Source organism: Stegostoma tigrinum, chromosome 7, assembly GCF_030684315.1.
Source record: "Stegostoma tigrinum isolate sSteTig4 chromosome 7, sSteTig4.hap1, whole genome shotgun sequence".
Taxonomy (NCBI): Eukaryota; Metazoa; Chordata; class Chondrichthyes; order Orectolobiformes; family Stegostomatidae; genus Stegostoma; species Stegostoma tigrinum.
This window is the reverse complement of record NC_081360.1, coordinates 94,243,790-94,387,968: the sequence shown is the minus strand read 5'-3', so window position 1 is coordinate 94,387,968 and position 144,179 is coordinate 94,243,790. Positions and strand designations below refer to the sequence as shown.

Here is a 144,179-nt window from a genome sequence, read left to right as displayed (position 1 = left end):
AGTCATTGGAGGTAAGATCAGATCAAGTTGTGCTGGGTTCCCCAGTCATCAGTCTCACAGCTGTTTACAGGCCTCTGTATCAGTGGGGAAAAGCTGAAGGCTTTAATAATAGAAATCTGAACTTAAAGTAAGGCATCAACTAAAGAATGTTCCCTTGACTTTACAACTACAGTTCAATATATATGTATGAATCTATGATATAAAATTTTCAGCTATGTTTCTGGGCCAGCACTTATTGCCTACCCAATTTGCCCTTAAGAAAGAGCTTTTTGGATCTCGACAGTCATTTTCTATAAGTAGATCCACAGTGCTATCAGGGAAGGAGTCCCAAGACTTTGAACCAGAAAAGCTATATAATTCCTAGTCAGGATGGTGTGAACCTTGGAGGCGAACTTGCAGATGGTGGTGTTTCCATGTATTTGTCCTTCTAGATGGTAAAGGTCGTGGATTTGCAAGGAGCTGCCGAAAGAATCTTGGAGCATTTCTACAGTGCATCTTGTAAATGGTCCACAATGCTGTTACTGAGTGTAGGTGATGGAGGGATTTTCTTACTCTCTGACTATTTTCAGCATCAACCACTTTACCATTTGTCTGCTTGTTTCCTTCTCTACCTGCACCCTCCACCCCAGCTATGTACCAACCCATTTGTAAAGACAAGGGATGACAAGGTGTAGAGCTGGATGAACACGGCAGGCCAAGCAGCATCAGAGGAGCAGGAAAGCTGGCGTTTCAGCTCTAGACCCTTCTTCAGAGTCTAGGCCCGAAATGTCAGCCTTCCTGCTCCTCTGATGCTGCTTGGTCTGCTGTGTTCATCCAGCCCTACACCTTGTTATCTCAGATACCCCAACATCTGCTGTTCCTACTATCTCTGTAAAGACAAGGGTTGACTTTCACCTTAGAGGCATTAATAAAAATGTAGGTTCTTGTTATTGATGTGCACCAATTTGTGATTTTTGTTTTCACATAAGCTACCCTTTGAAGAGGAACCTGTTATCAAAACACCACTTGGACCCAGTTATAGTCAGTACATTCTGTAATCAAGTAGGATTTTCCAATTTGCTGTATATATTTGGAAAGGTTCATCACATAGCCTCTTGCTTTTCCCTGTCAGCAAACCTGCTACTCCAATGTTTTTGCAATCAATTGACTAAAGCATGGAAGCACACAATTTTTAAAATTTCCCTCATTTCTCACAGATTGTACTTGTTCCAGTATCTGTGTAATCAGTCTTGAATTCCTGGAAATTCCTGGACATTCTTGGAGCATACTTGATGTGAATACAATGAAAATTAAGCTATTTGAAGCTCAATTTGCATTAGATCATAATACCTTAAGATAGAGGAACATAATGAGGCCATTCAGCCCATCATGTCTGTTCCACCATTCGATTCTGGCTGATATGTTTCTCCTGTCATCTTCCTGTAACCATTGGTCCCTTTCTAATCAAGAGCCCATCTATCTCTCTCTTAAACAAACTCAGTGGCTTTTCCTCCTCAGCCTTCTATGGCAATGAGTTCCACAGGTGCACGGTGGCTCAGTGGTTCGCACTGCTGCCTCACAGCACCAGGGACCCAGGTTTGATTCCACCCTCGGGCAACTGTCTGTGTGAAATTTGCACCTTTGCCTTGTGTCTGTGTGGATTTCCTTCGGGTCTCTGGTTTCCTCCCACAGTCCAAAGATGTGCAGGTTAGGCAGATTGGCCTTGCTAAATTGCCCATAGTGTTCAGGGATGTGTAGATTAGGTCGGTTATGGGGGATGGGTCTGGGTGGGATGCTCTGAGGGTCAGTGTGAACTTGTTGGGCTGAAGGGCCTGTTTCCACATTGTAGGGATTTTATGACGGAGGTTCTCAGAGGCACTGTGGCGAAATGGACTGTGTGGGGACCATACCATGTGGGTAACCCAGCAGGATAACCTCATCCTCCAGCCAAATTAGGACAGTCTTTTCCTCTAGGCCATGCCTAATGGAGGTAACTATCAGAAGCAAAGAGCACACTCAAAAGAAGACCTCACTCCACCCTGAATGCTACCCAACCTCCACAACTCTCTTCTAACTGAACCTGGTGAGCCCACGTGACCCGGCATCACTCTGGGCTCCAGTGAGGAAAAGGTAGGAGATGGCACTGGTGCAATAGTGTTCACTTGACAAGCTGGCGCAAGCACAGTGGGCTGAATGGCCTCCTTCTGTGCTGCAACTCTGATGGTTGTGCTGCCTGTTACCTCCTGAAAATTGGCAGGAGCCACCATCCATGTGTCTACCCAAGAAGGGGACTGTCAAAGACACAAGGTTGCCGGTTCACGTCCCTCTTCAGGACTTATGTGTAAAGGTCAAAGCTGAGGCTTTAGCGTCGTACTGGTGGAGTGCTGCATAGTTGGAGGTGTTACGTTTCAGACAAGGCATAAACTGAGGCCCCTACCTACTGATTGGGTGGATATAAATACTTGCACAGCATTAACTTAAAAAAGATCAGGAGAGTTACTCCTGGCCAGTACTCATCCCTCAATCACAAAAACCTAAATTTTAATCATTATCAAATTGCTGTCCATAGCAGTTTGCTATGCACAGAATTGCTAGCTGAATTTTCTGTATTACAGCAGGGATTACATTGCAATAGTACTTAATTTGCTCCAGGCTGCTTTGACAAGTCCAAAGATGATGAAAACCCCAATGTAGGTCTTTCCTTTTTCTAATGTGCTTTATATAAATGATTAGGGTTTGAACATTGATGCAGTTTTATTGAAACACCTGTAGATGGATTCAGGAGTATGAATAAACATTTTTCCCATTTGTGAAGAATCTGATTTGAAATCACTCAAAATGGCTTAAAGAAAACAGTAACTAACAATCTAATAGGTTCCTCATTTCACACGTATTCACATCATTGCTACATTTTGTCATGAAAGAAATTTTGTGTACCAGTGTGTTTGGCTAAGACACCCACTCCCTCCACCTCTGACAGCAGTGTGTACTATCAATGAGATGCTCACATCCCTCTAGGAGAACAAGGGCAGCAGATGCATGGGAACACCACCACCTTCAAGTTCCTCTCCATATCACTCACCATCTAGACTCGGAAATATGTTGCTGTTCCTTCACTGTCACTGGGTCAAAACCCTGGAATTCCCTCCCTAATGGCATTGTGGGTCAACCCACAGCAGAAGGACTGCAGTGGTTCAAGAAGGCAGCTCACGGCCACCTTCTCAAGGGCCACTAGGAATGGGCAATAAGTGCTGGCCAGCCGGGGACGCCCACATCCCACAAGCAAATACATTTTTTAAAAGTTCAGTTTAAAGACACTTCAAGAATTCATACAGTCTCAGAATTTTGACTTGGAGCTGTGATTAATTTTAGGATGAGGCCTGATCCTGATGAACTGAATCTTAAACAAGTGTAAAAGATCTGGAAAACACTAGGGCATAAGGAGCAATGCACTCACAGTCATAATTCTTCAAATTTGTGTGTGGATTCAACCAATTCTGTTCCAATGTAGCTGGTATAATCCAGAGAAAGCAATGGAAATTCAACATCCAATTTTATTCGCTGGAAAGATTCAAAGGTTGGAGATAGATTCCCGCACACCTTATCACTTTCTGCACTGCCTCTCAAGAGGAAATGGCAGTTTTCCAACAGTGAGATGCCAGTGGCTGAGTTGTTTTAATATCTTTGAAAGAGATGGCAAGCTGGGCTTCATTACCAATTCCATTAACATTGTGCTGTAGGAGCATTCCCCTGCCCGCACTGCCCCAGGATCTGCAGGTCCAGAATAGGACTCTACAGCCACCAACGGTTGTGCCAATGAAATCACTGACGAATCTCTTCCCAACTGATCTTCACAAGCGAAGAATCTGCCTGATGATGATGATGTGCTGTAGGAGTACCAGAAAAGCAATTCAATGAAACTTGGTCTATTATTATACCAAATGCATAATCCAGTTTGTTTAAAAGCCTTACCAACATTGTTTTCTGTAGAACAATTTCTTAAACATATGAGAATGTCAGCACAGCCACCAACAGACAGGGAGAAAGCATGAGATAACAAGGTGTAGAGCTGGATGAACATAGCAGGCCAAGCAGCTCAGATGTCCTCATTTTTCAAGGACTGCAACTTCCCCCTGTCAGTGGTCGAGAACACCCTCGACCGTGTCTCCCGCATGTCCTGCAACTCATCCCTCACACTCCCTCCATGCAATAACAACCAAAACAGAATTCCCCTTGTCCTCACGTACCACCCCACCAACCTCCGGATCCAACACATCATCCTCCAACACTTCCGCCATCTACAATCCGACCCCACCACCAAAGGCATTTTTCCCTACCCACCCTTATCTGTTTTCCGGAGGGACCACTCTCTCCGTGACTCCCTTGTCCGCTCCACAGTCCCCTCCAACCCACGACATCCGGCACTTTTCCCTGCAAAAGCAGGAAGTGCTACACCTGCCCCTACACCTCCTCCCTCAACCCCATCCCAGGCCCCAAGAAGACTTTCTACATCAAGCAGATGTTCACCTGCACATCTGCTAATGTGGTATACTGCATTCGCTGTCCTCGTTGTGACCTCCTCTACATCGGGGAAACCAAGCGGAGGCTTGGAGACCGCTTTGCAGAACACCTCCGCTCGGTTCACACTAAACAATTGCACCTCCCAGTCTCAAACCACTTGAACTCCCCTTCCCACCCCTCAGACGACATGTCCATCCTGGGCCTCCTGCAATGCCACAATGATGCCACCCACAGGTTAGCAACTCATATTCCACTTAGGAAACCTGCAGTCCAATAGTTTCAATGTGGACTTCACAAGCTTCAAAGCCTCCCCTCCCGCTACGCATCCTAAAACCAACCCAGCTCGTCCCCGCCTCCCTAACCTGTCCTTCCTCCCACCTATCCCCTCCTCCCACCTCAAGCCCCACCCCCATTTCCTACCTACTATCCTTATCATACCCCCTTGACCTGTCCGTCCTCACTGGACTGACCGATCTCCTCCCTAACTCCCCACCTACACTCAGCTTTACTGGTTCCATCCCGTCTCTTTGACCTGTCTGTCTCCTCTCCACCTATCTTCTCCTTTATCCATCTTCTATCTTCCTCCCCCCCACCATTTATTTCAGAATCCCCTTCCCCTTCACCATTTCTGAAAAAGGGTCTAGGCCTGAAACGTCAGCCTTCCTGCTCCTCTGATGCTGCTTGGCCTGCTGTGTTCATCCATCTCTGCACCTTGTTATCTCAGATTCTCCAGCATCTACAATTCCTAGTATCAGGGAGAAAGCATGTTGGCATTTCTTCTTGTTTATTACATCAAGGAGCTGTGCGCATACAATCGCTTAGCTAATCTATTCAAAATTCTGCTGCCCGTATCCTGTCTCACACTCGGTTCAGTTTACCCATTATCCCCGATTTTGCTGATAATATGTTGCCTTCCTGCATCCAACGTCTCAATTTTCACAATTGTCCTCCTTACTTTCCATTTTCTGCATGGTGAGGGCCTCCCTTTATCTCTGGAACCTCTTCCAAACCAACAAAGTTTCAAAAACTTGGAGATCTGCACTTATCACAACGTGCATCCCAGGATTTCTTCACTCCTGTACTGGTGGTTGTTCCTTTAGTTGCCCATGCCTAAAGTTCTTTCACGCCCTTCCTGAACCTCTCCACCTTTCCTCCAACTGACCTCTCTCAGCAAAGCATTTGCTCATGTCCCTGATATCCACTCACGTCACTTGGTTTTAAGCTTTTGCTTGGAGCATTAACTCCAATGACAGGGTGGGTCAGTGGCCAGCACTGTTGCCTCACAGCACTATGGACTTGGGATCAATTCCACCCTCAGGCAACTGTCAGTGTGAAGTTTGCTTGTTCTCTCTGTGTCTGTGTGTGTTTCCTCCCACAGCCCAAAGATGTGTGGCTTAGGTGGATTGGCCGTGCTATATTTCCCATAGCGTTCAGGGATGTGCTGGCTAGGTAGATCATCCATAGGCTCACCGGACCCAAAACATTACCTCTGTTTTTTTCCTTCACAGATGCTGCCGGACCTGATGAGCTTTTCCAGCAACTTTGTTAATTTTCCTGATTTACATCCGCAGTTCTTTCGGTATTTTTTAAGATTAGCCATGGGAAATTCAGGGTGATAGGGTAGAGGTGTGGATGGGATGCTCATTAGTGGGTGGGTATGCACTCAATGGGCTGAATGGCCTGCTTCCACACTGTAGGGATTCTATTTTTCCTCCGAAGTTTCAGTCTAAATTCAAATGTTGTTGTGATGCCCTGAACATAGATAGAATTTCTAGACTGTAAGTATTTGACATTTCTTGACTAAGACTTATTTGTGTAAAATTCACAGGTGTGATATTTGTGTAAAATTCACAGGTGTGATAGCGGTGGTTATCTTTGTCATCCTCTGTGTCATTGCTGTAATGGGACGCCTACTGTACAGGCACAAAGGCACATATCGTACCAATGAAACAAAGGGGGTGGAATATGCTGAGAATACTGACACCACTCTGAAGAACAATGCCAATTACCAGGACTCCATTAGTGAAGGCAAGAAGGAGTATTTCATCTGACAGTGGTACAGGCCCTTCTCATTACCACCGATATAACAGAAGATTAATAACACTAACAGCTGGGACTTGCTGTCTGTGCAATGAGTTAGCTCTAGATTCCGCATTCTAAATGCTCAAATGCTATGTTCAAAGTATTGTCACAGGACAAATGACTGGTTTACACTTCTGTTCACCTTATCAGAACAGAGATATAACCTATTGTTTCCTGCTAACTCTAGGTCAGCTCAGGGGAGTAGAAATAAGACTTTTGTAAATTCTATATAAAGACAGCAGAGAAAAAATTACCATTATATAAAACACATGAAAAAATAAGCGGCTGTTAACTTTTATTTTCTGTTTGACTCCATTTGCTCTCCTCCCACCCATTTTATATTTTTTACCCCCACCTATTTGGTGCAAACACAATCTGGGGATAATTCCTAACAACCCTGTTATAACATCAATAACAACTTGCGTTTACAGCATGCCTTTATCATTGTAACATATCCCAAGGTACTTAAATCCCAATTTTCATCATATTTGACACAGAGCAACCTAAGATGATATCAGGACAGGTTACAGTCGAGGCAATTCAGGACAGGCAGTAAATGCTGGCCCTGTCAGTGATGCCCACATCAGATGAGTGAGTCACAACCAAAAGCTTGGTTGAAGAGGGATGCTTCAAGGCCAGTCTGAAAGGAGGAGGGAAGGAGTGGCAGAAAGTTTTAGGGAAGGTATTCCAGAATTTAGGAGCTGAAGACACATCTGCCAAACTGAGTTGTAATTAAAATCGAAGATGTGCAAGAGGCCAGAGTTGGAGGCATTACAAAGAGTTGTGCAGATGGTGGTGTTACTGATATACGGAATTGTGAAACTCCAGAGAGACTTCTTACCCAAAGTGAGAATCTTCACCCAGGTCACTTTACCACGAGACCTAAAGGTTTCAAAGTCCATGCGGACTAGATTTGCTTTCTCTTGAGTATGGATGGTGCTATGATTTTACTGAGGTTTCAAAGATGATTGATGGAGTTGATATTAAGGGAAAATAATTATTTCATCTGTCCAGAACAAGGCCTTCACTTTCAAGTTCAAGCTGAGCCTTTCCGGGGTGATGCCAGGAAATGCCTTTTCAGAGAAAAATGGGCATGGAAATCTGTAATAAAGATATTAAGGCTGGGGGGATTGGACAATTGAAAACATTAAAATCAAGGTGAATACATTTTTGATAGGTTAATGGCATTGAGTTGTATGGAACCAAGGCAGTTGTGAGGTCAAGATACAGATTATACTTGGTCTAACTGAATGGTGGAACAGATTTGGGGGCCTGAAAGACTTATTCTTGATCCAGCCACATACGTCTTCATAACCAAGCAGACCTGATAAGCACATACACTTGTAAAGATGTGCAGGAATCCTAACATCTTCCCTCTTCTTGAGTGCTAAGGTCAAAATTTGATGCCTAGTTTTCTCATCTAGTTGAAATCAACTATCTCAAAACAGTCTAAGATTCAACATCTTCTGATGAGACAGAGATCCTGTGGCAAGAAAATTGGTAACTCAAGCCAACAGTGTACAAGGTAAGCAGAATGAAACGACCATCATGAGCTGCAGAATGTACAGGTAGATCTTGGAATTAGTTATGTAGAGCAATTGAAGTCCAGGATTTGGGGAATGGTAGCATTAAGATCCTCTAATACCAATGCACAAAAAAAGCTCCCGAGTTTACATTTATCATTTCTTGCATAATGGTAATTTTTCACTGCTTTTATTTAATTCCATTTTATAAAAATCTTGGGTCTAATCCTATGACCTGACCTCAATAACATCTGTAAAATTAATACTTTTGTTTGTAAATGACTGACTATCTAGCGACGTAATAACACGGGAGGTCTTCGCTCTCCAGGATTGTGTGGTGCCAGATGAGTTGAGTTCTTAGTACCATTATTCAACATATTTAACTCACCCATATATATATACATGTAAATTATTTTCATGCCGTACTGCAGAAATCAATACCAAGCACAAACTACTTTGTCAGAATATCATACAGAGAGGAAGTAAGACAGAAATTTCACTCCCTATTTTGTTTCCCTAAAACTTTATGTGAATATACGTGAATGACAGACAGGAAAAAGAAAGCGTTGGTCAATCAGCCATATTCCATATCAATGATAATGTGATCTCCCAAGCCCTTCCCCTCTTGTACATCCTGTTTCCTCTTCCTACACACTGGGGCTGCAAATCCTCTGGGAGATACACAAAAACAGAGAGGGAGCAATGAAATGGAGCTTTAATTTAATCTGATTGCTTGCCTCTAACACATCGTCTGAAAGTTTTCCTATGAGGTGGAACAATTCTGAGTAAATATTCCAAATGCTACTAATGGTTTTGTAAGCAAGTTCACAATGGTTACCATTACTTGGCTTTTTTTTACTGCGATTGTTCTGAGCCATTTGACCTCAGATATCACTATGGTTACAACACAGCCCTCAGCAGCAAAACATTTGATGAATTATGAAAAGGGTATGTTGTGAATGAGGTATCATAGCACAATCCCATTAAACTTGCAAACAATAAAATCTTCAGAACCAAAACTTTATGTTGAGTAGAAGCGAGACCCTGATTCAATTGAATTGAGATGTGGCCTGAATTGATTAAATATCTGAATTACGTCCAATGTTATTTGTTAGGTAGATGTAGGATTTGCAAAATTATTGTCGAGGACTGCAAGTTGATTGGAATTGAATTGAATTAACTTTATTTTCACATATACTCACATGAGTATCTTAGGTACAAATTCTTAGGGAAAAAATTGAAAAAGAAAGAAATAGAAAGTTCAGCACTATAAACCTTCGGAAGTGTAAAATCATAATAATAAATTTGATAAATTAATAAATAAAAGTTCAGAATGATAGTCCTTCTGCGATATTATTATCAAGAAAATCAGAAGAATTTTTTAGAAAAGAGAATTTAAGGCGAATTCCACTTAGTTATGTGTTTTCTTCAGACAAGAGGGAAGAACGATTGGTGGGAAAATGAGTTGTTACCTTTTATGAGTGAAATTTTGAAAATGGCCTGAAAGCTAAGACAGATACCTGGCGAATTTGTAAATAACGGCACATCCCAAGTAAATCTCCTCACTCCTGCTCAAATGTTGATACTCTCCCAAGTACTGGTATTGCTGAACCAATATGATCACATTCCTCTCAAATATTGATGCAGTCCTATTGGCTTGCTGCAAATTTTGGTACACTGCCACGAATTCCAAGCAACACCAACACAGCACTATTCCCAGCTTCTAATATTTTTCAAACTCCCAATGTAGTCCGAAAATATTGACATGACATGAATAATGTTTATCAAATATCAAAACAATATGGAAACATCACCTTCCACCACTCCAAGTTATTAAACATAGACCCAGTAACTCACGCAAATACTGTCGCTCTAATGATTAAACTTAGTTAATCATAACAAACTCCACTTAACTGGCTGCAAGTGTTGAATATTCCCAAATTTCAATTTTCTATTTCAAAGTATCTCATTCCACTCTCCAAGAAGATGCCTTGCCTCCCTTGCTTGGAGAAAGAGTGTAACTGAAAGGAGCATGTCAGATCTTCACCAGTGAGTAACTAATGTCCAGAATGGATTTTACCAATTAAGTGAATAAAACCAGTGTATCGGGATCACATAAGAGATGACTAGATAATGCAAAGGGAACACGAAAGAGTGAGATTAAATACCTTCTTCATCTGAATTCATCTCGCTCGGACATCATGCTGATTGATTCATACCACAAGTACAGAGCTTGTGAACGAAACAAAAATGCTACCTGTAATATAATGCTACAGAACACCACATCCTAGACTATTGGAGTACAAAAAGGGCATAGGGCTCCAGAGGCATTTTCTGCAAATATCATCACTTCCCAAGAAAACACAAGCTAATGCTAAATCTTTCTTGCTGTCTTGAGTGTATGTATGCTGATTGCTCCCTTTACGAGCTACTGCCATGTCCATCTTCAAGCACTTATGACAAGCTGCGAGGACATTCTTTTTTTCCATTGGTATCCTCTTCTGTTGATTTTTTGAAGTCATCGTTACTGAGAGAGAGATTTTGTAACTGTCTTTCAAAAGAGCAGACTTTCCACAAAGTCATCCGCTTCTAAGCGTGTTTAGCCCTGTAGCCAATGGACTTTATGGGCTGGAAGTTCATTTTGAGTGGCCTTGCATTGTTGCACCATTTTACTCCAATATTTATTTATTAACTTTTACTAAAGTAACAAAGAACAACTAATATGATATTACCCTTTGCATATGACTGCTAAGACAGGTTTCTATCCCGTCATGTTGGTTTTGCATCAAATGCAGTTCAACTCACAAAAATAACAGGGGATTTCATAATCCACATCCCCAGCAGGGGTAGCATAGGCCCTGAAATGACATGAAGAAATTGCAGATGCACATTTATTTTGTCCATTGAGTTGTGAAAGCAGCTGCCATATAAAATGAAGTAAATGTAATGAAAGTCACCACAGCCCTGCACTCCCATCAGAGAGACAACTAGTGGTGGTTTAACCTGAGGGTCACCACATCTCAGGCAAGGGGCGAGGTTGAGAAGGATGGACGTTCCTGGTGACCTTAGCCAGTACAAGAATTGAACCTGCATTGTCACCATCACTCTGTATTGCAAAACAACCGTCCAGCTAACTGAGCTAACTGACACCCACTGTCACACAGCACATACCAAGGACAATTCTTCGTCATTCCTGGGTGACCTAACTCTCGTTCTTTATCACAGTTAACTGACCACATCTTCTTACAGTGTAAGTAATAGATTTAAGGAAACAATATCTGTTTTCAGCAGCGCTGCAGCAATTTGCAGCTTACCTACAGTGGTGAATGACATTTTGGAAGTCATACCCTGAAAAGGGACAAGAACTGGCAATGCTGTATTTCTGTGATTTATATGGCAAAAGTAAAGATAATTGTTAGGGAAAGGATATTCCTATTCATAAAATTTTAAGTAATTCAATGATAATTGTGTGTAAAGTGTTTATTGGCTTTCATAGTAATTAGGCATAAATTATAGCTATTATGAACAATAATTACATATAGAATCACGAAATGATACCCACAGAATGAAAACATTCAGAACAGAATGCCTGTGGTTTCTCTTTTGAAGACCTATCCAATTAGTGGCATTGATTTGTCTTTAATTAATAGCCGAGCAAATCTCTTCACATTGGTAGTTATTCAATTTCCTTTTCAATATATACAGCGGTAACTATTACTAATGATAAACGTATATGCATTGATAACTATAATTAACAAAATGTATACAATAAGAACTGTTATTGATAATTTCACATATAATTACAGTGAAAATGAATAAGCGGAGAATTCACCATCTCACAGAATCTGAGGATCGTTGCCTAGGAGCTCTTTTTTGTGTTCTGAAGAATACACACAACTTCTCAAACATTTCTTTCACTGTGGGCTGCATGAGAAGCCACATTAATTTTTCCCATTTTACCCCATCCATTTAGCTGCCAATATTCAGGCCTTAACAGAAGTAACTCCTTTCACGGCTTTACCTTGATTGAGCTGTTCAGCAGGAGATATTTGAAAGGCTTCAAGATTCTCTTTTGAGTAGGGTTGTCCTTGGAGGCAACTGGGATACCCACGCATTGAGGACAAAAGAGAGCTCATCTCTCAATGTTAATCATCTACATTCTGTGGTAACTTTTATTCACCTCTGTGCACTTCATGGAAATTAAAACTGAGGTTACTAATCTTTGAATAGCAACTTCATTTTCAAAGGCAAAAAAACGGACATTAAAGGAATGAATATAAAATGATCTTAACTTCATTTACTATAATTAATCCCAATAGTAACTGCAACTCCTTACAGAGCACAATCGTAAAAGATCAGTGGTCATTATGCATCAGCTGATTTGGCAGGGGTAGAAATTTTGCAGCAATCTTTGTTTGGTTTCATTAGCAAAGAAGAGAAGGTATTAAAAGAAAAAGAAAACATAGAAGATGAATATTTTTGTTTGAAGTATGCTAGATATGTACACACAATCAAGCAAAAAGCCCTTAAAGCAGACACTCCATTTTGATTGGAAGTGGATGACTATGACAATAGCATGCTAACCCAATCAGCTTCTAGGGACCTCTTAAAGTCATAATCCACTCCCCATCAGTATCGCCAAAGGACACGCAAGAATATTACATTAGAGAAGTCTAAATGTTTGGCTGACAACAAAGTATCTGATTTGTCTGTGAACTAATGACTAGTTATCAATAGCGAAGGCCTTCAGTCTGCCAATAACTATATAATTGGTTCTCAGCTGACCAGCTTGGTCAGGTTGAATAACTTTGACAGAAGCTGTCAGACCTCTGGAACTAAAGGAGTTGTTTTTGCTCTGCAGTAAATAATATCTCAAGCCTGAAGATGCCAAGGCCATTTCTGTTGTTCAGTTGCTGTGACTTTTAACTTGAAAATAAACTTGTGTGGTACAGGAGCTCAGTGCTTAGCACTGCTGCCCCTCAGTGCCAGGGACCTGGTTTGATTCCAGCCTTGGGTCATTATTTGTAAGGAGTTCGCACAATCTCCCAGTGTCTGTGTGGGTTTCCTCCAGGTACTTCAGTTACCTCACACAGATATGCTGTTAAATAGACTAATCATAGCAAATGCGAGATTACAGGGATAGAGTTGGGTTTGGGGGGGATGCTGTTTGGAGGGTTAGTGAAAACTTGAGCCAAAAGGCCTCTTTCTGTACTGTAGGCATTCTAAGAATGCTCTAGCTCAAGGGACTTTTGGGACAGAGCTCCATTTAAAGTGGAACTCAACATGCATTTGGTAAGAGATAATGGGAACTACGGATGCTGGAGAATCCGAGATAACAAAGTGTGGGGCTGGATGAACACAGCAGGCCAAAAAGCATCTTAGGAGCACAAAAGCTGATGTTTCAGGCCTAGACCAGTCTAGGCCTAAAACCTCAGCTTTTGTGCTCCTGAGATCTTGCTTGGCCTGCTGTGTTCATCCAGCTCCACACTTTGTTGTATGCGTTTGGTAAGAGATGAGTATGGAAGGACAGAGTGTAACAGGTCAAGAAACTAAAGAGTTATGGCCAGTGTGCAATTCCAATGACAAGTGCCCATTGAATTAAATAAAATTGCCATTTAAAAAAAATTACCAATTCTGCTGGGCAGCAAAGACAAGGATGATTTGGCTTAAATGATTTTCTGCCCCCTTCACAAACCAGATCACAGGATTAGATGTTAAAGTTTTCTTCTTTACCCATCTCCCTTTGAAACTTGTTTTGAAGTTACAGTTATCTGGCTCAAAATAAAATGTTACAAAACATCTGTTTCTCATTCTGTATGCTCAGATGTCTATACTGTTCTAAATGGCGATTGATAGGGTAGAACATTTATAAAACAATGTGATGTAGCAGTAATATTGTTACTTGGTATTTTGCTATTGCTCATTTTTTTATTCCATGATGTGTAAAGTATTTTGTTCAGCACCAATCAAGTAATGAAGTGATTCCTTCGCTGTTACTCTGTACAGTCATGTGCAATTAAATATATTTATAAAATACAACACAGTATTAATTAGTTAGGTTGTAATTTATTTTCTATGTCTCCAGAGCTGGTGATTATTCGTACTGAAATAGGTGTATTTAATAAAATATTAATTTTTTGGAATTCTGTTTTGCTTCATTTGTTGGTACGGTCTCTTCCAATCATCTTTTCAACTCAATTAGTTTACCTTGTGTTGTTGTTCTTTCAAACAATTGGACCCCTTTCACACTCATCCAAGAGAGGGGAGGTGACAGCCTATTGGTATTAATGTTGGGCTGTTAATTCAGAGGCCAGGGTCGTGTTCTGTGGGCCTGGATTTGAATCCTGCCACAGCAGCTGGTGGAATTTGAATTCAATGAAAATCTGGAATTAAGGATCTAATGATGACCTTGAATCTATTGCTAATTGTTGGGGAAAATCCCATCTGATTCACTCATGTCCCGTTAGGGAAGGAAAATGCCATCTTTACCGATAGTCTATATGTGACTCCTGTCCTGCAGCAATGTGGTTGACACTTAACTGCCCTCTGGGCAACTAGGGACAGGCAATAAATGCTGGTCTGGCCAGTGGTGCCCTCACTCTATGAAAGAATAATAAAAACATGGATTCTCTTATGTGGAAGGGTTGAGTCTGTCTTCATTGGAGGGCATGGTGAGGGACAGTTCTTCCCTTGCAACATCTCAAGTGGAGTGCAGCTGGGATTTAAATATGGCACCAATAATTTCAATGTGGCAAGTACATTCACCTTTCTGGCTATGCAATTCTGAGAAAGACGTCTCAGAGTCTGCTTGAATAATAGGTGAAGAGTGGACAATTTTGCGAGAAACGTTGCTTCAAGCCTTTGCAGACCAGGTACCCTGTATCTCTCTGGACAAAACATTTCAAGTAAAAAGTCCCATTAGTGGCACATTTCCTATTAAGGTGATGCTACAACACCAACAAAAGCTCACAGATGTACACAATACTGAAAGCAAACCAAAGCACTTCAAAAAAGCAATTATGTAGATAGGCCAACAAGGGGCGAAGACACATTAGATTTGGTACTGGGTAATGAGCGCGGCCCGGTGTTAGACTTGGAAGTAGGTGAGCACTTTGGTGATAGCAATCACAAATTCTGTTATGTTTACTTTAGTGATGGAAAGGGATAGGTGTATACCACTGGGCAAGAGTTATAGCTGGGGGAAAGGCAATTACGATGAGATTAGGCAAGATTTAGGGAGCATAGGATGGGGGAGGAACCTGCAGGGGATGGGCACATTAGAAATGTGGAGCCTATTCAAGGAAAAACTCCTGTGTGCCCTAGATAAGTATGTACCTGTCAGGCAGGGAGGAAGCGGTAGAGCGCGGGAGCCGTGGTTTATGAAGGAAGTGGAATCTCTGGTCAAGAGGAAGAAGACGGCTTATGTTAGGATGAGATGTGAAGGCTCAGTTAGGGCGCTTGAGGGCTACGAGGTAGCCAGGAAAGACTTAAAGAGAGAGCTCAGAACAGCCAGGAGGAGACATGAGAAGTTGTTGGCAGATAGGATCAGGGTAAACCCTAAGGCTTTCTACAGGTATTTGAGGAATAAAAGATTGACGAAAGTAAGAATAGGGCCAATCAAGGATCGTAGTGAGAAGTTGTGTGTGGAGTCAGAGGAGATAGGGGAAGCACTAAATGAATATTTTTCGACAGTATGCACTCTGGAAAACGACAATGTTGTCAAGGAGAATACTGAGATACAGGCTACTAGACTAGGTGGGATTGAGGTTCACAAGGAAGAGGTATTAGAAATCCTACAGAGGGTGAAGATAGATAAGTCCCCTGGGCCGGATGGGATTTATCTTAGGATCCTCTGTGGAGCCAGGGAGGAAATTGCCAAGCCTTTGGCATTGATCTTTAACTCATCATTGTCTACAGGAATAGTGCCAGATGACTGGAGGATAGCAAATGTGGTTCCCCTGTTCAAGAAGGGGAGTAGAGGCAACCCTGGTAATTATAGACCAGTGAGCCTTACCTCAGTTGTTGGTAAAGTGTTGGAAAAGGTTATAAGAGATAGGATTTATAATCATCTAGAAAAGAATAAATTGATTACGGATAGTCAGCACGGTTTTGTGAAGGGTAGGTCGTGCCTCACAAACCTTATTGAGTTCTTTGAGAAGGTGTCCAAACAGGTAGATGGGAGTAAACTGGTTGATGTGGTGTATATGGATTTCAGCAAGGCGTTTGATAAGGTTCCCCACAGTAGGCTATTGTACAAAATGCAGAGGAATGGGATTGTGGGAGATATAGCAGTTTGGATCGGAAATTGGCTTGCTGAAAGAAGACAGAGGGTGGTAGTTGATGGGAAATGTTCATCCTGGAGACCAGTTACTACTGGTGTACCGCAAGGGTTGGTGTTGGGTCCACTGCTGTTTGTCATTTTTATAAATGACCTGGATGAGGGCGTAGAAGGATGGGTTAGTAAATTTGCAGACGACACTAAGGTCGGTGGAGTTGTGGATAGTGACGAAGGATGCTATAGGTTGCAGAGAGACATAGATAAGCTGCAGAGCTGGGCTGAGAGGTGGAAAATGGAGTTTAATGCAGACAAGTGTGAGCTGATGCACTTTGGTAGGAGTAACCAGAAGGCAAAGTACAGGGCTAATGGTAAGATTCTTAGTAGTGTAGATGAGCAGAGAGATCTCGGTGTCCATGTGCACAGATCCTTGAAAGTTGCCACCCAGGTTGACAGGGCTGTTAAGAAGGCATACAGTGTTTTAGCTTTTATTAATAGAGGAATTGAGTTCCGGAACCAAGAGGTTATGGTGAAGCTGTACAAGATTCTGGTGCGGCCGCACTTGGAGTATTGTGTCCAGTTCTGGTCACCGCATTATAAGAAGGATGTGGAAGCTTTGGAAAGGGTGCAGAGGAGATTTACTAGGATGTTGCCTGGTATGGAGGGAAGGTCTTACGAGGAAAGGCTGAGGGACTTGAGGCTGTTTTCATTAGAGAGAAGGTGGTTGAGAGGTGACTTAATTGAAACATATAAAATAATCAGAGGGTTAGATAGGGTGGATAGGGAGAGCTGTTTTCCTAGGATGGTGACGGCGAGCATGAGGGGGCATAGCTTTAAAATGAGGGGTGAAAGATATAGGACAGATGTCAGAGGTAGTTTCTTTACTCAGAGAGTAGTAAGGGAATGCAACGCTTTGCCTGCAACAGTAGTAGATTCGCCAACTTGAGGTACATTTAAGTCGTCATTGGATAAGCATATGGATGTACATGGAATAGTGTAGGTTAGGTGGGCTTGAGATCGGTATGATAGGTCGGCACAACATTGCGGGCCGAAGGGCCTGTACTGTGCTGTAATGTTCTGTTCTATTCTATTCTATTCTATCAAACAAAATTTCACAATGAGTCACAGTAAGAGATAAAGGAACAGGGGAGGGTTATGGTTCAAGGAGTGTATCAAAGCAGGAAAGAGAATTAAAGAGGCTTAACAAAGAAATTCCTAGACAGCTGAAGGATTGGTCAACAATGGAGGAGCACAAAGCCCTCGGGATGTCTAAGAAGAAAGAATAAGAGGCCAACGGTGATTTCAAAGGGTTGTGGGTCTATTGAAAGCTTTGAGATATAGAAACTTCAGTGCAGGGCTCGAAAAAGTGTAGTCTTATTTCCCATTTTGTACAAAATGTGATGATTGCAGACTGAATACTGATCACAAGTATGTCACATGAGGACATTGCTACCTTCTGTGTGATTATTATAGAACTTAGGGCCACTGATTCAGGTCAGCCATCAGACTGTTTGCTGGCACTGTCTTGGAGCCTAGTTACTATCAGGAACAATAGTTTCTTCGTCTATGGCAACAACAGTTGTGAATTGGGAATGTGCAGCATGCACTCAGCTCTAACACATTAGTATAAATACAACAGCACTGATGGAGTTCAACCTGGATAAATGTGGTGTGGGGTACCGGGGTAGAATTTGAAAGATAAGGCTAAGATAGGTGGTAATATAAAGAGGATTGCAAAAGTTTTTCTTACATATATCAAAGGTAGGAGAGAGGCAAGATTGGACATTGGAAAATGAAGCTGGAGAAGTAGAAATAGGGAACAAAGAAAAGGCAGAGGAACTAAAAAGGTACTTTGCACCAATTTTTACAGTGGAAGGCTCAAGCAGCATGCCAGAACTTCAAAAGAGTCAGGGGTCAGAATTTTGTGTGGTAGCTGTCACCAAACAGAAGGGGCTGGGGAAGTTATTGGTCTAAAGATGAATTAATCACCCAGACTGGATGGACTACATCCCAGAATGCTGAAGGAGATCGCTAGAAGCATTGGGAGTGATATTTCAGGAATCACTGAAGTCAGAAAGGGTCCCAGAGGACTGGAAAATGGCTAATGTAACACCCCTGTTTGAGAAGGGAGAGAGACAAAAGACAGGAGACAATAGGCTGGTCAGCTTGATTTCAATTGTTGGTAAGATTTTAGAGTCTGTTACTAATTTTGAGATTGCGGAGTACTTGGAAGTGTACGGTAAAACAGGGCTGAGTTAGAGTGTTTTCGTCAAGAGGACGCCATATCTGAAGTTACCCGCCATATCTGATGGAATTCTTTGGCAAGATAATGAGCACATTAGAGAAAGGAGAGTCAATGGACATGATCTATTTGGATTTCCAGAAGGCCTTTGAAAAGGTGCTGCACAGGAGCCTGCAAAATAAGGTGAGACTCCCTGGTGTTAGGGGCAAGATACTGGCATGGATAGAGGGTTGGCTGACTAGCAGAAGGCTGAGATAAGATATTAAGGGGTCTTTTACAGGGTGGCAACTAGTTCTGCGCAGCTCAGTGCTGGGACCACAACTATTCACATGATACATTAACGATCTGGACAGAGGAACTGAGTTGCTAAGTTTGTAGATGGCACAAAGATAGATGGAGGGACTAGAGGCTGTAGAAGGATTTGGACAGGCTAAGAGAGTGGGCAAAGTGGCAGATAGAATACAATGTGGGAAAGTGCGAGGTCATGCACTTTGGTTGGAAGAGTAGAGGTATAGACCATTTTCCATGTGAGGAAAGTCATCAGAAATCTGAAGCGCAAAGGAAATTGGGAGTCCTCGTTCAAGAGTCTCTTAAAGTTAACATGCAGGTTCAATTGGCAGTTAGGAAGGCAAATGCAATGTTGGCATTTATTTCAAGAGGGGTAAAAGCAGAGATGTGTTGCTGCTGTACAATGCTCTGATCAGAATGCATTTGGAATACTGTAAGCAGTTTTGGGCCCTGTATCTAAGGAAAGATGTTCTGGCCTTAGAGGGGTTCAGAGGAGATCAGAATGATCCTGGGGCTGAACAGCTTGCCACATGAGGAGTGATTGAGGTCTTTGGGACTGTACTTGATATAGTTTAGAAGGATGAGGAGAGGATCTGCTTGAAACTTACAGAACACTGAGAGGCAGTGTTACGGTAGACATGGAGAAGATAATTCTACGAATAGGAAAGACTAGAACATGAGGGCATAGCCTCAGAGTGAAGGGGTGAATCTTTAGAACTGAGATGAGGAGGAATTTCTTCAGTCAGAGGGTGGTGAATCTGTGGAACTCATTGCTCCAGAGGGCTGTAAAGGCTAAATCATTGAGTGCATTTAAGACAGAGACAGATGGGCTCTTAGTTAGAAAGACAATAAAGGGTTACTGGGAGAAGGCTGGAGAATGAGGTTGAGAAACATGTTAGCTATGACCAAATGGTGGATTTGATGGACCAAATGGACTAAATTTGTTCCTATATCTTATGGTCTTAACATTGTCTAACCAGGCCTTGGGTTGTTACTTCATTAGAGAATAAGAGACAAGCCTGGTGGTGGTTTAAGCTGAGTGTCACAATGCCTCAGTTGAGGGTAGAGGTTGAGAAGGAGACTCGTTCATGGTAGCCTCATTTGGTGTGGAAAGAGAGATTTGGCATCACACTGCATTACAAAGCACTCATTCGGCCAAAGTGCAACACAACTTGAAACTTATTTTGAAGTGAATTATTGGGCAAAAGACAATAGCTAGGCAGAGGACAAGTGAGGTCTCTCAATCATAATTTAAACCATGGAAATTAACCTCTTGGCTTTACCATAGCAGCAGCTAGTGCTGCTTCTTTTTGGATTGTTTTAACTCATCAAGAAAGTTGACCCATGAGTTCAATCTCTAACTCTACTTCAAATCCTTTACTGACACCTAACAATGTCAATTAACCTGAAGCTTTACTTTACTGTCCATCGGTCAATGTCCAATATTAGTGTATCAAAACCAACTTCAAGTGAACTGGTTCAAGAAGGCAGCACACATCACCACCTTTCAAAGAAGTATGGATGTACAATAAATCCAGACCAATGAAGACACAGGAGTTCCTCCAGGAATTTTTTATTCTTTCTTGCTGGGCAGTCAAGTTGACATATTTCTCCTGAAGCTGTCCCAGGGATGTGATTTAGAATGTTGTATTTGAAACCTACAGCCACAACACACCTACAGGGCTGTGTTTTATTGTCATGTTAATTTGATTTAATGAAGTGAATTAATCAGATGTCGTAACATTTACTGATCTTCAATTTACATCTTAGATAAAGAATGTGTGGCAATATCCAATAATATCTCTACATAAGATAATGGGGGTTTATCTGATATATCCTCAACGAACCCAAGAAAGCCTACATTTTCATCTCCATTATTTTTAATAGTTCTAGCTTTTTAATTGTCAGTTACCTGATGATATAACCTAGTTGTTAGCCCTTGAAGTTTGTGAATAGGTTATCTGCCTGAAACAGGTTGTCGAGGATGAAAATCAAGATGCTTCACCAGTTGCAACACCCTAGTGCATGATTTCAGGCTAAAATAGTATCAGAGATAATGGGAACTGCAGATGCTGGAGAATTCCAAGATAATAAAATGTGAGGCTGGATGAACACAGCAGGCCAAGCAGCATCTCAGGAGCACAAAAGCTGACGTTTCGGGCCTAGACCCTTCATCAGAGAGGGGGATGGAGAGAGGGAACTAGAATAAATAGGGAGAGAGGGGGAGGCGGACCGAAGATGGAGAGTAAAGAAGATAGGTGGAGAGAGTATAGGTGGGGAGGTAGGGAGGGGATAAGTCAGTCCAGGGAAGACAGACAGGTCAAGGAGGTGGGATGAGGTTAGTAGGTAGATGGGGGTGTGGCTTGGGGTGGGAGGAAGGGATGGGTGAGAGGAAGAACCAGTTAGGGACACAGAGACAGGTTAGACTGGTTTTGGGATGCAGTGGGTGGGGGGGAAGAGCTGGGCTGGTTGTGTGGTGCAGTGGGGGGAGGGGACGAACTGGGCTGGTTTAGGGATGCAGTAGGGGAAGGGGAGATTTTGAAACTGGTGAAGTCCACATTGATACCATTAGGCTGCAGGGTTCCCAGGCGGAATATGAGTTGCCACATTAAGCAGAGGTTCACCTGCACATCTGCCAATGTGGTATACTGCATCCACTGTACCCAGTGTGGCTTCCTCTACATTGGGGAAACCAAGCGGAGGCTTGGAGACCGCTTTGCAGAACACCACCGCTCAGTTCGCAACAAACAACTGCACCTCCCAGTCGCAAACCATTTCCACTCCCCCTCCCATTCTCTAGATGACATGTCCATCGTGGGCCTCCTGCACTGCCACAATGATGCCACCCGAAGGTTGCAGGAACAGCAACTCATATTCCGCCTAGGAACCCTGCAGCCTAATGGTATCAATGTGGATTTCACCAGTTTCAAAATCTCCCCTTCCCCTACTGCATCCCTAAACCAGCCCAGTTCGTCCCCTCCCCCCACTGCACCACACAACCAGCCCAGCTCTTCCCCCCCACCCACTGCATCCCAAAACCAGTCCAACCTGTCTCTGCCTCCCTAACCTGTTCTTCCTCTCACCCATCCCTTTCTCCCACCCCAAGCTGCACCCCCATCTACCTACTAACCTCATCCCACCTCCTTGACCTGTCCGTCTTCCCTGGACTGACCTATCCCCTCCCTACCTCCCCACCTATACGCTCTCCACCTATCTTCTTTACTCTCCATCTTCGGTCCGCCTCCCCCTCTCTCCCTATTTATTCCAGTTCCCTCTCCCCATCCCCCTCTCTGATGAAGGGTCTAGGCCCGAAACGTCAGCTTTTGTGCTCCTGAGATGCTGCTTGGCCTGCTGTGTTCATCCAGCATCACATTTTATTATCAGGCTAAAATAGATTGGGTTTGAAATCAGGTCAGTATCAACTCAAACCTTAGTGAATTGCAGGAGACCATCCAAAAGCTTTCTTCCTAGACTCTTTTCTACTGATTCAAAAAGAACAGCACGGGAGTGCCCAGTTTGTGAACATTCATCTTATGAAACTTCAGCCAACATATGAACATTTCCTTTTACTTGTGAAGGCCACTTCATGTTGACATGCATGAAATTCTGAATTCCATTCAAATAGACTTGAGAACAGACTCAGGAGCCAAAACAAGATAACAAAGTGTGGAGCTGGATGAACGCAGCAGGGCGAGCAGCTTCTTAGGAGCACAAAAGCTGACGTTTCGGGCCAGGACCCTTTAGCAGAGAGGGGGATGGGAAGAGTGTTCTGAAGTAAATAGGGAGACGGGGGAGGCGTACTGAAGATGGAGAGTGGAGAAGATAGGTGGAGAGGAGAGTATAGGTGGGGAGGTAGGGAGGGGATAGGTCTGTCCGGTGAGGACAGTCAAGGGGGTGGGATGATGTTAGTAGGTAGGAAATGGAGGTGCGGCTTGAGGGGGGAGGAAGGGATAGGTGAGAGGAAGAACAGGTTAGGGAGGCGGGGGCGAGCTGGGCTGGTTTTGGGATGCAGTGGGGGGAGGGGGCATTTTGAAGCTTGTGAAATCCACATTGATACCAATGGGCTGCAGGGTTCCCAAGCGAATGTGAGTTGCTGTTCCTGCAACCTTCGGGTGGCATCATTGCAGCACTGCAGGACGCCCAGAGTTGACATGTCGTCTAAGGAATGGGAGGGGTAGTTAAAATGGTTCGCGCGTGGGAGGTGCAGTTGTTTATTGTGAACCGAGTGTAGGTGTTCTGTAAAGTGGTTCTCAAGCCTCCGCTCGGTTTCCCCAATGTCGAGGAGCCACAACAGGTACAGTGATGCAGCATACCACATTGGCAGATGTGCAGGTGAACATCTGCTTGATATGAAAAGTCATCTTGGGGCCTGGGATGGGGGTGAGGGAGGAGGTGTGGGGGCAAGTGTAGTATTTCCTGCGGTTGCAGGGGAAGGTGCCGGGTGTGGTTGGGTTGGAGGGCAGTGTGGAGCGGACAAGGGAGTCCCGGAGAGAGTGGTCTCTCCGGAAGGCAGACAAGGGTGGGGATGGAACAATGTCTTGGGTGGTGGGGTCGGATTGTAGATGGCGGAAGTGTCAGGGGATGATGCATTGTATCTGGAGGTTGGTGGGGTGGTATGTGACGACCGGGGGATTCTCTTTTAGCGGTTATTTCGGGGGTGGGTTGTGAGGGATGAGGTGTGGGAAATGCGGGAGACAAAACAATTCTCACTAACTTAATTAGCACACACAATGAGTTGCTTTGTCATTCCTAGTTAAATGACAATGGGGTAAACAATTGGATAGTATATTACTGACCATGTGATCCTGATCTTAATGTTTTCTCTAAATACACTTTATTTACCATCTGCAGCAATTCCTGTGCATCCCAGCTACTGACCAGAACAAAATATCGAGGTTGCATCTTAAACATAAATTTCAGATTGCCTCCTATTTTTGCAGTCACTAGGGAAATCATTGTTGATTGTAATGTACACATTAAGACATTGAAAGTAATAGCTTTACGCGCTAAATTACATTATCACAAAAACATAAGAACTAGGATCAGGAGTAGACAATTGAGCCCCTCGTGACTACTCCACCATTTAACATAATCATGACTAAACTCACCTCAACCTCAACTCCATTTTCCTACCCGCTCCTCATAACTCTTTATCCCATTACTAATTAAAAACCTGTCAAAATCCTCCTTAAATTTACTGTGAGTCATAGCGTCCACCACACTTTAGCGTTGAAGTTCACAGACTCAGGACCCTTTGAGAGGAATAATTTCTCTTCATCTCTGTTTCACATTTGCTAACCTTTAGTCTAAAACTATGACTTGTCATTCCAGATTGCCGCACAAAGGGGAATATCCAGTGTACATCTATTTTGTCAATCCTTTGTAGCATCTTATATACCTCAACGAGATCTTCTCTCATCCCTCCTAACTCAAGAGAGTGAAGGCCTCAGCTGCTCAATCTGTCTATGTAAGAAAAGCCTTTCATCTCTCGAATTAATTTGATGAACACTCTGCATTTCATCCAAATCGATTACATCCGTTCTTTCAAGAAAGGGCAACAAAACTTTACATACTACTCTAGATTCAGTCTCACCAATGCCTTACACAATTACAACGATGCTTTGTTACCTTTATACTCCATTCCTTTAGCAATAAATACAAAAATTCTATTTGTCCTCATTACTTGCCATGAGTGTATACTAATTCTCTGCAACTCATGAACACAGACACATCACTTTGTACCAAAGCATTTTGAAGTTTCTCTCTGGTTCGATAATAGGTTACCTTTTTATTTTTCGGACAAAAATGGATAATCTCACATTTATCTGCTTTATGCCCTATCTATCAAATTTTGGCCCATTCACCTAAGGTCTCCATTTCTATTTATAAATTTCTTATTTTTTCATTGTAACTTACTCTCCCACCTATTTTAGTGTCATCTGCAAATTCAGCTGCAGTACTTTCCATCCCAGATTCCAAGCCATTAATATAGATTATGAATAGTTGGACTCATGGACCAAATTCTGAGGCATGTCACTAGTTACAACTTACCAACCAGAAATAAACCCAATTATCCTGATTCTCTGCATTCTGTTGGTAGCTAATCCTCTATCCAGTTTGTATTACCATAATAACCTTCTGAAACCTTTTCTATTAACCTTTGGTCTCTTATTTTCTCAAAAGCTCCTCTCTGATTGCTGCTCTCCACAAAAAAAAGTAAATCCCTTAACCCACCCCTTAGATGTGCCGAAATATGGGTTGTCAATTCTGCTACCAGGGTAAAGGAGTGAGCTCTCACAATGCAAACACGGTGACCTGTAACACATGGCTCTGTATGGGATTAACGTCTTCACTATTCTCCCAGCTGCTGTATGATGCTGGAATTAGTGAGAAAATTGGGAGAACCATGTGAAATAGGCAGTAAAGGAGACTCATGACATTAACAGCAAAAAAATCCCACTTTCCAACCAAGAGTTGAACAGCAAGGCATGTTTCTCACTCGTGAGCAATGAGAGGTGAATTTGAAAGCATTAGCGCACATTAACATCGTCATTATGACTTAATCTTGCCTTATTGACATTGAGTTTCCCAGTCTTCCACCAATCAAAGAAAAATTAGATGGTGACCTTTCCTCTAATGAAAGTCAGGATGATAGCCCAGCAACTTCATCTTGGATACCAGGCACCAACATCTCAGAGCATACTCCATGGGCAATGGCTACAAGCACCCCTGTCCACCAGAGCAATTGGCAAATTAGGATGCCACTTTTCCTCTGCTCAACATACCTGGGAAATTTGAGAGAAGCCGTGCACAGAAACTGCAGCCTTCCAGTGCTTGACCAGATGCATGACTGAACTTTAACAGTGATGATATCTGTAAGCCTTAGCAATGGGAGAATACTACAAGCTTTGCAGAATAGGGTGCAGAGGAAATGTGGCAATTTCAGGAAAATAATGATGAAAAAGCCCAGTTCTGAGGAAGGGTCACTGGGCCCGCAACGTTAACTCTTTTTTTCTCCTCCACAGATGCTGCCAGACCTGCTGAGCTTTTCCAGCAACTTTGTTTTTGTTCCTGATTTACAGCATCTGCAGTTCTTTTGGTTCTTACTTAGGATGAAAAAACTATTGGGGTTCATAGAGAGAAAGCCTCATGTAACTGGCCAAATATTAACACTTTGTCAATTTCTAGTCAAATTCAGTTAGGATTAAAATCTTAAGACTTCTTGATGTTAAAATAAGCCAGAATCTTAGTCCCATGCCAGAGACTACAGCACTTGAAGCCAATTTGACGGAGTCATAGTCATACATAGGAAACAAGCCCTTTGGTCCAACCAGTCTGTGTTGACCATAATCCCAAACTAAACTAATCCCACCTGCCTGCACTTGGCCCACGTCCCTTCTAACCCTTCCTATGTATGTACTTATCCAAATGTCTTTTAAATATTGCAGTTGTACCCACATCCACCATTTCTTCAGGATATTCATTCCAGACACAAACTACCCGCTATGTAAAAAAAATGCATGATATCTTATTAAAATTTCTTACCATTCACCTTAAAAATGTGCCCCCTAGTCTTGAAATCCCCCATCCCAGGAAAAAGACACCTACCATTAACCTTATCTACATCCCTCATGATTTTATAAATTTCTATAAGGTCACCTCTCAACCTCCTATGCTCTAGAAAAATGTCCCAGATTATGCAGCCTTTCTCTATAGCTCAAACCTTCCACACCCAGCAACATCCTGGTAATTTTCTTCTGAACTGTCTCCAGCTTAATAATGTCCTATGCAGAACTGAGTGTCTGCAGCCGGACACAATATTCCAGAAGATAAAGGATCTGTACAAACCACAAAATATATTACTTAATTATTATTATTATTATTTATTATTTAATTTCTACAGAGATAGTAGGAACTGCCGATACTAGAGAATCTGAGATAACACAGCGTGAAGCTGGATAAACACCGCAGGCCAAGCAGCATCAGAGGAGCAGGAAAGTAGATGTTTCAGGTCGAGACCCTTCTTCAGAAATGGGGGAGGGGAAGGGGGTTCTGAAATAAATAGGGAGAGAGGGGGAGGCGGATAGAAGATGAATAAATGAGAAGATAGGGTGAGAGGAGACAGACAGGTCAAAGAGGCAGGGTTAGAGCCAGTGAAGGTGAATGCATTTGGGGAGTTTGGGAGGGGATAGGTCAGTCCAGGGAGGGCGGACAGGTCACGGGGGTGGGATGAGGTTAGTGGGTAGGAGATGGGGGTGAGGCTTGAGGTGGGGGAATGATTAGGGAGGTGGGGACTAGCTGGGCTAGTTTTGGGATGTGGTTGGGGAAGGGGAGATTTTGAAGCTTGTGAAATCCACATTGACGCCCTTGGGCTGCAGAGTTCCCAAGTGAAATGTGAGGTGCTGTTCCTGCATCTTTCAGGTGGCGTCATTGTATCAATGCAGGAGGCCTGGGATGGACATGTCATCCCAGGAGTGTGTGTGTGTGTGTGTGTGTGTGTGTGTGTGTGTGTGTGTGTGGGGGGGGGGGGGGGGGGGGGTGGTCGGTAGTGGAGTGGGAGTTGAAATGGTTCACAACTGGGAGGTGTAGTTGTTTGTTGCGAACAGAGCATAGGTGTTCCGCAAAGCAGTCCCCAAGCCGCCGCTTGGTTTCCCTGATGTAGAGGACGCCACAATGGGAACAGTGGATAGTGTATATCACATTAACAGATGTGTAGGTGAACATCTGTTTGATGTAGAAGGTCTTCTTAGGGCCTGGGATTGCTGCTGTGTGCAAATTGGCTGTCAGATTTCTTAATGTGTAATAATGACTCCACTTCTAAAATATTTTGTTTTACTATAAAACGCTCTGCAATATCCTGAATTTGCATCATATACTTTATAAAAGCAAGCTCCTCTCAAAGGCAGATCCAAGTATAAAACACGCCCTTGGTGTAGCTTCTGTATCTGCATTCCCGGCTAGAGTCCAACAGCAATGGACTAAAGTCTTTAAAACTTATTTTTTAAAACTATCTACGGATAAACTCAGCAATATTGCAACAAAACAAAATAACATCATAAAACTCAGAGATAATGGGAACTGCAGATGCTGGAGATTCCAAGATAATAAAATGTGAGGCTGGATGAACACAGCAGGCCAAGCAGCATCTCAGGAGCACAAAAGCTGACGTTTCGGGCCTAGACCCTTCATCAGAGAGGGGGATGGGGAGAGGGAATTGGAATAAATAGGGAGAGAGGGGGAGGCGGACCGAAGATGGAGAGAAAAGGAGATAGGTGGAGAGAGTATAGGTGGGGAGGTAGGGAGGGGATAGGTCAGTCCAGGGAAGACGGACAGGTCAAGGAGGTGGGATGAGGTTAGTAGGTAGATGGGGGTGCGGCTTGGGGTGGGAGGAAGGGATGGGTGAGAGGAAGAACAGGTTAGGGAGGCAGAGACAGGTTGGACTGGTTTTGGGATGCAGTGGGTGGAGGGGAAGAGCTGGGCTGGTTATGTGGTGCAGTGGGGGGAGGGGACGAACTGGGCTGGTTTAGGGATGCAGTTGGGGAAGGGGAGATTTTGAAACTGGTGAAGTCCACATTGATACCATTAGGCTGCAGGGTTCCTAGGCGGAATATGAGTTGCTGTTCCTGCAACCTTCGGGTGGCATCATTGTGGCACTGCAGGAGGCCCATGATGGACATGTCATCTAAAGAATGGGAGGGGGAGTGGAAATGGTTTGCGACTGGGAGGTGCAGTTGTTTGTTGCGAACTGAGCGGAGGTGTTCTGCAAAGCGGTCTCCAAGCCTCCACTTGGTTTCCCCAATGTAGAGGAAGCCACACTGGGTACATTGGATGAAGTATACCACATTGGCAGATGTGCAGGTGAACCTCTGCTTAATGTGGAATGTCATCTTGGGGCCTGGGATAGGGGTGAGGGAGGAGGTGTGGGGGCAAGTGTAGCATTTCCTGCGGTTGCAGGGGAAGGTGCCGGGTGTGGTGGGGTTGGAGGGCAGTGTGGAGCGAACAAGGGAGTCACAGAGAGAGTGGTCTCTCCGGAAAGCAGACAGGGGTGGGGATGGAAAATTGTCTTGTGTGGTGGGGTCGGATTGTAGATGGCGGAAGTGTCGGAGGATGATGCGCTGTATCCGGAGGTTGGTGGGGTGGTATGTGAGAACGAGGGGGAATCCTCTTTGGGCGGTTGTGGCGGGGGCGGGGTGTGAGGGATGTGTTGCGGGAAATGCGGGAGACGCGGTCAAGGGCATTCTCGATCACTGTGGGGGGAAAGTTGCAGTCCTTGAAGAACTTGGACATCTGGGATGTGCGGGAGTGGAATGTCTTATCGTGGGAGCAGATGCGGCGGAGGCGAAGGAATTGGGAATAGGGGATGGAATTTTTGCAGGAGGGTGGGTGGGAGGAGGTGTATTCTAGGTTGCTGTGGGAGTCGGTGGGCTTGAAATGGACATCAGTTACAAGCTGGTTGCCTGAGATGGAGACTGAGAGGCACAAGACAGGCTCTTCAGTGTGCTCTCACCCAACCCTTGACCTACTCCCATTTGTGCATGGTGCAAGCAAAGTCCAAAGGTCACCTGCCCATGCCTTTGCACACCCTCTGAATACATACCTCCAACCTCTCCCATCCCAACACTCACCACAATGTGATGGAGTGATGTGGTTGTAGCGGTGATGTTGCTAAATTAGTAATCTAGAACATCAAGGTAATCTTCTGGGGCATGTATGCAAACCTTACCATGGTAATTGCTGAAATTTGAACTCAACGAACAATTAGCCTAATGGTGACTGTGTTAGCATTATAAATTGTAGTTAAAAAGACATCTAGTTCACTAATGCCCTTTAGAGAAGGACATCTGCTGTTCTTACTTAGTCTGGCCTGCACGTGTCTCCAAATCTCCAGCAATGTGGTTGACTCTTAACTACCTTCTCAGAAAAGGATGGGCAACTAATGCCAGCCTAGCAAGTAACACACACATCGATATCATATATTGATTTTGGAATAGGAAATGTTTTGATATCTTCTGTAGATTGGACCTTATCTAGTGCTCTTTCTTTAGGAGCTATCCCAGGAAGGCCTTGGAAAACACACATTTCTTCTCACTAACAGTAAGCACTTGAGTCTGCAGGCACCATAATACTGCATGTATCCTACAGTCATGTGCTTGATCATGTCATCTTTTAATCATATGCTGTCCTTAACATATAACTCCATCCAGCCTTTGCTGATATATATTGAATACTATAGCAACGTAAGCTTCCAAGTTAACTACTTCAGGCCAACTGCTTATACAACAAAAAGTCTATCTAGAATATGTATTGTATGAAAAATGATAGGAAAACTGTCATAGTTAGCAGGTGATAATAAAAGATCTGGCTTAAGCGACAACAAAAACAAAGTTGCTGGAAAAGCTCAGCAGGTCTGGCAGCATCTGTGAAGGAAAAAAAAACAGTTAACGTTTCAGATTCAGTGACCCTTCCTCAGAACTGAATAAAAGATTTGGCTTAACACAGTGTGAAGCTGGATGAACACAGCAGGCCAAGCAGCATCAGAGGAGCAGGAAAGTTTGACGTTTCAGGTCAAGACCCTTCTTCAGAAATGGAGGAGGGGAAGGGGATTCTGAAATAAATAGGGAGAGAGGGGGAGGTGGATAGAAGATGGATAAAGGAGAAGATAGGGTGAGAGGAGACAGACAGGTCAAAGAGGCAGTATTAGAGCCTGCTCCTCTGATGCTGGTTGGCCTGCTGTCTTCATCCAGCTTCACAACGTGTTATCTCAGATTGTCCAGCATTGGCAGTTCCTACTGTCTCTGTAAAAGGTCTGGCTTGTTTGGCAACCACATTCCATCTAAATATCTAACATTTGAGAACTCCTGAGATGAGTACCATGTGTTCAATTTATTTTAAATAAAGGCCACTTTTGATGTGATCAGAGATTACAAACAAAGGCATTTTGGTACGTTGCTTGGTCAGAATGATCCAAATCCCAGTCTGGTTTCAAGTGGACTCCTGACAAAGGTGATAACGGGAACCTCAGTAAAGTTCCAGAATTTGAATGCTGCAGGGAATGAATTGCATTGGAAAACATCTCTGTTGGTAGTAGTTAATTTGACAACAACCTTGCAAGAGTCAGTTCAAGTCATTTGTTAAGCTATGTTGAATAAACTTATTAAAATGAATCATGAAGGATTACAGCTAAAAGTGTGAGGCTTAAGCAATCATAACAAAAGATAATCCATCAGATTATTTCTTCAAATGTGGCTTCTAACAGAAAATATCGACATCAAAACTAGGAATCAAATAAATATTTTCATTTTCTGAAGAAGGGTCTAGGCCCAAAATGCCAGCCTTCCTGCTCCTCTGATGCTGCTTGGCCGGCAGTATTCATCCAGCTCCACACCTTGTTGTCTAACAATCAAATAATTGGCTCTGTAAATTGGAGTCTGCCCAATGAAACAATAGCTGACAGTACATCACAGAATAGTTATGCCATCTCACTATGCCCTCCACTGTCTTTCCATCGGATAAACAGAGCAGAGGCATAAACAGTCAATTAACATTGTTCATTCATGCAAAGGAAGTCAAGTGCTTCTGGAAGAGTTCAATCCTTGGTCTGTTGCTGTTCCCAGTTAGATTGGTTACAGGGTTTGCACTTGGTTTCCAGTGAACTGGGCCAGAACGAAACACTGTAAAAATCAATCCAAGTTCAGTATTCAGTGGCTCCAGCCAGAAGGAGCTTGAATAGACATGAAATGAAAGCAAAATTAAGTTCATAGGGTAGGGTCTAACAACAAGGGAAGACTCAGACCAGAAATTACATTCATATAGCAATTTTCATGACCATGGGATGGCCCAAAGCACTTCACTGCCAATGAAATATTTTTATAGGACACTGTTGACTGTGTTGCTTTGAACAGTTGACTCACCCTTACATTTCAGGGCAGAATTAGGGCTAACAAATGGTCTCTTTGCCAGCAATGCACACATCCCAAAAAAACATGAAAAATGTTGCCCAAATTTTCTGAGGAACAGAAATCACCAATTTTGAGTCCTCTCATCTGATGGCTGCTATATGTATATATAAATAGAATATCTGGAATTAAGAGCCTAATGATGACCATGAATCCATTGTTGAAATTCGGGAAAACCCAACTGGTTCACTAATGTCTTTTAGGGAAGGAAGCTGTCATCCTTACCTGGTCTGGCCTACATGTGACTCCAGACCCTGGTAATGTGATTGACTTTTAACTGCCGTCTAGGCAATTTGGGATGGGCAATAAATGCTGCCTAGCCAGTAGTGTCCTCATGCCACAAATGAATAAAGAAAAATTGACCTTGTTTCGAGGTTACAACACTCCTGTTGCAAAGAGCCAAATAGAAATAAACAAATGACACTTGATATATCCTTTTTTAGATCACTTGCTATGCAATTTATTCTATCTCAATTGTCTTTGTGCTGTTTATGCTTTCAGCTGAAAATGTCTCAGCTGACTGAATACTACCAGTGTCCTACTCACACATAGCTGTCTTGCTTTAGTAATAGTGGTGTCTCGGCTTTTGTAAGCTTTTTGTGTAACCAAGTTAGCCAAATAATCTTTATTAAAGAACATCCCAACATCTGCTCCACATATTCTATATTCCAAACACATCACAGGTGTCTCTAACCACCATTTATACTAATTCAAACTTGGAGTAGGAATACATATCCCCACTGATAAGATGGAACATGAGCTCAGTCCCAGCTGGAGTTGGAAATCCAAGAAGAATCCTAGAGATAAATTTCTTTCAGATGATGTTCCTGAATGTACAATGCCAGCAATTTGAAACGTGATACGCTTAGATTAGATTCCCTACAGTGTGGAAACTGGTCCTTCGACCTAACAAGCCCACACCGCCTCTTGCAGCATCCCACCCAGATCCATTCCCCAATAACCCACACACCCCCGAACACTACAGGCAATTTAGCATGGCTGATCCACCTAGCCTGCACATCTTTGGACTGTGGGAGGAAACCGGAGCACCCAGAGGGAACAAACGCAGACACAGGGAGAATGTGCAAACTCCGCACAGACGGTTACCCAAGGCTGGAATCGAACCCGGGTCCCTGGCGCTGTGAGGCTGCAGTGCTAACAACTGAGCCACCGTGCCGCCCCATGTTAAGAAAGAGAAGTAATTTGGTCATAAGATGTAGACGTCACTGGCTAGTGCCAACATTCATTGCCCATCCCTACATCAACCAACCACATTGTTGTGGGTTTGGAATCACATGTAGGCCAGACCAGCTAGGTTTGGCAGATTGCCTTCTTTGAAGGACATATGGGAAGTAGGTGGCTACACAAGTGCCAACAGATCAGCTCTCTATTCCAGATGCTATTGAACTCAACTTGCACCCATTGCCATATTGGGATTTGAATCTATGCCCCCAGAACACTGGCCAAGTGCTCTGGAGTGGTAGTCTAGTGTATCTACCAAGAAGCCAGTGGCTCACCTGGAGTGGCTGTGGTTGGAGGGGGTGTGGTTATTGTTTCACCATTGGGAATTGCCTCACTTCAGAGATAACAGTGTGGAGCTGGATGAACACAGCAGACCAGGCAGCATCAGAGGAGCAGGAAAGTTGATGTTTTGGGTACGGACCCTTCTCCAGCATCTGTAGTTCTTGCTCTCTCATTTTACTGCCTCACTTCTTATCCATTTTAACCAAATCAATGGAGTTTAATTGGCTAAGGTCAGCCACAATCATGTTAAATTGGGGAGGAGGCTCAAAGGGCTGAATTGTCTATTTCTGCTCCCTGCTATGACATTCCTAATTGGATTAAGCAAGGAGTCCATTGTCATGACTTCTCCCAACAACCACGATAAGTATAACATTTGGTCCTTTTTTGTTTATCAGTTCTAAATACTTTTGGATCACACAAATGAACCTTGAGTAAAAATTTGATCTGATTTTCACATTATTGTTTATGTTTAATTCTGAAATGTCTGGCTCAGCTGTTCTAAGTATCGACCACGTATGCTCTACCCAACTGTGAGAGAGTCTTGCTGCATCCTCGACCTTAGTGAGAGCAGTATTGAATGTGGTTCTGATCCCCTCACTTAAGAAAGTGTATACTTGCCAAAGAGGGAGTGCCCTGAAGGGTCACCAGATTAATTCTTGAATGGCAGGTTTGACTTTTGAGCAATTGTTGTCTAGGCCTGTATAGAGTATACTTCAGGAAAAAATGAGGGAAACTCATTGAAACATACAAAATTGTAACTGGGCTGGACTGGGCAGGACAGATCTGAAGCACGCATAATATTCTGTCTGGCATAGAGGTCTAGAAAAAGGAGTCATGGCCTCAAGATACAGGGTGGACAATTTGAAAGCACATTTTGGACTTTCAATCCCAGCAGTTTTTGGTTCAGTTCAGAAGAAGCCAGCAATGTTTTTCACTTCAGTGTTCACCAATCCAGGAGAGTTTTCAGGCTTTTAAATGCGAAAGCCTTACACCATCAGGCTTGGAGCGCAGTCACATAAATGTTGAGAGAGAACGTGAGAGAGTGAGAGACTGAAAGAAATCATATTTGTTTGTTCTGAAGAGTTGTCACTGACTTCAAAATGTTAACATTGTTTTCGCTTCACAAATGCAGCCAGGATCTACTGAGTTTCTCCAGAAAATATACTCCTATCATGCACAGCATTGGGCAAAAGGTTTAAATTTGTGGAGCTGGAAGAACATAGCAGGTCAGTCAGCATCCGGAATGATGAAGGGTCCTGAACCGAAACATCGGCCCTCCTGCTCCTCTGATGCTGTCTGACCTCCTATTCTCCTCCAGCTCCACATTTTACTGACTCTTACTTGTAGCATCTGCAATCTTCTAGGTTTAAATTTGGGTGTGTTAAGACGTTGCTAATTTCAATGATATAAACGCAGCACATGGTTTGTTAATTTTGTTTATGTATTAAATTTAATTCCAAAGGGTGTGTTTTGTAATGCATCACGAGGATTTTGTAACTGACGTCACAAGATCAGGTTGACACTTCAGGGTTTGAAGGACTGTTCCTGGCAGGTACTAACTAGACGTGTGCATCTGTGACTTAACCGGTTCCAGTTCTGTGCTTGTACTCAATACCAGAGGAATGTTCCAGCAGCTACAATGAAAGTGTACTACCAAGTTAAGCCTCATGTCTCAAGAGAAAAACATGTTTCTGATGGAATAACTAGCTATTAAGTAATATTCAATAAATCTAAATTGCTGTTTGAGCATGTTCAAGCCTGTCTGTGAAAGAGGGCATCCTTCTCCAAAAAGGTAATAATAGCCTAGACTAATGCTAGCCAGGAGGACTGATGATAGAGAATCCAACAAGGTATCCAAGATCATGTGTGAGAGCATCAGCTGGTGACAGGAGTCAGTTTAATTATCCTAACAGTCCTGAACTAGAGTTGAACTGCATCATAGTAGCTGGTGGTACTTCAGTTCACTTCATCAAACCAGTCTGCAAGAGAAAGACGGTCTTGGTCACAATCAACAGACTATCACAGAGATTAATCCAATTCATTTTGCTCCTGAAATGGAAGGAAGCCTGCCATCTTTACCCCGTGCAACATATATGGGTGGCAGTTAGATTGACACCAGAGTTACATCACGCTGTACTCCATCTTTTTAACCTCACCCCTTGTCAGATGCATGGTAACCCTCCAGTTGAACTCACCATCACTAGAAGCCAGCTCTAACGGTCATCTGTGACTTTGGCAACTTTATCTTTCAACCAATATGTGCCTCTTGAACTACAGATGTGATTAATTTACAACTACCTTTTGAAGTTGTCCAAACCATAATGTTGTACTGAAGAGCAAAATACACTGCCTTCTCTTGCTCATGTAGGCATGGATTATAAATACTGGACTTGCCAGCAAAACCAACATTTAATGAATGAATAACAAATATTGGCTGTAAAGCATATGGGAAAGTCATGAGAATTACTGCATAAGTGAAGATTCTCTTTCTGCTCACGTACCAATGAGGTGCAACAGAAAGAGCCAGACACCAGTTTATTAACAACTGTGATTAAAATCAGACCAAATCCTGATCTACATATGACACGTTTATTGTCTCATATAAAATGGTTCTAGTTTGAAAAACAAACATTACATTTATTGCAGTTTCCATGTTAATATAAATTGCATCCAACTTCTTGATGACATGATTACTGTCGAGGATATATATCTAAGGAATGGGCACAAGGCTCACTACTAGTGGTTGAGAAATAAAAGTCATGTCTTTAGTATTAACATGTGCACACATCCTCAACTGCACAGGCTCAGTTGTCCAGCTGTCCCTAGAAACAGCTGGATTTCTTTTGAGTAAACAAGAGGAAAAGAAACAGCTGGCCTTATTCCTGGTGGGAGGCTTTTGTTGGTAAGCAACAATCTCTTCACAAGAAGAAACTAAAATGTCATAATTCACAGCCAGGGATTTAGTTTTGGTTTTTGCAACTTGTTTATACACAGGGGTGCATTAGAATCAGAGACTCCAATGTTTTGGCTTTCAAAAAATCTCTCTCGGTTCAGTCAGAGAGAGAGACAGGGAAGTGAAGAATTAGATTAGATGCCAATTTCTCAAGAGGATTCCTATGCATCAAAGAACATTGCAAGGCTCGGTCATGGACAATGGATTTGAGTATTTCTCATCCTCCTGTGTTATTCACCAAAAATTGAAAAGTAATCTCCCAGGTGTTGAGGTACGCAGCCCAGGAGAAAAAAAAACAGGAAGAAAATCATTGTCTTTAAGCATTTTCATTTATCAGGGGATAAGAGAAAGGGTTGTTTGATTGGGCAGAGTGGTCAAGGGGGGAGTGCTTTGTGATGAATCCTCCAGGAAAATATCAAACATGCCAAACCAGAGATGGAAGTACAATTACATACGAAATTATTTAAAAAAAACAAAACTCTTTCCCACCTAAGATCCTTCATATTTTCACAATGCAATAAGGAAAGGCAGAGGCTCACAGTAAAATGTTAAGAATTGCAATAGAAATCCAAGCCTTAAAAACACTTGTGCAGTATTAACAAAAAACTAAAAATAAGACACCACTTTTCTAAATGTTAAGGCACTTGTACACTAAGGCATATCTCAGAAACAAAGGAAGAATTCAGTGCACATCTAACACATCCAGGAATATAAATTCATTCTAATCACATCCATATCAAGACTATATGTAACAAAAAAAGTAAAAACACATCACTTATAACTGACTGACTTCATTGTGAATCATTGCCAGAATTCAGTAGTGATCTTGTTTTAGTATTTTCTCATTTCCAGGAAAAAAAAGATTTGTTAAAGTTTTTAATCTCATACTTCAACAGGGCTAATTGCAAGAATGCAAAAATCTCATAAGGGTATCCCAAGCAGTCTAAATTGTTGCCTTCTTTGAGATTTGGTGTTCTTGCAATACTGCCCTGACACAGGCAAGACAAAATATTGACAGCATGTCTCTTTTTCTAAGGCAATACACAAGTTCAGTATTACCAAGCAATTATTCTGTCATTTTATCAAGATTTAAGTGGGCACAGGAGGAATGAGAGAGTAGTCCACTCCTCTTTCTCCTTCTTTGTCAGTTGTCTCCAAGGACCCATATGTCAGTCTGGGTAAAATGGCTGCTCTTCGCGCAATGAGTTAGTGAGAAATGAAAGCTTCTTTTATATAATCTGTCCCAGATACACTTAAAACTTGCATCTTCAAAAAACATTGAAACATTGAAACAAGTGCCCTAGGATGGTGACGGCGAGCACGAGGGGGCATAGCTTTAAATTGAGGGATGAAAGATATAGGACAGATGTCAGAGGTAGTTTCTTTACTCAGAGAGTAGTAAGGGAATGGAACGCTTTGCCTGCAACGGTAGTAGATTCACCAGTTTTAGGTACATTTAAGTTGTCATTGGACGAGCATATGGACATACATGGAATAGTGTAGGTTAGATGGGCTTCAGATCGGTATGACAGGTCGGCACAACATCGAGGGCCGAAGGGCCTGTACTGTGCTGTAATGTTCTATGTTCTACGTTCTATGTTAACATGGAGTATATCGATCAGAGGAAATTGATATAACCCCTCCTTCGTTGTGTAGATAGACCAAAAGTAGGTCATCATCTAGTGCCTGTTCTTGTTGCTTACAACTCACTCAGCCTGGATCTGTAAAGAAACCTTGGTCCTGAGACCTGGCCTGCATCATTAAGTATCACAGCTAACAGTAAATGCTCCCCTTGAATCAGAGGTCTGTTTTTGGTAAATATGCCAGTATGCATGGTCATAAAATCTTTGGGGATACAACTAATCCAAGTGCAGAAAGCAAAAGGAAAAGCACTAATTAATTATATTTTAAAAAGGTCATGCATTGCAGCCACATTGTACATGGCTTTAGATAGAAAACAGGAGGTGCTGCAAAAGAGAAAAAAAGGATTACTTTGTTAGTGGCTTTTTACATAGATATTTTGGCTTGTTTCCAAACAGCAGGTTATTAAAAGTAATGGGTTACACTAGTACAGTATCTGTATGCTGGTACGTTAACTGTACTTTAGAAATACAATATAGAAAAATGAATATTGGTGTATAAAGTTTTTTTTGGAGAGTATGCTGCCTTACTTGTATATAAAGCACCAACTTGTGACTTTCTCCCAGAATGGTGGTGAAGAGTTAAAAAATTAATTTGCCGTCTTGTTATTTTTCGCCTCACAGGGATGGATCTGAACAGAAAGTCCTGGTTGTAGCGTGAATGATTGACTGCTAGCTAACAGGACCACCAGTCGTCAGATGAAGTACTCCTTCTTGCTTTCGTCCACTGCATCTTGAAAGTTGGGGTCATTTTTCAAAGCAGCATCTGCGTTCTCTGCAAATTCTGTTCCCTTGGCCTCGTTGGTGTGATATGTGCCTTTATGCCTGTAGAGGTAACGGATCAAAACCACAAGGAGGCAGATAACCACGAATATCACCGCAGCTATGATACCTGTTGGCAAAGTGGAAAGCTTGTTTAACTAACAAGAAAACTGGAACAGAACAACAACATACTGAATTGTGTCAGAACTCAAGAACATTAGTGTCATACATACAACTTGGGCAGTGCTGGAATAACAAAGCCGCCAAATTAAATGAAAAAGGGGAAAAATTAAAGAGAATTATTATGATCTGTAAATGTACTGCCTGAAAATGGTGGTGGAAGAGGATTCATATCGTACAGAAGCAGCCCTTCAGCCCACTGGGATTGCACTGGCAAAAATAGAATACTACCTGCGCTAATCCCACTTTCTCACACCAGCACAGTTGCCTTGAATGTTATGACACATAAAAAGTTCTTCCAACTACTTTTAAAAAGAGGTTTTTCACCTCAATTACCCTCTCAGGAAGTGCATTCTGGCTTCCCACCACCCTCTGGGTGAAAGTGAATTTCCTCAAATTCCCCTCTACACCCCGTTCCTTTCACTTTACAATTATGCCCCCTTCCTATTGACCTTAAGGGGAACAAAAAGCAAAAGAATAAAGAAAATTACAGCACAGGAACAGGCCCTTTGGCCCTCCAAGCCGATCCAGATCCTCTATTTGGACGTGTTGCCTATTTTCCAAGGATTGTATCCCTCTGCTCTCTGCCCATTCATTTATCTGTCTAGATACATCTTAAATGGCGCTATCATGCCCACCTCTAACACCGCTGACAACGCGTTCCAGGCACCCACGCCCTCTGCGTAAAAGGACTTTCCACGCATATCTCCCTTAAACTTTCCACCTCGCACCTTGAAATCGTGGCCTCTAGTAACGGAGTCCCTCACTCTGGGGAAAAGTTTTCTATTTATCATAGATAACAAAGTGTGGAGCCGGATGAACACAGCAGGCCGAGCAGCATCTTAGGAGCACAAAAGCTGACGTTCGGGCCTAGACCCTTCATCAAAAAAAAAAGCTCCTGAGATGCTGCTTGGCCTGCTGTGTTCATCCAGCTCCACACTGCGTTATCTTGGATTCTCCAGCATCTGCAGTTCCCATTATTTCTATTTATCAGATGCTTTCTACTTATCCTGTACATGCCCCTCAATCTTATACAACTCTATCAGGTCCCCCTCCTCAGCCTTTTCTGCTCTGAAGGAAACAACCTGAGGTTTCTTCATAATTAACACAATGTGGAGCTGGATGAACACAGCAGACCAAGCAGCAGAGGAGCAGGACTGTTTCAGGTCAGGACTAACTTTCCTGCTTCTCTGATGCTGCCTGGCCTGCTGTGTTCCTCCAGCTCCACACTGTGTTATCTCAGACTCTTAACATCTGCGGTCCTTGATATCTTTCTTCAAAGTTATACCACTTCCTCTCAAGCAACATCCTGGGTGAATCGCGACGCGTCCGGCAACATCAGTGGGGAGAAATCAGGGTTCACAGTTTGGGTCCAGTGTCCCCTCTTCCAAACTGTCAGAACATTAACTCTGTTTCTCTCTCCACAGATATTGCCAAGCTTGCTGAGTTTGTGCAGCAATTTCTGTTTTGTTTCTGATTTCCAGCATCCACAGTTCTTTTCTCCCCACAGACTTCGTACCACTGCCCCTCTCTGGTGAATCTCCTTTGCAACCAGTGAGATGCAATCACATTCCTATATAGTGTGATGAGAACTGCACATGTACTCCAGCTGTGGCCTCAAAGTGCTGTACAGCTCCAACAATACCTCCTTGCTCTTATATTACAAGCCACGATTGATAAAGGCAAACTTTCCAAATGCCTTAACTACCCGAGTAACTTGTCCTACTGTCCTCAGGTCTCCATGGACCAGCAGTCCAAGATCTCCCTGTTCCTTAGCTTCCTATTCTCATCATTCTTCAAATGCTCCCCTGTTCCTTCTTCCAAAGTTGGGCGAAGGCAGAGCGAAACTCATCACATTCGTTCTCCGGCCATAGACCTTTCTGCCACCGATTCAAGGTGGCTAGCCAAAGAAACAAAACTGATCATGACTTTCAAAAGCGAGTTGCACATTTAGTACAACCCGCACCAAAACTAGCAGGCAAGATTAGGTCCAGTGGATGACGGAATCCTGTCGTCTAGCTCATACAGGGTTCAGAAACCTGCTGTACATGGGAAGCACTCATTCACTCCCATTTTCTCCACAGAAGCCTGTCAAGAGCAAGTAGCTAGGCTCAACCCAATTAAGGGCACTGGGCAGGCTCTCAACGGGAGGGCCAATCATGGGTATTCCAGCCTGAAAGTATCAGCAGCTTTTAAAAAAAAAGAGAAGCCCTCTCAAACAGAGAAAATCCAAATTAAAAACTGCCTTCACAGCAGGAGATTTGGTGACTCCTTCTGCAGGTCAGTCATGTAGTTACTGCTGTTCCCAAGAAGGAAGGGTGTCTGGCTCTGCCTTCATAGAAAGCTGATGCCTTGGTCTGAAAGCCAGCCAAACAAATTCCAAACTTGGCATTTGACAGTTAGCTGGAAGTGGCCAATGACAAACATGGATCAATAATGGAAAGCTGGCCCTCTGCATCCCTGCAATTCACCCAAGCCCCATCCCCCACACAACGGAAATAGCCCGGAGAAGCATGATGGATGTGGATCATTGACATATCGACCATCAGCATGATGTTTCGTGCCAACACCATCACCATTCTCAGCCGAGGGAGAGCTCAGAATAACCTGCTGACTTTGGCCCTTCTAATGTGTAGCTAAAGGGAAACTAAAACTCACTGAAGTTTTAATATCAGAGATGAAGTGCCAAATGAAATTAAATGACAGTTTTACAAAAAACAAAAAAAAATCCTTATTGTCTTAATTATGTAGGTGTCATGGCGTTAAAGATCTGCATAAATTTGGCAGTTCAACTGCAAGTTGAACACAAAAGTAATGCCATTCTCTCATCTGCAGGAGCCAACAAAACAGTGTCAGTAGGCTTGTAAATAACAGTGAGAAAGATGGCGCTGGATTAAAATCTTAGCTCTCTCTCTTTTTGGAAGCGTCAACATTTAACTCGACTGAAAGGGCAGAAAGGAATGAAAAATACTTCAGGGTCTGAATAGAAACCTTGAGGCGCCTATCTCGGATTTGTGAAGCCTCCTTTTTTAGAAAAACACTGGAGCAAGCTCCAATTCTGCAGCGAAGTGAAAACTGAAAACAAATCTAATTATCTGGCAGTGACCATAAACCAGCAATTCAATTCCAGGATCACACTAGTGCCATGTGCATGGCTTCCCTGGATTGTGACAACATGGAATGTTCTGAATCATTTGATTGAATTACTGCTTTGGAAAATAATCACCAGACTTACACCTTCCAAGCAAATTTATCTCAACCCACTGAAGGTGCTCTCCACTTATAAGTGTCAATGAGGGCAAATATAACTTTGTTGGTATTTAGATGCATAGCTCTTGCCACAAGGTTAAACTCAACATTCCCATTGATGTACATAGAACAATACAGTGCAGAACAGACCCTTCAGACCACGATGTTGCGCCGACCTGTGAACTAATCTAAGCTCCTCCGCCTATTCTATCCCATCATTATCCATATGCTTATCCAAGGAATGTTTAAATGCCCCTAATGTGGCTGAGTTAACTACATTGGCAGGCAGGGCATTCCATGCCCTTACCACTCTCTGAGTAAAGAACCTGCCTTCGACATCTGACTTAAATCTATCACCCCTCAATTTGTAGCTATGCCCCCTTGTACAAGCTGAAGTCATCACCCTCGGAAAAACCCTCAATTTTTTTTGTCTCCTTTGTCCTTGAAGCACATCCTGAAAATACTTCAGCAAAATGAACATCCTGCACTCCTCCAAACAGGTTAAACATTCTGTGCACCACTATGTAATCTTACATTTCATACTAACTTTCAATCAATAAAACTGGATTCATTTGATCTGCAAACTTACACACAAAACTTGGTATAAATGGTTCATCCAGAAGTCACAGTATAGGCCAGTCAACAAACTTAAGATAGGAGGGCGAATGAAGTGGGCCTTAAAAGTGAGTTTAAATACTAAAAGAGAAAGGATTCTAAGACATTATGGTAACATATGAGATAACAAGGTGTGGTGCTGGACGAACACAGCAGGCCAAGCAGCATCAGAGGAGCAGGAAGGCTGAAGTTTTGGGTCCAGACCCTTCTTCAGAAATGTGAACCCATTTTGGTCCCAATCATAACATGAAGCTCCAAGGCAGAACTGAAAAGTGATCTGAAATGAGACAACCAGTAAGTTTTAGTTCTTAAAACTTTTTGCTTTCATCTTCTGCCCAATGACCATCAACTAACCTTTTAAATATATTAAATGCTGTCACTAAGAAATTTGCTTTCTGGGTGTGTAAGGCAGTTGGAGGAGGGAGGTGATTTGCATGTTCATTTAAACCATGAAGATGGAGAAATTCTAGACAAACAGTTGTCCAGCAATAACACCACAAAGCAACACAACTTGAATGAATTGAAAATTTCCATTTTGAGCTCCCTGAAGGAGTCAGCCATAGGGAGGGCAGACTCAATTCAGGGTCTGAAATCAGCACATTTCATTCAGTTACACCTGTTGGCTCAAGTTACTCGCAGTAAATTTAGACAGGTTTTCCACTCTCAGATTTACAGAACCTTTACAGCACAGGAATCAACCAGTTGGCCCATCGGAATGTGCTAGCTCTTTATAAAGAAGCTTGATACTTCACAAAGTCCCTTGTTTGAGAAAAAAAAAACTGTAGTAAGGGCGTTCCTTGTCCCAACAATTAGCTGTTCAAGAAATTCTAACTTCATTTTGTGATCCACAACACACAGAAGTAGTGAAAGTAGATTCAATAATGACTCTAAGAATGGAATAGGATCAATTCTTCCAAAGATAAAAATAAACTGCAAGGCTATGGTGAAAGCCTGATGGTGGGGAGGCGGGTTGCAATACCGACTACATAGCTCTGTCAAAAGGATTGGCACAGTCATAAAGGATTGAATGGCCTCCCCACTGTACTGTACTCTGAATAATTTTGATTTTAGCCTGCCTATTACTGATTTCTCTCCTGTTGACCTTATCAAAAAAACAATTCAGATCAACAGTACATAATTTATTTGACTCCTCTGGTCGAAGCTACAGAAGACCCTCATACAAACTAACTTTCTATCCAATTATCAACTTTTCCCACCAGTACTGTCTCCCTCATTCCTCATGGATCCATTAATGCCATTCACCTTCACCATTTCATGTTCTTTTTCCTTTCTGGGTAATGATGTTCCTCCTGAATTCCTGACTGGTTCTATTAGTGGGAATCTATTTAAGATCGTTACTTTTCGATTTTTTTTGACAAAATGGAATCACACTGCTAATTCTACCTGAACAAAAGTGATCATGGGGGGAGATGGCGGTCTAATGTATTATCGCTGGACTACTAATCCAGAGACCAAGTAATGCTCCAGACACCCAGGTTAAAATCCCACCATAGTAAAATGATGGAATTTGAATTCAGTAAAAGAATCTGGAATTAAGAGCCGAATGATGGCCATGAATCCATTGTTAACTGTCATTAAAAGAGAAAACATCTGATTCACTAATGTCCTCCAGGGAAGGAAACTGCATTCCTTAACTAGTTTGGCCTATCTGAGACTCCAGACCATAGCAATGTGGTTGACTCATAACTGAGATTAGGGATGGGCAATAAATGCTGTGTAGCCAACGACACCCACATCCCACAAATGAATTTTAAAAAGAAAATTAAGTTTCCCATTAAGTCATCCCTCAGCTTCTCCTATACTAAGAAAAAGTCTCAGCCCACTCAGCCTTTTCTTTATAAGTACTTTGCTTTTTTAAAACCCTTTTAAGTGTTTGTAATTTCTCTATATCCTTTGTCATGACACAGAGATGAGAACTCTACCGATCTCCAAAGTATTCAAGGTGAGGTTCAGTGCAAGTTTAATTCAATCATGCTACCTCTAGAGATAATGGGAACTGCAGATGCTAGAGAATCCAAGATAACAAAATGTGAGGCTGGATGAACACAGCAGGCCAAGCAGCATCTCAGGAGCACAAAAGCTGATGTTTCGGGCCTAGACCCTTCATCAGAGAGGGGGATGGGGTGAGGGAACTGGAATAAATAGGGAGAGAGGGGGAGGCGGACCGAAGATGGAGAGAAAAGAAGATAGGTGGAGAGAGTATAGGTGGGGAGGTAGGGAGGGGATAGGTCAGTCCAGGGAAGACGGACAGGTCAAGGAGGTGGGATGAGGTTAGTAGGTAGGAGATGGGGGTGCGGCTTGGGGTGGGAGGAAGGGATGGGTGAGAGGAAGAACAGGTTAGGGAGGCAGAGACAGGTTGGACTGGTTTTGGGATGCAGTGGGTGGAGGGGAAGAGCTGGGCTGGTTGTGTGGTGCAGTGGGGGGAGGGGACGAACTGGGCTGGTTTAGGGATGCGGTGGGGGAAGGGGACATTTTGAAACTGGTGAAGTCCACCTTGATACCATTAGGCTGCAGGGTTCCCAAGCGGAATATGAGTTGCTGTTTCTGCAACCTTCGGGTGGCATCATTGTGGCACTGCAGGAGGCCCATGATGGACATGTCATCTAAAGAATGGGAGGGGGAGTGGAAATGGTTTGCGACTGGGAGGTGCAGTTGTTTGTTGCGAACCGAGCGGAGGTGTTCTGCAAAGTGGTCCCCAAGCCTCCGCTTGGTTTCCCCAATGTAGAGGAAGCCACACCGGGCACAGTGGGTGCAGTATACCACATTGGCAGATGTGCAGCTGCACATCTGCTTAATGTGGAGTGTCATCTTGGTGCCTGGGATAGGGGTGAGGGAGGAGGTGTGGGGGCAAGTGTAGCATTTCCTGCGGTTGCAGGGGAAGGTGCCGGGTGTGGTGGGGTTGGAGGGCAGTGTGGAGCAAACAAGGGAGTCACGGAGAGAGTGGTCTCTCCGGAAAGCAGACAGGGGTGGGGATGGAAAAATGTCTTGGGTGGTGGGGTCGGATTGTATATGGCGGAAGTGTCGGAGGATGATGTGTTGTATCCGGAGGTTGGTGGGGTGGTGTGTGAGAACGAGAGGGATCCTCTTTGGGTGGTTGTGGCAGGGGCGGGGTGTGAGGGATGTGTTGCGGGAATTAAGGGAGACTGGTCAAGGGCGTTCTCGATCACTGTGGGGGAAAAACCATCATCTCCAACACCGTTCATGACCTCATCACCTCAGGGGACCTCCCACCCACAGCCTCCAACATCATTGTTACCCAACCCCGCACGGCCCGTTTCTATCTCCTTCCCAAAATCCACAAACCTGCCTGCCCTGGTCGACCCATCGTCTCAGCCTGCTCCTGCCCCACCAAACTCATCTCCACCTATCTGGACTCCATTTTCTCCCCTTTGGTCAGGAACTCCCTACCTACATCCATGACACCACCCACGCCCTCCACCTCCTCCAGGACTTCCAATTCCCTGGCCCCCAACACCTCATCTTCACCATGGATGTCCAGTCCCTATACACCTGCATTCCACATGCAGATGGCCTCAAGGCCCTCCGCTTCTTCCTGTCCCACAGGCCCGACCAGTCCCCCTCCACCGACACTCTCATCCGCCTAGCCGAACTCATCCTCACCCTCAACAACTTCTCTTTTGACTCCTCCCACTTCCTACAGACTAAGGGGATGGCCATGGGCACCCACATGGGCCCCAGCTATGCCTGCATCTTTGTAGGTTACGTGGAACAGTCCCTCTTCCGCACCTACACAGGCCCCAAACCCCACCTCTTCCTCCGGTACATTCATGACTGTATCGGCGCCGCCTCTTGCTCCCCAGAGGAGCTCAAACAGTTCATCCACTTCACCAACACCTTCCACCCCAACCTTCAGTTCACCTGGGCCATCTCCAGCACATCCCTCACCTTCCTGGATCTCTCAGTCTCCATCTCAGGCAACCAGCTTGTAACTGATGTCCATTTCAAGCCCACCGACTCCCACAGCTACCTAGAATACACCTCCTCCCACCCACCCTCCTGCAAAAATTCCACCCCTTATTCCCAATTCCTCCGCCTCCGCCGCATCTGCTCCCACGATAAGACATTCCACTCCCGCACATCCCAGATGTCCAAGTTCTTTAAGGACCGCAACTTTCCCCTCACAGTGATCGAGAACGCCCTTGACCGCGTCTCCCGCATTTCCCGCAACACATCCTTCACACCCCGCCCCCGCCACAACCGCCCAAAGAAGATCCCCCTCGTTCTCACACACCACCCCACCAACCTCCGGATACAACGCATCATCCTTCGACACTTCCGCCATCTACAATCCGACCCCACCACCCAAGACATGTTTCCATCCCCACCCCTGTCTGCTTTCCGGAGAGACCACTCTCTCCGTGACTCCCTTGTTTGCTCCACACTGCCCTCCAACCCCACCACACCCGGCACCTTCCCCTGAAACCGCAGGAAATGCTACACTTGCCCCCACACCTCCTCCCTCACCCCTATCCCAGGCACCAAGATGACACTCCACATTAAGCAGAGGTTCACCTGCACATCTGCCAATGTGGTATACTGCATCCACTGTACCCGGTGTGGCTTCCTCTACATTGGGGAAACTAAGCGGAGGCTTGGGGACCGCTTTGCAGAACACCTCCGCTCGGTTCGCCACAAACAACTGCACCTCCCAGTCGCAAACCATTTCCACTTCCCCTCCCATTCTTTAGATGACATGTCCATCATGGGCCTCCTGCAGTGCCACAATGATGCCACCCGAAGATTGCAGGAACAGCAACTCATATTCTGCTTGAGAACCCTGCAGCCATATGGTATCAATGTGGACTTCACCAGCTTCAAAATCTCCCCTTCCCCCACCGCATCCCTAAACCAGCCCAGTTCGTCCCCTCCCCCCACTGCACCACACAACCAGCCCAGCTCTTCCCCTCCACCCACTGCATCCCAAAACCAGTCCAACCTGTCTCTGCCTCCCTAACCTGTTCTTCCTCTCACCCCAAGCCGCACCCCCATCTCCTACCTACTAACCTCATCCCACCTCCTTGACCTGTCCGTCTTCCCTGGACTGACCTATCCCCTCCCTACCTCCCCACCTATACTCTCTCCACCTATCTTCTTTTCTCTCCATCCTCGGTCCGCCTCCCCCTCTTTCCCTATTTATTCCAGAACCCTCACCCCATCCCCCTCTCTGATGAAGGGTCTAGGCCCGAAATGTCAGCTTTTGTGCTCCTGAGATGCTGCTTGGCCTGCTGTGTTTATCCAGCCTCACATTTTATTATCATGCTACCTATAGACTTTGTCCTTTGAAGCAAGCAAAAAAAGGGCTCACATTCTCTTCTGTGATCCCAATGACATGGCCTCAGCTTATTCTCGATCTCAGGGAAGGGTGGTGTCTATCATCAGGTTAAACACGCTGCTCACTATCCAATGTGAATGGTGCAGGGATGGGCTATTGGTGAGAGAACTGGATCAGACTGACAGCCAGCCCCTCCTCAAACGATACACAACCAAAGCCCATATCAGTAACGAAACAGTTGTCTGTGGAAGCACAGTCCAAAGAATCAAGTAGCTCTGTCGTTGAGGCGGCAAAAATCAGGCAAGGAGAAAACAAATTTAAGGAAGACAGCTTCCAGAGAGAAACATCAAAACTGTTACAGATGACCCTTTTCTCATTTTATGGGGTGCTCTTCTGCAAAAGACTATCAAATATCCAATTAGAATTAAACAGTATACTTTTGTTTCCTTCCCTTCAACAAAAACATGTTGATCTTGTGAAATTATGACAGCTCTGCAGCTTCCCCACATTTATTTAATCCAGATGTCATGGGTTGTAGTCAGATCATTCTGTTCTTTGAGTACAAGAAGTCGTGGAGCTTAAGTTTAACCCTGGTCAGGAAGCCTACATTATCAGGTAGAATCTCAAATTTACTTTGCATGGAGAAGGAGGGGATGGGAGTGAGGTAAAAGAGACAGTTGGTAGGGGGCGTAGAAACAGTGACAGTAGGGGTGGGAGGGGAGAAAAGAAAAAGAAAGAGTGGGTGGAGAAGAGACAGGAGGAAGATACAGTAGGTGTAAAAACCCATTGTGGCATTTCTTCAAATCTAAACAAAAAATGCTGTACTTGCAGACTCAGCTGGTGAGGCATTATCTGTGGTAACAGACCAGAGTTAAAGTTTCAAGCCTGTGACCTTTGATTAAAAAAAAGGTAATTGATCCAGAATGGCAACTCTGCATGTCACTCCACAGTCGCTGCCAGACCTGGCACATTTCCAGCCTCTCCTGCTTTTAGGTCTGCTCCTTCAGAATTTTACTCCCCATCAATTTCCTCTTGATGGACATTGGTGGTGGGGATGGGGGCACATGCGATAAAATTTGCATTGTTGGTAATATGTCAGGGTCATCTTGACTGACTGGCCTTCCATCCATCAGTGAGGGGACACCTATTACCCCCATATTGACCTCATCACTCCCCAAATCAGAGGAGGAAGTCCCACCTCAGAGAACTGCCAAACAATCAAATGGCTGACACTTCTGTCTCTAATGGCTAAGCCAAACCTTCAAGTTAGTGGGTCTTGCAGGCTCTGCTGAGAGGACATAGACAGAGTGGGCCTTTGATGGGCAGAGGGGACCCTTTATTGATAAAAGTCCCTCCCCTTAACTGGCCGCTCCAGCAAAACATACCAGGGTGCACATTGGTGGGTACTTCTCCCACCACAATCCAACAGAGGCAGAACAAAGCCTTGAGTGGCTGATCTGTCCTAAAACACCATAGAAACCAATCCAGTGCAACTAAGAGAAAGGAGAGCCTAAGTACGTGTACAAGAGTGAGGTTCCAATTCTAAGACAGACAGACTTAGAGTCCTATAGGTCTACAGCTCAAAGAATACAGGCCCCTTATACCGATCAGATCTGTGCCAGTTAAAATTAATAAGCTATAATGATTGCATTTTCCAGCACCGGAATATGGACCATGTATACTTTGGCAGCATGACTGCACATCAACATATTAAAATACTGTGAGGGTTGCTGTGTCTACCAAACTTACAAGTTACAGATTCCCACCAACCTCTAGGTATAAAAAAAAATCCCCACATTCCCTCTGAACCTCCTGTCCTTTACTTCAAATCTACTCCCCTGGCCATTGATCTTGCTAAGGGGAAAGTCTCTTCCCGTCTAAGCCCATCGTAACTTGATGCAATCATAATTATCTACCCTCTCAATTTCTTCTGCTTCAAGGAAAACAATCCTAGTCTATCCAATCTCTCTTATGGTCTTAGATTTAAAATTGACAGTTTCCACAGTAACAAAACAAAAATTATCTTATGAAATGAGAGGCTTGAGCAACTATATGGAACAAAGTTATAGATGGTTTAACAAAAGCCTGATTACTCTCTCAGACCATGTTGTATAAAAATAGCTTGTACCTGAAAGAGTTAACTCCTATCACAAAATGAGATCTACCTGTCAGGATATAATGGACTGCTCCTGTGAGGAGTTTACCAGCTTCAAATGGAGTTTTAAAGACCATCCAGTTGTTCTTAGGCTGAGCTAGTGCCAAAGAAGTCATGTGTACTCATTCAAGTTCAGCCTGATGCCTCACAGGCTATAACTTCAGTATTCAGTAGCTATTTCCATTATATCTTTAATAAACTTTATGGTTGATCAAGATTAAACTTCTTCAGGGGAAGAGAAGTTGTGTGAGCATCCTTCCCCTAGTTTCATTAAGGCCTAGATCAATGAGGAGGATTGGTACCTCTACCCAGGACATTTTCAGATGGTTTCAAAGAATACGTTCGCACACCATTACATCACCCAAGAGAAACACAGCAATGAGGACGACAACAATGGTGAGGCAGACATCTGGAGTGAAAATGTCCAACGGTTAAAAGGAACTGAAAATTATCAAGCCTTTCAGCTTATGGCATTTGTTACAGTTTACAAAAACAAAGAAATATTACAGAGCACAGGTCAAAATCAGTTTAAGTCAGCATCGCATTCATCACCAATCCATGAGCATTTTGCTGCCTCCAGCTGCACTCCGCTTAACTCCTGTCCAAGAAAAAGGAAAACTGAAGACTACGAACGATTGGGCTTCATACCAAACATCCAGCTGGTGGATAACCCAAGGCAGTAATTCAATCCTCAGATACTGCCTTTATGAAGCCTGTGTTACATCATAGAATTCCTACTTTGTAACTCATTGCCAGCTGTCCTGCTTGGCACAAAACAAAAACCCCTCTCCCTCTACAGTCAAACATACTGCCAGAGGTATCGATCCCTCTAACATAACAAAGCGTGGAGCTGGATGAATACAGCAGGCCAAGCAGCATCTTAGGAGCACAAAAGCTGACATTTCGGGCCTAGACCCATCATCAGAAAAGGGGGACAGGGAGAGAATTCTGAAATAAATAGAGAGAGAGATGGGGCAGCAGACTGAAGATGGATAGAGGAGAAGATAGGTGGAGGGGAGAGGTCGGGAGGTAGGGAGGGGATAGGTCAGTCCTGGGAGGACGGACAGGTCAAGGGGCGGGATGAGGTTAGTAGGCAGGAAATGGAGGTGCAGCTTGAGGTGGGAGGAGGGGCTAGGTGAGAGGAAGAACAGGTTAGGGAGGCGGGGATGAGCTGGGCTGGTTTTGGGATGTAGTGGGGTGGGGGGGGATTGGAAGGGGGGGATTTTGAAGCAGGTGAAATCCACATTGATAACATTGGGCTGCAGGGTTCCCAAGCGGAATATGAGTTGCTGTTCCTGCAACCTACGGGTGGCATCGTTATGGCACTGCAGGAGGCCCAGGATGGACATGTCGTCTAAGGAATGGGAGGGGGAGTTAAAATGGTTCGCGAATGGGAGATGCAATTGTTTATTGCAAACCAAGCGTAGGTGTTCTGCAAAGCGGTTCCCAAGCCTCCGCTTGGTTTCCCCAATGTAGAGGAAGCCACACCGGGTACAGAGGATACAGTATACCACGTTGGCAAATGTGCAGGTGAACATCTGCTTGATGCGGAAAGTCGCCTTGGGGCCTGGGATGGGGGCGAGGGAGGAGGTGTGGGGGCAAGTGTAGCATTTCCTGCGGTTGCAGGGGAAGGTGCCGGGTGTGGTGGGGTTGGAGGGCAGTGTGGAGTGGACAAGGGAGTCACGGAGAGAGTGGTCTCTCCGGAAGGCAGACAAGGGTGGGGATGGAAAAATGTCTTTGGTGGTGGGGTCGGATTGTAGATGGCGGAAGTGTCGGAGGATAATGCGTTGTATCTGGGAGGTTGGTGGGGTGGTGTGTGAGGACTAGGGGAATTCTCTGTTGGCAGTTATTGCGGGGACAGGGTGTGAGGGATGAGTTGCAGGAAACACGGTCGATTCCCTCTTGTCTTTTGATCATTTCCAATCTTCGGTCAGATTGGAATTCTGCTGGACATGGAAATAATATCGTTGCCTCGTCAAGTTTTGTTTTTTAAATCTCAAATGTTAAGACAAACGATAGAATGATTTCTGTGTTTTTATTTGTTTACGCAGTTACTGTCAATCAATTCATCGTCGCGACATTTGTTCATTGTGGGAGTACATGCGTGTTAATTGTCAGCCTTCTGGTACAAAAATCGTCTCAGATACGGAGTTAAGCATTGGGCAACGTATTCTTCCTAAGGTTACTTGTAGTTTGTGGACACTAACTTACGAACGGAAAGTGAGCGCTGGGAGTTAGTGTCTTCATTCCATAGATCTGAACGGATGAGCTTAAGGTGGTCAGCGAGGTCACTTCCAGTTGTCTTGCCTCAGTTAGTTTTCATTACCCCTTGCAGAAGGGGCAAAGAGATTAGGGGGTGTGTGGTAAGGGGTGTCGTTCGTATTTGCATTTGACAAACATATTGAACCAGCTCAAACAAAAATAGCTGGGAAGAAATTCAAAAGGTGTGGCAACATCTGTGGAAAATTAAACTGGAGTCAATATTTCTGGTCTAGTGACCCTTAAAACCTTCATTCTGTTTTCTATCCACAGATGCTGGCCAGACCAGCTGTGTTTCTCCAGAGATTTCAGTTTTTGTTTCAGGTTTCCAGAGTTTGCAGTTCTTCGGTTTTGATTTATGAACCAGCTGATCGCTTTCTTTCAACACTGTGATTGGTAATCATGAAGAACTTACACACTATATATAACTAATATAATCATGCATGAATCTGATGTGAAAATTCTAAGCAACCTCAACAAACTACCTGCAGCAACTAGAAAATAAGCCTAATAGGCAAAATGCCCTATTAATCTAATTGGATGGTTACAACATGCAATTGACACTTTCCTAACAGCCTTTATTTCCCTTTGGGCCAGTTTCCTTCCCTTCTGACCCATGTCTCACTCTGCGTTCCAAGTTCTACACAAACGTTTTCAGGAAGAGATGGCTGGATACCAAAAACAGGAACCTGGGTGGAATTTGACCTTTCTCCCTTCTTTGCCTCAGTGTCATGGTCTGATTAGACAGTCCTCACAACACTTAGATACACTACTCTAGCACTACAGTCATTCAGGTCACAAGATCCGAATGGGCATTGCATTGATTCACTGAACAATGTATCCCACAACTTTTGAAAATTTCTATCCTGCTGTCCCAAATTTACTCTACTAAGCTCAGTCAGGGTACCTCTATCACCTTGCCTGGAAGGATATATTTCTCATGCCAGCTGGAACTATATGATGCTCATCAAACTGCGGGTGGTATCATATCTACTGCATCACCAACCCCTAGTGCTAGTGAGGCTCACCAGGCAGCAACCACGAAGTGGGGGCACAGGCTACATTTCTCTCCCTAATCGAGTCAACCATCTTAGTTCCAGATGAATGAGTAGATACTGTGAATCAAAAATAAGGACTTCCTGGTTTGTATTTCTTACTCACTGGGCTCTTTTAACCATAGATCCCTACAGTGTGGAAACAGGCCTTTCGGCCCAACAAATCCACACCGACACAGTGCATCCCACTCAGACCCATCCCCCTATAAACCATCTAACCTACACATCCCTGAACACTACAGGCAATTTAGCATGGCCGATCTACCTAACCTGCACATCTTTGGACTGTGGGAGGAAACTGGAGCACCTGGAGGAAACCCATGCAGACATAGGGAGAATGTGCAAACTCCACACAGACAGTCACCCAAGGGCGGAATAGCACCTAGGTCCCTGGGCCTGAGAGGCAGCAGTGCTAACCACTGAGGTACTGTGCCTCCCCTAAAGTAATTTTCATTTAGAAGAAAGGTTCTTGCCAGGGCTTTTTAAACATTGTCCTGCTTGATAGGTTGTTCTTGCTGCAATGGTGTCATGAAGTTCTTGCCCTCAATTCAGTCCAGGAGGGCTGAGACACAGGCCCATCCCAGCTTCCAGATTATAATCAGTAAGATTTTCCTTTGATCCCTGTGGTAAGCAAAATCTCAGTTTCCACCATCTCTTGTTTTCTTCCTATTTTCATTCAAAGATGAAGGCGTTGCTGGCCAGGCAGCATTTATTGCCCATCCCAAATTGCCCAGAGGGCAGTTCAGAGTTAACCACATGGCTATGGGTTTGGAGTCACTTGTAGGCCATACCAGGTAAGGATGGAAGTTTCTTTCCTAACAGGACATTAGTGAACCAGATGGGTCTTTCGGACAATCAACAATGGATTCACAGTCATCGTTTTACTGCTAATTCCAGATATTTATTGAATTCAAATTCCACCATCTGCCATTGCGTGATTTGAACTTGGGTCCCCAGAACATTATCTGCGTCTCTGGATTAACAGTCCAGCGAAAATACCACTAGGCCATTCCCTCTCCTTAGTCCAGTGACTAGTGCAAGACACCTATCACAGCTCCCCCAGAAGCCATCATCATGCAGCATAGGGACTGCAGTACCACACTCAATCCTGGGATCGATCCTACTATGGAATAAAAACCAAGAAAACTGCGGATGCTGTAAATCAGGAACAAAAACAGAAGTTGCTGGAAAAGCTCAGTGGGTCTGGCAGGATCTGTAAAGAAATAAATCAGTTAACATTTCAGGTCTGGTGACCCTTCCACAGAACTGACATGCTGAGCTTCTCCAGTGACTTCTCTTTTCACTCCTATATGGATTGAACATCACAGTTTCGGGTGCTTTTAAACTGACTTCAAATTAACAGCTTAGCCATTGACAGTTGAAGACGAGCATCTTACCTCCAATGAGTGCAGAATCCATTCCATCATTACTCACAGGTGTACGCCCTGCAGTTGAAGTGTCTGCAAACAAAAACAAAATACATCAGAGAAACAGTCTGGCTAAATTTCATTGCTGGAACACACGGCCAGCATAGAGAAACCAAAGATACCCATTAAGATCTCATGAAATTCTAGTTCCCAAGAAAATATGTATAGATAAAGAAATCTGCATCAGTGTGACACTTCAGGGCATTTTTCTCAATTTGAACAATCAATCATCAGTTGCAATCTAATTCCAGGATATGAAAATGTAAATCTAGATTCTAGACCCCAGGCCAGCTCTAAGCAGCTGTTATGAAATTGGTGGCAATACCACAATGTGATATTGAAATAAATTCTTATGTGTCAGATTAGAAAAGTCAGAATATTACGTAAAAAAGGTATCTGGCCAATGTTTCCCCCAAATCAATGTTACCAAACAGAAATGGTCTAGTTATTCATCTCGTTTGCAATTTACACAAGATCAAAAAGTCACATGACACCAGGTTCCAGTCCAACAGGTTTGCTGGAAATCACAACCTTTCTAGAAACACAGCAACTCATATTCCGCTTGGGAACCCTGCAGCCCAATGGTGTTAATGTGGACTTCACAAGCTTCAAAATCTCCCCTTCCCCCACCACATCCCAAAACCAGCCCAGCTCGTCCCCTCCCCCCACTGCATCCCAAAACCAGTCCAACCTGTCTCTGCCTCCCTAACTTGTTCTTCCTCTCACCCATCCCTTCCTCCCACCTCAAGCCGCACCTCCATTTCCTACCTACCAACTCATCCCGCCTCCTTGACCTGTCCGTCTTCCCTGGACTGACCTATCCCCTCCCTACGTCCCCACCCATACTCTCCTCTCCACCTATCTTCTTTTCTCTCCATCTTCGGTCCGCCTCCCCCTCTCTCCCTATTTATTCCAGTTCCCTCTCCCCATCCCCCTCTCTGATGAAGGGTCTAGGCCCGAAACGTCAGCTTTTGTGCTCCTGAGATGCTGCTGGGCCTGCTGTGCTCATCCAGCTCCACACTTTGTTATCTTGGATTCTCCAACATCTGCAGTTCCCATTATCACTTTCTAGACACTGCCCCTTTGTCAGATGACATGAGAAGAACACCCAGGCTTTTGTAATGAGAGGGGTCAAAAGATCATAAAAATAGTGTGTGAGTGGAGAGTCGACAGGCCAAATAATAGGTCTCTGCAGGTGATCAAGAGTGTCTGATCGTGTGAGTAGAGTGTCAACAGCTGAATAACAAGCAAAGGGATGCCTATAATCTGAATAATTGAGGCTGAGAGATAAATACAAAAGTAAGCTGGTGCTGGAGACAAACCCAATGACTGGAATAATGAGATACGTACAACAGTCTCATGCTGTGGGTCTAACCAAAGTAACAAGTAATTCAAAACTGTGGAGGATAACTGAGGTAGAGAGATCATAATTTATCAAGGTGACTGTGTCAAAACAGGACACAGTCAGGAAGATTTTACAGAACAGTATGATGTGGGGGGGCAGGGGGAAGAAAGGTCATGACTCCAGGATCATGGTTGAAGCCATCTTCATGGGTACAGAACTTGGCTGTCTGTCTCTGCTCGGTGATTCTGCGTTGTTTTGTATCTCAAAGGTTGCCTTTGAGAACACTTAGCTAAAGATTGAAGTCTGATGTCCTTGACCGCTGAAGTGTTTCCCGACTGAGAGGGAACGTTGCTGTCTGGCGATTGTTGGGCAGTGCCTTGGTGTCTGCGTAGTCTCGCCAATATACCATGCCTCATAGGCTGCAGGCAAGGATGCCACGAGGCATGGTATACCAGTGAGACCGTGCAGACGTGACAACAGCGATGAATGGACACCACGCAACTACCAGGCAGGAATGCTCCCTCCCAGTCACGGAATACCTCAGCGGTCAATGACATTCCGCCTCCGAACTTTGGATAAGCATTCTGAAAGGTGGTCTTAGAGATACACCACAATGCAGAACTGCCAAGCAGTGATGGATAGCCAAGTTTCATACCCATAAAGATGGCCTCAACCACGATCTTGGGTTCGTGGCGTCCCCCCCCCCATCACATTGCTCTGTAAAATTTTCCTGACAGTGACTGTCAAAACAGGACACGTTGATAAATTATGATCTCTCTGCCTCAATTAGCCTGCACAGTTCTGAATTACTTGTAATCTTCTGCAGAAACAAATTGTTTCTGCAGAAGATTACCACTGTGCCAAAATGTTGTCTGACAAATCTTCACAAACCAGGGTAGGTGGAGGAATAACACCTGTAAAGTGACAAAGCTAACAAAGTGTGGGGCTGGATGAACACAGCAGGCCAAGCAGCATCTTAGGAGCACAACAGCTGACGTTTCAGGCCTAGACCCTTCATTTTCTGACGAAGGGTCTCGGCCCGAAACGTCAGCTCTTGTGCTCCTGAGATGCTGCTGGGCCTGCTGTGTTCATTCAGCTCCACACTTTGTTATCTTGGATTCTCCAGCATCCGCAGTTCCCATTATCTCTGATCGTAAAGTGACAAACCTTTTCAAAATTAGCAGAGAAGTGATTTAGGAATTTGGATACACAATATTTCTTTTTGAAGTTGAGTTCTTTTATATCGTGCGTGCTGTTTCTTGTTTCTCTTGGATCCTCTTCAGATCCCCTCCAACTGAAATTATGATTTTGAAAGGTAGGAAAAAAAAAAGGTACAACTTTAACCCTGCTGGACTCTGATTTAAGGGTCAAGATGTAAATTTGCAGCGATGTAGGGTCACGAGTTAAAGGATTCTGCTCAGGGATCATTCTGTGAAGCTTCATGCTGTAGGCTTTTCCAAAATATACTGAGAAGACAATGTTCAACGAAAGATAAATGTTGATCAATAGCTTACACTCCTGCAATCTCTATCAACCCTAATTAAGACCCACAATGTCGTTAATGCTGATTTTAGAGGTCCTTAGTCAATAAGTTACTCAAAAGTACATCGATGCCAACATATTGCACAGCATGTGGGCTGCGAGGCCCGGAGCAGCACATGGGGAAGCAGCCCCAGAGAAGAGTGCAGGCAGACAGGCAATCTTGGGTGGAAACCTGGCACTGGGGAGGCAGTCCTGGAACTGACTTGGAGCAGCAGAGTGTCGGTAGGGAGTGGGCTGGGGCTTGTAGCAGAGTGGCAATGGCTGTTGGACTCTGGTCTAGTGCAGGGGATCAGACCATGTTCAGAGGTTCTACACTGAGCTACTACACTAAAGCCTAACGTGAAGTATCCTACCTCACTGCAATGTCAGCCCTTTAACAATGTCTATTTTTAAAACTTATTTCTCAACTCTCAGTAATATAACCACTTTTATTCTTCTCCTGTATCAAACGATTGTAGCTATGTACTTATACCCAAGATGTCACTCTAAGGAGGCAGACATTGTAAAAGCTTTTCGCTGTACTCCTACAAATGGAGGACACATGACATTAAGAGGAGGTTCTATTCTATCCTATATTCCATATCTTCTATTTGAGTGGAACTCATTTGCATACAGCAGAAAACAAGTAAAGGATAGTTGCAACAACTGACATCAGAATAAAGAGTAAATTTTCATATGTGAACAAGATTTGTATATGCTAATTATGACAAAGTTAACTTCTGTCTCCAACAACTGATAAGGTTTCCACAGAAGCCTGTTTATTATACACTCTGGAGGGACAAGTGAAGGTTTGACAACGACCTAGTGATATTATTGCTGGGCTGTTAATCCAGATAATGTTCTGGGGACCTGGCACTTTGAATTTATTGAATTCAAATTCCACAATCAAAACAAAACAGGAATTAAAATTCCAGTCATGACCACGAATCCATTGCCAATTGTTGGGAAAACCCATCTGGTTCACTAATGTCCTATAGGGAAGGAAACTGCCACCCATACCTGGTCTGGCCTACATTTGACTCCAGACCCATAGCAATGCGGTTGACTCTGAACTGATCATAGAATCCCTGCAGTATGGAAAGAGGCCCTTCAGCCCAACAAGTCCACACCCACACTCAGACCCATCCCTCTACAACCTACCTAATCTAGGCATCCCTGAACACTATAGGCAATTTATCATGACCAATCCACCTAACCTGCACATCTTTGGACTGTGGGAGGGAACAAGAGCACCTGGGAGGAAGCCCACACAGGCACAGGGAGAATGTGCAAACTCCACACAGACAGTCGCCCGAGGGAGGAATTGAACTCTTCCTCCCAGGTCCCTGATGTTGTGATAAACACTTTGCCACCGTGCCGCCCCAAAGACAAGATATAACCAGGAGGAGGTAAATGAACGTACAATAGTCATGTTTGTGAGCAAGAACTAGCAATAAGCCTTTCAGCCCTTCGAACCTGATCCACAGTTCAATATTGTCATGGCTGAACATCAACTCAGTCCCCTGTCCCCGCTTCCTCCACATACTCTTGGATCCTGTTAGCTGTAAGAACCGAATCTAGCTCCTCCTTGAAAATATTTCATTTTCTGTCCTTAGCCACTTCCTATGGCAGGCAACTGCACAGGCTCACCATTGTCTGGGTGAAAAAAAAATTCTTCTCAGGACCTACCCTCAAACTATGAGCCCTAGTTCAGTTCTCCCCAGTCATCAGGAACGTGTAATTACTCTGTCTAGTCTTGTTTGAATTTTATGTTTCCGAGATACCCCACCATTCTTTTAAACTCGCGTATAGTTGGAATGAATTTGGTCTCACTGCTGTTATGAAGGTGATATAAATTTTGGTGGGGAGCAAGTGTTGAAGATGAAACAGACTGTATGGAGGGAGGAATTAGACAGGTTATACAAGTGGGGGATAGAGGGGGGAAATTGGGCAAAAGGAATACAGTGTGGAAAAATGTGAGGTTACGACCTTTGGCAGAAAGAAAAGCAGATTCACCAGGATAACAAAGTGCGGAGCTGGATGAACACAGCAGGCCAAGCAGCATCTCAGCAGCACAAAAGCTGACATCTCGGGCCTTTCCCTGATAAAGGGTCTAGGCCCGAAAAGTCAGCTTTTGTGCTCTTAAGATGCTGCTTGGCGTGCTGTGTTCATCCAGCTCCATGCCTTGTTATCTTGGATTCTCCAGCATCTGCAGTTCCCATTATCACTGATACAAGATTCACCAGGATGTTCCCTGAGATGGAAAATTAAAAAGTAACGAGGAACGACTATGTAGGTTTGGGTTGTTTTCATTGGAGCACAGACGACCGAGGGGTGATCCGATTGAGGTGTAGGAGGTCATGACGGACATGGGTAGAATAGATAGAGCAGTTGCTTACCTTAGTTAGAGGGTCAGTCACAAGGTGGGGAGGGGCATAGGTTCAAGGTAGAAGCGCAGAAGGTTTGGGGGAAATGGGAGGAAAGACTTGTTATCTAGTGGGTGGTGACGGTCTGGAATTTGCCACTTGGGGAGGGAGGGAGGCAGGGACGGTCAATTTGCCTCACAATCCTTAAAGAAAAAAATACCTGGATGGGCACTTGGGCCATCATAACATTCAAGGCTACGGGCCAAGTGCTGGCAATTGGGATTAGGTTAAATGTCAGGTGGTCCTCACGTGTTGGGACAGACTCAATGAAACAAAGGGCCACCTCTGCGCTGTTTGATTCGAAAAGGAGCTGATTATTATTTGAATGGAGAAAAAACAAACTGTAAAAAGCTCCAAAGCAGAGTAATTTGGGGCATACTTGACCCTAAATTACAAAAAAGCTAACATCCCCAGGTTCAGCAGGCAATAGCGAAAGGAAAAGAGCATAAAAATTGGGAGATAATAAAATGTGAGGCTGGATGAACACAGCAGGCCAAGCAGCATCTCAGGAGCACAAAAGCTGACGTTTCGGGCCTGGACCCTTCATCAGAGAGGGGGATGGGGGGAGGAGGGGGGGAGGGAACTGGAATAAATAGGGAGAGAGGGGGAGGCGGACCGAAGATGGAGAGTAAAGAAGATAGGTGGAGAGGGTGTAGGTGGGGAGGTAGGGAGGGGATAGGTCAGTCCAGGGAAGACGGACAGGTCAAGGAGGTGGGGTGAGGTTAGTAGGTAGCTGGGGGTGCGGCTTGGGGTGGGAGGAAGGGATGGGTGAGAGGAAGAACCGGTTAGGGAGGCAGAGACAGGTTGGACTGGTTTTGGGATGCAGTGGGTGGGGGGGAAGGGCTGGGCTGGTTGTGTGGTGCAGTGGGGGGAGGGGATGAACTGGGCTGGTTTAGGGATGCAGTGGGGGAAGGGGAGATTTTGAAACTGGTGAAGTCCACATTGATACCATATGGCTGCAGGGTTCCCAGGCGGAATATGAGTTGCTGTTCCTGCAACCTTCGGGTGGCATCATTGTGGCAGTGCAGGAGGCCCATGATGGACATGTCATCAAGAGAATGGGAGGGGGAGTGGAAATGGTTTGCGACTGGGAGGTGCAGTTGTTTGTTGCGAACTGAGCGGAGGTGTTCTGCAAAGCGGTCCCCAAGCCTCCGCTTGGTTTATTTCTAAATTATCTCTAAAAATTGGGAGAATTTGTTTAAATTATATGGGGCACTAGTCTGACCACAACTGCAATGAAGACTTTTGGGCCTTGTATTGAAGTAAGATGCATTGGCATTGGAGACAGGCCAGAAGGCTTTCTCTCAGCTGGTACCAAGCAGCCCCTCCATACCTGGTGAGGAGAGGTGGAGCCAGTCGGGCCTGTACTCATTGGATTTAGAAGCACAAGAGGTGACCTTATTGAAACATACAAGATTCTTACAAGGCTTGCCAGAGAGGCTGTTTTCCCCTTGTGATAATAGACAGTCCGTCTTTGGACCAGCGGGCATAAGCTCAGAATTAGCGTGTCACCATTCAAGAGTCATACAGCACAGGAACAGGCCCTTCGGCTCAACTCCTCTTTGTTGACCTGGTTTCCTAAACTGAACTAGGACCATTTGCCTGCTAACCCTCTAAACTTTATAACCATCCAGATGCCTTTTAAAAATGTTATAATTGTACCAGCCTCCAACACTTCTTAAGACAATGCAGACCATAGATATCACCTTCGTGAATAAGTTGCCCCTCAGCTCCATTTTAAATCTCTCCCCTCTTACCTTAAACCTATGCCCTCTAGATTTGGATTTCCCTACTGTGGGGAAAAGTCCCTGGCTATTCACCTTATCTATGCTCCTCATGATTTTATAAACTTCTCTAAAGGTCACCCCTCAGCCTCTGACTCTCTCAGGAAGAAAAATGGTCCCAGCCTATCCAATTTCTAGTTTAACTCAAACCCTTCAGTCCCAGTAACATCTTTGCAATTTTTGTTTGCGTCTTTTCCAGTTTAATAACATCATTCCAATGACAGGTCAACCAGAGATGGGGAGTTTCATTTCTCAGGGGCTAGTAAATCTGTGGGAATTCGTTATCACACAGGGCTGTGAAGACTGTGCTGTTAAGTATGTTGAAGGCCAAGATGGACATTTTTAGTGAATGAGAAACCAAAGAGGTAATGGAGAAAAGTGGAGGAATGTGAAGCTACTGATCTCATTGAATAGCAGAGCAGGCTCAATGGGCTGAATGGCTTGCCTCTGCTTCTATACCTTGTGAATACCGGCAGCTACAAAACCACCTAACATAGTGCTTTCAGGGATCAAATTTCATAAGACCATAAGACTGTAACACATAGGACCAGAAATTAAGCCATTCGGCCCATCAAGTCTGCTCCACCATTCAATCATGGCTGATACGTTCCTCAACCCCATTCTCCTGCTTTCTCCCCGTAACCTTTGATAATCAAAAACCTATCTATCGATCTCAGTCTTAAATGCACCTGACCTCCACAGCCTTCCGTGGCAGTGAATTTCATAGATTCTCTGCTCTGGTGAAGAAGTTTCACCTTATCTCCATTCTAAAAGGTCTTCCCTTTACTCGAAGGCTGTGCCCTCAGGTCCTAGACTCTCCTACCAATGGAAGCATCTTCCCAACATCCATTTTGTCCAGGCCATTCAGTACTCTGTAAGCTTCAATTAGATCCCTCCTCATCCTTCTAAACTCCAATGAGTACAGTCCCAGAGCCCTCAAACATTCCTCATATGTTAAGCTTTCCATTCCTGGGACCATTCTCGTAAACCTCATCTGAACCCACTCTAGGGCCAGTACATCTTTCCTGAGATATGGGGCTCAAAACTGTACATAATACTCCAAATGTGGCCTGACCAGAGCCGTATAAAGCCCCAGTATATCTCTGCTTTTATATTCAAATCTGTTCAAAATATATGCCAACATTGGATTTGGCTTCCCGATAACTGACCCAGCCTGTACCTTGAGAGAATCCTGGACTAGAACTCCCAAGTTTCTTTGCACTTCAGACTTCTGGATTTTCTCCCTATTTAGAAAATAATCCATGCTTTTATTCTTTTTACCAAAGTGCATGGCCTCACATTTTGCCAAGTTGTACTCCATCTGCCACTTCTTTGCCCACTCTCCCAACCTGTCCAAATCCTTCTGCAGAGATAGTAGGAACTGCTGATGCTGGAGAATCTGAGGTAACAAGGTGTAGAACTGGATGAGCACAGCAGGCTAAGCAGCATCATAGGAGCAGGAATGCTGACGTTTCGGGTCTAGATTCTTCATCTGAAAATTTTCTAAAGAAACGTCTAGACCCGAAACGTCAGCTTTCCCGCTCATCTGATGCTGCCTAGCCTGCTGTGTTCATCCAGCTCTACACCTTGTTACTGCTAGTCCTTCTGCATCCTTGCCACCTCATCAATACTACATTTCCCTCCACCCAGCTTTGTATCATTTTCAAACTTAGCCAGAATGCCCATAGTTCCTTCATCTCGATCATTAAATGGGCAAAGTGAAAAGTTGCGGCCCCAGCACTGACCCTTGCGGAACTCAACCTGTCACCGGCTGTCATCTGGAGAAAGACCCCTTTATCCCTACTCTGTCAGACAGCCAATCTTCTATCCATGCTCGCACTTTGCCTCTAACACCATGGGTCCTTATCTTACTCAGTGGCCTTCTGTGTGTGAGAGATAACAGAAACTGCAGGTGCTGGAGAATCTGAGATAACAGGGTGTGGAGCTGGATGAACACAGCAGGCCAAGCAGCCTCAGAGGAGCAGGAAGGTTGACGTTTCGGGCCTAGGCCCTTCATCAGAAATGCCTCCTGTGTGGCCCCTTATCAAAGGCCCTTATGGTCTACCTTTACTTAAAGCAGCTCAGCTTCCTGAATGGTGCTCATCTTGGCTACCAACTACTCAAGCACCACTCAGATGTTACCACACAATATAAACTACTGGCAGCCAGCACAACCACAGCAGAAACGTGCACAAGTCTGATAATATTATCTGTGTAATACATGGGCTGTTCTCAATAATATTCCCCAGCTTGTTGCGAAAAGCCAGGATGGTTGTTTTTTTTATTGGTCCAACTTGGAAAGGACATTTGTGGGATCTAAGCATAATGCTCAGAAAATGGAGCTTAGTCTGTTATTTTTGGCTAAGTGCAGTACATGTAGAAAACAATAGATTTCACTGCCAACACAAAACCGCCCTAGACATTTGTATGGATACGTGGAGAGAGAGACAGAAAGAGAGCACTACGCAAGAACTTTAAAATGTTAATCAAATGCATGTGTACAAATGATCACACCCACTGAGTAAACACTCTGGAAAATCAACTCGAAAACTTAGCAACAGAGGGGCGAGGAAGAGGGGATATCATAATCCCGTCAGAATCAGCGCACTCCTCCCTTTGTCAATCTACAATCAATTAGTGACCACTGGAGCTCCAGAGCAGTGGGTACGTTTAATTCTGTGTTTAGACCACTATTATTCACCCGGTTAAAATAAAACAAGTGTTTGCATTACTGATTTACCTCAGTGCTACGTTGCATTATTAAAAAAAAACTTAACAACTGTGTCTTAACACAAAAACACTTGTGTATGTTTTAGGCTTCAACATCCTGCTACCAAAGTTGCTGAGTGGAAAGAGCTCAGGCAGGATGGCGTGGGGGCATTCCAGCAAAAAATATACTGAATGGCTTCCATCTGTGATGGATGATTCCATCATTGGTAGGTTATTGCTTTAGATATAGTTCAATGTCATCCTGCAAGCCACATCAGCTCAAAAGATTATCAGTCAGCTCACAACAGATATTTCTGTTCACTCAGTATGCTTTCCACTTCGTTCTTGACAGAATGCTTTGAAGAGTTGTTCACTTGTGGTCTTCTGTATGAACTGTCTTTCTACTAAATCCATCAACAAACCTAGCTGAATTATTAGGAACGGAAAGGACACCGGAGGTGAAGTTTATTGACCACTGGGGAAGACAGGGAATGGCACAAGGAGTGGTAAAAACCGGAAAAACTGCAGATGCTGTAAAACCAGGGACAAAAGCAAAGTCGCTGGAAAAGCTCAGCAGGCCTGGCAGCATCTGTGAAGGAAAGAACAGTTAACATTTCGCATCCGGTGACCCTTTCACAGAACAGACAGTTCTGAGCAAAGGTCACTGGGCCCGAAATGTCAACTGATTTTTCTCCTTCACAGATGCTGCCAGACCTGCTGAGCTTTTCCAGCAACTTTGCTTTTGCACAAGGAATTGTAAAGCAGGCCCATTGCACATTTACTTACAACAGAAACAATGGTCGAGCTTTTCAATATTTTAAGCAATGCGATAGTCTTAGTCGTATTATTGCTTGACTATTAATCCAGATACCCAGGTGATGGGGACCTGGGTTTGAATCCTGCTGTGGCACTTGGTGGAATTTGAAGATAATAAAAAACAACAAATTTAAGAAACTGGAAAACTCTCAAACTGGCTTGTTTATTTTTTTTCTTTCTGGAAAGAGCAAACTACTCCACAAACGGTTAGAGGTAATGGGAACTGCAGATGCTGGATAATCCAAGATAATAAAGTGTGGAGCTGGATGAACACAGCAGGCCAAGCAGCATCTCAGGAGCACAAAAGCTGACGTTTCGGGCCTAGACCCTCCATCAGAGAGGTTTCGATCACACTGGTTGGGGACCGGTCAGGTTAGGCCCTTATAACTGAGTCTTTCAAGACAGAACTGGATAAGTGCATGCGAACAAAACATTTGGAGGTTTACAAGGAAAAGGACAAGGAAGTGGGATTGGTGGAATTATTTTTTCATGGTGGTAGGACAAACATAGGACATAGAATAGTACAGTACAGCACAGGCCCTTCAGCCCATAATGTTTTGCCAACCTATTATCCTACTAAAATAAATCTACCCTGCATACCCTACATTTAACTTTGCTCCATGTGCCTGTCCAAGAGTTGCTTAAAGTCTCTAAAGTATCTGACTCGAAACAGCAGGCCAAATGGCCTCTTCTTGTGCTGCACTTATTTTGCAGTTTTGCCACTACCTGGCCAACTCAATATCAATTGTATATGAATCCATCAGCACAGAATCATCGGTTATTTCAGTTTCCATAGCTAGTGATGAAAAATCACCTTGTCATATTGGCTGGCTGCCAGCATAAAATGATACTGACCCAAAAGGAGGGAAATAGCTGACAAACTCTGGTTTGACAGATGGAAGTCTCAGGCTGCTCAAATATTCGCTGCATAAAATATTCAATATCTAGCTTTGTTCCTGTCAAAACCAATAAAGACATTATCAATCAAGTGCACACCTAAAAGCTTGGGATAAAGTGAAACCATCTGAACCTTGTTTTTTTTTATTACTCGTCCCCTATTGACACCACGACGACAGACAACAAGCAATTTGTTTTTGCACGGTATAATCAAAGCCCTAGATGTTGGTTTCTGTACCATCTTGGCCTCTGTTTATGATATTGTACCTAGAGAGTCATTTGGGCAAATTAATGTTATCTTAGAGATACAACGATTAGAATTGTTCACAAGTCTAGTTCCAGATAGTGGAAGGGCTAATGTCACTACATATTGCCACAAACTGTACAGTTGCAATGTCTTTCATATCCAGGAGGTGTGTCTTTGTTGCAAAATAGTCCATTTCCATAGAAACTTAGAAAATAGATGCAGGAGGAAGCCATTTTGTCCTTCATGCCTGCACCACCATGCAGTATAATCACGCAATCTCAGTATCCCATTCCTGCTTTTCCTCCATATCCCTTGATCCCTTTAGCGACAAGGGGCACATCCAGCTCCCGCTTTAATATCTCTAATGAATTGGGCCCAAAGCTTTCTGAGACACAGAAAATTCTTTTCATCACCATTCTCCCACAGTAGGCAAGACCTACTGCTCATTTACAATATCCCAGGTACATTCAGGAAACATTGTCAGGTCTCAGACACTGCTAGCTTATATGCCCATCCATTTCTGGCAACATTGAATCATTTTATTTCATCATAGAATCCCTACAGTGTGGAAACTGGCCCTTCAGCCCAACAAGCCCACACCAGTCCGCAGAGCATCCTCCATAATCTACACATCTCTGAACACTACAGGCAATTAAGCACGGCCAAGCCACCTTGTCTACGCATCTTTGGACTGTGGGAGGAAACCAGAGCACCCAGAGAAAACCCACGTCGACATGGGGAGAACGTGCAAACTCCACACAGACAGACAGTCGCTTGAGAGCAGAATTGAACCCGGGTCCCTGGTGCTGTGAGGCAGCAGTGCTAACCGCTGAGCCACTGTGCTGCTCATGGTATAATGGAACAAAATAATATGGAGCACAGCCGAAGATTACAAACTCAATTACTTTGCAAATAAGTAAGGACGTTCGGTTTAAAAATAAATGCAGATAGATACAGACATTAAAACAGTTACTCCAACTTTAAATACTGCACTGGATTTATTGAGATTGATTTGACAGAGACATAAAACGCACCAAGATGATCACTCCACACTGCATTTCATGCCATCAACACAATCCTTACAAATTTGCATGTGCTGGACAGCAAAGCATTGCCACCTGATCCTGAGTAAATACTGAAAACCACTTTATGAGCGTCAGATTTAATATTTAGCACCTGCCCCTTGGTTGGGTGCATTTCTCAAGGAACCAACTCCCGACAACATCCATTCAGTAGGCACTATGGAACGGATGTAAAGTGAAAGAAAGAGTTTTGGATGTAAGACCAGGAGGACTGGACAAGGGGAGAAAGAGATATCAAGCTGAGGTAGAAAAAGAATGCTTTCTGTGGGGCAGGAGCAGACAGAAAAAATGGGCAGTCTTGTTTGTAGATTTTGGGAAGCAGGTAAAAAGTGGCTCAGAGAGTTGGAGGGAGATCACCAGATGAAAGGAGATTAGTGACAATAGCCTTTTATTCAATGGTGGGGTCATGGTCCAGGAGAGATGGGGGGGGGGGGAAAGGTGTCCAAGAGTTGGGGCTCAGTCTCTGCAACGTAGAGGTCAGCACACCAGGCAGACAACAACGGCACTACCTTTGTCAGCGGGCGTAATTACAAAGACAGGGTTGAATCTGAGACAGCACAGTGCAGTCAGTTCAGACAGAGACAGGTTCAAATGGGTGACAGGCAGAGAAATTGAAGCAACCAACATTAGTGTCAGGTAATGTTCCTGGATATTTCATCACGTGACCCTTCAATGTCCCCACTTGTGATGTAGCCTCTCCCTGACAGCATTTCCACTATTTTTGTCAAGAGTCAAGGGTTATTCACAGAAAGGTAACAAAAGAACAAAGGTTTTGCATGTAGCTTGGCCTGGGTAATTCATTTTCCATTCCTCTAGACTCCAGGGTAATTCAGGAAAAGGAAGCAAACAGGTTATGACAATGTGATTTGCAATGCAACTGTATTTATATAAAAGGGAGGCCTGAATGCAAGTTCAAGTCAAATCTATTCAGTGCTGCTATCAATTTCCATCCAGATACTCAGTGCAGCGAAAGACTATATCCTCTTCACAAAGATTGACATCTTTGTCTGGCACACTTAAAATGAAAGTTGACAGAAGCTTGACCCAAGCAATACAAATACTGTCACCGTATCCTTCAGCAAACAGTTAATTCACATATTAGTTTTGGAAGACTACTCTACCTTAGCAACACAATGAAATTGTGCACCCATACATGAGGTGGGATGTGGGTGTGACATTTGGGTCACTTGGAACTCATATCAGCTCTGAAGTGTCATCCAATATTTTCATTGTCCAATAGTCCAGTACTGGGAGATAGGAGCCTACAAAGTGAAAGTAATCCATCAATCTGCCAACCTTGACTTTGCACACACACACACACAGGGTGGAAACAAAATGCTAATCCAGAACAAAATATGAGAGGACACATCAGTTTCAGGATTCATGTCAGATCTAGCAGCAAGAATACTCAGGGAAAAAGGGTTTCTATTGAGGGAAAATATCAAAAGATTTATTCACAGACCAACAATGTACATTATAACTCAATCACAAACAGAGATCTGGGCTGAATTGGTTAATAAATAAGACCATAAGATATAGGAGTGGAAGTAAGGCCATTCGGCCCATCAAGTCCACTCTGCCATTTAAATCATGGCTGATGGGCATTTCAACACCACTTCCCTGCACTCTTCCCCATAGCCCTTGATTCCTTGTGAGATCAAGAATTTGTTGATCTCTGCCTTGAAGGCATCCAATGTCCCAAATCAGTTGATGACATGACTTTCTTAATTAATTTTAAATGCAGTTAAAAGGACCATTAGTTGTAGGAGCAGAATTAGGCAATTTTATTCCATTGCATCTGCTTCACCAATGAGATCATGGCTGATCTGATGATCCTCAAATCCAATTTCCTGCCTTTTGCACGTAACTCTCAATTCCCTTATTGATTGAAAATTTGACTGTCTCAGCCTTGAGTATACTAAATGACCAGCCTTAACAGATCTATGCAGCAAAGAATTTCACAGATTGGAATTTCATTTCTTGGAAAGTAGTCAAGGCATGCAACCACTTACTCAGAGTGGATGCCCTCTGGTCCCAGACATTCCCATGGTGGTGTAAACACATCAACAAGCTGCCCCAAATATTTATATACTTCAATAAAGGAGCCTCTCAATTCCTTCACCTCCAATAATTACCGAATGCAACCTACTCAATTGGGAAGTCCCTGCATAGATGGAACAAAACAAGTGAACTTTTTCTGGACTACCTCCAAGGTCAGTCTATCCTTCTTTCAATAAGGGGTGCAAACTTGTTCTCAGTATTGTAGGTGTGGTCTGTCTTATCTTGTAGTTTTGTCAGAGACTGCATCATACCCCAACCTACCTTTCTCAACATCTCTCCTAATAGACTGTAATACTAGGTGATCTCATCAAGACATGTGATTCTTAAGGGGCTGAATAGAGTAAATACTGAGAGGATGTTTCCGTCATGGCAGAGTCTAGGATCAGATGGTATAGTCACAGTATTAAGGGCACTGACTGAAGACTGAGATGAGGAAGAAATTCTTCTGTGGGTTGAGTGTCTTTGGAACTTCTTGGCACAGACTGCTTTGGGGGCAAAATCCCTGTGTACAGCTCAGGAGAGAGACTAATGTTTGATAGGTCCTGTGCAGTAGAGATTGGAAGTTAGCTAAAGGATAGGAACAGAGTTTAGGTATACATAGGTGTTGCTCAGATTGGAGACAAGTTGAAAGTAAATGTTTCTGAGGGATCATTGCCAAGATTCATGCATATTCTGATTTATATAAAAATGATTTGGAGCTTGGTAGAGAGGGTAAAGTCTCAATTTGCAGCTGATACAAAGCTCGGGGGAAATAGTGAACCAGGACGACATTGAGCCAGGATGACATTTAGTCGGCACAACATAGTTGGCTGAAAGGCCTGTTCTGTGCTGTACTGTTCTATGTTCTATGAACAATTTCAGAGAGACAATGACAAGTTGGCCAAATGGATAATCACCTGCCAGATGAATTTCAATGCACAGAAATGGGAAGTAATGCATTTTGGTTGACAAAACATGGAGGCACATCAAAGGGACGACTTTAAGGGGAGTACAGACAGACCTCCAGATTCACATGCATAATTCTCTGAACATGGCCAGGGCAGCACGGTGGTACAGTGGTTAGCAATGCTGCCTCACAGCACCAGAGATCCAAGTTCAATTCCAGCCTTGGGTGACTGTGTTTGCCGTTTGTACATTCTCCCTGTGTCTGCAGGTGTTTCCTCTGGGTGCTCCGGTTTCCTCCCGCAGTTCAAAGATGTGCAGATCAGGTGGATTGGCCATGCTAAATTCCGTGCAGTTTACAGGGAAATACAGGCTAGGTGAATTAGGCATGGTTTAAAAAAAATGCCATGAGTGGCGTCTGGGATGGAATGCTGAGTGTTGGTGCAGACTCGACAAGTCGAATGGCCTCTTTCTGCACTGTAGGGATTCTGTGATTTTAACACTGCAACAGTTGTTAAGACAGCTCATCAGCTCCTTCGGCTCATAAACCGAGGCAGAGAGTATAAAAGCAAGGAAGTGATGCAAACTATTGGTCAGATCACAATTGTTGTATTGTGTTCAGTTTGGAGCCCCTTATTTAGGGAGGGAGATTAAAGTCCTGGAGAAAACACAAAGAAGGTTTACTAGAATGATACCAGGAATGAAGGATTTTAGATAGAAGGAAAGATTAGAGAAATTAGGCATAATCTTCTCTGCTCGAAGAATAAAGAGGTGTTCAAAACTATGAACATTTTTGACAGGGTAAAGAAGGATATCAACTGTTGGAAAAAAAATGTGTCAGTAATTAGGCGTTGCAACTTCAAGACAGTCAACAGGACAGTCAGGAGAGCGATAAAGAGAAACTTCTTTAGAAATGTTAGCATTTGGAATGTGCTGCCTGGAGGGTGAAGGTTGATTCCATTGAAGAGAGCAGGAGGTATATTCAAAAGTGATTAATTTAGATAGCACTGGAGATAGGGACTTCCTAACCAACTCTTTTGGGAGCTAGTAGGGAGAATGGGTCAAATGGTCTCTTTCTGTACTGTAAAATTCGATGAATCTATGAATGTTGGATCAACCATAATCCTATAGAATGGTTGGTCAGGCTTAAGGAGACAAACGGGCTCCTCTTGTTCCTACTCCCTATGGTCTTATCGTCTAACCAGGATGGAGGGGAGAAGGTAGCGTAATATCAACCAGCTGATCTCCCTCATTAAATGCTACCCACCCAACTAACAACAGCAGGGGACATCAAGTCTCCACTGCAATTCAGATTGTTCAATAGGCTGGGGTAATGGGAACTGCAGATGCTGGAGATTCCAAGATAATAAAATGTGAGGCTGGATGAACACAGCAGGCCAAGCAGCATCTCAGGAGCACAAAAGCTGACGTTTCTGATGAAGGGTCTAGGCCCGAAACGTCAGCTTTTGTGCTCCTGAGATGCTGCTTGGCCTGCTGTGTTCATCCAGCCTCACATTTTATTATGTTCAATAGGCTGGGTCACTTTTCATCAAACTTGCTTTACCCAAGATATGTCAGGTGCTTGATGTGTGTGGTGTAATACTTGCACACATTTTGTTTGGCTATGGCACTAAATAAAACACCTGCAAAGACAAACAGCAACACTGATCAGTGCTGGCAATAATTTCAAACTTGCAGTAGTCTCCCTGAAGAAAAGTTCTCTATTCTCTGCCTGCAACAGGCAGTTTGGTACAGTTGAAGATGGGTAGTAAAAGGAGTGACTTCACATACACCAACTTCATAACAGAGTGTATTAAGTAAAGCATATTTTTCTCCATGTGTAACAGGATGACCCACTCAGGAGGCGATATGAAAATATGACAGTTCTTCTCGTACAGAAGATGTGGGATATTTGTTTTGTCGATTGAATATATAAATAGTTTTTGTTTTGATATTTCTCAGGTTTCAGTTCCCTCCATTAATCCTTGGCTACTGCAAATGGCCAATTTCAATCCAGTAGCACTTTTTTCTAAAGCCAAGTATATCACCCAACAAAGCACAGGGGGTGTTGAAGTTAAATTACTGGGCTTACGTATGAAACCACAAGAACAGCAAAGATGAGTTCAAGGTGCGACATCCCAGAGAACAAACTTAACTCAAGCTTATGTGGCACAAGATCGTTTATATTATTGACAGCTACACCCCACTCCTGCCTCCTGGATCTCCCTTCCCATCCTGCAACCCATATCCCAAACTCACTCACTCGTGTGTGGTCTCGGTCTTGAGTGGATCCTGGGGTCTCTGGTGAATGTATTGCTTTTGATTGGACGCCCATACTCAAATGGTTTCAGATTTTGGGTTTAAGGAATTTCTGCCCACTGGGATCATTGAACACTGTTGGCCACTTAAGGGGCTCTGAAGAGGCATGGGGAAGTCACCAACTGTCATCCACAACATTCAAGAAATTACATCTAAATGGAAGATCCACTTTGCCAAATTTAAAGCCATTTTGCAGGCTTCATACAATTCCTTTTTCTGAACTTCTTATTTCAATCCTTATTTCTGGCCTGGGAAACATTTAGCAAAATATGTAGATAGGTATCATAAAATAAACAGTTACAGATGTGTCATGCTATCACCAGGAGGCACTTCTCCCTCAGTGACACAGGTATTTTGTAATCAACTGTTCAGCAGCATTGCTACATGCCAAGAGGCCCATCCTCAAGTTCCACCTGCTCCAGAGGTCAGGACATGACCCCTGTGCCACAAGAACTCCATCAATGCAACATAGGTCACTCACTGATGCAAAAGGTGGTTGTCTACAGGTTAAGCTTTCGATGATATACAAAATTCTTTCCCCAGTCTCCAGTGAGATGGGTGTTTTTGGGGGGGGGGGGGGGGGGGGGGGGGGGGTGTGGCGGGAGGGAGGCATGGTGGATCAGCAGTTAGCAATGCTACCTCACAGCACCAGGACCCTGGGTTTGGCTCAAGCCTTGGTGACTGTGAAGTTTGCACATTCTCTTGTGTCTGTGCAGGTTTCCTCTGGGTGTTCCAGTTTCCTCCCACAGTTCAAAGCAGGCAGGTGACAGTGAAATCAAGGCCCTGCTCAAGCCTTCTACACCCTCATTCCCCTAGCACTGGAAAAATGGCAAACTAGAAAATAAAAACTGGGCTGGAATCCTGACAGACCCTGGTTCCCACTTTGTAGTGACCCCCACTCCATACAGAGATCAGTCTTAGCCTGGATCAAATCTTCAGTCCATCAGAAACCTACAGCACAGATGGAGGCCAACATCTTTGTGCTGGTTCTCTGCTGGGGAGGGTTCATGGCAGATACACTATTCACTGCTCAGAGGAAGTTATGAGATCCAGCGGGGAAGCATCCATGCCTCTGAACCAGAACTGCCAGGTTCGAGTCCTGCTCCGAGATCCGATGGCTAAGAAAGGTGTTCTCATAATGTAGCCAAACTGGTTGACCATCAACATGCAAATCATTCCAAATCTTGCCAACGGCGCCTGGTAAGAGCTAGATGTGGGGAGTGGGCGGTTCTGGTCAGTATGCAATACATAGGAAGCTGGAACCTTTACAAATCACCTCCCTTTCAAAATATGGATGTAAAACTGCTTTGTATCGACAGTATTTTGAACTCTGTGACCTCAAACACAACACCACTCTTCTCATAAACCAGACACAATCCTGTTTGGTGAGTTTAAACAGCTGTGACTCCTCTCACACACCGCTTTGCTCAACTTGCAGGGCTTGGGACATGTGGGCTAGCTTGATGATTAACGAAAATCCCTCCACAGAAACTGTTTTTATGTCATAATAGGTCTCGACCAAAACACGTCAGGTAGAGTGTGTGTCATTCATCAAGTCTGGAAATTTTCAGGTTACGATGGTTGAATGTGAAATGCATTCAAATGAAGAAGTCAAAAAAATTGATTCTACGCACAATTATGTGTTACTTGTAGCTGAAAGGCACAGTTAAAGTGGGGGAAAAAAAAACAAAACACACTGTCAGGAAACACAGGGGTTCGAACACCAGGGCAGGCTCATACACATTCCATTCACCTCAGTGTTCTAGGTTTCAAACTCTCGTCAAGAATGTGAGATAAAATTCCACTCACCCAATTAGCTCAGTCATTACTTAAACTGAGCCTGTGTTTATGGTCTATTCTTCAGGCTTAGTATTTGCAAGGTTACAACAAAAAGCCGTCATACAGAACTCCTCTCCATCACCCCACCCTCATACAGATAATTGAGGAATTTGCACTGGTAAAATGAAAATAGGCTTGTGATTTCATACTGAGATAAAGGCACAATTTTAGGGATAGAATAGTGAAGAGCTAGTCTGACTTGGGAGCGGAGGTTCATCGCAAGTGCTCAAAAAATGGAAAAAGCTCCTTCTTTAAAAAAAAAATCACTCGTGGGATATGGGTGTGGCTGACTGGGCCAACATTTATTGCCCATCTTTAGATGCCCTTGAGGTGGTGATGGTCAGCTGTGTCAGCAAGTGCAAGGTTGTCCATTTTGGACTGTGAAATGATAGATCAGGAGATTTTCTGGATGGTATGAAATTAAACACAGCAGATGTCCAAAGAGACTTGGGGTTTCAGGTGCCTGGATCTTGAAAAAAAATGCCACAAACTGGCACAGAAAATAATCAAACAAGTCAACAAAATACTGGCCTTTATACCCACAGGACTGCAGTACAACGATGCAGGGGATATGCTGCAACTATACAAAAGCGTAGTGAGACCCCACTTGGTGGTAATGCGAGCAAATCTGGCACAAACACCTTACGAAGGATATCCTGGAAGCAGTACTATATGGTTTACAAGAATGATCCCTGGACTTCAGGGGTTAGGTTAAGTTATGACGGGAGATCATACAAATTAACCTTCTAAATTCGAGAGAAAACAGGCTTAAGAAGTAAATCTGATCAAGGTCTTCAAGATATTAACAGGAAAAATAATACTGGGTAGATAAACTATTTCTGCTGATTGGGGATTTGAGAATAAGGGGGCATTGTTAAAAAAAAGCAAGGCCACCCGTCAGGAAGGGTGTTATAGACAATAGACAATAGGTGCAGGAGTAGGCCATTCAGCCCTTTGAGCCAACACCACTATTCATTATGATCATGACTGATCATCCACAATCAGTATCCTGTTCCTGCCTTATCCCCATAAACCCTTGATTCCACTATCTTTAAGAGCTCTATCTATCTCTGCTAGGAAGCACTCCTATGCACTAAAGGGTGAGAGGGGTTTGGATATCTCTTCCATAAACAGCAGCATTAATCTTAAATCAATTCGAGACAGATGCACTTTCGTTACACCAAGGTGTCAAAGAAATTGGGCCAAAAGGCAGATATGGAGTTAGGCCACAGATCAACCATAACCTCAATGACTGGTGGAACAAGCTTGAGAGGGGTGCTGAATGGCCTGCTCCTGTTGCTATGTTCTTGCAGCGCTGCATATAATGTCACTAATGAGGGAATGCCAGAATTCGGACTCCAGGACACCAAAAGAATGCAGATATAGTTCCAAGTCAGATGGGGAGTGACTTGGAGGGGAACTTTTAGATCATAGTATTCCCGTGTATCTGCTGCCCTTGACCATCTTATAAGCAGAGCAAACTGCTGCTACTGAGAGTCAGTGGTGAAGAGGGGTTGATGCTTATGGATGTGGTGCCAATCAAATGGGCAGCTTTGTCCTGCAAGGGGTTAAGCTCGTTCAGTGACGTTGGAGATGCTGTTACCCAGGTAAGGGGAGAGAATTTCAATACACTCCTGACCCGTGCCTCGTGGATAGCAGAGAGGCTTTTGGGAGTCAGGAGGTAAGTCACCCTTTAAGATTCCTAGTCTCTGTTCTGCTCTTGTAGCTACTGACTGGTCCAATCCAGTCTCTGGTTAATGGTATGGATGTCGATAGAGGGGGTTTCAACGAGGGCAATGCCATTAAATGTCAAGGGGCAACAGTCAGATTGTCTCTTACAGTAGATGGTCATCCTCTACCATTTAGGAAGCATGAATGTTACTTGCCATATCTCGGCACAAGCCTAGATATTGGCCAGGTCTTCCTGCATTCGGACGTGAACTGATTCGGTACCCGAGGAGCTGTAAATGATGCTGAACATTATGCAATCATCCCCACTCTTGACCTTCTGGAGGGAACCTATTTTCATTGTAACAGCATCATCACACTTTTGGGGCTAGGGTTGGGGCCGGTGGGTGGGGGGTGGGAAAGAGTGTGGTGTGCTTGATTGGTTTCAGAAAGATCTGCAGGTCTTGCATGATGTAAATTCTCTAAGCTTCACAAAACAAAATGAAGTTTATGCTATTTTTTCCCCCCTCCTTCACATGTATTTGCGTCCAATGACTCAGCCCAAGTTGACCAAGTTTAGATGTCATCAGGGACCCAGCAAACAACACCTTCAATCACACACAGATGCCACAGGATCTAAAATCTTGACTAATTTGACTACAACAAACCTAATAAGTCAGACTACGTGAAACTGTCAGCTGACTTAGTCACAGTAACAGCTTTGTGATGCATTGATGACAAAGATCAAGTGACAGTCGTCAGTCATTTCAAGTTGCTTTCAACAATTAGAAAGAAATAATCAAAAACCTTTTACCGAGGCAAAAGAGGAGAAAATGAAGTTGTATGATTAATTTTAATATTTGCATCTGCAGAATGTTTTTATTACTTGGGCGCACCTCACACGATGAATTATTAATTTTCAAAACCAAATTGTTCACAGAATAAAATGGCTGCCACATCTGCCTAAGATTGCCCCACAGCAAAATAATTCACAGTAACAAGAGGTAAAGACACAGGCATGGAATGGGACAGAGATCTGGTTGGTCTTCAGAAAGTGCAGTGAGAATCCCAACTCCAAACACAACTACTTAAGGACATACTTTAGGCCCGAAACATCAGCTTGTGTGCTCCCGAGATGCTGCTTGGCCTGCTGTGTTCATCCAGCTTCACACTTTGTTAACAGCTACTTAAGGAGGTAGCTTTCTCAAAATGTAACACTAATCAGAAAGTTAAAAAGTAGGATTATACACCAGAAGGGATCTCTCAACCTTTTCCAGGGAACAGCAAGGAAGGGTTTTTTTTTGTTGACTAACAAATGTCTCTCAACCTCTGTGCATGGTAAGTCCACAAGGGGTGGACAAGATAGTTGCTTGCTTATGGTCAGAGGAGTCAAGTTTTATACTGGTGCACAGGAAAGCTTCAGGTTTTAAAAGAATGCACATGTAAAATATATGAGCTGGCAAAAGAAAATCTCAATTTCTACAAGTCACTCCAAATAGTGTTCTTCTCATGCTCTTTCCATTGACAAAAAGCTGTTAATAAAAAAAGTCTCTGGTCAGGCCACATTTGGAATATTTAGCAACTTTGGGCCCTGTTTCTAAGGGTGGATATGTTGGTCTTGGAAGGGGTGCAGAGGTGGTTCATAACAATGACCCTAAGAATTAAGGGCTTATCATATTAGGAGTAGTTGAGAATTCTGGGTCCGCTCAAGAGGATGACAGGGAGGGGGGAGGGGGAGGGGGAGGGGGAGGGTGTGCGTGGTTTAGATCTCACTGAAACTTGCAGAATAATGAGGCCTGTTTTCACGAGTATAAAGAGACTAGGACCAGAGGGCACAGCCTCAGAATAAGAGAGATGACCCTTTAGAACGGAGATGTGGAGGAATTTCTTCAGCCAGAGGGTGGTGAATCTGTGGAACTCACTGCTGCAGAGGTCATTGAGTATATTTAAGAAATGTGGACAGGTTCTTGGCTCGTAAGGGGACCAAAGGTTATAGAGAGAGAGCAGGTGAACGGGGTCGAGAGACAGAATAATGATATCATTTGAAGTTTACTCAAAAAAAAACGATCGAATGGCCTAATGCTGTTCCTAATCATCTTGATTTTAAAAATTCATTTGTGGGACACGGGTGCCCCTGGCTGGCCAGCATTCATTGTCCTTGAGAACGTGGTGGCAAGCTGCCGCCTTGAACCACTGAAATCCACCTGCGGCAGGTTGATCCACAATGTCATTAGGAAGGGAATTCAAGGATTTTGGCCCAGTGACAGTACAGGAATGGCAATTTATTTCCAAGTCAGGGTGGTGAGTGGCTTGGAGGGGAACTTGAAGATGATGGTGTTCCTATGTATATGCGTCTCTTGTCCTTCGAGATGGAAGTGGTCAGGAGTCTGGAAGGTGCTGCCTGAGGATCTTTGGTGAATTTCTTCAGTGCATCTTGCAGATAGCACAACACTGCTGCTACCGAGTGTTGGTGGAGGGATGAATTTACTGCCAATCAAGCTTTGTCCTGGATGGTGTCAAGCTTCTTGAGTGTTGTTGGGGCTGCACTCATCCAGGCAAGTGGGGAGTATTCCATCACACTCCTGACTGGTGCCTTTTGGATGGTGAACAGGCTTTGAGGTGTCAGGTGGGTTACTCACCACAGTATTCCTAGCTTCTGGCCAGCTCTTGTAGCATGTCCAAAACAAAGAACATAGTGCACTACAGTACAGGCCCACAAGGCTGTGCCAAACTACTTTCCTACTTGAAGATTAAACATACCGTTTGTTTTACTATCATTCATGTGCCCTTGTGCGGCACAGGAAAAAGATCCTTCAGACCTCCAAGCCTGTGGCAATCGCCATGCCCTAATGAAACTAAAAACAAACAAACATTCTGCCCTTATTCAGTCCAAATCCCTCTATTCCCTTCCTTTTCCAGTAACCATCCAGATTGCTCTTAAAATGTCACCAAATGTGCCTGCTTCCACCACCTCCTCTGGCTGTGTTTTCCATACTCCTACCGCTCTCAGCATCTATATGCTAATGTTCCTAATGGTTCTGCCATTTACAGTATAATTCACATAAATTTGATCCTCCAAAATACAACACCTCACGTTTGTCTGGATTAAACTCCATCTGCCATTACTGTGCCCAAGTCACTATCTATGTCTTGTATCCTTTCACAATCATCTACCCTATCAGCAACTCCACAAAGTTATCAGTGCACCCATATTTTCCTCCAGTGGAGCCTCTGGTCAAGGGTGTTGATAGTGGGGAAATTCAGTGACGTTAATTCTGTTGAATACCAAGGAGTGGTGGTTAGATTGTTTTTATTAGCGATGGTCATAGCTTAGCATTTGTGTGGCACTTGCCTGCCAAACCTGGATATTGTCCAGATCTTGTTGCACATGAGCACAGACTGCTTCAGTACCTGAGGAGTCACAAATGTGCTGAACATTGCGCAATCATTGGGTGAAGATTCCCACTTCTGAGCTTACTACAGAGGGAAGCTCTTTGAAGAAGCAGCTGAAGATGGTTGGGCCGAGGACACTACCCTGAAGAACTCCTGCTGAGGAGTGCAGGAGCTGAGGCGACTGACCTCCGACAACCACAACCATTTTCCTATGAGTCAGGTATGACTCCAACCACCGGAGAGTTGGTCCCAATACACTGATTCCAGTTTTGGTAAGGCTCCTTGATACAACACTTAATTGAATGTACACGTCAAGTACTGTCACTCTCACCTCACCTCTGGAATTTAATTCTTTTGACCATGTTTGAACCAAAGGTGGAATGAGGTTAGGAGCTGAGTGGCCCTAGCAGAACCCGAACTGAACAGGTGCTGCTTGATATCACTCTTGATGACACTTCCCATTAGTTTACTGATGAACAAGAGTAGACTGATGGGCGGTAACTGGTTGGATTGTATTACTCCTGTGTTTTACATATAGGATGTAATTGGACAATTTTCCTCATTGTCAGATCAATGCCAATGTTGGAGCATGGTCTTATGGACTACAGATTTAAATTCAATGACTGACAGCCTTTTATTGAAAGTATGGTATACTTCAAGCTGGGCTAATGCAGGTCAGTAAAGATGTGGTATTTTTCTTTGAAGGCAGAATTTAGCAGTAGCAGATACTTTATGCAAGGGAAGAGTTAACAATGCTGAGCTATAAAACAAACAAACACTGATAAAAAAACATCAGGGTCTTGTGTGTGAGGGAAGAAATATAATTCATTATCCCCCGATGTATTATTCAAGCTGCCTGCATCAATTTGACCCTCAAATGGGCAGCACAATCCCCAAGTCTTATTTTCCCCTATTCTATTGCTTTCTCAGACCAACATTTAAATTAGCACTAAGATGTCAGTGCAGATACAATTTGTGCTCAAATGTCAGCTAGGTACTGTTTTGAAACTATCAAGACTGGTTTCATTTTGACCCTTTAACAACGTTTAGAGGCAGCTCATCCATCTTGACTGACATAGATGTCAGATGGGGAAAATGAGCTAAATTCAATGCACGCTAATAACCTGCACTACTCAGAACATCTGCAAAGTGAAATCTTTTGAGCAGCTTTAAATAAAAGCAACAAGTTGCGAATGAACATTGGACATTTCATACATTTTACAGAACAAAAAGTAACAAAATCATGTGCATCATTGATGTGAGGATCCATTTTTAATCTTTTTATTCAAAAATACCTTTATATACATATATAGTCACAAAGGCAGTTGGTTCAATGGAACAATAAGACCATAAGCCTTAGGAGTGGAAGTAAGGCCATTTGGCCCATCAAGTCCACTCCGCCATTTAAATCATGGCTGATGGGCATTTCAACTCCACTTCCCTGCACTCTCCCCGTAGCCCTTGATTCCTTCTGAGATCAAGAATTTGTCGATCTCTGCCCTGAAGGCATCCAACTTCCCGGCCTCCACTGCTCTCCGTGGCAATGAATTCCACAAGCCCACAACACTGGCTGAAGAAATGTCATCTCATTTCAGTTTTACATTTACCCCCTCTAATTCTAAGGCTGTGCCCACGGGTCCTAGTCTCCCCGCCAAACAAACAGAAACAACTTCCTAGTGTCCACCCCTCCTAAACCATACGTTATCTTGTAAGTTTCTATTAGATCTCCTGTCAATTGTCTAAACTCTAATGAGTACAATCCCAGGATCCTTAGCTGTTCATCATATGTTAAACCTACCATTCCAGGGATCATCCTTGTGAATCTCCGCTGGACACGCTCCAGGGCTAGTATGTCCTTCCTGAGGCGCGGGGCCCCAAAATTGGACACAGTATTCTAAATGGGGCCTAACTAGAGCTTTGTAAAGCCTCAGAAGCACATTGCTGCTTTTACATTCCAACCTTCTTGAGATAAACAACATTACATTCGCTTTCTTAATCACAGACTCTACCTTCTTTTTTCCAAAGTGCAAAACCTCACATTGAATTTCAGCCGCCATTTCCTGGACCGCTCTCCTAAACTGTCTAAATCTTTCTGCAGCTTCCCCACCTCCTCAGTACGACCTGGCTGTCTACCTATCTTCATATCATTGGCAAACATTGCCAGAATGCCCCCAGTCCTTTCATCCGGATCATTAATATATAGGGTGAACAGCTGCAGCCCCAACACTGAACCATGCGGGACACCACTCGTCACTGGTTGCCATTCCGAAAAGAGCCTTTTATCCCAGCCCTCTGCCATCTGTCAGACAGCCAATCCTCAATCCAAGCCAGTAGCTCACCTAGAACACCATGGGCCCTCACCTTGCTCAGCAGCCTCCCGTGAGGCACCGTATCAAAGGCCTTTTGGAAGTCTAGATAGATAACATCTACTGGGTTTCCCTGGTCTAACATACTTGTTACCTCTTCAAAGAATTCTAACAGGTTTGTCAGGCACGACCTCCCCTTACTAAATCCATGCTGACCTGTTCTAATCTGACCCTGCACTTCCAGGAATTTAGAAATCTCAAGCTTGACAATGGATTCTAGAATTTTACCAACTACCAAGGTAAGGCTAATCGGCCTATAATTTTCCACCTTTTGCCTAGATCCTTTCTTAAAAGAGGGGGTTACAACAGCAATTTTCCAATCATCTGGGACTTTCCCTGACTCCAGTGAATTTGAGATCACAACCAAAGCCTCCGCTATTTCCTCAGCCACCTCCCTCAGAACTCTAGGATGTAGCCCATCAGGGCCAGGAGATTTATCAATTTTTAGACCTTTTAGCTTTTCTAGCACTTTCTCTTTTGTAATGTCTACTATACTCAACTCTGCCCCCTGGCTCTCCCTAATTGTTGGCATACTACTCATGTCTTCCATTGTGAAGACTGACAAAAAGTACTTGAGTTCTTCAGCTATTTGCTTATCTCCCATCACTAGCCGTCCAGCATCAATTTCCCAAAAGCATTTAAGTAGATGATGTGCGACAGTTTTTCTTAAAACCCCCAATGCCACACCGTTGCCACTTCAAGGGCAGAGTGCCCAGGTGTATATGAAAGAATTCATATTTAATGCCCTCCTCACCACGAGCCAAGCAATGTCTTAGTGCTTGTTGGAATGTCCAGATGATAAGGCATACAATACTGCTTTTTTGAATAAATTCCCTGCAAGGGTGATTGTGATGTTACAAGTGCCAGGACTGGCACTTTACGGTATCTGTCACCTCTGCCAGCATGCACTTCAAAAGTAATATAGTTGTTGGAGGCAGGTCACTGCCAGCAATCCTCCATTACCTAGAGTCAGTTGCAGAGCATACACCATGGAGTCTGTATGGAGGACGCACTGTTCTTGCGTGAACAAGATCTTTTTCTGTTTGACAGCTGTGTACACATTATTGTGGGCTGCTGGAAAAAATGGGAATTTCTTTCGCTCCCTGTGGAGAAGTGGGGCAAAATTGTCAGCTTCTGTCCCATACAGTCTGCAGCTTATAGATTCTACAATTCTAGAACAAAATGGCCACCACATCTGGCTGCCTAAATTTTAAAAAAATCTTGGTTTGAAAATCTAGAATTCATCATGTGATGCATATCAAAGCAATGAGGGCACTCTGCAAAAGCATTACTCCAACTCTTAGGACGATACAGAACGTAACATTTGAAACAATTTCAAAAAAAGACACGAACGGGGTTCATGTAATGATACGGTTTTAAAATTTAGTTTCTTAATTCAGTTTCAAAAATAAACAAGAAAAAAAAAGCACCATGTAGCTATTGACCTGCATGGAGATCAATGTAACAGGGCCTTGTATAGGTTTAAATAAAGCATGTGCAGTTACAACATTCAAGAGATGTTTGGACTGGTACATGGGTAGGAAAGGATTATTGGGATATGGGCCAAATGGGACTAGCTCAGTTTAGGAAATCTGGTCAGCATGGATTAGTTGGGCCAAAAGGGTCTGCTTCCATGCTGTATGGCACTGACTCTCACTGTCAATGCCTTCGGAATCATCACCTTGTAAAACATTCATGATGGAGGCAGCACTTGAAAAAAATTATGATAATGTCAAGCTAAACAGCTATAGCTTTGTTGGGACAAATACACAATGCTGGAGAAACTCAGCAAATACAGCAGCATCTATGGAAAGAGAAATAATTAGTACGGACTGCTGTATGATTGCTTAGCTGGGGTGTGGCTTGAAATTATTACATACTTTAAATACCTAGAAGTAGAATGAAAGAATTACATTAGGGAAGAGAAGGAAGCCACATAAGTAATTAATAGCCCTATTATCAATTTGCCTGTCAGTGTCTGTATACAAGCATGAGGTGTAAAGTTACTTGGCCTGTTAAAACAATTTGCCCCAAAAGAACTGTTAAATATTAACACCAACTTAAACCTTGCAATTTAAAACAAAATTTCTGAGTTTGCCTGCAGGCAAGAAAACAGCAACTAAAATAGACAGCCCTGGAGCATGGTGGGACCCAAATGGAGCCAAAAGCACAATCCTATTACTGTACAAGATTGTCAGGGTAGACATTGTTGACATGGTGTGAATGGCAGGACAGTCAGAAGAATGCAGGGTGGAAAATACCTCACAACAAGACAGGTATATTTGGAAAATTAAATTTCCTTTCTAGATTTCAGGATTAAAGGATATAGAGAGAGGACCTGCAATGGCAGAAAGAGAAAGATAAAATGTTCAATCTTAAATCCCTTTGTAGGGGGTCAGGATAAATCGAGATGTGAGAGGCTACAAGCAGTCTGCAAATCAATGTGAAAGTGCAAACAAAATTACAATTCATCAGACCTTATACCTCAAAACGCTGAAGTCAAATCAAATCGAATTAGCTTCATGTGATTTAAGATAGGACTAAAATCAATACATCTCTCAGTCCTATTCCTAAACTGGCATGTGCGCTCCTTTTTGGCAGTGCTGCAGGGAAATTATTCACAAATAATGAGCACATATTGTAGAAAAGTTTTATTGGTGCTGTTTGACTTCAAAGTGGAAATGAGAATCAACCTTAAAAATAATTATTTACCACAAATATCTTCTCCAATAAACTGGACCTTCACACAAATCTTCACAAATTGTAAGATTCAAAGAGTCACCTGCAGTTTGGCATTTTCTCCTGGTTAATGTTGCAAAGCACCCAAACACAGTGTGGGTATCCCTGCAGAACAGGACTAATAGGACTTCAAAGAAGGAATTACACCACCTCCTCTGGGAGGATTAGGGGTGAGTGCTAAATGCCAGCCTAGCCAAAAATGTCTCCCAGTAATTACTATTAAGAAAAAAATTGCAAGTCACAAGTACAATCCTGCACTGATGTCACCAAATTCAACTCTACAATACCTCGACCCGACGACTGGATTTCTGTTGGTGCCTCAGTCAAAAGTCACTTGATTGCTACAGCTGGTTGTATTCTGCGACAGTGTGCTTTGCTTGCACGAGTTTGCTGCCCCCCACCCTTCCTATCCCTGTGTAAATTTTCCCTGCACCAGTAGCATAGGATAAAGCTACAAGCCTGGGACCCGATTTCTCAGCCTACCTTAAAACAGCCTGTCTCTAATGGTTAGCCCAAAACGTCAGATGACACTCCTTTCCTTGCAGGACTCCCCTGGGCTCTACCTCTCAGTCCTTGTCCCTGACAGAGAAGCAAGTGGGATGACTCAGTCTTGAAGGGGAATTTTGTAGGATAGAACCTGGGCTTTTTCCAACCTGGCCATCATGGTTGAATAAAGATGTGATTTCAGATAGTGAGCATGTCATGGCTGCAACGTAAATTCAAACGTTTCTGTCACAGAACAATGAGCACCTTCTATTTGATAACTCGGGAATGCATTTTTCCCCTCAAAGAGGCAAACTGTTTTAATTTTATCTTTTAAATTTTGTCTTTTCATCTCAAATCTTATCTTTTCCAGAATGTGGCACTCCTTTCAGGGTTTTTTGACATTGGCATGATGACCTCTCCAGTGACCTTGTGAGGTAATGATGTAATGGTATTATCAGTGGATGGTTAATCCGGAGACCTGGGTTCAAATCCTGCCACAGCAGATGGTGGAATTTGAATTCAATGCGTGTCTGGAATTAAGAGTCGAAGGATGACGTCGAATCCATTGATGATTGGTCGGAAAAACCCATCAACTTCACTGACGTCTTTTAGGGAAGGAAACTGCCATTTTTGCCTGGTCTGGTCTACATGTGATGTGACTCGAGAGACACAGCAATGTGGCTGACTATGAACTGCCCACTGGGCTATTAGGGATGGGCAATAAATGCTGCCCGGCCAGCAATGTCCTCTTCTCGTTAACGAATAAAAAACCTTATGGTTGTTGCCAATATGCGATTCAGAGTCATTTGAGGAAACTCGCTGTGACCAATCTGTCTTTGACTTTATATATAGAGCCTGATAAATTATCAGTGGAAGAGGGAAAACCACTGGTGAAAAAGTAGTAGTATTTCTCTTTGGTTAAAAACAATAGTTTATTGCATGATCACAAGTGACTACAACTGCATTAAATAAATCAGGCGGAATTACTAGATCTTTGGGTACTGTATAAAACATATCTGCTCCCTATGAAGGGAGCTATAAAACTCATGACAGATAGATGAAGTTAATGCAACTTCTATATTAACTCTTTCAGAACCATTACATGAAACAACACAGTACGGAGTTCTATGGATGTGTGTAGTTACTTGTCCATGTAGTCATTCGTATGGGAATGAATGATGGTTGGTCCAACATCAGGAAAGTGTCACACAGGATCAGTGTCAACATTTCTCTCGTGTCCACAATTGCAATTCGGGCCAAGTCTTAGTCGACAAAAAAAAATGTAAGTGGCAAATGTATTGAGTTTTTTTTTGCTGCAAGATCTAGCAGGTTTTTGTTGCCAATTAGGACCAAATCCACCTCATTTCACGACCCACCCTGTCCCATTTTACCATGCGCCGTCCCTAGAACAACCTGCTAGAGTCAGGATATCTTGGAATTGCCCATCATGGCTGCTGCCTATGCAATGTTTAAAAATGTCACTGTACACCCAGACAAGCACGGCTAACCTGGGAGTTGCCCTGGGATATTAACCCAGACGAGGTAGACAAGGTTATCTTGATATCTCACTTTGCTGGCAGTGGTCTGGAGGTCCTGCTGTATGTGGATCACAGACAGGACATAACCTTTACCTAGGACCAGCAAAACCTGTCCAAATGTCTTAAATTTTGCATTGCTATCTACTTCTGCCTTTCCTGGCAGTGCGTTCCAGGCACCTATCACCCTCTGTGCAACAAAAAAAACCCCTTTCCGAACACATCAAGGGTAACTAGGGATGGGCAAGAAATACTGACCAGCCAGTGACGGCCACATCTCACAAACGAATAGTAAAAGAAACCGCTCCTTTAGAAACTGTTCCCCTTAAACCTATGCTGCTAATCATTGTGAAGAAGGGTCTAGGCCCAAAATGTCAGCCTTCCTGCTCCTCTAATGCTGCTTGGCCTGCTGTGTTCATCCAGCTCTACACCTCGTTATCTCCATTAGTTATTGAAACTGCCACCCTGGGAAAGGTGGGGGGGGGGTATCCCAAGCAAGTGGGTAAGGTGAGTATGGGGTATCAGAGAAGGTGGTAGCATTTACCCTAGTAGAGTTGAGCAAGTCATTGGTGGCCCTTCTGCACTGAGCCATCTGAAGGAATGCAGAATCTGCACTGACCCAAGTGGCAACTTCGGACCATGCCAATCTGGTCTGGTGTCATGGTGGTCTAAATGATGATCGCTGTATCACAGGAAGGACATGGAGGCTTTGGAAAAGAAGCAGGAGAGTTTTACCAGGATGTTGCCTGGATTAGAGTGTATTAGCTATCATGAAAAGGTTGAACTAAACTTGGATTTTTTTTGGGTTCAAGGCTGAGGAGTGACTTGATTGAATTATATAAAATTGAGGCATGGATAGGGTGAATTGTGCAGGTTAAACAGTTCCCACTTATGGAAGGATGGAGAATGAGGTGGTGTAGATTGATGGCGAGTAGCAACGGGGACCTGAGAAGAAACCTTTTGGCACAGCAAGCTGTCAGGGACTGGAGTGACCAAAAGAGTGTGGAGGAGGGGGAGAAAGAGTCCATCCTCTTTACATGGACAGCAGTGGCCATGCTACCCACTTTCAGCCCTCTTAACAACCACCTCTCATTCCTCGGCCTACCATATGGCACAGAGTCAGGACAGATGTTCCGTTTCCAATATTCAGCTCCTCACGCCTTGTATGGAAGGGGGCAGGTGGCAGGTGGCAACAGTGTGGAGGTTCTACTTTTAATGAAAATTTTTCCGTAATATTATGTTTCCTGCCTTCTCCGCCTAGCTCTACACACTTACTTTTCAGAAAACAAATCCCATTCCCTTGATAGACTTTTGCTCCTCCTTCTCCACACTCTTGGACACTCCAGATCGTGACAGCTGTACCAGGTGGCTTCTTCTCAGGTCCCCATTGCTACTCACCTTGAATCGATACCTCCTCATTCTCCATCCTTCCATAAGTGGAAACTGTTTATCCCTCATGATTTTGAGCACTTCTGTCAAATCTCCAGATGGGGAATGACAGAAATGCAGATCAATACCGTTCACCTCAAGTCACCTTTGCTGCAAAATACACCATATAAGTGACACATAATTAGATTTACTGATTGTGAGAATTATTACAAAGCAGTTAATAAGATCTACTGCATGCAATAACTGTCAGTGCATATTTCTGCAACCGGTCTCTTCCCCCATTGTTTGCTGCTCTTTATCTTCCTCTTCTGCGATGCTTCCAGATGTTCCTCTACAGTATGTCAACACTCTTGTCGTCATGCAGGCTTCTAGACGCTTATAGTGCTCTACTCCCAAGAAAAAGAAATGGCTAACCTCTTGGGTCTTGTTAAAGCACTTGTTTATCTACCCTGTGCTAACAATATTCATTAAAACTCAGCACAAGATTTGAACTGGTGCTCCTTCTCTACAGTCTCCTCAGTGTCATATGCTTATCATCATCCCTGACAACTTCCCACACATACCCAGATGTTAACCCTTTACTCCAAAAATGAAAAATGCTGTGGAGTGAATGTGTCAGGGCAGAGCATTGACAAAAATCAGTGGGCAATCAAGACAAGCATGGCATTCATGCACATACTGTAGTAATTTGAACATGCTGCAGTGGATGAAAAGGATTTGCATTTATGGAATGCCTTTCACAAACTCTGGTTTCCCAAAGCACTTTGCAGCCAGTCTCCTCACTCAAGCCTTGGAAGGAAGGAGGGGATGCCTCTTTGGATACCTTCCATTCCTGACTGAGCACCCAGGCCTTTTCACCAAGGGCGTTCCCTTATCCTCACTCCAACAACCCATCCCTGCCTTCACCCAGAACCCCAGGCCACTTTACAGTGAGGCCACCTGCACCTTCCTGTTTCTAGACTCCAGAATTTAAAATGGAGAGTGGCTTGTAGTCCCAGTCCTGGCTGTTGTAAAACGTGAAATGACGCGCAAAAAAAAAGTTTAAAAGAAAAACACACACACACACACACACACACACACACACACACACACACACACTTCTGGTGCACATGGAACTTGGAATTGTACCAAGCCATTCTGCCCATCAAGTCCTTGACCTTCCAGACAGACCCAGACTCCACATCCTATCCTTTCACTGCAACCTATGGCTAATCCACACGATCTGCACATCCCTGGACATTTTGGCCATCCTAGATTACCCAATCTATCCGACCAGCACATCTTTGGACTGTGGGAGGAAAGCAGAGCACACGGAGGAAACCCACGCAGACATGGGGAGAACATGTAAGCTCCACAGAGTCACCAGAGGCTGGAATCAAACCTGGGCCCCTGACGCTTTGAGACAGCAGTGCTAACCACTGAGCCACTGTGCTGCCCCATTTGAACTTGGGCCTCTAGCAAAAGTAAATACAATCACTGCATCACAAGAGCCCTTTTGCTCACCAGCCTAGCCGCAGATGAAACCACGACTGAAAGTATTTGCCTTGGAACAAGCTTACTCTGTCTGGAATTTATCCAAAGCCATTTGTGAAGCTGATCAGTAAATAGAACTTCAGCATGCACAGAAAGTATGATTAAGAGTTGTTGATAAAAGAATGTTCCAAGTCACTGGTCACAAAGAACACTCTATGTAAACATATTATTCACTTAAAAATAAGGGCGGTATAATTTTCACATTTTGATATTCCTAATTCCACTCCTTTAAAAATTTAAGAGGAAACTGCTGCTTCCTGTTTTAGAAACAGAGTTAGCATTACAACCATTATGTTAAGTTTCAGCCAGATCATTTCAGGGTGAAACAAGGGACAGGCTCTGCCATGGAATTGGAACAATTATTACATATTCAAGTTACCTTTCTGTCAAGCTAAAATGGATTCAGAACTAATTCACTTAGTTTTTGTCTGCACTAAATTAATACCAGAGGTCAAAAGGAACCTAGCTTTACCCCTCTGACAAACTGGCAGATATCAAGCATAACATTTAGCTCATGCCAAGACTCTAGATGCTACTTCCAGATCACAGGAGGCCATTCAACCTTTCATGCTGATATTAGCTCTTTACAAGAGCTGTCCAACTAGTCCCACTCCCTTCCTGCCACAAATTCGACCCTTCAAATATTTATCCAATCCTTGTTCAGTGTTATTAAAGGGCCATTCTTTGGCCACTCTTTCAGGCAATGCATTCCACTTCATAACAAAAATCACTGCGCAAAACATTTTCCTCAACACTCTTTGCCAAATAGCTTGAATGATCAAGACGTAAAGTATTCCACTCTTTCACAACAACTGGATCACGTATAGTCATTCGAGGCTGTCTCGTGGGGAAAGTCACTGAGTTAATAATCTAGAGGCCGAGACAAGTGTTCTGGGGAATGTATGGGTTCAAATCCCCTGCCTTCTTTTCAGCCATATACAAAAAGTTCCAAGGCAGAATAACCTGCTGCATCAAAATAAAGAATTCTCACGTAACATAGAACATTACAGCACAGTACAGGCCCTTCGGCCCTCGATGTTGCGCCGACCTGTCATACCGATCTCAAGCTCATCTAACCTACACTATTCCATGTACGTCCATATGCTTGTCCAATGACGACTTAAATGTACCTAAAGTTGGTGAATCACCTCAGTAATACCTCAGTTGTGTTGGGGATTGTAAATCTGGATCCTTTCTCACCTTCATCTTCCTATCAGCAGATAAATCCTCTTCCTCCTCTGGCCAACTTCAAATTCTGCAGCAATCCCTCGTTCACAGAGATTTGCCTGAAAAGTAACCCTGAAGGCACATTCATTTTTTTTTCAAATCCTGATGACCAACCCCATCCCTTTCTCGTTTTATAAAAATGAAGACCAATATTCAAACTGCCAAAACCCAAGTCGGCTACTACAAAATGGGCAGCACGGTGGCTCAGTGGTTAGCACTGCTGCCTCACAGCGCCAGGGGCCGGGGTTCAATTCCAGCCTCAGGCGACTGTGCAAACTCCATGCAGACAGACATTCTCCCAGTGTCTGGGTGGGTTTCCTCTGTGTGCTCTGGTTTCCTCCCACAGTCCAAAAGATGTGCAGGCTAGGTGGAGTGGCCATGCTTAATTGCCCATAGTGTTCAGGGATGTGTCAATTAAGTGGGTTATGCAGGATGGGATGCCCTGAATGTCAGCGTGGACTTGCTGGGCCAAAGAGCCTGTTTCCACACTAAGGGTTCCATGGTTAAAACAAGACTGTAAAAAAAAGGTTAAGATAAGTCAGACGGTGGAAGAATCTGACATTGGGCCTATGACTTTCTAAGCTGTATCCCTTAGATGAGATGGTGGCATTGTGGTCATGTCAATGGGCCAATAATCTAGAGGCCTTAGCTAATGCTCAGAGGATGTGGGTTCAAACCTTACCATGGCTGGCACAATTTTAAAAATAAACAAACATCTACTAATGGTGGCCATGGTAATTATCAATTGTGATCCGGTTTATAAGCATCCTTCAAAGAGAAAGGAAATCTCTAGCCTTTGAATACCAGGAACGACTGCTAGCTGTCCCCTGAAATGCCTAAACAAGAGCAGAGGCAGGCAAAAATCTCCATCTTGTCAGAGACACCCACAAAACAATAAATAAGAAAATCCAAGATAAAATGGTGTGGAGCTGGATGAACACAGCAGGCCAAGCAGCAGCAGAGGAGCAGGAAAGCTCAGTCCAGGCCTGAAATGTCAGCTTTCCTGCCCCTAAGATGCTGCTTGGCCTGTTGTGTTCACCCAGCTCCACACCTTGTTATCTCGGATTCTCCAGCATCAGCAGTTCCTGCTATCTCAAAGAAGAAAATCCAAATTGGTTCTCATTTTGTTTACATAATGAATGTGTAAAGCAATATCTTGATTTTAATACTCTGCTCTTGGAATTCTCATCACTTCATTATCTTTGCAAGCTCCTCCAACCAGCTCAACCATCAGGGAAATTTGCATTCATCTTATGCTGGATATTTAAGTATAACTATTTTAATTGCTCCCCCATTATTTCAAACATAGGGACTGGTCCTTTGACCCATAAACGACATGAATCCTATTCCCTGCACTTGGCTCATAGCCCACAATGCCCTGGCATTTCAAGTGCTCATCCAAATACTTCTCAAATGTTGCACCAGTCCCTGCCTCCACCACCCTCTCATGCAAAAAGATCCATTCATCCACCACCCTGTGGGTGGAAAATAATACTTAGATCTCTAAACCAATTACTCCTCATCTTGAGAGCTTACACCCACTTGACTTAGGCATGACTGCCATGGGTAAAGCGATTTCTGTAATTTATTCTATCTAAATCTTTCATAATTTTGTATACCTCAGATACCCCCCTCATCCTCCTGTACTCCAAGGAAAACAAACCCAGTCTGCCATGTCTCTCCTCATAACTGAGACTTTTCATCCAGGCAACATCCTGGCGAATCTCCTCTGCACTCTCTCCAGTGCAAATCAGGTCCTTCCGATAGCATGGCAACCAGAACTGTGCACGAGTACTGTGTGGGCTAAACAGTATTTTTTTTGAAGTTGTAAAAATACTTCCTTGCTCCTGTATTCTATATCCCAGCTAAATGAAGGCAACCATCCTTCCTGAAGAAGGGTAATACCCAACAACATTGAATGCTCCTTTCCTCCAGATGCTGCCTGGCCTGCTGCATTCTTCCTGCCTCCTGTTTGTCAACCATCCCAAATGCCTTCTTCACCAATGTGTACCCATGCTGACACCTTCAGGAACCTATGGACTTGTACTCCCTGGAGACCTACCAATCATTGTATAAACCTTTCCCTTATTAGACCTCCCAAAATGCATCACATCACACTTACTAAATTCAATCCAGCATTGGTTTGCCCAGTTTACCAGTTAATTGATCTCAGGCTGCAGCCACCTCAGCACCAGTTCTTCTGTCATTTGCAAACTTGCTAATTATACCTTCTACATTCTCATTCAAAGTGTTAACATTGATAGGCTGCAAGTGACTTACCACCGAGTCTCCTGGTACATCACTGGTCACAGGCTCCCAGTTACAAAAACAACTTTCAACCATCATCCTTTGCATCCTATTTTCAAGCCAATTCTTGATCCGGCTCACCACTTGTCCTTGGACACCTTGGGTTCTTTTCTTTAAGATCAGCATTCCACGTGATACCTAGTGAAAGGTCTTTCTGATCTCACTTTAACAAAATCGGTGCTGATCATCCCTGACCATTCCCTGCTTCTCCATGTGCTGATGTATCCTGTAACTCAGGTCTTTCTTCTTCCAATCATTTCCCTACCGCTGACATTTTGCTTACCACCCCTGCCTGGCTTGGGGTCATCTTTTCACCGCACCTCATGGAAATGTTGAAGCATGTTTTATTGCAATTCTAAAGCATCTTTAAAAGCAAACATGGGAGCTTCAAACTCCTTTGATGAGCTTCTTTTCCACACATTCATTCTGCACTTTTGGGGGCGATAACTAGTTGGCTATGAAACAACAGAAGGGTCTTTGCAGCTGAACTCGGTTGTGTATCTGGCCTTGCAGTTGTTGGTCATGCTGTGTGACTACTGCCTGATGTAGAATTCCCTACTGATGTTGAATCGTGCAATATTTTCCCAGTTGAGAACTTCTGGTACCTTGTGGTAGATTTGGCAAATCTACTAGCAAGATTAGGGTATTGGGTAAGAGGCAGTTTGCCAGACATTTGAGAATTTTGGGTGTAAACTTAACCCTATAATATTACATTTGAAAGCTGGTGGTGGAATATATTACTATGGGTGGAGTTTTCATACAGCAATTGCTGAAAGACCAGTTAGGGAATGTGATTTGTTATTTTTTATGAATGCTTCAATAGTAGAACAGAGTATGAGAGAAGTTAGCCAAGACAGCCAGATAGATTTTGAGACAGGGGTCAACTCAATAAAAACAAATTACATGATTCTGTTCCTCAAAATTTGAGAGCCTACTGACTACTTCCCTACTTGAGGGAAGACTGTTTGCCAGTGGTGGGACAAAATAATGACAAAGTATGCCAGGCATTTTTATGACTCATTCATTCATTCATTCAATGTGCTGCAGGCAGAGAACTAAAATACCTACGCCTACTAGCCAAGCACATTTTGTAGCTTATTAAAAAAAAAAGGAGCACAAGTGTGTGGATCCACATATTTACCATAGTCTGGGAAAATAAAATCTGTATAGTTATTTGAATCAAAAAGATTGTGGTTAGTAAGGATGCGGTATTATCAATTCTAGAAGGTGTGAAGGTAGATAAATTCCCCTGGGCCAGATGGGATTTTTCCAAGATTCTCTGGGAAGCAAGGGAGGAGATGGCAGAGCCTTTCGCCTTCATCTTTGTCGACAGATTTAGTACCAGAGGACTGGAGGATTGCAAGTGTTGTGCTCTTGTTTAAAAGAAGGGCAGTAGGCATGACCCAGGTAATTAATAAGGCTCAGTGGTCTATGTCTGTTAGAGGAAAAGTTTTGGAAAGGATTATAAAAGAGATAGGATTTATAATCATCTAGCAAACAACAATTTGATTAGGGATAGTCAACATGGATCCATCAAGGGCAGGTCGTGTCTCACAAATCTGAGTTTTTTGAGAAGGTGATCAAACATTTGGATGAAGGTAGGTGCACGTGGTCTTCAGTAAAGCCTTTGATAAGGTACCATATGGTAGGTTATTGGAGAAAATATGGAGGCATGGGATTGAGCGAGATTTAGCAGTTTGGATTAGAAACTGGCTTTCTGTAAGAAAGCCATGAGTGGTGGTTGATGGAAGATATTCAGCCTGGAGTCCTGTTACTAGTGTTGGGCCTCAAGGATCTGTTTTGGGACCACTGCTGTTTGTCATTTTTATAAGTGACTTGGATGCAGGCATAGGTGGATGGGTTAGTAAGTTTGCAGATGACACTAAAGTCGGTAATAGACAGAATGGAAGAATGTTGCAGGTTGCAGGGAATCTTGGATAAACTGCAGAATTGGGCTGAAAAGTGGCAAATGGAGTTCAATGCAAATAAATGTGAGGTGATTCACTTTGGGAAGAATAATAGGAAGGTAGAATACTGGGTCAATGGAAAGATTCTTGGTAGCGTGGATATACAGAGGGATCTTGGTGTCCATGTGCATAGATTCCTGAAAGTTGCCATCAGGTTGATAGTGCAGTTAAGAAGGCATACGACGTGTTAGGTTTTATTGGGAGAGGGATTGAGTTCCGGAGCCATGATGTCATGCTGCAACTGTACAAAACGCTGGTGCGTCCTCACTTGGAATATTGCGTGCAGTTCTGGTCGCCCTATTACAGGAAGGATGTGGAAGCATTGGAAAAAAGGTGCAGAGCAGATTTACCAGGATGTTGCCTGGTCTGGAGCGCAGGCCCTATGAAGAAATGCTGACGGACTTGGGTCTGTTCTCATTGGAGAGAAGTTGGCTAAGAGGGGATTTAATAGAGACATACAAGATGATCAGAGGATTAGATAGGGTGGACAGTGGGAGGGTTTTTCCTAGGATGATGATGTCAGCTTGTACAAGGGGGCATCGCCGCAAATTGAGGAGTGAAAGATTTAAGACAGATGTCAGAGGCAGGTTCTTTACTCAGTGAATGGTAAGGGCATGGAATGCCCTGCCTGCCAATATATAGTTAACTCAGCCACATTAGCGGCATTTAAAAAGTCCTTGGATAAGCAGGTGGATGATGATGGGATAGTGTAGGGTGATGGGCTTAGATTAGCTCACAATTCAGCGCAACATCGAGGGCCGAAGGGCCTGTTCTGTGCTGTATTGTTCTATATTCTATGTTATAATTACTACATGTGGTGACCATGTCCATTGGATCAGTACAGAATGCCTTTGGTCGACTTACTGAAGTAGAAGGCTGGATGGCAAAGTTTCCATTTGAAGAGTCTTTTCCAAGTGCAATCAATGTATTTAGTGGAATGTAGGATGATGTCTTGATAAAAACATTGCATTATTAAATACTACTCAACAGCTAGTCCTACTACATCTGAGATACACAAACATTCTTTGTGACCTTGCGCTGTAAAGGACAAGTACACACAGCTGCTTATCTACACTGAAGACTAGTTAGCTCCTCCCAGGAATGGCACTTACACATTTTGTAAAATGAGCATGTCCAGTGATGTTGTCACACTCCTCTGGAGCAGATGAGCCTTGAAGCCTGGCCTCCTGGCTCAGCCGTAGGGACTCTACTACTGAATCACAAGAGCTCTCCACAGTCCTTTTATATAATCTCGTGCAGAAATTTAGCAAGTGAGGTCATTTAACCCTTTCAGTACTTCGAGGTACTCAGAAAATTAGTTATCCTTGTAGATAATAACTAAAAGTTAGCAGGTATCAAAATTCAGACTATTTTAAAAAATAGATATGAAGAACAGTACCAACTATAGATTTTTACAGCATAGCTTGAACAATATTAACAGTGTAAAGAAAAGTGCAGTTAAGAAGAAAAGTGCGCTTGATTAGAGAGGTCTTAACTTATTTAGTCATAGGCAGTGGCTGAGTGGTATTGTCAGTAATCAGATTTTGGATTAATAGTCTAATGTTCTGGGGACTTAGGTTTAAATTCCACCCATGGCAGGATTTGAAGTCAAAAATAACCTCGAAACAAGAGTCTAATGATGACCGTGAAATCATTGTCAATTGTTGGATAAAAGACATAGGCAAACAGACAACCCAGGATCAAATAAAAAAACTTCCTCTGAACCCTGTCCACAGCAAGTACATCCTTCCTCAGATACAAGCAGATGCTGTAAGTCAGGAATAAAAACAAAGTTGGTGAAAAAGCTCCGCAGATCTGACAGCATCTGTGAAGATTTTAAAAAAAGTTAAAGTTTCGGGTCCGGGTTCTCAGGAAGAGTCACCGGACCTGAAACATTAACTCAGACTTTTTTTTCCTTCATAGATGCTGCCAGACCTGCTGAGCTTTTCCAGCAGTGTTTTTTTACCCCAGATATCAAACAACCAAATGACACTGCTCTGAAGCCAGACAAATTTCAAACTTCTGACTGTGTTATGAAGTTTTTGCTTAAAAAGCTGATAAATTTTGCTTTAAAAGCCTCTACCATGTTTAGAATTTTGAAAGCAGGTCAAGTGTCCTTTTCAAGTGAGCAGCAAAACACCATTAACTTTAGTGAAACTCATGGGCAATTCCTGGATGCTCACTGCTGATTACAACATTTTACAGTTTATCAGGGTGGGACCAAGTGGAAAGCAAGGCTGAGGAATAAAAATATACGCAATAAATTTTATATGAGATATGCAAACCAGCTCGCCTGCTTTCAAAGTACTATTTAATTATACTTACTAGTTTAAATAATTTCATTTTTTTTTCCTGAGGTAACATTATTAGTCTCCCATGTAAACCAAAGTAATTTCTAAAACATTGACTGTGCATGTTTTCCTACACTTATGCAATCAAGGTCTTTGCACTGCACATTATAAACAGGGGATGATAGCACAGGAAACTCTCCCTGTCTGACTAGTCCTGTAAACATCCTGAAACTCAAGTGCAGTGACATGATCCATGTCTGGTACATTGCAACAGACAATGAATTCAGTCTTTTAGACATACCTTACAGCTATCAGCCTTGAGCCAAAGCTGTTTAAACAGTCCAAAACTGCTGTTTTCAGCTAGAGCATCTAAGAACTCTGCAAAGGGGCAAAAACAAAACCACTTGGATATCAAGGCAGTGAGGACTATTGTGAGCTGTGGGTTACAGACAGTCAAGGCTGTTGGTCTAGGAAAAAAAAAATATAAATTGTTTGAGGAACATAGGTCTGAAGATTAGGAGAAGGAAACAACCAGGAGAGAGACACACACACACACACACCCCCAGGGAGGTGGGGACATGAAAGGCACAGAGAAAAAAAAGTGAGAGAGAACCACAGACCCCTGTAACAAGGGAGAGGTTACACGTTAAGGTGAACTAGGCAAGAAAATTAGCTTGGTGGGGCAAGTCTGTGGGATTTACAGAGGGCGAGTAGGAGAGGAAAAGATAAAACTCCTTCTTAAGTAAGTTTTCTAAAACTATCCAGGCACAGCTGCAGAAATCCCTGGAAATCCTACATTCCGTCCCCACACCAGCATTTCTGCTTGTCACCGAGGGTGGGGGGAGGCAATGAGATTGTAGTCAGCTCAGGACACATGCATTCAGAGCTTAGAGGCAGTCTACATTTAAATGAGCAGCTGCCTCCACGCCTAAATGGAAAATAAAACCACAAAAAAAAACACTGCAGATGCTGGAAATCAGAAACAAAAAAAAACAGAATTTGCTTAAGAAACTCAGGTTCTGGTCACATCTGTGGAGGAAAGCAAAGTTAATATCTGGGGTCCAGTGAGCCTTCTTTCTCATTCGGCAACAAACTCTGCTTTCTGTCCACAGTTTCTGCCAGACCTGCGGAGTTTCTCCACAATTTTTGTTCCACCCCTAGTTAGCTGGGGAATTTATTCTTTAAAATAATTCAGGGGATGTGGGCTTTGGCGGGTGGACTTGGATTTATTGCCTACTCTTAGTTATCATTAAGGAAGGCTACTGCTTGGACTGCTTCAGTCCATGTGCTGTTGGCTCACCCACACTGCCATTAAGGAGGCAGTAGTGCGTGATGTGTGCACATGTGCTTGGGATATTAGAGTTATAGTTTAAGCTCAGTACTGGGTTAGTAATCTTTTGCTCTTGTGTTTGTTAAAAAGAATATAAATTTGATTATATAAAAAAAAAGTGTTGTTTCCTGTTAATGCCAGGACCTAGTGCGAAATGCTTTTGTACTGAGAGTCAGGCAAAACGATCGTAAATCGCAGTATTGAAATGGTGCACTCAAACCATCCTACTTTCAAGCAAACATTTCTGTACTAGGCCTGCAGCAACTATACGGGGTAACCCAATGAATAACGGAGGAAGGCTGTCTCATTTCCCATTTTACTGACTTCAGGACTCAAAATGGAGTTGAACAACTGCAGACCATGAACACTTCTTTATTTTGACTACATCCTTCACCACCACCCCCACACGCCAACCCTCACTTTGCCCTCAGCAGTTATGATTGTGTATTGCTTGCAGCTCCAGAATCTACATTACAGGAGGGATGAAAGAGCACTGGAGAGGGTGAGACTTGAACCCATAAAAAGTTTTAGGAATGTAGAGCTGACCAACAGAAGGATTCAAAAGGGATGCAAGGAAATTTTTTTCCCCCCCTTAAAAAACAAACAGAAGATGGGGGTTGTTTAGAATTTGCCGGCCAAGTTGGAGGAGGAAATAGAGACCCCAAAAAGTACCTGGGTCTGCACTGGAACCGCTACACTGCAGGGCTCTGGGCCATGTGCCAGAAGATGGGATTAGAAAAGGCATCTGGGTATCTTTGGGTCAGCATAGATGAGATGGGCTCAATTGCCCCTTCTATGCTGTATTGTATCTGTAGTTCTGACTGAAGCCAGGCTGGCAATGCTAGCCTTAGATTGTCTTTATAACTGTCCTTTAGATCGTCCTTCAAACTGAACAGCAGCCCCACCAGTGGTACAGTGCCATGCTTAAATTTGGTGCTGCTGTACCAAAGAGCAAAGGAGGCTGTTCCATATTGATGATAGTAGGTACATGGCCAGAATGTTCTTCCCACACTGCCTGACAGTTTTGGCACTTGGCAGACAAGTGGATCAAAATTTCCCTGAACAGGCTCTGCATATTGTTTTCCATCCAGTGGGCTATTTCCTGTGTAGTTCCCCCTCAAATTTTAGTGGAACAGATTTGGCTGCTAGCGAGACAATAAGTACACAATTGTCACCACTACTTAGATGTCAGGGAGCCGTGGATAAGTGTTCTTGATATTTTTAAAAAAAGGAGAACTATCAATATTGATAGTGGTGAGAGATAATAGGAACTGCAGATGCTGGAGAATCCAAGATAATAAAATATGTGAGGCTGGATGAACACAGCAGGCCAAGCAGCATCGCAGGAGCACAAAAGCTGACGTTTCGGGCCTAGACCCTTCATCAGAGAGGGGGTTGGAGTGAGGGTTCTGGAATAAATAGGGAGAGAGGGGGAGGCGGACCAAAGATGGAGAGAAAAGAAGATAGGTGGAGAGAGTATAGGTGGGGAGGTAGGGAGGGGATAGGTCAGTCCAGCGAAGACGGACAGGTCAAGGAGGTGGGATGAGGTTAGTAGGTAGATGGGAGTGCGGCTTGGGGTGGGAGGAAGGGATGGGTGAGAGGAAGAACAGGTTAGGGAGGCAGAGACAGGTTGGACTGGTTTTGGGATGCAGTGGGTCGGGGGGGGGGGGGGGAAAGAGCTGGGCTGGTTGTGTGGTGCAGTGGGGGGAGGGGACGAACTGGGCTGGTTTAGGGATGCAGTTGGGGGAAGGGGAGATTTTGAAACTGGTGAAGTCCACATTGATACCATTAGGCTGCAGGGTTCCATGTGGACTTCACCAGTTTCAAAATCTCCCCTTCCCCCAACTGCATCCCTAAACCAGCCCAGTTCGTCCCCTCCCCCCACTGCACCACACAACCAGCCCAGCTCTTCCCCCGCCGACCCACTGCATCCCAAAACCAGTCCAACCTGTCTCTGCCTCCCTAACCTGTTCTTCCTCTCACCCATCCCTTCCTCCCACCCCAAGCCGCACCCCCATCTACCTACTAACCTCATCCCACCTCCTTGACTTGTCCGTCTTCCCTGGACTGACCTATCCCCTCCCTACCTATCTTCTTTTCTCTCCATCTTCGGTCCACCTCCCCCTCTCTCCCTATTTATTCCAGAACCCTCACCCCATCCCCCTCTCTGATGAAGGGTCTAGGCCCAAAACGTCAGCTTTTGTGGTCCTGAGATGCTGCTTGGCCTGCTGTGTTCATCCAGCCTCACATTTTATTATCTAATATTGACAGTGGTATTGGCTTTTTCAAAATGCCAGAGAATGCAGTCGGGCTGTGATAATGTCAGTGAAGTGGTAACAGAGCCCCTAGCTAACATTCTGGGGGCATGGTTTATGGTGAAATCTAGATTCAATTAAACGGAAAATAAACAGGAATTAAAAGCTGGCCTGATAAATCACCATGTGAACATCTAAACACAGTAATTGGAAACTAAACCCAGCTGCCTCAGGAAGGAAATCAGCTCATCTTATCTCAAATTCATACGATCACAGCTACCTGGTTGTACTTCCTTTATTCATTTACAGGATGAGGGTGTCACTGGCCAGGTAGCATTTATTGCCCATCCCTAATAATCCAGAGGGGGATGGAGAGTCAACTAAATTGCTGTGGGTCTGGATTCACTTCTAGGCCAGACACGATGGCAGTTTCCTTCCCTAAAAGGACATTAGTGAGCCAGATGCATATTTCCACCCCCCCCCACCAACAAATACCATCAATGGATTAATGTATTCACAGTCATTCCTAATTCCAAATATTTTTATTGAATTCAAATTTCATCAACTGCTGTGACAAGATTCAAACTTGGGTCGCCAAAATGTTTTCTGGGGATCTGTATTAACAGTCCAGTGATAATACCACTAGGCCACTGCCTCCCATTTCACTGTGAGAAAACTAATCTGCTCATTTTTATACAAATCAGATTGGTGACATGGATGTTCCTGGTGTGGGACTGGGATGAGCAAAGGTCAGGGGTCACACGATACCGGGGTATCGTCCAATAGGCTGATTTGAAATCACAAGCTTTCACAATTCTGCTCCATTGTCAGGTGAAGGAACAGTACTGAAAGCTTGCGATTTCAAAATCAGCCTATTGGATTGTAACCTGGTATCATGTAACCTCTGGCAATATTAGATCTAGTATAACCTGTTTATAACAAGGTGTAGCGCTGGATGAACACAGCAGGCCAAGCAGCATTAGAGGAGCAGGAAGGCTGACATTTCGGGCCATGAGCCTGAAGCTGTTTGGCCTGCTGTGTTCATCCAGCTCTACACCTTGTTATCTCAGATTCTCCAGCATCTGCAGTTCCTACCATTTCTAGTATAACCTGTTCTCCAGTTAGATCCCAAACATGCTGTTCTAAAAAAACCAGAAAACATTCCAAAATTTCTCATCTAGATTACCTTTACTGATATGCTACTCCTCACTGCATCTATTAATCCTATCAAAATAGGAAAATCTTGCTGTCAATTTCACTTCAATCATTAGTTTATAGTTGTCTCGATTAATGGATTGCCTGAATTGTCTCACATTAGGTAAAACTTCACACCAGTTAGAAGTTATACAATAATTCAAACAACGTAAGAACCAATTCATACCATCCGGTCAAAAGCAAAAACTCAAAACAGGCTTGAATGACAGAAAATACGTAAGAGAATAAAACTAAAAAGGACACATGAAAAAAACATACAACAATCTCAGCTCCTGATGATGACGACAAGATGAGCTACAAACAGTGGCGAAGAAGTGATGACACAGACAAATCTACAAAAAGGAAAGATGTAAGAGCTAAGAAAAAAAAATTAAAAATATTTGCAAATTATCAACTGCAACGGGAATTTAACCAGGAGATCTGTGGACTCCAGGAAGCTGATCATCAGAACGAATGCGGAGGTGCCCCACAACTGCACCTCCCAGTCGCAAACCATTTCCACTCCCCCTCCCATTCCTCAGACGGCATGTCCATCCTGGGCCTCCTGCAGTGCTATGATGATGCCACCCGAAGGTTGCAGGAACAGCAACTCATATTCCGCTTGGGAACCCTGCAGCCCAATGGTATCAATGTGGATTTCACAAGCTTCAAAATCTCCCCTTCCCCCACCGCATCCCAAAACCAGCCCAGCTCATTCCCGCTCCCTAAGCTGCTCTTCCTCTCACCAATCCCTTCTCCCACCTCAAGCCGCATCTCCATTTCCTACCTACTAACCTCATCCTGCCCCCTTGACCTGTACGTCCTCCTTGAACTGACCTATCCCCTCCCTACCTGCATTCACTTTTACTGGCTCTATCCCTGCCCCTTTAACTTGTCTGTCTCCTCTATCCATCTTCGATCCGCCTCCCCCTCTCTCCCTACTTATTTCAGAACCCTCTTCCCCTCCCCCATTTCTGATGATGGGTCTGGGCTCATAAGTCAGCTTTTCTGCTCCTCTGATGCTGCTTGGCCCTCTGTGGAGCTGGATGAACACACCTTATTATCTCAGTATCACATACTTAGTGGAACATTAAAGTCCAATTGAGATAAAGACTCGAATAACGACGAAGAAAAGCAAAAATGTGTGGAACAGCACTGTGACCTTTGGGACATTAGTGGAAGGGGCCATAAATAACAACATCAAGCTTTAGTCCAACAAGTTTATTTTAAATTACAAGCTTTCGGAGCATTGCTCCTTTGTTAGGTAGACATAAGCAGTGTAGAAATAGCAGTTGAAATCACCTCATTCTCAGTGCTTGGAGGGCATGTTCCACTTAAAATGTTTGATGAACACCATTCATTTTGGGGGGAAAAAAAAACGCTGAAACACAAGCCAAATGGGTTCAACACTATTACATTAAAAACAAGCAATTGGAGTCAAGTTTCACTGACAATATTAACCCTCTCTCTGTCCTCCCGCCCTAAAAGATGCTGCTAGCTCAAAGTATGTCCAAAAAGTTTTTTAAAAATTTCATAGATGCTTTGAATCAATACAGTTTGTTTTTGTTCCCCCAATCAGTTGAACGTTTTCTTTCTTCTCCCAAGTTTTTAAATCTTGTTCTGAAGAAGATTCTCAGAAGACTTGAAAGATTAACTCTGCCCTCAGGTGTTGTCAGACCAGCTGAATTTCTACAGCATTCTCAGTGTTTGTTTCAGGTTTTCAGATAAACACTCTAATAATGCAAAATGCTGTGTATCTCCATTGGACTCAGTGGAACATTAAGTGGGTGCTTTTTGCAGTTTAGCTTAGATCCTTCCACTCAGAGTTGCAGCATGTGGAAAAACTAGATGTTGTTAAAACAGTTCCAAATTTTATAAGTGCAGACAACCAGCAAAACGTGGTTCTTATCGAGAATGAGTCCAAGTCTATGGATGAATCCATTGTCAAGAGCTATCCAAAACCAAACAAACAGTCCCTACCAAGTTAGTTGATCCTAACCACGTAGGAAAAACTAATACTCTGGATAACCAGAGAAAACAAAAGAAGTGTTACACAATCAAAATTCCACTACCTCCTCAGACTAGCAAAGGGGGCAGGTTTGGCCAAGATTAAGGAGGAGAGATAGATTGGAACATCCTCTACGTTACTATGATGACTGCAAGGTATCTGACCCAAGTGACTACCACAGGAGTACAGTCAGGGACCTCGCAACAAGAAAAAAGCAAAATTTTTCCTCCATTCCTCTCAAAGTAGCTGGAAGTGATGGAGAAGGAGAGCTTTTCATGAAGTGTTTCAAAATATAAATTGACGAGAAGTGATTAATATTTCAGCAGGGATCAGATACCACCCTGGATTACAGAACAATCATTATCACTTCAAGGCTAAACAAGATATTGTTTGGTTTTCAAACAGACAATTAATACTGCATGATTCAACAGACATTTGTTTACCGCGCAAAAGTAGGCCTTATTACAAATTATCAGCGTTTCTTATTTTTATGCATCTTAAAACAACTTGTCCAACATGTCAAGGGCTTCATGAATGGCTTTATCAACCGGGCCAAAAAAAAAAGAGAGAAAAATTGAAATCAACCCATCACTGAAGAAAAACATTTTACCCTGATACTGAAAGAGGTAGCTTACCTTACAGAAGTTACAAGTACGATGATAATTCACAGTAGCAGTGACAACTGTCACTCAGCTAGCTGACTGCAATTGACGTGTCTTGGCATCAAGACAGCACTTGACAAAGCATGGCATATGACAAAGGAATCAAAACTAGGAACTGCACCATAACATGAATGAGCACAATTAGGCCATTCGGTCCATCAAGTTCTCGCCACCATTCAGTCTCAGCTAATATGCTTTTGAATCCCATTCTCCCACCTTTCCCCGTAACCCTTGACTCCTTTCCTTTTAAAAAAAATAGCATTTACCTCCGTCTTAAATACACACAATGGCTTCATTTCCCCACTGTCTCTGGCAAGTTCCACAGATTCACCACCCTCTGGCTGAAGAAATTCCTCCTCATCTCAGTCCTAAGGGTCACCCCTTCCATTGGAGGCTGTGCCCTAGGGTCCTAGTCTCTCCTAGTGAAAACATCTTAACAACCACCCTATCCAGGCCTCTCAATATTCTGCAAGTTTCAATCATATTCCCTATCCCTCTCTCACGCATCTTTCTAAACTCCAAGTGCAGACCTAAAACCTGTAACCAGTCTTCATATGAGCAACACTTCATTCCCCAGGATCAAAAAAAATCCGCCTCTGAACCCTGACCGTGGCAAGCACATCCTTCCTCAGATACAAGGCCCAAAACAACTCAGTATTCCAAACATGGTCTAACCAGAGCTTTGTACTACTGAGGCTATGTATCTCTGCTCTTGTATTCAAGCCCTTGTGAACTTGAAATTAAATGCGAACATGTCATTGCCTTTCCTAAAAGCCAACTGAACCTGCATGTTAACCTGAGGAGCTCGAGTTCAGAATTCTCTTAACTCCCTTTGTGCTTTAGATTTTCTGAGGAACAGAAAAGTTCTAAGGAAGGGTCACCAGACCTGAAGCATTAACTTTAATTTCTCTTCATAGACGCTTCCAGGCCTGCGAACTTTTTCAACAATTTCTGTATTTGTTCGACTTACAGCATCTGCACTTCTTTCAGTTTTTCCTTTTGCAGCCTCCCCATTTCCTCAACATTCCCTGTCCCTCCACTTAACCTCATTGCTCAGTTTGCAGATGACGCAATGCCGTCAGCTCCTTTGTCCAGATTGTTAATTTATAATATGGCTAGTTCTGGGCCACTGCCATGTTCCACTAGTCAATGACTGGCATCCTATAAAAGCCCCCTTTATCCCCACTCTCTTCCACTGTGAAGACTGATGCAAAATACTCATTCCAGTTTCTCCACCACTTCTTTGCTCCATATTACAACTCCTCCTATTTCATTTTCCAGCAATCCAAATTCCACTCTTGCCTCCCTGACCTTCTTATGCACGTCTTTTAAAAAAAAACTCTTGCAATCTCCTTGCATATTACTGGCTGACTTATCCTCATTTCGTCTTTACCCCAACTTATTGCATTTTTAAGCTATCCTCAGCTGGTTTTCAAAGGCTTCCTAATACTCCGACTTGCCCCTAATCTTCACCACATTGTATCATTTTTAAGCTGAACCTGACTTCCTGGTCAGAGATAGTTGCCTTGTCCCCTCTTTAGTCTGTTTCTTTGTCCTTGGGATGGGCTTTTGTTGTCCTCCTGAATTAAAACCTCCCACTGTTTCCCCCTTCAAATCTGCTCCATTATTTAGTTAGTTAACTGAATGCAATCTCAACTCCACATTCCCACCCATCGCTTTGTTTAAGCAAGAATTTATCCAACTCGGCTTTAAAATAAACTCTTTGCAAGCCTCTGTTCTCATAGCACTGAAAAAGATAGACAAATAAGAGCCAGAGTAGGCCATTCTGTCCATTGAATCTGTTCCACTATTCTATAGGATGATCGGCAATGATTTTATCAATACCTCCCCACCCCTTGATCTTCTTAGCCTTGAAAAATACATCTTCACCCCTTTCTTGAAAATGGACTTAATTTTCTTAAACTCCAAAGTAATGCAAATCCTTTCTATTCCTCTTTTATATCCAAAATTTGCACCCAGGCGGCACCATAAGAAGCAGACATTTAAAAAAAAACTCTTCACTGTACTTCTACAATGGAGTACACACGACCAGGGTATCCTATTCAGTTCTACTCAAATCCTCTCACTCGGAAGGTCAACACACTATTTGCCTTCTTCACTGCTTGCTGCACCCTGCATGCTTACTTTCAGCGTCTGGCATATAATGACATCAGGTCTCTCCAATTCCCAACTTATTACCACTCCAATAATAATCTGCTTTTTGTTTTTGCTACCAAAAACCAACACATTATTCATCCGCTATGCATTTGCTCACTCACTCAACTTGTCCCAAACACACTGAAGCATCTTTGTATCCTGCTCACAGTTCATCCTCCCACTTAGCATTGTGTCATCAGCAAAGTCAGAGACATTGCATTTATTCTCCTTGTCTAAATCATTAATATGTAGTTGCGAGAGCAGGGGATGCAACCACTGATCCTTGCGGTACTCCAATTGCCAGTGGCTGACTTTTGGAAAAAGCCCATTTATTCCTACTCTTCTCTATCTGCCAAACTGTTCTTCACCCACAACAATACACTCCCCTCAATAACACACACTTTCATTTTACATGCTAATCTCTTATGTGGGACCTGATTTAATACCTTCTCAAAGTCCATACTCTTCCAATCCAATATTAATGTGATATTTAGAAGTTGGATTTTGAAATGTTGGGATACAAGGTTCATGACTTTACTGAAGGGTTTGCAGCAGACAAACGTGATCACTTTCTCCTGGGCAATTAGAAATAGACAACAAATGCTGGCCAAGCCAGTCATGAATGAAATAAAAGCTGGTGGAAACTCGAGGTACTAACACAGAAGGAAAAGATTATTGGTTGGAAAACCATGTGTGTGTTATATTCCCAGAGGTACATTGTAATAAACAGGGATGGGATGTCTGGGAATAGGTGTCTGGTGCTTTGTAACTTTGCACTCAATTTTCCCCATACACCAATGCTATCTACCCAGAAGCCTCCTTCATACAACAGGTGAAGCAGTTCAGCCAACTGGAAGGAGGAGGAGGATAGGCCATATTTCCATTGTCATTAGGAGAGGCTCAGTTTGTTGGTAAGTAGTCATGGTCTATTACATAACAGTGCCAATCCACAGGTTACAGGATCACTTTAGCATATTAACTACTACCTAAGAAAAAGTAGGTCAAACACGTACTCCAACAGGAGACCATGCCAGAGGTCAACTGCTCTGTCCAAGTTGCTCAAAACTCCAACCCAATGGCAGAAATCTTGTGTTCCTTAACAGAACTGATACGCAGAGATAGCAAGAACTGCAGATGCTGGAGTCTGAAATAACAGAGTGGGCCAGGCAGCTTCAGAGGAACAGGACTGAAGCGTCCCGAACCGAAAAGTCAACTTTCCTGGCCCGCTGTGTTCCTCCACATCCACACTGGGACACACATTCATTCTGGATTGGAAAATATTGATTTGAAAGATTTACTCAACAGGAAAAAAAATTGATACATTGCAGTTACATAGCAATGTATGTGCACATCCTTTATCTAGCTTGGTGGACTCCTGATGCCTGCTGGTCATGTGATATTGTCCTGGTCCTTGGCCTATTAGCCACTCGGCTCTTAAAAGCAGCAACACAATAACATTTGAAGCATACAAAACGATCACGATCAGAGGTAGAGATAAAGTAGACAGCCAGCGACTTTTCCTAGGGAGAAAGTAGCTATTACGAGGGGACATAGTTTTAAAGCGAGTGGAGGCAGAGCGGTCGGGGTGTGGAATGTATTGCCGGAGAGGGTAATGAAGTCAGCCTCATTAGGGACATTTAAGCAGCTATTAGATAGGCATACAGATAATAGTATAAAAGGTAGGGGTGGAGGTTAGATAGACCTTAGCATTAATGGAAAAGTTTGGCACAACATCGTGGGCCAAAGGCCTGTACTGTACTGTATTGTATTGTTGTACATGATGTAAAATCAATTTCAGAGAAAGACATAACCAAATATCTCAATTTAATTCTAGTTCACTTAAAAATACTGCAAATCAAATTCAAAATGAACTTTGCACAGAAAGCAGGATTACCTCGAGGAGAGGGAGTACTCATCCTCTTCAAGTAGATCAGCCCGAGGAAAAACGCTGAGCAGCACTGGACTGAAACGTTGCTCTAGCCGTCAACCCAGAGATCTAATTAAAGCAGGTGGAGGGAAGAGGCTGATGAATGCATTCAGGTCCTCCAGGTCCAAACTGCTGGAAGGAAGCAGTAAATAGGTCATTTTTGCTGCTTGGCCACATGAATAGGAGCTTGACATCTCTAATTTCTCCAAAGAGCTTAACCCGTTCCTGTAATCTGGTAACATTTCTGCATCCAGTCCCATTCCCGAAACTTACAGCATGTAACCCAGGCTCACACGCCAGTCCTGCGTGGCCAGTGACACCGTTTTATGGCCTTTCACAAGACTGAGATCGCTTTCAGTCAAACATCAAGGGGGAGCAGGGGAGTTATCCCACTCTGCTGGTCACTATTGATCCCTTAAACAAAAATCAGTAAAAGCAGATGATCAGATCAATACCAAGTTCCCGCACGGTGTTTAAATTGTTTGCTGAACTTTCTACAATTCAGAAATAGTCCATCACATAAAACACATATCCAAAAAGTACAGCATGTCCATTTTAAAGCAAACAAAAAAAAATTGCTGAAAGATCTCCACCATCTGCAGTTCTTTGATTTGTACAAGTGATTGAACTTCATGTTTTTATCTTAATTATTCTGAACATAAAAGGGATTGGTCATGCTAAGCATACAAAGCAGAAAAACAGTTTAAGACAAAGCTCCTTATAATTTAAGTTTCCATGCTCTCAAATAAGGAGAGTCTGTTCTCATTGAATAAAGTGGTGGTACAGCGACCAGGATTCAATTTCACCCTCAGGCGACCACGTGCGGAGTTTACACATTCTCCATGTCAGCGTGGGTTTCCACCAGGTGGTCCGGTTTCCTCCCACACCCCAAAAGATGTGGGAGTTAGCTAGAGGACGTGCAGGTTTACAGGTGTGGGGTGGGTGGGATGCTCTTAGAGGGCCACTGTGGACCCAATAGGCTGAATGACATGCATTGGTCGGGAAGCTGTGATTCTTCTATTCTACCATCGCTGTTGAACATCTGAAAAAAAACAAAAACAAAAACTTTGTTTTTGTTCCTGATTTACAGCATCCGCAGTTCTTTTGGTTTTTATTTTTTACTTGTATTATTGCAAGGAAGCATGGAAGGTATTGTTGAATTGCAACACTAACTTCAAAAATCAAAAGGAATAGCCTTTCCTCCAACATATACAAGTGAGGACCAAGAAGCTATGTGGCCTCTCAACATGGCTGATCTGATTGTAACATTAATGCCACTTGTTAAATGCTTTGTTGGCATCACAACTTGTTCCAATACCAGCTTCCTATCTTACCACACATGCTATAACAAGCTAAAAGAAGTTCAGAAAACTCAACAAAGGAAACCCGAGCAGGTAACTGGTGAATTCAGGTTGCAAATTTGTTCCAACTGACCTCCAAATTCACCGGACATGAATATCCCAGGGCATAGTCCATGGGCAATGACCGCATGCAACCCACATCTGAGGATATTGGCATCAGGTGTGCCAGCCTTCAACAGCCCTCATGATACATCTGACCCACTTACAGGAAGCTTTATCACTGTAATGACCATAAATCCACTGCAATTATCACTGTAGCGCAACGTCTTTGCAATGGCATTGCAAAGATGTACACCCAGCATCTCCAGGCTCCTTGCTCATTGTCACAGGCTCAGAACAAGCATGCACTCTCTGGATATTAGTAATATTCCTACTTTGCATTGCGCACTTTGCATCCCTAAGCCAGAGATATCTAGAAAACATTACTTCTCTTTTGCCTTGCCGTTGGACCTTTATCAACTCAAGATGAATAGCCTTAGCTCAGGGAGCTCCAACACAATAATGCGAGGGCAGCCCCATCACCAGTCTCTAGGTGTGAACTGGATCAGGTCAGCCTCTCAGGGTGGTGGGAGCCAGGGTGCACTCCAATGTTATCAACCCATCAATCAACTGGATACAAACCAAAAGAACTGCAGCTGCTGTAAATCAGGAACAAAAACAAAAAGTTGCTGGACAAGCTCAGCAGGTCTGGGGGCATCTGTGAAGGAGAAAACAGAGTTAATGTTGCGGGTCCAGTGACCCTTCCTCAGAAGAACTAAGTTCTTCCCCAATTCTTCTGACGAAGGGTCACCGGACCCGAAACATTAACTGTTTTCTCCTTCACAGATGCCCCCAGACCTGCTGAGCTTGTCCAGCAACTTTGCTTTTGTTCCATCAACCAACTTGACTCTGTCCTATCTAGGTGTGGAGCTGGATGAACACAGCAGGCCAAGCAGCATCTCAGGAGCACAAAAGCTAACGTTTCAGGCTTAGGCCCTTCAGAGAGGGGGATGGGGAGAGGGAACTGGAATAAATAGGGAGAGAGACGGGGAGGTGGACCTAAGATGGAGCTGAAGAGATTACAAGAGAGTTGCAAAGGGAGAGAGATTCCCTGAGGTTGGTCCGGAGGGAGGAGGGTAACTTCTGCAGGTTAGGCATCCCTGGAAGATGCTTCGCAGTGGGGTTAAAATTGTATCAGTGATAATGGATTCTCCAGCATCTGCAGTTCCCAAGATAACAAAGTGTGGAGCTGGATGAACACAGCAGGCCAAGCAGCATCTCAGGAGCACAAAAGCTGACATTTCGGGCCTCGACCCTTCAGAGGGGCGGATAGTGACAGGGAACTGGAATAAACTGAAGAAGTTACCCTCCTCCCTCCGGACGAACCTCAGGGAATCTCTCTCCCACTACAACTCTCTTGTAATCTCTTCAGCTCCATCTTAGGTCCGCCTCCACCTCTCTCTCCCTATTTATTCCAGTTCCCTCCCCCCATCCCCCTCTCTGATGAAGTGTCTAGGCCCAAAACATCAGCTTTTGTGCTCCCGAGATGCTGCTGGGCCTGCTGTGTTCATCCAGCTTCACAGTTTATTACCCTGGGTTTGAATTCTGCCATGACAGACAGTGGAATTTGAATTCAATAACAACCTGGAATTAAGAGTCCAATGATGACCATAAATCCACAGTCAACCAATTGTCAGAAAAACCCATCTGGTTCACTCTCCTTTAAGGAAGGAAGCTGCCATCCTTACCTTGTCTGGCCTACATTACTCCAGACCCACTGCAATGTGGTTGACTCTGAACTGCCCTCTGGGCAATTAGCGACGAACAATAAATGCTACCCAGTGACACAGCCATCCCATGAATGAATACGAAGAAAGAAAAACAGTGGGTAAAGCAAAGTATTGTCATGGACTGAATTGGGTGACAACAGACTGACCTTCATCTTATAATGTTCTGCCTTCCTCTAAAAAGGAGGATGCTTTAAAACAGATGGCAACTTTGGACCAGGACAGATGTAGATAGATAATAAAATGGGAGGCTGGATGAACACAGCAGGCCAAGCAGCATCTCAGGAGCACAAAAGCTGACAGTTCGGGCCTAGATCCTTCATCAGAGAGGGGGATGGGGTGAGGGTTCTGGAATAAACAGGGAGAGAGGGGGAGGCGGACCGAAGATGGAGAGAAAAGAAGATAGGTGGAGAGAGTATAGGTGGGGAGGTAGGGAGGGGATAGGTCAGTCCAGGGAAGACGGACAGGTCAAGGAGGTGGGATGAGGTTAGTAGGTAGGAGATGGGGGTGCGGCTTGGGGTGGGAGGAAGGGATGGGTGAGAGGAAGAACAGGTTAGGGAGGCAGAGACAGGTTGGACTGGTTTTGGGATGCAGTGGGTGGAGGGGAAGAGCTGGGCTGGTTGTGTGATGCAGTGGGGGGAGGGGACAAACTGGGCTGGTTTAGGGATGCGGTGGGGGAAAGGGGAGATTTTGAAACTGGTGAAGTCCACATTGATACCATTAGGCTGCAGGGTTCCCCGGCAGAATATGAGTTGCTGTTCCTGCAACCTTTGGGTGGCATCATTGTGGCACTGCAGGAGGCCCATGATGGACATGTCATCTAAAGAATGGGATGGGGAGTGGAAATGGTTTGCGACTGGGAGGTGCAGTTGTTTATTGCGAACTGAGCGGAGGCGTTCTGCAAAGCGGTCCCCAAGCCTCCGCTTGGTTTCCCCAATGTAGAGGAAGCCACACCGGGTACGGTGGATGCAGTATACCACATTGGCAGATGTGCAGGTGAACCTCTGCTTAATGTGGAATGTCATCTTGGGGCCTGGGATAAGGGTGAGGGAGGTGGTGTGGGGGCAAGTGTAGCATTTCCTGCGGTTGCAGGGGAAGGTGCCGGGTGTGGTGGGGTTGGAGATGTAGATAGACTCTTGATTAGTAAGGGGAGCATGGGTTACAGGGAGAGGCAAGAAAACAGGGTTGAGGAACATGTTGGTCATGATTGGGTGGCAAAGATAAGCCAAGTGGCATATTTCTGCTCCAAAATATAATGGTACATTTTGATGTCATAGTTTCCTCCTCTGGTCCTCAGAGGAAGTGAAAATTCCGCCTCAACACCACCCCATCCAGCAGGATCTCCTACTCTTTTCGAAGGGCACTGGCTTTGTCCTGTCTGCCACATTTAGGGCAAGTGACAGGAACCACGCACGCCAGCTCCAGGTTTACAACACTTTCCCAGTTGCACACCAGGCTTCTAAAGATTACCCAGGATGCGAGGGTTGCTGATTTATTCCAGGACATCCACTGACTGGTGACATATTTTGAGAATGGCATGTGGTAAGATTGGGCTGGAATCAGACAGCAGCAACTCCAAAGGAGCATTGTGGGCAGTTAATGAGGAGCGTTTCATAAACCATGGCAAGAAAACTTGTCGGGCTTCAGAACAGAACTCTACCCCAAAAGTGCTCAATGTAACTTGGGCAGAGCCAAAATAATGTGGGAATCAGCCTAATGCATATCGTATATCATTTGCAGATCACACATTTAGGTTGTATATTGTTTATTGCCCAAGATGCCAAACTGAGATCCTGTCTATTCACCCAACTGTGCACAAAAGATTCCACATTGGTGTAAGAACAGTAAGTTTGTCTTGTGCGCTATTCAGTTCTAAGTCAATGTCAATAACCCTCGTCTTGTATTCAAATGTGGGACCTTGAAACGCACAAATTAATCCTGTTTTTCCACTAAATATTAACATCTGGAAAAGCAATTATTTGGCTACATTCCAGTCAGTGGCATGGAAAGATGCTAGTTGATTTCTCTATGCTAACTGACCTACAACTCTCAAGTTCATTCCTCATTTCTTCACAAATTATTGTGACTCTAAGTCCATTTTTGGAGGGCAGAAAACAAGATCATTTTAGTTTCCCTCCTCTCCACAGAGACGCACATGAAGTGGAGTCTTTACGGGGAGTATCCATCGCAACACAACATATTTATATTTTGCCAAACCACAAGCCGCATGACAGAGAGAAAACAAAACAAGGCATCTGACTGAATAAGAAATTGACAGAATTCAGTGACGTCAAGAACCATAAAGTCATTGTTCTGCGTAATGGAAAAGAATATATAGCAAAGGTTAACTTAGTGGCCTTGACACATTTCCCTAATTTAATTGATACTGCTGAAAAAAGGTACAAAATTTCAGTTGTAGTCACTTAATTAAATTTATAATGTATAATGTCTGAAGTAATTAGAAACAACATCCTTCTACGGGTCATTTCCCTCATTATGGGATCTTACCATGCATGAATAAAAACACTTCGCGTGCACTAGTTTGATAGCAGAAGCTTTGTTATAATAATTCACTGCATGAAAAAAACTTGCCTTTTTAACACTTGCTCGCATTTGAGAATAGAATTTCAGTGTAAACATAATCATGGAAATGAATTGTTTTGGAATGAAGTTACTCCCTTCACAACTTTACTTGCTTAAAAAAATGCAATTTCCATGAACAGTTCACATCCCTTAGGACCTAAAAAGCCAGCCTTTGTTATGGATACCCAAGATCACAAGCAGCTTTCATTGTAGTTTTTCACTCACTAGAGATCAGCCAGTTTCAGCGTTTTCTAGTTTTTTCCAGATAATTCTAGAAACATCACGCCAACTCAAAAGGTAACCGGGAAAATCTACAATCGATTTTCTTTCCCCAGCTGGTAATTAAAGACAGAAGCCAAGTGATGCAGCAATATTCCAAATCCCCACAATTTTCAAAGGCAATCAAACTTATTCTGAGGAAGAGTCACTGGCCCCAAAACGTTAACTTTGATTTCTCTCCACAGGTGCTGCCAGACATGAACTTTTTTGCAATTTCTATTTTTAATCTCAAATATTTTTAGGCTGTAATTACTTTAAAATAATTTAAGCAACAAACTAAGAAATAAAAAAGCTCTGTCTCACCTCCTAGATAACGTATGTGAAAGAGGAAAATGTAAGTTTATCAGTAGAGTATGAATCATCTATCAAGAAGATAGAAGAATTCCATGGTACTTAGCCATGAAAATAGATTCTATTTAAAAATGCTCATGGAGAGAAGAGCTTTCTTCGCACAGACTGCGCAGCAGTTTTTTTTTGGGGGGTGTAGGGAAAATAAAAAAACGGATCAGTTAGCTCAGTTGGCTGGATGGCTAGTTTGTGATGCAGTGCGAACCCAACAGGGTCGGTTCAATTCCTGCACTGGCTCAGGAAGGACTCTCCTTCTCAACCCCTCCCCTCACTAGTCATGTCTCTCTCTAACGGGAAAAGAGCCCTATAGTCAAGTAAGACCATAGCAACCTTTACTTATCCATACAATCAACCCGCTCCCCCCACCCCCCACCCCCCAAACTCCAGTACACAAAGGGAAAAGCCTCTGAACTAGGGAAGGGAAAAAAAACACAGCCATTACCTCCTATTTATGCTCTCGGCAAGTAAACTTTTTTTTGTCAAAGCAGTGATTTAGAAGCTATGTTGCAGTCCAGAAGACTTGAGGAGCTTTTATAAAAGAAAAAACAGGCTACATCTCAAGCACTGCCAAAAATCACACTCCCAAGAAGAAATCCCAGATAGCTAACATGAACTATGGATTTGCATCTGAAAAAAAAGTGATGCTATTGATAAATTCAGAACAACCTAAACTTTTTTTTGTTTTAGAGAAAGTATCTACATTAATAAAGTTACTCTGGACATATCTATGAAAATTTACCCTTAATCATCTTAAAAGGAGAGGCAATGGCCCAGTGGTGTTATTGCTGGACTGTTAATCCCAGAGATCCAGATAACATTGTGGGGACCTGGGTTCAAATTCTGCCCTGGTAGATGGTGGAATATAAATTCAATAATTGAAAGAAAATCTGGAATTAAGAATCTAATGACAATGAATCCATTGTTTATTGTTGGAAAAAACCCATCTGGTTCAGTAGTGTCTTTTTTTAGAAAAAAGCTATCATCCTTACTTGGTCTAGCTAATGTGGGTGATTCTTAATGCCATCACTAACTGCCCTCCAGGCAACAAATGCTGCCTGGCCAGCAACACCTTCATCTTATGAATGAATACAGAAAAAAAAAAAGAAAGAGTCTCTATTCTCTTGTGAGCAACCTGAGCTGCTCTGGTTAAACCAGAGAACTAGAGTTCCCTCATCTCTGGTACCATTCTGTTAAATTTCCTCAGCACCCTCCTTGGAAAAAAACTATTGTTCTGGCCTAACTGCCCAGAGGAAAATAAACAATTCAATGTAACTTAAAGTGTGGGGCTGGATGAACACGGAAGGCCAAGCAGCATCTCAGGACCACAAAAGCTGACGTTTCAGGCCTAGACCTCCTAGAGAGGGCCCTCTCTGATGAAGGGTCTAGGCCCAAAACGTCAGCTTTTGTACTCCTGAGATGCTGCTTGGCCTGCTGTGTTCATCCAGCCTCACATTTTACTATCTTGGATTCTCCAGCATCTGCAGTTCCCATTATCACCAACTCAATGTAGCTTTCTTGGTTTTGGACTCTCCACCTGTATTGCTAAACCTAGATTAAAGCAACTCAAAATTTGAAAAGAATCAAGGATTGTATTTTAAAATGTCAATGTCATTTTGTAAGATCACCAATATTCACCAACTTGCCAGAACACTAACTCAAGAAAAACTTGGTGCCAAACATGGCAGCTCACTTGATCAATACAGCATTCTCCAACTTAATATATCCAATCCAAAACAGTCAAGGGTGAGGATGTGGTAATGACTAAGTCAACGGGCAGGTAATGCAGAGGCCCCAGCACACAAGGTTCAAATCCCACCCTGGTCAGCTGGTGGAATTTAAATTCGATGAATAAGTTCGGAACAAAAAGTCAGTCAGTAACGGTGACCGTGAAACTACAATCACAAAAGCTGACAGTAATGCAGAGTGGAATATGCTACATAGGTAGGCTGAGGCAATGTCTTTGAATGAAGAAATCTAAAAACACAGGCAAAAATGTTCTGAGGGCATGGGTTTGAATCTCACCGTGGCAATATGGAATTCAAATTTCACCAAAAATCTGGAAGAAAAGGCTAGCTCAACAGTGATCATGGAAAATGTTATCAATTGTCATACAAAACCCACCCATAGAGCATAGAACACTACAGCACAGTACAGGCCCTTCGGCCCTCGATGTTGCTCCAACCTGCGAAACCAACCTGAAGCCCATCTAACCTACACTATTCCATTATCATCCATATGTTTATCCAATGGCCATTTAAATGCCCTTAAAGTTGACGAGTCTACTACTGTTGCAGGTAGGGCATTCCACACCCTTACTACTCTGAGTAAAGAACCTACCTCACACATCTGTCCTATATCTATCACCCCTCAATTTAAAGCTATGTGCGTTCGTGCTATCAGCATCCGAGGAAAAAGGCTCTCACTGTCCACCCTATCCAATCCTCTGATCATCTTGTATGTCTCTATTAGGTCACCTCCTAACCTCCTTCTCTCTAATGAAAACCAGCCTCAAGTCCCTCAGCCTTTCTTCAGAAGACCTTCTCTCCATACCAAGCAACATTCTGGTGAATCTCCTCTGCACCCTTTCCAAAGCAAGGAAGCTGCCATCCTTACCTGTTCTGGCGTACAGGTGGCTGCAGACCCATAGTAACATGGTTGACTTTCAACAATAGAATGCTGACCCAGCCAGAGACACCCGTATCGCATGGAGATGTTTTGCAAATGCTACTGAGTCAGAGTCAGAGAGCAAAAAAGTGTTATGTGGCAACTACATGACACCCTACAGCAATTCATCAAAGGTTCCTCAACAGCACCTTCCAAACGTATAACCTTCACTAGCTACAAAGACAGCTGCAGCAGTTGCATGGAAACACTACCACATTCAGGCCCCCCTCCAAGTGACTCATCATCTTGACTCAGAAATACAGTCACTGGGTCAAATCTTGGAGCTGCCTCCCCAACACTCTTACTGGGCATGTGGGCGCATCTACACCAGTTTAAAAAGACTTAAGTACCTTAAAAGACAACTAGAGGCAGTCAATAAAAGCTGATCTGATCGGCAGTGCTGTCAGCCAGAGAGGGAGAAAGAGCTTCCTATCAGTCTTCAGCCAACATTTTCATAAAGAAAAGGAATAGGTTTGATTTCAATATTTACTTAAGATCAGAAGATAAAATTCATAATAAACATCTGGACATGTAGGGGAGTGCAACAATTATGATTACTGTGGAGTGCCCAGCAGCATTAATTCAGGAAGAATTTCCATATATTTCATAGTCAGTACAAAATGAATGTTTGAGGTCTATCCAGTTACACTTATACTGACATCCAATGGATTCTGTTGTCAGAATTCGGAGCACGTGGAAACCTATTTCTGACGAGGGCAGATAGTTGTAATAATAATTTAGAGGCCCAGGCGAATACTGTGATGAGGCATGATTGAATGCTGCCACAACAGCTGGCAAGACTTAAATTCACTTAATAAATCTGGAATAGAAAGCCAGTTTCAGTAAGGGTGATCACAGCAACCATCAATTGCTGTAAAAATCCATATGGTTCACTAATGTCCTCTTAGGGAAGGAAATCTGCTCTGTCCGCATGACTCCAAAACCACTGCAAAGTGGTTAACTTGTAACTGCTCTCTGACATGACCCAGCAAGCAACTTAGTACAAGAGTAATCAGGGATAGGGTCAACTAATGCTCATGTCCCATGAAAGGCAAAATAGTAAATGTTGGTGCATCGTTTACTGCGAGGTCAACAGCCTTCGTGAACAAGACAAGAAACCATGTAGCTCCTTGTCCAGCTGACAAATCCTTGCAAGATTGTGCAAGATTCTGAGATGCAAGTTAGAACTTTGATGTGAACAACAAATCATGTTCACAAATTTGAGAATACGAGACAGCCCTCAGCTTGGCTGGGAATCTAGAATATTGATTCTCACACAGCCTCCAAACAAGGGGTTGGCCATTTAGAGTTGGGATGAAAAAGATTTCTTCACCAAATGGATGATCAACAATGACTTCTCCATCGGGAGAGGAGGTGCTCAGTCCTTGAGTTTATTGAAGACAGGTTGATGAATTTTGAATATAAGACAATCGAAAAATTGGCAATAGTGTAGAAAAGGTCACATTGAAGCATGATCTTGTTGAATGATGGCACAGGCTGCTAGAAGAAGTGGCCTGCTCATTTTTTTTTAAAATGGAAACAAAATTACAAGAATTGTACAATCTCAAAAAATAAACACACAAAAGAATAAGACTCCACACTTGCAAACATTAATATTCAGTATCACTAGGAGGTTTTTTGGAAGTAATTAGAGAGTCATCCCAGCAGTAAAATAATTACTTACACTAGAATGGCCAAATTCTAACTTCTGATGAGCACAGTAGGTATTGATCATATAAGTGTTGCAATTTCAGAGGTACCAATGTAGATGAGAATGTGGACCAGGGCAGTACAGGTCAAACAAACTCCTGATTTCCAAATTTTACTGCAGTTTTGGGCATTACTGTCCAAGTTACACTTCAATAATGCTGAGCAATGGTAGGCTTGTCATTTCCAATGGAAAATCAAGGTGAATATGTTCTCACCAGCAGTGACATTTATATTACACTGACAGAGCACTTCACAATGCTGTTAAGTGGGATCACAAAAGTGCTTAGGGGCATCGTAGCATCAAGTCACTAGAAAAGTGCAAGCAGTTATTGCTGACAACACAAAGTACTGAGGGAACACATCAGTCTCTGCATTGCCATCCTTGGTTACACATTTAGGCAATGCTGGAAGCAAAGCTGAAATCCAAACCAGTTGACCCAGAAGCATAAACATCACCAAACACAGCAAAAACTGACGAGGTACTTTTGCAAAAAGAAAGAGTTTATTGTGCATGTAGAAACAGTATTCCAATTGTGTTAGTGTTGCCTTTTAGGGACAGCATTACATTAGAAAGCTGGTAAAAATTTCCTCACAAGGTCTAGATCATGTCCATGCAAGGTTCATCCTGCTTTCAAGGATAGAAATTGTTGCAATGATGCAACAATGGGAGTTATCATTTTAATCTGATCACATTTTGGCTGAACTCGCTATTCCAACACCACCCCCCCCTTCCCCAGCACAGTAGCAATACTTTCACATTTAGCCTATAGCTACAGACAGGGCTGATGCTGATGGTTGATCAATTGTTATCTTCAACATTTCAGCATACCCTAAAATATGCAAAACATGACAAAAAAGGCAGTCCCTACTTAGACCACATCTGATACAGAAGTCACGTGACATCAGGTTACAGTCCCCAGGTTTATTTGAAATCTCAAAAACTTTCAGAGCTCTGCTCCATCAGGTCACTTCATCCAGTGGACCAAACCCTAGTGTCATGAGACTTCTGACTTTGTCCACACCTTGGTCCAACACATCTGATTCTACAGTAATAAATGTATTCCTCTTCTGAATATTAAACACCATGGGTTTCAAAGACAGCTTTCACAAGTTTAACCATCTAAAATAATCTGCATTATAATAACATGGGCCAATCTATTTTTGGGATTCATCCTCCACATGTGAATAACCCACAGCCCCACATTGTCACCAGAAACCTGCAATGCTCTTTTCCTTGGACTACCCTCACCTCTCCTTTTTTTTAAAATATAGACATGGCCATGGTTTCAGTCATTAATTCCTGCATTAAACCTGACATCCACTCCCTTCAGCCTCTCTCAATTCCTGTGACATCCTTCAAAACCTATTCCCATGTTCCAAGGAAGGAGGTGCAAACTTTGGAAAGGGTCCAAAAGATTTACTACATTCCCGAGGTCGAGATTAAAATCTTGAGAAGCTAGGGTTGCTCGCTTTGTAAGAGGGAGGTCAGAGATTTGATAGATGTGTTAGAAATCACGAAGTGTCTAGACAGCGTGGATACTCCCATTGGCAAGATGGGTTGAGAACCAGAAGATATCCAATCGAAAAGCAAAAGGCAGAACAACATGAGGAAATATACTTTCTCATGACTACGTTCTCATCGTTTTTGGGGTGTTTTGCCTGATAAAGATAGATTCGATGCTATCCTTACTACCTTTCAAAAAAAAAGAGAGACTGGACAAATAAAAGAAGCAGAAAAAGCCAGAGAGAGGATGGGTCACTCTTCAGAAGACCGTGCACAGTCTCAACCAGGCTTCTGCTGTTTTGTACTGCTTTATGATATCGGAGGTCAGATAGGTCCGTTGGTTGGACAGCCAGTTTACAATGCAGTGACGCTTGTGGATTCAATTCCCACACTGGCTGAGGTCACCATGAAGGTCTTGCCTTCCCTCTCCCCACCCCCAAGGCATGGGTGCCCTCAGATTAAACCACCACCAGCCTTTCTCTATTGAGACCACTGCCCTCAGGGGCTACAGCAACTATTTTAAAGAAACACATAAAAGATGCTTGGCTATTCAATCCCTCCAGCCTGCAATACCATTTGTGATGATCATGGATGATAACACCCAACACCCCAATCTCTCGCCAAATCCCTAGAACCCTTCAGCCACAAAAGCTATATCTACCTCCTCATGTAAAACAGCTTCACTGCAAAAACATTGATCAAGCAACCAGTCAACCCAAAAAAAATTAACAAAATTAAAAAAAGTGAACATGCAGCTCATATGCAAAACAGAAACCAAAATTGCAACGATTGTGCTTTCACCTATACAAAAGGGGGCTGGCTGTAGGCTGGATAGAGGAGCAAACAAAAAAAAAACAGTATAGAGAATGTTATTAATAGCCTAAAGCGAGGAACAAACTTTTCAGTCCCATGACCCAGAGTCAAAGCAAAACAAAACCTTCAAAATCATGACAACATTCTTGCTCTGCGTTCAACACACAAAGCCATACAATCACCTCGCTATCAAAACGATCTCCTCCAAAAGGTGGCACCGAGAACTTGTTTAAAAATAGATTGTTCTCGGCTAAGAAAACTCCATTTACGTGAGTAACCTGCCACACCGCATACCGAAAGGTTAGCTCACAACCACCGGCAGTCAGTATGACAGTGAGAACTTTCTAAAAGTAAGGATGTCTTTGACAGAGAAACTCAGCTAACTCGCCAGCTGCTCTCGCTGTACCGTGTGGGGAACATGCTTCATAAGAAAGAAGCGGAGAATCTGTTTTTAAAAAAATACACAAAGCTCACCGCGAGATACTGCTGCAAAACTTCTGGTTCCTTCCCAATGCAGAGAGGGGAAGAAAATAAACCTCGCGGCTTGAAGTCGTTCCTGTTGTATGAATTGTTCCAGAAAGAGACTCAGCTTTCTACCGGATAGACAGTAAAAAGAGCTGCATTTGAACCTGACTGTAGGCTCCTCTGAGCTCAGAGACTGGGAGGGCCTGGCTTCTGTCACTTGAGAGTTCCTGTTGCACTATTTGCTGTGAGCTTTCAAGACCGGAGCCAACTGTTGGCTCAACTCCTCCCAGACAAAACGAGAACCAGCTGCTTTCTGATCCCTGAGGCTGCCTTGTGACAAGAGGCCAGTTTATATTTGGTGGGAGCTTTGAGTTCCTTCTATAACGCCTTACTAAAGAGCTGTATGGTTCATAAAGAGGCACCACTCCGGTTTCCATTTAAACCGACTTAAAAACGTTTACAGTATACAGTTTTAAATCCATTACATTTAATTTTTTGCCCAAAATAGTGGACCTCATTAATCTTCATTAACACTGCAACTTAATTTTTTGTACCTCAACACATCTCATCAACTGAATGTAGTTCTAAACTACAGCAAATTCCAGCTTGTGATCCAGCATCAACCAAATTTTAAAAGAGGGGCTGGTTTTATCAAACAAAAAGCAATTTGCAAACTTGTTTAATTTTGCTTAATACAAGTGAGAGATATAAGTTCTACTGGATCATAACACCAGGCCGTCTTTGCGTGACATACTCTTCCCGATCAGGCCCAAACAGGATTATCTTTGCAACTCTCACACTTGATGGAATTGAGATTCTGGGAGTTTGGCTCCTGAAGTTTATGCTGTTAAGTCCGGTGTATATATTAGACTTAGTTTCAACAGATCTGCAGTCAACTAGTCAGAAGAAAAAGTTCCACAACCAATTTGGCATTTAAACCGTTACTGTTGCCTCCCTGGAATCTGATGTATAACTTCAGTTTAGGGGGAGGCAATGGTCTAGTAGAATTATCACTGGACCGTTAATCCAGAGACCCAGAGAATGGGGACCAAGGTTCAATTTCTGCACCCCTCCCCTCCCCCCACCATGATAGATGGTAGAATTTGAATTCAATAAATACGTGGAATTAAAAGTCACTTGATGACCATGAATCTGCTAGCAATTACTTGGGGGGGGGGGGGTGGAATCCTATCTGGTTCACTGTGAAAGTTGTGTCATTGTCACTGGACTATTAATCTAAAGACCAGGGTAATGTTCTCGGGACACGGGTTTGAATCTCACCATGGCAGATGATTGTGTTTGAATCCAAAATCTGTCCGGAAATAAGAGTTTAATGATGACTGTGAAATCGTTGCTGACTATGAGGAGAACCCATCCTGTTCACTAATGTCCTTTAGGGAAGGAAACTGCCATCATTAACTGGTCTGGCCTACACACGACTCCAGATTGACAGCAACATGGTTGATGCTTTACTGTCCTCTGGGCAATTAGGGATGGGCAGTAAATACTCACCTGGCCAGTGGCACCCTTATCTCGTGAATGAATAAAAAAAGCATTTTATACATTTCTTAAAATGAAATCAGCAATAAGATTGAAGTAAGTTATCATAGACAGAAAGATTTGAATTCACGGATAACACATTGTGGAGTTAGAGAGGCACAGCAGGCCAGGCAGCGTCAGAGCAGCAAGAAAGTTGACGTTTCGAGTCCTGACCCAAAACATCCCTATTTCTGAAAAAGGGTCCTGACCCAAAACATCAACTTTCCTGCTCCTCTGATGCTGCCTGGCCTGCTGTGCCTCTCCAGCTCCGCACTGTGTTATCTCTGACTCCAGAATCTGCAGTTCTTGCTATCTCTAAGATTTGAATTCATAGTGCCTTTCAAAACCAGAGGTTATTTCAAGTCGCTCTCTAGCCAGTGAAGCATTTTGAAGGGTAATAACTGTTACAACAGACAGATGTACCCAGCAAACTCACACAAGGAACCACGTAATAATGACCTGTTAGTCTCTGCTATAATATTGACTGAGGGATAAGTACTGGCTCAGGTCATGAAGGAAAAATCCCCTGTTCTTAGTCATAGAATATACAGCAGAGAAACAACCCTTTGGTCTGATCAATCCATGATGAACATAATTGCAAACTAAACTAGTCCCACCTACCTGCTTCTTGCCCATATCCTAGCCTTTCCTATTTATGTATTTATCCAAATGTCATTTAAATGTTGTAATTGTGCCCACAACTACTACTTTGTCAGAAAGTTCATTCCACATGTGACGCCCACTGTACAAAAATTGTCCATCATGTCTTTTTTAAATCTCCCTCCTCTCACCTTAAAAATGTACCCCCAGTATTGAAATCCCCCATCCTAAGGAAAAGGCAACTACCATTAATGTCAGCTTAAGAGGAGAGACAGGGCTGCTCTATGATATCTCATCTGAAAGCCAGCACATCTGACAGTGCAGCATTCCCTCAGCACAGCACTTGGAACATCAGCTTAGACTTGTTGAGCTCAATTCCCTAGAGTAGGATTTAAACCCACAAATTTCTGTCTCATTGATGATTGCGCTACCAACTGACTTATGGGTGACTTATGTAAGTTCTCGATCCTCTCCATCAATGTGTCTTCTGCTACATCTCCACTTTCCTGTCCCATTGCAATATCCCCCGTTTCCTTCAGTGTCCAAAAAAATAAGTCCCTTCACCATTGAGTGATGATGACTAAGATTGTTTTCTTCCATAAATAAAGATGGATAATGACATTTCAAAACCGTAGCTTTAGAAGTTATAGAAGCATAGAAGTAGAATGATATAAAATCATAGTACATGATGGCCATTTGACCCATCAAATCCATGCCAGCTATAATATAGTCATCAGCTTAATTCCACTTTGCAGCTCTTGGCCCACAGCTTGAGGTTTCAGAAGTTCAAATCACATTTCATGTTATGCCACAATCTTCCCTTTCTCTCTAGCCTTTCCAGCCCAGGCAACATCCTCACAAATCTCTGAAACTCTCCAGTTAATTGTGCCATCTGTATGGCGTGGTGTGACTGAATGTCTTCATTTGTGCAGTCGGTTTCTGGGTGTCAATCTAAGACTTGTATAAAATCCAGCCTCAGAGTGTTGAGAGGAATCTAGTTCAGCAATCTCACATCAGCTCACGAAAGACTTGTGCAGAATGTACAAAACTGTCCCTGCCAACGTTTTTCAAAAAATTACCGCTGGGGGGGGGAAGATGGAAAAAATGTTATGCAATATTATTACCACGGTGGCTGATCAAACACCCCCATGCTTTTTACATCCCATCCCGAAGGCCGCTGTACGTCACCGATTGAAGAGGGTTCCCCTCGGTTTGGTGCAGAGGTATATTGTTTGAAGAATGATAGCAGATCTTTACTCTGCAACTGACTGCATGACAGCTTTGTGTGCTTGATGTTGCCACCTTGGGGGTCAGTATTAATCCACACAAAATGTCAGGTAGTGACTTGGAGGAGGAAATCAAAGACTTTTCTCCCCAGATGTCTTTGTGCAAGGGCTTGCCTGATTTTAGTGGCCAGGATATATTCACATTTCACCTCCCACCTGCCTTCCCATACACAATGACAAACCAAATAGCAACACTTCCATTCATATCCTTTGAATAAATATTGAGGTTGCAATAAAAATACTTCTTGGCCGATCCACAAGAGTTTATTCACTTTCCAAGTAGCTGCGGGACAAAGTACACTGTGAGGATGGATTTAACTGATGGCCGTAGAGACATAGGAACAGGAGTAGATCATTCACCCCTCAAGCCTGGATACACCATTCTGTGAAATCATGGCTCATCTGTGCCCTAACTTCACACACCTTTGGCCCGTATCCCATAATACCTTTGCTTAACAAACATTTATCAATCTTAAATTTAAAACTAACAACTGAATTATCATCAACTACTACTGGCAGAAGAGTTCCAAACATCTACCACTTTTTGTGTGGGAGAAATGTTTCCTCACAACTATGCTGAATGGTCTGGCCCCAAATTTTAGTTTCTGTCCTCTAGCGCTAGAATCTCAAACCAGTGGAAATAGTTTATATTTATCTACCTTGTTTTGCCCTGTTAATATCTTGAAGATTTCCATCACCTTCACCTATTTTCTAACCAATGTGATTAAGTGATGTTATCACACACCTCTGGAGCAGGTGGGGCTTGAACCATGCCTTCTGACTCAGAGGTAGGGAGACTAATACTGCACCACAAGAGCCCTACTGTAGCCTTTAAAGTTCTAGAGAAAATAGGCCTCATTTTTATATTGACTCCTCATCATTCAACACCTGAAATCCATGTCCTGGACAGGAGATCATGTGACATGACCTCCAGAAATAAAAGAAAGAGAGTTGGCAACTGCCAGATGCACAGGCTCAAACTATTACCCAGGGAATGTTTTTCTCAGGAACCCACTGAGGAAAATTCCATACCTGGAAACATAGGAAAAGAAACAGGCCACTCAACCAATCAAGCCTGTTCCACCATTCAGTATGATCATGGCTGATCAAATGCTTCAATGCCTTTTACCCATGTTATCCCCATAACCCTGTACATAACTGGTAGTCAGAAAGCTATCAATCTTTTAGTACAAATATACTGAGCCCCCCCACAGCCCTCTGTGGCAGAAACTTCCAAAGGTTCACAATAATGAGTGAAAGAATTTCTCTTCGTCACAGGCCCAAGTGATATTACCCTTTTTTTTTAATTGTTCTCCCCACTTCGAGACTCTCCAGCTTAGGGTAACACCATAAGCATGAACAGAAAGTGTTGGAGAAATGTAACATCTATGGAGGGAGAAACAATGATTCTTCTTTGAAATTGGGAAACATCAGACCTGAATTGACTCTGTCAATCCTTGTAAACATTTTTTTAGATTTAAGTGAGATCACACTCTTCACATTCTTCAAAACCGTAAAGAATGCAAGCCCAGTTTGCCCAATCTCTCTTCACAGGATAGCAGATCTTACCTTGTCCACCAGGTCTAGTAGCCAAGGTCAAGAAGTTCCCAACTGGAGTCACATGATACAGTGCCATCCGCAGCCTGATCTCCCATCGTGCTTTGCCATTTTCTTCAAGCCACAGCCCTGATATTACAAGACTTGTTCTTGCTGACCTGACTTCGACAATGCTTCAAAATTAAAATTTCCAACTTTGTGTTCAAAACTGTCCATGATGTCTGTCCTCGATATCTCTGTAACTTTCTTCATTCCTCCAGCTATGAGTATTTCTATCTCTTTGACCCCACCATTTACTACTGTGTCTTCACACACCTAGAACACAATTTTCTCAACACGTAAGTAGTCAGGTCACTGAGCCTGAAAGCAGCGCCCCATCCTCTGTGGGACAGCTGCAGTAGTTATAACAGTATGTTATCTGTTGAAGATGTTGGCCTGCCTCCCGGAGCTGGTGGACATGTGAAACAGCTGGAAGGTTATCAACCTTGGAAGTGCCTTCTATAATAGAGCACGTCAGCACCTTCATAGACAAAGTTAGTGTATCATTCTCATCCAGGTGAGCTGGTCCCAGTGACTGGAAGTGAAGAGAAGTTGTGGCATCCACCTTCCATTGACTGAGAGGGCCTAACCATGAGCCACAAGGTGCTCCTAAAGATGAACCCACCTTTTTTTAATTCATTCAACAGGGTGACGGCATCATTAGCTGAACGAGCATGTATTGCCCATCCCTAATTGCCCAGAGGGCAGTTAAGAGTCAACCACACTGCTGTGGGTCTGGAACCACATGTGGGCCAGACCAGGTAAGGATGCCAGTTTCCTTCCCTTAAGTGCGTCAGTAAACCAAATGGGTTCTTCCTGACAACTGGCGATGGATTCACGATCATTATTAGATTCTTAACCCCAGATTTTTATTGAATACAAATTCTGAAGCCTGCCCTGGTGGGATTCAAAGCTAGGTGTCCAGGACATTTCCTGGGTCTCTGGAGTAATAGCCTAGCGATAGTACCCTGAGGCCATTGCCTCCAGAGAATGGCTGCCATGGTTCAACTGGTGACATTCGCAGATTACAGCAGCACTTTGTGAATCTGGTAAAGTGCCAATGGGGGAGAAAAATGGTCCATTAATAGGGCATGTAAGTGACTTAATTGACTGTGAGGTAGGTAGCCACACTGTGAAGGCTCCCATCATTTAGAATATCAGTTTTGAAGAACAGCTATACAGGACTCAAAATATTAACTCTATTTCTGTCTCCATGGATGCTGACAGACCTGTCGAGTTTCTCCAGAAATCTCTGTGTTTAAGATATCCAGCATACCTTGCCTTTATTTCTTGGAATATCAGTGGGACTACATTGGATTCCGGTTCCATTAATTTCTACCACCTTTCTCCAAGAGGTCTGTCACAAAGTTCAACTCCTAGGCCTGAAGCCTCGCTATCTCTCCCTTTTAGACACTCCTTAAATATTCCTTTTTGATAATGGTCTTAAATTAGCTTCAATAGTTTATAATCTTTTGATTTGAAGCCAGCAGGCCAATTACACTAGTGTGAGGTGCTTGAAGATGTTTTCCTGAAGGGAAGGTGTAATTATAGAAAAGGTTTCCATGGTAATAGCATGCATATTGACGTAAATCCCGCCCTGAGACTCACAGGTGTACAGCTCTTTAAGAAAACAAAGCAATGTTTCTGCAATATAATACCTTGCTAGCTTATCTCTGACCCTTAAGCTCCTACATTGGTGAGCACCTGGAAACAAATAAGTCAAAAGGTAATAAAAACAGTTGGTGCTAGAAATACTCAATAGCCCTGAAGAAGAGTCAATTTTGATTTGCATACTCTGTCTTTCTCTCCACGGATGCTGCCAGGCCCACTACACACTTTCAACACTTTCCTGTTGGACCCCTTCTTTGGGAGGCCCAGAACCAGAGGATGCAATTTAAAAATAAGTGGGAAGCCAATTAGGACTGAGTTGAGGAGTTCTGTTTTTTGCTCATGTGAATGTTTGGAAGCATCTCCCAGACAATATAGGTTCTGTGTATGCTCTTGGCAAAGCTCACGTTTTACCCAAGGATTTTGACACATACAAATAGAATGAAAAGCAGGATAAAAATATTTTCCTTGTGCCTATTACATTTAAAACAATTTACTTTAAAGCTGAAGGCAAAATATTGCAGAAACCTGAAATAAGGTCAAGAATGTAGTAGCAGGAGTAGGCCATCCAGACCCATCCCTCTATAACTCACCTAATCTATACAACTGGGAAGCAATTTAGCATGGCCAATCCACCTTGCCTGCATATCTTTGGGCAGTGGTAGGAAACTGGAGCACCCAAAGGAAACCCGACCAGACACAGGGAGAATGTGCAAACTGCACACGGACAGTTACTCAAGAGAGGACTTGAACCTGGGTCCCTAGCACAGTGAGGCAGCAGTGCTAACCACTGTGCCACCATGCCTTTACTCCTCTTGCTTAAATAATTTCACCTGAAATGTATCAATGTTAGTCATCTCAAGTATTCCCTGTTTTTTTTTTGATCTTTAACTGGAAAACGATGTTTACTTTCTGGATATACATGTGGCCACAATATATGAATGAACCCTAGTTTTGTATATCCGCAAGTCGAGTGCTTTGTTTATGCTTAACCTATTAAGCCACTTTGGAGTTTATGGAAGACACTGTAAATAACCATGTTTCAAATCCTTATCTTCCAGTGTCCCTTATTAGTTTTTCTCATAAGAAATCTTCACAATCCAAATGATTTGTAGAAATTAAGAAGAAAATACACGAGCGATTATATATTCTTCGTACTTACGGGGTCTCTAATGGCCGGAGGCTCCCCAATACTTGGAATCCCTGTAGTGTTTCCTTAAAAGCATTCCTGAATGAAAGACAGATGTGGAACATTGGAGATTCAGTGACATTTGAACTGCCTGATTGTTAGCACAACCCTCAGTGCATCAGTCCTCATTAACGGGAGGAAATTGACCTTCGCCTGAGGACAGCTAATTATTCAACTGGTCTGCTGGTTCCTCATTAGAAGCATTTTTTTTCCCAACATTCCTTTCTCTCACCAATAACTCCACATGGCAAAGTCATGCTGAAATACAACAATTCAACAAAAGGATGTCTAGCGCCAAAATAATGTATTCCAATGGAATTTGATCCAAACTTTTATAAGGACAGGGGCAGACACAGGCATTCAAATATTGCACAGGGCAATGTGGTTATAATCCTAAATAAAAACGAAGTTGCTGGTGAGACTCGTGGTCTGGCAGTATCTGTGGGAGAAAGCAGAGTTAATGTTTCAAATCCAGTGAGATTTCATCAGAATCACACGCCACAATCAGAACCTGCATCATGAATGTACCTTCCATGGCCAATGGTGTCAGCAAAGACCTGATTCTAGACACTCTAGCCTAGGAATAAGGAAGCCTGCACAGTTCCACAAGACAGTGATAGTTGTGTCATTGTCACTGGACTATTAAGCTAAAGACCAGGGTAATGTTCTCGGGACACGGGTTTGAATCTCACCATGGCAGATGATTGTGTTTGAATCCAAAATCTGCCCGGAAATAAGAGTTTAATGGTGACTGTGAAATCGTTGCTGACTATGAGGAGAACCCATCCTGTTCACTAATGTCCTTTAGGGAAGGAAACTGCCATCCTTACTTGGTCAGGGCTACATGTAACTTCACACCCACAACAATGCGACTAACTCTTAACTGCCCTCTGGGCAATTAGGGATGGGCAACAAATGCTAGTCCAGAGCTTATAGCTTCAAATTTTGCTGATGACATGAAACTTGTAAATATAACAAAGAATGAAGAGAATAGTAACAGACTCCAGTAGGAAAGAGGCTGGAGAAGTGCACAGAAACATTGTGGAGCTATCTACAGCACACGACTACAGCGGTTCAAGAACACAGCTCACTGCTAAAGGACAACCAGGGACAGGCAATAAGTGTCGACCCACATCCCACAAGTGAATGAAAAGAAACAAAAAGAAAAATGTTTAATTTTGTTTGATGCAGAGAGTTGTGAAGTGGCACACTTTTGGGAAGGCAAGAAATAACCAAAACTCATGAAATAAGGAAAAAAAACAGCTGCTGCTTTAAAAAGCTTGGAGGAGCAAAGAAGATGCATGTTGGCAAATCTTTGGATGTGGTAGGACAAGTTGGGAAGGTTATTATTAATAAGGCATTCTTGACTTATGAATATGAAGATAGAGCAAAGCCTTCAGCTGTGTGAGGACCAGACTGTTTGGTGACTCAGACTCCAAACCCAACTCCAAGCTGATTGCCTATAGGTCTGCAGTGTTACCATCCATTCTGTCTGTGTGTAACGCATGAGCAATATACAACAGACACCTCAAATCACTGGAGAAATAAAACCAACAATGCTTCTATAAAATCCTGTTATCTAATGATATGACAAGCACTGTAATGCAAATTGAAAGCATTTAAGTAAATGGGAGTGACTGAAGACCATATGACCTATTGAGCCCACTCTACTATTTAACATGATGATGACCGACTTGCTAACATATATTCCTGCATTCTATCATGTCCCTTGAAGCTCTCAGTGCCTAGAAATCTATTTCTTGCTCACATATACATTCAGTGACTTAGCCTCTAAAGTCTTTTAGAGTCATAAAGTCGTACAGCACGGAAACAGATCCTTTGATCCAACCAATTCATACTGACTGTAATTCCAAACTAAACTGGCCCCATCTGCCTGCGCCTATACCCTTCCAGACATTTCTTATTCATGTATTTCTGTAAGTGGCTTTTAGACATTGTAACTGTACTTACATCCATCACTTCCTCTGGAAGTTCATTCCACACATGGACCACTCCATGTATAAATAAATTGCCTCTCATGTCTTTATCCTCTCACCTTAAAAGTATGCAACTAGTGTTGAAAGCATTCACCCTAGGGGATAGATACCCGTTATTCACCTATCTATATCCCTCATTATTTTATAAACCTCAATGAGGCCACACCTCAGCCTCCTATGTTCTAGTGAAAAAGGTCCCAATGTATCCAGCTTCTCCTTGTAATTCAAACCCTCCATTCCTGGCAACATTTTGGTAAAATTCTACTGAACCCTCTCCAGCTTAATAAATCCACCCTATAACAGGGAGAACGGAACTGGGCACAGTACTCCAGAAGAGACCTCACCAGCATCATGTGGCAGATAATTCCACACTCCTCTCATTGAAGGACTTTGTGCTCATTGTAAATAGACTGCACTAGATTCTCAGACTGTCCTCTTGTTCTGGTCACACCTCAGACAGAGGAACATTATCGCTGCACCTAGTCGATCCAGCCCTGTCAGAATTTTATACACTTCAATGACAAGCTTGTTAATTTTTCTAAATTCGAGTGATATCTGTGTTTTCTCTCATGTCCACCCTTGTAGCAGCTTTATAAAGCTCTGGTTAGATCTCAGCTGAAAAATTGTGTTCAATTCTAGCCTCCAAACTGTAATGAAGATATTACACCCCTCGAGAGAGTGTGTAAAAAATTTTAAAAAACATACAAACTAGGAGCTGGAGTAGGTCATTTGATCCTTTGAGCCTGATTAATTATTTAATAATCACAGCTGATCATCCAAACCAGTATCCTGTCCCCGCTTTCTCCCCATACACTTTGATTTACAAAAGAATTGTATCTAGCTCCATCTTGAAAGCATTCAATGTTTTGACCTCAACCACTTTCCTGGGGCAGAGAATTCCACAGGCTCACCACTTTCTGGGCGAAGACATTTCACAGAATCCCCACAGTGTAGAAACAGGTCATTCGGCCCAACAGCCTACGCCAAAACTCTGAAGAGCATCCCGGGCCTATGCCCCCATTTCCCATGGCTAACCCATGTCCCTAAACTCTGTGGGAAATTTAACATGATTAATCCATCCACCTGACGAGGAGAACATGCAAACTCCACACAGACAGTCACCCAAGGGTGGAATGGAATCCAATTCCATTGGCTGCACGGTGGCTCAGTGGTTAGCACTGCAGCCTCACAGCACCTGGGACCTGGGTTCAATTCCACCCTTGGGCGACTGTGCAGAGTTTGCACATTCTCCCCGTGTCTGCGTGGGTTTCCTCCAGGTGCTCCGGTTTCCTCCCACAGTCCAAAGATGTGCAGACTAGGTGGATTGGCCATGTTAAATTGCCCATAGTGTTCAGGTGTGTGTGGTTTGTAGGGGGATGGGCCTGGGTGGGATGCTTCAAAGAGCAGTTTGGACTTGTTGGGCCGAAGGGCCTGTTTCCACACTGTAGGGATTCTAATCTAATCTACAATCCCTGGTGCTATGAAGCAGCAGAGCTAACTACTGAGTCGCCATTCCGCCTCATTTCAATTCTAAATGGCCTACTCTGTATTATAAAACTGCTACAGCTGTTTCTGGGCCCACAGGCCATCAGGAAAATCCTTTTTATGTTTATCCTGACTCATCCTTTTAAGGTTTAAGAGGTTTCTTATGAGTTATAGATTCCCTATAGTTTGGAACAGGCCCTTTGGCCCAACAAGTCCACACTGCCCGTCTGAAGTGCATCCCACCCAGACATTCCCCATTGTCTAACCCACCTAACCTTAAACATCCCTGAACCCTATGGGTAATTTAACATGGCCAATCCACATAACCTGCACAGTTTTAGACTGGGGGGGAGGGGGAAACTCACACAGAAACAGGGAGAATGTACAAACTCCGCACAGACAGTCACCCAAGAGTGGAATTAAACCCGGGCCCCTGGCACTGGTAACCACCGAGCCACCTGTGCAACCCAGAACTGGGATCACTCTCTCATTCTTCTAAGCACCAGTGAATATAATTTTCTGTTCATATGTTGGTTGATACTTCACACATCATTTAGTAGAATCACTCCACGGAGGATGAGTGATTTTACGAAAAAAGAGACCCTGAAGAAGCTGCAGTTGTTCTCCTTTGAACAGAGGATTAAGAGAAAACCTTATAGTGGAGTTCAAATCACAAAAGATTTTGATGGAGTAAAGAAGAAAGAAAAAACTTTTCTTAGGGTGGCACAGTTGTTAGTATGGACCCTCAGTTAGTATAGACCTCACAGTCCCAGAGACCTGGGTTCAATTCCACCCCCAGGCAGCTGTCCATCTGGACTTTGCACATTCTCCCTGTGTCTGCGTGGGTTTCCTCCAGGCGCTCTGATTTCCCCCCACTCTCCAAAGATGTGCAGGTTATGTGGATTGGCCATGCTAAATTGCCCATTTTCCAGGAATTTGCAGGCTACATGGATTAACCATGACAAATGCAGGGTTAAATGAATAGGGTAGGGCTGTGAGTCCGGCTGACATGCTTTTTGGAAAGTCAGTGTGGACTAAACGGGATGAATGGCCTGCTTCTGCATTGTCAGGATCCTGTGAAAACTATTTCCGGTGACAGAAGGGCCAGCAAACAGATGTATGAATTTATGATTATTGGCAAACAAACCAGTGGCAGCTTGAGGGAAAGCAATTGTGTCATGGTTTTTTGTGAAGTGGAAAGTACCAGTTGAAAGAATGGTTGAAGTAGAATTAATGTTTTACTTTTCATCAAGAATTGGATCAATACAAGGGAAGTCCAGTACAATGCACATGTTGGGTCCAAAAAGTGAAACTATGCTATGGCTGGACTACATTAATAAGAAAACTCCATTTGTCTTCTTTCCTTTTTAAAAAAGCAAAATGATGATATATTTAAAGATTTATCTCATTTGGGAACAATTAAACTCCCATCTTGTAAGAAAACTTGTGGTACACTAACAACTTTTAATTGGAACGTAGTCAGTTTAATTAGTAAGTTTGCACATAACACTAGAATTAGTGGTTTCGTTGATAGTGAGGAGGATAGACTCAGGCTAGTCTGATATTGATCAGCTGGTAACTTTTTCAGAGCAGTTGCAGATGGAACTTAATCCTTATAAATGTGAGGTAATGCACTTTGGAAGGATACACACAATGAACAGTAAGCCCTAGGGAGTACTGAGATAAAAAGGAACCTTGGTGTACATGTCCATAGATCTCTGAAGGTATCAGCACAGGTAGACAGGGTGAAGAAGACACATGAGATGCTTGCCTTCATTAGCTGTGGCGTTGAACACAGGAACAAGGACATCTTGTTACAACTTCATAAAACATTTATCAAGCTCGGGGTGGAATACAATGAGCAATTCTGGTTACCACACTATCGAAAGGACATGATTGCACTGGAGACAGCACAGAGGAGATTCACCAGTATGTTGCCTGTGTTGGAAAGTTATGAGGAGTGACTGGATAGGCTGGGTTTGTAACCTTGGAACAGAGGAGGCTGAGGGTGGCATCTGATTGAGATAATCAACATTATGAAAGGCACAGGTCAAGCAGATCATGTGAATCTCTTCCCCATGGCAGATGTGCCTAAGACCAGAGGGCATAAGTTTAAGGTGAGGAGCAAGTGGTTTAGAGGAGATCTGAGACAAACACTTCGCACCCACAGGGTGGTAGAAGAATGGATTATTTTACATGAGGGGGTGGTGGAGGCAGGTACTGTCGCAACATTTAAGAAGCATCTGGATGACCACTTAAAATGCCAGATCATGATAGGCTCTGAGACGAGCGCAGGTAATGGGGTTAATGTAGTTTGATGTTTGTTAGTTGATCTAGACATGGTGGGCTGAAGGACCTGATTCTATGCTGTATGGCTCTCTATGACTCTTTGACATTGAACCATATCATGACCAACTTCCGTGGTTGAAGGAAGTATTTTGCAAAGCTATGGAGAGGGAGTAGGAGAGTTGAATTAATTGGATAACTGTTTCAAAGACCTGGTTTAGAACCAATGAACCGCATGGCCACCTACAGTGTGGTATTATACCACCACTCAATGTTAATACATAAAAATACCCCGAGGCACTTCACAGGGGTGTTATCAAACAAAATTTGACTCTAAATTCTGAAGGAAATATTAGGATACTCACAATTCAATTGAACACCAGGTGGGAGAGTTAAAATATTGTGAACAATGTTTTCTTCCACCTGTTTTTACTAAGATTCTTATTAAATTGTCATGACACTTACTTAATTTCCTGTTCCTCTGAGTTTGCTTGGGGCACCACATCTCAGAAAGGATATATTGAGCTTGGAGGAGTTTTAACCTATATGTGACCAGCAGGATGCCAGGATTAAAGGTATTTAAGATGATTGAAGCAAATGGTGGGATGTATAAACAGGAGCTAATCCCTCTGCTGGAGACATCCATAACAAGAATAAATTTAAACAGAGCACCAGTGTCTCAAGATGAATTTCAAAACATCTTTTCAAACAATGGATAGTGGAGCGCACAAATTCTCTTCCCTGTCTTCAGAGCTCCTCCCACCCAACAACTCTTGAGGCTGAGAATCATTTGGAAGATTGAAAACTGACATTTACACTTTTCTTTATATTCACTTATGGAAACTGGCTCTGCGAACATTTATTGCCTGTCCCCAGTTGCCCGTGAGAAGGTTGTGATGAGCTACCTTCCTGAATCGACACAGTCTGGGTATTGTAGGTGCACCCACAATGCTGTTAAGGAGACAACTGCAGGACTTTGACCTATTGACACTGATGGTGCGGCAATATATTTCCAAGTCAGGATAGTGAGTAGCTTGGAGGGGAAATGCAGGGGCGCATCTGCTGCACTGGTCATTCCAGATGGAAACAGCCATGGATCTAGAAGGTGCAGTCTAAAGATCTTTGGTGAATTTCTGCAGCACATCTTGTAGACAGTACGCTCTACTGCTTCTGAGTGTATAGATATTGTAAGATTTATTAAAGGCTGTATAACCCAGGGCAGGTAGGTGGATTTAAGATACAGATAAGCCATGAGCTAAATGAAGGGTGGAAGATGCTGAAAGGCCTCTTTATGTTCGATATGGATAAACTTTGCAAGATAACAATTCATACAATGTGTCGACAGCACACACACCCTATCCCAGTGGTGGCTATTATAGTCTGACACAACAGGAATAGGAAAGTGTGAATACTGTCACAATATGTTTCACTGTGTGCTAATGAGAATGCTGTTCCTCTTCAGAGAGTTGTAGAGTCAAAGTGCCATAGACTCCAGACAGTAATAGAGTCATAGAGTTCATGGAAGCAAGAAGATTAATGGGGATTTTCTTTTTCCATGAACGTCCAGCAAGATACACATGATTTTATTCATTACTGAATGCAATGAACAGGGTATTAGCCAAGTTATATACATGTGACACATATTTACAATGGTAGGGAAGATTTATTCGAGATTCACATTCAAGGATCTGTAGAATGAGTAACAGCTGAAATTGACCTGCAGGGAGGATTATCGAGACAATGACCCCAGGTCTCAATTTAGAACATACTGTCAACCGAGTTAAAGCATCAAAGATTAAGATCCTAGATACTGCTGAGAGGATAAGCATATGGTAATTTAAACAATTGTGTGTTATTTTCCTTCTCTTCACATCATTTTCCTCATTAGTTATAAAACCATTTGGAAACACAACATTGTTGTAAAAGTAACATATATTTCAAATGTTTTTATCTTGTGTTCAACAGCATTTGAATACAAGAAAATCAAATTTAGCAATTTATACAGTATAAGAAGATCATGCTGACTGGTTGAAATGTGGTTGCCATGGATCACGGAATCCATGTACAGAAAAGACCCTTCAGCCCATCAAGTCTGTACCACCATGGAAAATCAGCAGGAACAATTAATTGTCAATCTAGTTACCCAATTAAATTCAAACCAGGTAAATCAACTCTAATTGGTCAGGGTATTGTCAGGGGGATTGTGGCCATGGGCCAACAGCCTAAGCAACTAGGCCGAACATAAAATTAGCTGAATTATTTTGCAAGCAAGGCTTGGTGGAATGCAAAAAGGCCAAGGTCACCACAGGGTGAATGCCAGGATGGATCAGCCCATATGTGTATTGCATATTGAGTAAAAGGTGCATGACTTTAACAATGGGCGCGTCATTATGACCCAGAACTTATTAAGAGGTTCTCAGCCAGATAACAAGAGAGACATTAGTTTATGTGTTCTCCAGTTTCGCCAAATCCCTTGGCACCATGGAGTAATCATATCTTTGAAAGGGGCTCAGCAGGTGCTGTGACCCCTGACCCTGTGACCCCCTTGGCTGAGGCTACAGAACATTCTAGAAGGGCTCAGTAGGTGGAGGTTAAGAAGAGACACCCGGCAGCCATTCTCTCAGCGAAGACGCAGCCAGTGAAAATTCCATCTTCGTACCATTGTACCCCAAGTGCCCTGCCAATGGAGCTTGATGAATTGCATCCGCCAGCTCAATCAAGTTCATCAGAGGGGGTAGTACATGCATTTTATCAGGCAATCAGCTTAATTTGGGCAAAAGTTAACTTACTTTGTTGTGTAAGAGTTGTTCCTTTAACTTGCAAGTATTTTAATAAAACTAACTTTGAACCGCTGTGTCTTGCTTGCCTCAGATAGTAAGAGCTCCTGGGTAAACGTGTGGTAAACTGGTGAAAGTGTCAGTACAAAATATTTCACAGGCAACATGGGATTGACTGTCTCCAAATACTTATTCTCTGCGAGAAAGAGGAAATGTGTGGAAAATAAGAAAACACAGTGTGCCCCCAGCTGGAGGAACACGGCAGGCCAGGCAGCATCAGAGGAGCAGGAAGATAGACATTTCGGGTTGGGACATCAACTTTCCTGCTCCTCTGATTCTGCCTGACCTGCTGTGTTCCTCCAGTTGCACACTGTCTTATCTCTGACTCCAGTACCTGCAGCTCTTGAAATCACTGAACGTGTGGAGAAGTTCCTTTTGCAGATAGAGAACAGAACCCCCGTCATTTCAAACTACTTATAAATACGTCACACTGTGAGCCTGATTATTAATTGAACATTTGATTCTGCTGTGGTCATTGATACAACCAGGGTTACTAATAAAATGTTGCCCATTAACAGAATCATATCTAATGCTGCTCACAATGTTCTAAGTTTGCAAGTAGCAGGTTGGTTGAGCACACTTGCCCACTGCAGACTGTCAGAGGGAAAGTTAAAAGAAAATTGGAGATACAACAATACGACAATTTAGCTGGACATATGGACATACAAATTGGGAGCCAAAGTAGGTGGCTCTTCTCCAGCCTCCTTCACCATTCAATAGGGTCAGAGTTGATTACTCCGTATTCCTGCCCACCACTAAAATTATAGAGTTATATAGCATGGAAACAGTCCCTTCAGTCCAACTAGTCAATGCCAGTATGTTGCCAAATTAAGGTTTGGCCTGCATCCCTCCAAACCTTTCCTATTCACGTCTGATCCAAATATCTTATAAGCGTTGTAACTGTACCTACGTCCACTGCTTCCTCTGGCAGTTCATTCCATACACTAACCACTCTGTGTAAAAAAATGTAGATCCTTATGTCCTTTTTAAATCTTTCTCCATTCGTCTTTAAAATACGGTCCCAAGTTTTGAACTCCCCCACTTCAAAGGAAAGACCTTTGCTATTCACCTTGTCTATGCCCCTTTTGATTTTAAAAGCCTCTATAAGGTCGCCCCTTGTACAGAGGTGCCAGTGTTGGAATGGGATGGACAAAGTCAAAAGACACACAACTCCACATTGTTGGCCAAAAGATTTATTTGAAATCACAAGCTTTCAGAGCACTGCACCTCTCTCCTTTTCACCTGGTGAAGGATCAGCGCTTTGAAAGCTTGTAATTTTAAGTAAACCAGTTGGACTATAATCTAGTGTCGTTTGACTTCTGACTCGGTCACCCCTCAACATCCAACGCTCCAATGAAAAAGGCCCCAGCCCATCCAACCTAGTTTTGTTATTAAAATCTTCCACTCCTGGCATCAAATCTTTTCTGAACTCTCTCCAGTTTAATAATATCCTTCCTTTCAATGGGTGACTAGAACTGCACACGGCACTCCAGAAGAAACCTCATCTATGCCCCGTACAACATCAACGTGACGCCCCCAACTCTGATATGAAAAGTCTTGAGCAATGATGGTAAGCCTGTTAAATGACTTTACCTATTACCTTCTTGTTTAAATTACCTTAAAAAAATTCAAAGACGTTGCTTCTATCTCATTTTGAGGTAGGGTTTTGAAGGTTGGTTTTAATCTATTGGAGGGGGCAGATCGTATATGTTTCACCCGGTGGTTATTGGGAAATGGAGTGTAGGTGAGAAGTCGCACTGAAAACTCCAGAAATACTTTTCATTGCAAACACAGTGTGTGATGGGTGGAGAAGGGAAGGATGACTCTGTTCTGAAAAGCTGACAACAAATAGATCTTTATGATGTGAACTGATCTTGTGATTTTATAAACTTAGGATTTAATTATCTGTGAATGGAACACCAGTCTAAAACACAGTCTTGAATTTACAGGCCCATGTAGCGGAAATAATCAATACTTTAGCCATAACTAATCTCCACCAACCTCCACAACACCGTCAGCCTTTCTGCAAAAATATATCTGTTGGCTTGTTTTCAGAAGTTGAAATGATTTACGGTATTCAAACTGTAAGTGAAGTCTGGTGGAAGCTGGACATAACAAGGGTCTGTGTGATAGAGGGCTGGCACAACTATGGGCAGGCACAGCTGAACTTAGTTCAATTCTGTTTGAAAACCACACCCCTCCAAAGAGCATCCCACCCTGACCCATCCCCTGCCCCTTCCCCGTAACCCCATTTCCCTTGGCTAACCCATCTAACCTACACAATCCTGAACACTGTAGACAGTTCAGCATGACCGATCCACCTAACCTGCATATTTTTGGGTTGTGGGAGGAAACCGGAGCACCCGGAGGAAACCCACACAGACACAGGGAGAATGTGCAGACTCCACACAGACGGTTGCCTGAAGGTGGAATTGAACCCAGACCCCTGGCACTGTGAGGCAGCAGTGCTAACCATTGAGTCACCCTGCCACTCCATTCAGAATTGGAGGCTGGGTAAGGGAGCTCAGAATTAAATAGAGAGAGGAGGGGTGGTGTTGGGGAAGGTAGGTGGGATGGTGATAGGTGAGTGCAGGTCAGGACGAGGATTGTTCGGTGAGGTGGGAGGAGCGGATAAGTGGGAGAGAAGATGTACAGGTTTTGTCGGGTCAAGGAGGCAGGGATGAAAAGGAGGGGTGGTCATGGGATGAGGCTAATGGTGGGGAGATTTTGAACAAAGCAACGTCCACATTGAGACCGTTGGTCTGTAGGCTCCCAAGGTGGAATATGAGGTGCTGCTCCTCCAGTTGCCAGGTGGCATCATTGGACGCTGGATGAGGCCCTGGATGGCCATGTCACCCAGGGAGTGGGAGTGGGAGTTAAAATGGTTTGTGACTGGAAGATGTTATTGTCTGTTGCAAACAGAGCACAGGTGCTCTACAAAGCAGTGTCCGAGCCTCCACTTGATCTCACCGATGTAGAGGAGGCCACATGGGGAGCAGCAGATGTAGTAGATCACATTGACGGATGTGCAGGTGAAACTCTATCTGATGTGATAGGTTTATTTGGTGTCTTGGATGGAGGTGAGGGAAGAAGTGTAGAGGCAGGTGTAGCACTTCCTGCAGTTGCAGGGAAAGGTGCAGGGGATGGTGGGTCTAGTGGGGAGTGTGGAGCGCACGAGGGAGTCGCACAGAGAGCTGTCCCTACCAAAGGCAGAGGGAAGTGTATCTTTGGTTGTGGGGTGGATTGTAGGTAGCGGAACTGGCGGAGAATGATACGTTGGATATTACATACCACTCCACTAACCTCCATACCCAATGTATCATTCTCCGCTACTTCTGCCACCTACAAAGAGGGGTCCCAACCCCCAAAACATCCACTTTCCTGCTCCCCTGATGCTGCCTGGTCCACGGTGTTTGCTTGTCCTGCTGAGTTCATCCAGCTTCACACTTCGTTATCTGTTTTCTCCAGCTCCACATTGTGTTATCTCAGTTCAATGCTCCATCCTTTATTCTGCAGGTAAGGTAAGCTGATTGAGAGCCACAGTCAGTAAGATCAAGAGAAATTATTCATTCTGGCCCCTGCATGTCCATGGAGTGTTTGGTATTGTTTTGCAACTAATCAGACCAGTCTTATGATTGCATTGTCACTCGCAATGATTTATCTTACTCTTTGAAAATGTGACACTGTCTCAGCAAATTTGAACCCAGATAAGGCATTGTTTCCCTCGCAGTGGAAGTACAGGCACTCCACAAGAGATACTATGTGACTGAACTTCAACGGTTCTTTCAGGCAATATGGTATTGCCATCGCGAAATGACCCGTTATCAAAACACCAGAAACTGACTGAAATCACCAGATAAATACTCCGGATATAAGATCAGGTCAGAACAAGAGTATTGATCAATTAGGTGAATGGGCAAAGCTGTAGCAGATAGATTTTAACGTAAGCAAGTGTGAGTTTATTTATTTCGTGCTGAAAGAGATAGATTAGAGAATAGATCAGAGATCAACCACAAAGTTAAACACAGTGGAAGCCAAATGCAGTTTGGGAGTTCAGGTGCATAGCACTTTATAATACCATAACTATGTACAAAAAATAGTCAAGAAGGAATGCAGGCCTTCAAACCTAAAGATCTGGAATATAGGGATGCAGATGTTACACTGACAGTATACAAAATCCTAGTTAGATCTCACTTTGATTGCTGTGAGTGGATCTGGGCACCACATCTAAGAAAAGATCTTTTGACCCTGCAGGGAGATCAGCGTAGATTTGCGAGGATGATACCTGCATTTCAGTAGTTAAGTTTTGAGGAGAGATTAGACAAATTTATTCTCTGGAATTTAAAAGATTTTGGTCATGATATAAACAGGGCCTTCAGGATATGAGCAGTAAAGACAGGCTAAATAAGCTATTTCCAGTGGTTGAAAATTCAACAATCAAAGCCTAAGAATTAGGGCAGGACATTGAAAAGAGATGTGAGAATACAGTTATACACACAATGAGCAGTGGAGGCCACGTCAAATGGCGGTGGATGCTAATTCAATGGTTAAATTTAATTCTGAGATTAAAAAAATTCTTGATAAGCAATTGTATCAAGGAATACAGGCCTCAGGCGGGGACATGGAATTAGGCCACAGATCCACCATGATCTTATTAAGTGGCAGAGCAGGTTTGAGAGTCTGAATGGCCAACACTTATTCCTTAATATGTCCTTACAAAGAAATTCCGATGTGAGTATTCCACATCCTGTATCCCCAAAGCGCGTCTGCCGTCTGGAAGGAGTATGATGGGAAGCTCATCACTTATGTGGATGAGTGCAGATCTAACAACACTCAAGAAGCTCGACACCAGCTAGGGCAAAGCAGCCCACTTGATTGCCATGCCGCCCACCTTCAGCATTC

At 43.4% G+C, this 144,179-nt stretch overlaps 2 protein-coding genes and 1 long non-coding RNA gene across 6 annotated transcripts in view; 2 read left to right on the top strand and 1 right to left on the bottom strand.

Moving 5' to 3' along the window:
• Positions 1-13,474, top strand: part of LOC125454249 (contactin-associated protein-like 5) — a 974,390-nt gene extending 960,916 nt beyond the window's left edge. For both annotated transcript variants that reach the window (XM_059647525.1, XM_048534833.2), the window contains 2 exons: positions 1-11; positions 6,355-13,474. The exon at positions 1-11 is cut by the window's left edge and continues 61 nt beyond it. In XM_059647525.1, the coding sequence (XP_059503508.1) occupies positions 1-11; positions 6,355-6,551 (208 nt within the window). In that variant the 3' untranslated portion in view covers positions 6,552-13,474. The remainder of the gene's footprint in view (positions 12-6,354) is intronic.
• A 22,491-nt stretch (positions 13,475-35,965) lies between these two features.
• gypc (glycophorin C (Gerbich blood group)) lies at positions 35,966-122,980 on the bottom strand. Of its 3 annotated transcripts, none has more exons than XM_048534092.2 (4): positions 122,864-122,980; positions 109,329-109,493; positions 54,970-55,032; positions 35,966-38,875 (listed from the first exon to the last, which is right to left on the bottom strand). In XM_048534092.2, the coding sequence occupies exons 2-4, from the start codon at positions 109,348-109,350 to the stop codon at positions 38,679-38,681; spliced, it is 282 nt and encodes a 93-aa protein (XP_048390049.1). In that variant the 5' UTR covers positions 109,351-109,493; positions 122,864-122,980; the 3' UTR covers positions 35,966-38,678. The 3 variants fall into 3 exon arrangements, with proteins under 3 accessions (XP_048390049.1, XP_048390048.1, XP_048390050.1); XM_048534091.2 differs by having other exon boundaries at positions 109,329-109,490; XM_048534093.2 differs by lacking the exons at positions 109,329-109,493; positions 122,864-122,980 and adding an exon at positions 96,650-96,669.
• LOC125453931 (uncharacterized) lies at positions 64,634-65,323 on the top strand. Its single transcript, XR_007247908.2, has 3 exons — positions 64,634-64,739; positions 64,892-65,011; positions 65,137-65,323. It is a non-coding gene; the product is annotated as an uncharacterized LOC125453931 (long non-coding RNA).
• Positions 122,981-144,179: the final 21,199 nt, after the last annotated feature.

Excerpts from the sequence above, each read along its gene's own strand:
- gypc (XM_048534092.2), bottom strand. The coding sequence starts at position 109,350 with ATGAGTACTCCCTCTCCTCGAG. Across the intron at positions 55,033-109,328 it reads GAGTACTCCCTCTCCTCGAG|ACACTTCAACTGCAGGGCGT; the intron begins GTAATCCTGCTT and ends TTTTGTTTGCAG. Across the intron at positions 38,876-54,969 it reads GGATTCTGCACTCATTGGAG|GTATCATAGCTGCGGTGATA; the intron begins GTAAGATGCTCG and ends CTTTGCCAACAG.